This window comes from Salmo salar, chromosome 13, assembly GCF_965601325.2.
Source record: "Salmo salar chromosome 13, fSalSal1, whole genome shotgun sequence".
Classification (NCBI taxonomy): domain Eukaryota; kingdom Metazoa; phylum Chordata; class Actinopteri; order Salmoniformes; family Salmonidae; genus Salmo; species Salmo salar.
In genome coordinates, this window is record NC_138303.1 from 45,909,746 (window position 1) to 46,053,924 (window position 144,179).

General features: G+C 42.9%; 1 protein-coding gene across 5 annotated transcripts; it reads right to left on the minus strand.

Annotated features, from left to right (window-relative positions):
* Positions 1-22,528: 22,528 nt before the first annotated feature.
* LOC106567001 (sodium channel protein type 8 subunit alpha) lies at positions 22,529-110,281 on the minus strand. 5 transcript variants are annotated; one of them, XM_014135758.3, is made up of 26 exons: positions 110,074-110,281; positions 103,507-103,839; positions 83,145-83,263; positions 80,008-80,097; positions 79,497-79,625; positions 78,464-78,555; positions 66,872-67,093; positions 66,598-66,661; positions 65,245-65,386; positions 60,433-60,639; positions 59,299-59,586; positions 56,322-56,612; positions 54,091-54,226; positions 52,033-52,271; positions 49,587-49,760; positions 48,810-49,166; positions 48,077-48,550; positions 46,250-46,370; positions 45,888-46,042; positions 44,469-44,642; positions 37,033-37,155; positions 31,298-31,582; positions 30,744-30,935; positions 30,330-30,434; positions 29,327-29,597; positions 22,529-28,960 (listed from the first exon to the last, which is right to left on the minus strand). In XM_014135758.3, the coding sequence occupies exons 2-26, from the start codon at positions 103,780-103,782 to the stop codon at positions 27,810-27,812; spliced, it is 5,877 nt and encodes a 1,958-aa protein (XP_013991233.1). In that variant the 5' UTR covers positions 103,783-103,839; positions 110,074-110,281; the 3' UTR covers positions 22,529-27,809. The 5 variants fall into 5 exon arrangements, with proteins under 5 accessions (XP_013991233.1, XP_082816282.1, XP_082816283.1 ...); XM_082960156.1 differs by lacking the exons at positions 83,145-83,263; positions 103,507-103,839; positions 110,074-110,281 and adding an exon at positions 55,244-55,264 and having other exon boundaries at positions 56,289-56,612; positions 80,008-80,092; XM_082960157.1 differs by lacking the exons at positions 78,464-78,555; positions 83,145-83,263; positions 103,507-103,839; positions 110,074-110,281 and adding exons at positions 55,244-55,264; positions 78,792-78,883 and having other exon boundaries at positions 56,289-56,612; positions 80,008-80,092.
* Between the last annotated feature and the right edge of the window lie 33,898 nt (positions 110,282-144,179).

The following is a 144,179-nucleotide window of genomic DNA, read 5'->3' on the forward strand; positions in this document are numbered from 1 at the left end:
CGCCCACACTTCTATAGAAAAGACAAATTGCTGTGCAGCATTTTGTTTATCAATACATGATTGTGTTTCTATTTACTGCCTTGGTATAGGCTCTGAGATTGAATAGGCTATGACGTCATGCTCCTATCGCACAGAAATAAGTCTACTGTAGCCTACCCATACTGTCAAATATTTTAAATAGGCTACTGGTCTATTTACTTTCGAGCATGGTTGGCTATGGAATGAACGATGGATATAATTGGTAACCTAATATGTGTTGTGTAGCGGGAATAAACCAGTCATATCAGAAAAGGAGAGACATGCGCTGAAATATGATTAGGATTTAGGCCTGTATAATAATACGATCTCCTTACCAAACGCAAATGCATCTGTTTTATCATTAGGCCAAGGCCCAACTATACATGCTTACAATACAGTTGATCAACCACTAGAAGTTGTGCATTTGCATTGTCTGAGATTTGCGTGGAAATACATACACTTTCCCGTCAATTTCGAAATGGATAAACACCTACCTTTGCGGGAAAACTGGCGCACTCAAGGTTAAGCTTTTTTGTGTGAGGCCCATGCTCCTTCACACTCCCTGACACTGATGGAATATGTCAGCATTGAAATGCAAAGAAAGAACACTTCCTATATTTTCCATAATGGCTTCTGTGACAGCATAGGTAACGTAATTGTGGGCTGGCTATCTCTTCTATGAGTTTATTTCTTAAAAGTCTAAGCAGTTGGGGGGGGGGGGGGGTTCTAGGATGACATGTGGAATTGTTTCAATATGGTCGTACGATGGATCATTTAGCTATTAGATATACTTTTTTTCCTTCATAAAATATAGAATTTGGTATTTACTACTTTAGCCCAGAGAAACACATTGAATAACCCATTCATAAATGGCAACAAAAAAAAAGACAATCAAAAAATGAAAATCACAAGAAACAAGGTTTTGAAGTGTTTCTCCTACATGTAGGAGATATAAGAATGTTCAGGGAAAATATATACAGTTGAAGTTGGAAGTTTACGTACTCTTAGGTTGGAGTCATTAAAACTCATTTTTCAACCACTCCACAAGTTTCTTGTTAACAAACTATAGTTTTGGCAAGTAGGTTAGGACATCTGCTTTGTGCATAACACAAGTAATTTTTCCAACAATTGTTTACAGACAGATTATTTAACTTATAATTCACTGTATCACAATTCCAGTGAGTCAGAAGTTTACATACACTACGTTGACTGTGCCTTTTAAACAGCTTGGAAAATTCCAGAAAATGACGTCATGGCTTTTTCTGATAGGCAAATTGAGATCCTTTGAGTCAATTGGAGGTGTACCTGTGGATGTATTTCAAGGCCTACCTTCAAACTCAGTACCTCTTTGCTTGACATCATGGGAAAATGAAAAGAAATCAGCCAAGACCTCAGAAAAAAAATTGTAGACCTCCACAAGTCTGGTTCATCCTTAGGAGCAATTTCCAAATGCCTGAATGTACCACGTTCACAATAGTACGCAAGTATAAACACCATGGGACCACGCATCCGTCATACCGCTCAGGAAGGAGACGCGTTCTGTCTCCTAGAGATTAACGTACTTTGGTGCGAAAAGTGCAAATCAATCCCAGAACAACAGCAAAAGACCATGTGAAGATACTGGAGGAAACGGGTACAAAAATATCTATATCCACAGTAAAACGAGTCCTATATCGACATAACCTGAAAGGCCGCTCAGCAAGGAAGAAGCCACTTCTCCAAAACCGCCATAAAAAGACAGACTACGGTTTGCAACTGCACATGGGGACAAAGATCGTACTTTTTGGAGAAATGTCCTCTGGTCTAATGAAACAAAAATAGAACTGTTTGGCCATACTGACCATCGTTATGTTTGGAGGAAAAAGGGGGAGGCTTGCAAGCCAAAGAACACCATCCCAGCGTGAAGCATGGAGGTGGCAGCATCATGTTGTGGGGGTGCTTTGCTGCAGGAGGGACTGGTGTACTTCACAAAATAGATGACATCATGAGAAGGAAAATTATGTGGATATATTGAAGTGTAACCGATGAGAAATGGCTAGCTAGTTAGCGGTGGTGCGCACTAATAGCGTTTCAATCGGTGACGTCACTCGCTCTGAGACCTGAAGTAGTTGTTCCCCTTGCTCTGCAAGGGCCATGGCTTTTGTGGCGCGATGGGTAACGATGCTTTGTGTGTGTCAATTGTTGATGTGTGCAGAGGGTCCCTGGTTCAAGCCCAGGTTGGGGTGAGGAGAGGGACGGAAGCTATACTGTCACAGAAGCAACATCTCAAGACATCAGTCAGGAAGTTAAAGCTTGGTCGTGTAACCGATGTGAAATGGCTAGTTAGTTAGCGGTGGTGCGCGCTAATAGCGTTTCAATCAGTGACGTCACTCCCTCTGAGACTTGAAGTAGGGTTTCCCCTTGCGTTGCAAGGGCCCCGGCTTTTGTGGCGCGATGGGTAACGATGCTTCGTGGGGTGTCAGTTGTTGATGTGTGCAAGGGTCCCTGGTTCGAGCCCAGGTTGGGGCGAAGAGAGGGACGGAACCTACACTGTTACAGTCGCAAATGGGTCTTCCAAATGGACAATGACCCCAAACATACTTCCAAAGTTGTGGCAAAATGACTTAAGGACAACAAAGTCAAAGTATTGGAGTGGCCATCACAAAGCCCTGACCTCAATCCTATAGAAAATTTGTGGGCAGAACTGAAAAAGCGTGTGCAAGCATGGAGGCCTACAAACCTGATTCAGTTACACCAGCTCTGTCAGGAGGAATGGGCCAAAATTCACCCAACTTATTGTGGGAAGCTTGTGGAAGGCTACCAGAAATGTTTGACCCAAGTTAAACAATTTAATGGCAATGCTACCAAATACTAATTGATTGTATTGATTGATTGTACTTCTGACCCACTGGGAATGTGATGAAAGAAATAAAAGCTGAAATAAATCATTCTCTCTACTATTATTCTGACATTCCACATTCTTAAAATAAAGCGGTGATCCTAACTGACCTAGACAGGGAATTTTTACTAGGATTAAATGTCAGTAATTGTGAAAAACTGAGTTTAAATGTATTTGGCTAAGGTGTATGTAAACTTCCGACTTCAACTGTATATATATTTTTTTACACATATTTAACCCCTTTTTTGGGTAGGTACAAAACTACTTTCCTACTTCCGTTATAATTTGTTTTACCTGTACTGGTTATCTTCAGATGAGTCCCATGACACTTGTGGGGGTCATAGAGCAAAACGGAGAACACCATAGTTTTCGTGAGAATCTCCCCTTTGCACGGTGGGGTCACACTGTTCGGACGCTACATACGTTTCTTTGAGAAGACCGATTTTCGGGATGTCTCATGGTCTGACATCGGCGGATGCAGTGGTTTGAGATGCACCCAATGCAAAAAACAGATATCTCTAGCTTGAACTGATGGATGTTGATGGGGATTTTTGTATTATGTTACTTAGATTTATTGACACACCGGTGTGCCAATCAACTCTAGGGGGGTTATCAGTAGTTAGTATCCACACTGAATACAACCATCTACTGTCCTGGAGTGTGTATAGTCTGGACAGGTATATAGCCATGGTTGGTGATTTACTGCCACCTACCGTTATGGAATGTTTGGTCAGGAGTATAATTAGTTGGCTGACACCTCCTGCTGACCTGGATGGAATGATTTGATCCTTCCTTAACTCATAGCAAGTCCCACACAGTTGACGTTGAACAAAATTATGCTTCCCTTTTAAAACAGATTTTGCGGCAAGTGTGTCCTCTATCCATCTCTATGTATGTCAGCCATCAGAGACTTCCTGCCCTGTTCACACCTGCTGTATGAGAGACAGTCATAAGTCGTGACTGACGGAAGACTCTGACCCTTTACCTGTATGGAGAGGTCACCTCAAACAGGTTCTAATAACTTAATAACTTCCACCATAATGAGAGAGGGGGGAGAGAAAAAGAGAGAAATAGGAAGAGACAGACAGAGAGAGACAGAGAGAGAGGGAGAGTCTTTGCACCATGTGGGCCATCATAATGAGAGAGAAAGGGAGAGAAAGAGAGAGAGAGTCTTCAGAGAATGTGAAGAGCCCCTTGTGGACCCAACAGTGTGGGGGGAGATGACCTAGCTGTCACAGAAAGGTATCCTTATAAAGTGACAGGGATGATGACAGCTCTCCAGTGGTTGGTGAGAAGAAGCCCTCTCTCTCAAAGTGTCTTCAATCTACAGTAGTGTGTGTAGTGTGCCCCTCTCTCTCAGATATTGTTTTAGGTAGATTGTCGGCTACAATAGACTTCAGCTCCCAGCGGTGCCTCTTGCATGCCACAAGCAACGTAGGCTGGAGGAAGACTCCCAAGGACCAGCGTCAAAACTCTGCTGCTGCACATTCTAAAGGTCAGATATAAAACTCTTCCATTGACTGCATGTTTGTTTGACCGACTGGGTTTGAATTTGGGTCATCTGCGAGCCACAAGACCACTGTGTTAGCCCGCTGAGATAAAGCCTACACGCATTAGCTTGGGGAACCAACACAAGTCTTCAGGACTCAGGCAAGGTTCATGTGCTTTGCTCATGCTTGTCTGCCTGTTTCTCCAGTGTGGGGACCTGACCTGACCAGACCCAGATTCAGGGATGTGTGGTGCAGTGTGGTGTCTCCTGCTCCTGTTGCGCTGTCCTGGTACTGATGAGATGGTGCTGGAGGACAAAGCCTTAGCCAGCCAGTCAAGGTAACACTTTAGGCTACTCTCAATGCTTATCTAGCGGTAGTTAGTTATCTTTGTTGAGCCATGAAGTTGAAATGACTGAATAATACATTCTTCAGGGTTTATCCAGTCAGTCCAGGGTGTAAATTGAAATTCCAATATTGAAATATCCTCATTGTAAAAGTATTCTGTTTTAAAATCTACAAAATGGACTCTATTCAAGTAGTTATTAACATGCAAATCATAAGGAGAATAAATTGTGGCCCCTCATCATTCCTTGTCTCTCCAAGGTGCCATACATATGAGCTGGAGAGAGGACAGAATGGCATCAACAGCTTCAAAAGGCATTCAGACGGAACGTTCACCAATGACTACACCCACTCCCTGGATAAGATCAAGGCTAAAGAATTTGTACAGTGGCTGGCCAGCACTAAACGAGAGAGGTAATGGCACTGACATTTTGTCTAGTAGCACACCACAGATAAACATTCCAGTCAGGATCAGGGTATTGTAAAGCAGGCAGGTCATTGATGATGTGACTGACCTTATACACTTTCACACCACTGAGACAAGCAGAACCGAGCCAAGCTGTACTGCCGACGTCGCATCCCCGGTGGGCTTCTAGGCGGCATTGTGAAAATATCTTATGTCTGAGCCAGCCCAATACGTTTCAGTTAGGGAGTCAGCGCAAACGTGTGGAAAGGAGGTAACACTTCATTTTAAGGGGTCCTTATTACATATGTAATTACACTGTAACGAGTCTTGTAACTAATTGTAATAATTCATAGTTACACTGTAATAACATGTTGTCATTGCAGTCTGTAATTACAGGGGTGTAACAACGAATCCTTGTTACCATGCCTGTAACAAATGTTAAACTTCCAATTGCATCCCATTGCACCATGTTTCAGCCTGCACAAACCATATGATAAGTGTTAGCCAATTGAAAACCCACCACCTCAATGACACAACTCTGCAATAAATGGCCCTGGAGTCTGATGCCCAGGCCCAATGGCAAAAATGGGTTCACAAATGGTTTGCAATAAAAATACTTTAAATTGTTAAATCATTTAACGGTGTATTTGACAATGGGTCAATTTCTTTAACCATCAATCACATTTTTTTAGACACATTAATAAATGTGATGAGGAAAATAATTTGTGCTTCCCAAATTATAAGCCTATTAACTAAGCTTGATTGAATAATGGTTTATAAATGCCCTTAAAATGGTCATAAGACAAACCCATCATAAGACAAATGGTCATAAGACATGTAATCTTGCAAGGGTTTCATTGTCGAGGAATATTTTCACTTTGGATGGGATGTATTTGTGCAATTATTTATCTATCCCAGGAATTAAGGCATCATCTCAAGGTTTACATACAGATTTGCTGCGCGTTCCCGACTGTAGGCTATTCATTATTAATGGGCTACAATCCACAATAATCTATTGATCCTCTGTGGCTAAATTATAAGCCTTCTCGTGGTCTAGTAGGCTATAATTGTCACGACTTCCACCGAAGGTGGCTCCTCTCCCTGTTCGGGCGGAGCTCAGCGGTCGTCGTCGCCGGTCTACTAGCTGCCACCAATCCTTTTCCCTTTTCGTTTAGTCATGTCTGTTCTGATTGTTCACCTGTGTCTAGTTTAGTGGGTGTATTTAATCTCGCCCTACCCATTTTGTTTCGTGCGGGTTTGTTTGCGTTTTCCTGTCTTTGCTTCTGGGTGGCGTATATTTGTTCATTCTTTTAAACAGGTGTTTTTTCCTAGACTATGTTCTAGATGATTTTGTGGACTGCTATTTAGTCTGTGCCTGTTGTGTTTGATGAACAGTTAATAAATACGCCTTCTCCGTATTTACTCCTCTCCTGCGCCTGACTTCTACACCCACCTCTCCTAGAGAGACTTGACAGAAAACCCGCACCAGAAAAGATATGGAGTCAGCAGGAGCGGACGCGCCCTCCCCATCCATGGAGGAGCGTGTCCTTCAGCATACAGCCGTTCTCCACCGTCTGGGGACGGCTATGGATCAAGTGTTGGCGAGAATGGAGAAATGGGAGAGGAGCGGTCTCCCTACCCCGTCTACAGCCACTCTTCAGCCTGCACCACCACCCTCTCCAACGGCGTCCAGCCCCAGCGGGATTCGAATCGCGCTCCCGAGGGAGTACGATGGGACGGCTGCTGGGTGCAAGGGGTTCCTGCTCCAGTTGGAGCTTTACCTGGCGACCGTTCACCCGACTCCCTCGGGAGAGGAGAGTGTCAACGTCCTCGTCTCCTGCCTTTTGGGGAAAGCCCTAGAGTGGGCCAACGCGGTCTGGGCTGGCCCAGACTCGGCGAGGGACCATTACCCAGAGTTCACCCACCGCTTCCGGGCTGTGTTCGACCACCCACCAGAAGGTAGAGCGGCGGGTGAACTTCTGTTTCATCTGAGGCAGGAGACGAGGAGCGCACAGGATTTCGCTGGAGTTCCGGACCCTGGCCGCCGGCGCGGGGTGGAATGACAGGGCCCTGATAGACCATTATAGGTGTAGCCTACGAGAGGACGTCCGCAGGGAGCTAGCTTGTCGAGACACCACCCTCACTTTGGACCAACTAATAGACATGTCCATCAGACTGGACAACTTGCTGGCTGCCCGTGGGCGTTCTGATCGGGTCCTGTTCGTTCCACCTCCCAGCCCACCTGCTCCGACGCCCATGGATTTGGGGGGTGCTGCCGCTAGGTCGACTGGAGGAGGAGCCTCCTCCTGCACCAGTTGTGGTCAGAGAGGACACACTGCTGACCGGTGCTGGAGGAGCTCGTCTGGGAGTCGAGAGGGCAGGCAGAGCACTGCTCGTACACCTCAGGTGAGTCCGCACCAGGCTCACCCAGAGCTCCCTGTTGGCCATATGTATGTGTTGATTTCTTTTCCTGAGTTTTCCCCTCACTCCCAGCATAAGGCGCTAGTAGATTCGGGCGCAGCGGGGAGCTTTATTGATCGCGGGTACGCAAGTAGGTTAGGGATTCCCTTGGTTCAGTTGGACCAACCCTTCCCCGTGCACGCACTAGATAGTCGACCACTTGGGTCAGGGCTGGTCAGGGAGGCCACGGTTCCACTGGACATGGTGACACGAGGGGGGCATGAGGAGCGGATTAGTCTCTTCCTCACTGACTCTCCTGCGTTTCCGGTGGTGCTGGGGATTCCCTGGTTGGCTGATCACAATCCCAACATTTTGTGGAGACAGGGGGATCTTGAGGGGGGGTCAGAGGAGTGCTCAGGTAGGTGTTTAGGTGTTTCCATCGGTGTGACGACGGTGGAGAGTCCGGAACAAGTCTCCACCGTGCGCATTCCCCCCGAATATGTCGATTTGGCTATCGCTTTCGGTAAAAAGAGGGCGACCCAATTACCACCTCATCGACAAGGGGATTGTGCGATAAACCTCCATGTTAACGCTGCACTTCCTAGGAGTCACATGTATCCCTTGTCTCAGGAGGAGACAGTGGCTATGGAGACATATGTCACTGAATCTCTGAGACAGGGATACATTCGGCCATCCACGTCACCCGTCTCCTCGAATGTCTTTTTTGTGAAGAAGAAGGAGGGAGGTCTGCGTCCGTGCATTGACTATCGAGGTCTAAATTCCATCACAGTGGGATTCAGTTACCCGCTACCTCTCATTGCTACAGTGGTGGAGTCATTTCACGGGAGCACGCTTCTTCACAAAACTGGATCTCAGGAGCGTGTATAACTTGGTGCGTATCCGAGAGGGAGATGAGTGGAAGACCGCGTTTAGTACCACATCTGGCCATTATGAGTACCTCGTCATGCCGTATGGGTTGAAGAATGCTCCAGCCGTTTTCCAATCCTTGTAGACGAGATTCTCAGGGACCTGCACGGGCAGGGTGTGGTGGTCTACATCGATGACATTCTGATCTATTCCACTACACGCGCCGCGCATGTGTCTCTGGTGTGCAAGGTACTTGGGCGACTGTTGGAGCATGACCTATACGTCAAGGCCGAGAAATGTGTGTTCTCCAAACAAGCCGTCTCCTTTCTTGGGTATCGCATTTCCACATCTGGAGTGGTGATGGAGTGTGACCGCATTGCGGCCGTGCGTAATTGGCCGACTCCGACCACGGTAAAGGAGGTGCAGCAGTTTTTAAGGTTTGCCAATTACTACCGGAGGTTTTTCCGGGGTTTTGGGCAGGTGGCAGCTCCCATTACCTCACTGCTGAAGGGGGGGCCGGTGCATTTGAGGTGGTCAGCGGAGGCGGACAGAGCTTTTGGTCGTCTGAAGGCTCTGTTTACAGATGATCCCATATTGGCGCATCCGGACCCCTCTTTGCCATTCATAGTGAAGGTGGATGCGTCTGAGGCTGGGGTTGGAGCCGTGCTCTCACAGCGCTCAGGCACGCCCCACAAGCTTCGACCCTGCGCTTTCTTTTCAAGGAAGCTCAGTCCGGCGGAGCGAAATTATGATGTGGGGGACCGGGAGTTGTTGGCTGTGGTAAAAGCCCTTAAGGTGTGGAGACATTGGCTTGAGGGAGCGCAATACTCTTTTCTCATCTGGACTGACCACCGTAATCTGGAGTACATCCGGGCGGTGAGGAGACTGAATCCCCGTCAGGCAAGGTGGGCGATGTTTTTCACCAGATTTCGTTTCACCATTTCATATAGACCAGGTTCCCAAAACGCTAAGGTTGACGCACTGTCCCGTCTCTATGATACCGAGGAGCGGTCCATCGATCCCACTCCCATACTTCCGGCCTCTTGTCTGGTGGCACCAGTGGTATGGGAGGTGGACGCGGACATCGAGCAGGCGTCACGGTCAAATCCCCCTCCACCAGAGTGTCCAGCTGGTCAGAGGTACGTCCCACTTGGTGTTCGCAATAGATTGATCAGCTGGGTTCGCACGCTACCCTTCTCTGGTCATCCGGGTATTGATAGGACGGTGCGGGGTCTTAGAGGGAAGTACTGGTGGCCCACGTTGGCAAGAGACGTGAGGGTTTATGTCTCCTCCTGTTCGGTGTGCACTCAGTGTAAGGCTCCTAGACACCTGCCTAGAGGGAAGTTACAGCCCCTTCCCGTTCCACAGCGGCCTTGGTCCCAACTGTCGGTGGATTTCCTCACCGATCTTCCTCCATCACAGGGGAACACTATGATCCTGGTCGTTGTGGATCGGTTTTCTAAGTCCTGCCGTCTCCTCCCTTTGCCCGGTCTTCCTACGGCCCTACAGACCGCAGAGGCCCTGTTTACACACATCTTCCTGCACTACGGGGTGCCTGAGGACATAGTTTCTGATTGGGGTCCCCAGTTCACGTCCCGGGTGTGGAGGGCGTTTATGGAGCGTCTGGGGGTCTCGATCAGCCTGACCTCGGGTTTTCACCCCAAGAGTAATGGGCAGGTGGAGAGAGTTCATCAGGATGTAGGCAGGTTTTTGCGGTCATATTGCCAGGACCGGCCAGGAGAGTAGGCGAGGTTCGTCCTGTGGGCCGAGATGGCTCAGAATTCACTCCTCCACGAACATGTCACCGTTTCAGTGCATGTTGGGTTATCAGCCGGTCCTGGTACCATGGCATCAGAGCCAGACCAAGGCTCCTGCAGTGGAGGAATGGGTGCAACGCTCAAAGGAGACCTGGAGAGCCATCCAGGAATCCCTTAAATGGGCTGGTGGGCGGCAGAAGTTGAGCGCTGACCTGCCACCGCAGTAAGGCTCCCGTGTTCGCGCCGGGGGACCGGGTCTGGCTCTCGACCTGAAACCTGCCCCTCCGCCTGCCCTGCTGGAAGCTGGGCCCACGGTTTGTAGGGCCATTTAAAGTCCTGAGGAGAATAAACGAGGTATGTTATAGGTTACGCCTTACTATCGTATTAACCCCTCGTTTCATGTGTCTCTCCTCAGGCCGGTGGTAGCTGGTCCACTGCAGGACGCTGAGGTTCGGGAGGTCCATCCGCCCCCCCTGGACATCGAGGGGGCCCCGGTGTACACAGTACGGTCCATCCTGGACTCTAGGCATTGGGTGGGGGGCCTGCAGTACCTCGTGGATTGGGAGGGGTACGGTCCGGAGGAGAGATGCTGGGTACCGAGGGGGGACATCTTGGACCCATCCCTGCTGAGTGAGTTCCACAACCTCCATCCGGATCGCCCCGCTCCTAGCCCTCCGGGTCGTCCTCGAGGCTGGCGTCGGCGCGCTGCGGAAGCCGCGCGTCGGGGGGGGGGGGGTACTGTCACGACTTCCACCGAAGGTGGCTCCTCTCCCTGTTCGGGCGGCGCTCGGCGGTCATCGTCGCCGGTCTACTAGCTGCCACCGATCCTTTTTCCTTTTCGTTTAGTCATGTCTGTTTTGATTGTTCACCTGTGTCTAGTTTAGCTGGTGTATTTAATCTCGCCCTACCCATTTTGTTTCGTGCGGGTTTGTTTGCGTTTTCCTGTCTTTGGTTCTGGGTGGCGTATATTTTGTTCATTCTATTAAACAGGTGTTTTTTCCTAGACTATGTTGTAGATGATTTTGTGGACTGCTATTTAGTCTGTGCCTGTTGTGTTTGATGAACAGTTAATAAATACGCCTTCTCCGTATTTACTCCTCTCCTGCACCTGACTTCTACACCCACCTCTCCTAGAGAGACTTGACAATAATGAATTATTTAATTTCTTTCTAAACAAACAGCAGTAATTTTGGCAAATTTATTTCAATGTATCAGATGTGCTCCAGCTCCTCCAAAACCCTTCGCGCGGCTATGATACTACAAAGAAATAAATGATGAAGTCCAACGCTGGAGAGATGAGTTGCAGGCTCATGTCTATCAGAGCAGAGAGGGAGAGAGATCATAGAAAGTGAATCTCATTGAAGTTATGTGAGTGATACAGACCGCTACTCACACAGCCACCGCCACACCTTGGTCTCACACATACAGTCGGTTACAATGTTGCGCAAACCATAAATCCGGGCCGGCCCAACCCCAATCAACACTTAGAATATAGGCCCGGGCTGAAAATCTACTTTTTCACATTACGTTTTTTGTGTGGAGAGGAGAATTAAGGAAGAGGCAACTCGAATGAACTTTGATCGTTTTTATTAGAATTTTTACTTTGCAAAATAATTTTTCATGCCATGAAAGTTACCGGATGCGGCCATATAGGTTCCGGAACAAAGTAGTCCAAAACGGAGAGGTGCCGGATCTTGTTCCTGCAGGATCCGGCTCAAATTAAGCACTGCGTTATGGGTTTATCCTCTCACTTGGATGGTAAGGAGGTTTAGGTTGTCATAATGGGTAATGTACATGTTAATTAAATGTTATTTTATTATTATAATCTGGTATGACCCCCATGCACTCAAAAAAAACTAGGGGTTCAACAAGGGTTCTTCTAAGATCCTCAAAGTTCTTAGAAGAACCTAAGGGTTCTTGTCACTGAAAATGGCCCCCAAAAGGTTATTCCAAGAACCCCATAGGAGGTGGGGTTCATCGAGGAACCTGCTTAGTTGGTGGGGGTTCTTGCAGGAACCTAACTGCCCAACTGAAACATTTGGATTTGAAAGGACAGCAGGTGCAGGCACTTAGCTGAAAAATGTAAAGATCTCCTCAATTTAAGGTAAGGTTTGTCCCTTGTATGATCTAAATAGATATTGTTTTACGATGATACCATCTATCTTTTCATATTTGTGCAAATCTTTCTAAAACAGAAAATGGATACAATTCAATGGATATCAATCAACAAAGAGGTAAGAATTTGTAGGCTATAAGAATATGTTGAAGGCTAGCTGTATTGCGTGCAGATGACTGAACTGCTCACTTTTGTGTCTGTAGGTATACAGACAAGGAGGCATACAAAGGTATGTGTCACGTCCTGACCAGTAAAGGGGTTATTTGTTATTGTAGTTTGGTCAGGACGTGGCAGGGGGTGTTTGTTTTATGTGGTTCGGGGTTTGTTGGGTTATGTATTTATGTAAGAGGGGTGTTTGTTTTATGTGTTCCTGGGTTTTTGGGGATTGTTCTATGTTTTGTATTTCTATGGGTTTTCTATGTTGTGTATTTCTTTGTTTGCCTGGTATGGCTCTCAATCAGGAACAGCTGTACATCGTTGTTGCTGATTGGGAGTCATACTTAGGTAGCCCTGTTTTCACCTGTCTTTTGTGGGAAGTTGTTTTTGCATAGCTGTGTGTGTAGCCTGCAATACTGTGCGTTCGTTTTCTTGTTTTGTTTCGTCAAGTGTTTAATAAATGTTAAAATGAGCACTCAACCTGCTGCGCCTTGGTCCATTACATACGACGACCGTTACAGTATGTCAATTGGTATTGGGGATACCTAGTCAGTTGTACAAGGTGTGGGGGGCTGCCATAATCAACATCCACATCTTCAGCACCCGGGGAACAGTGGGTTAACTTTCATTTTTACCTTGTCAGCTCGGGGATTCAATCAGCAACCTTTGCGGTTACCGGCCCAACGCTCCAACCACTAGGCTACCTGTGTAGATCACATTTACCATCCTCTTCCCTTCCCTCTCAATGGTTTACCATAGGCCTCTACATTATGGACAAGGTATGTGTATGAAAACCATTATCAAAACCATGGTATAAATTCTGTTGTGTGAATGTTTTGTTAATCATCTGTAATTACTGTTTTTGGGATTCACAGACTTCTCCCTTCCTACACCTGTTGATCAGGAAACCCGTTCGATCACCATGCACTGCAAAATCATTTTGGCATGGATACGGAGAACATCAACACATTAACATCAACACGCCAGAGGATATACCCATTGGACTTGGGGCTGCTTTACACTAAAATCGTAATAAACACTGAGAACTAAAATAGTGTGTAATTGTTGTTATTGTTATGCGTAAAAATAATAGGGGAGGGGGGGTAGTTCAAATATTTACCCCCAAAGTTTCTTCAGAAGGTTCTTCAAGGATCCATTAAAAGGGGTTCTTTAAAGAACCCTTTTAAAGGGTTCTTTGGTGAACTTATTGGTGTTCCCTCACAGTTTCAATTTGAAGAAGCCCTGAAGGATACTCCAGGAACCTTTTCTCTTTAGAGTGTATGGTAGACCCAAATCAGTGAAGTTGACCTATATCTGCTCTTTTCTGTACACTCAACTTAACCCAGGTGGTACACTTTTGATACTAGCAACAATACTGAATGGAGATTTTGAAGAGTCCACATTCTCGGGTAGGTAATTAGAGCCTTTTGAGCCTCCAACCTTTGTAATCTTGGACACCCAGCGCATCTGTCCACAACAGATTACTACCTTGTGACAGTTATTCGTTGAGAAGAAAATAAATACTAAATTGGTGATTTTTGTAACACACGGTAACAAGAATTTGTTGTTACACCTCTGTAATTACAGACTGCAATTACTACCAGGCACATGTTGTTATTACAGCGAAACTATGAAATTATGGAACTACAATTAACTAATATACTTGTTACAGTGTAATTACACATGTAATTACACTGTAATAATGACCCTTTAAAATGAAGTGTTACCGGGAAGGGTAAGACAAAGGTGAGGCTTCTACAGCCATAGGAAAACTGTTAAATGTGTGTTGTATCGGTATCTACCGGTGTACAGAGGCGACAGATTCAACTTGAACAACCTGAGTTTTCCCAACACAGGAGGTACCAAAGTAATTGAATCATATTAAACCATTTCATGGTCAACACCAATGTTTTCACATTTTTACCCTGCTTTGAATTAGAATAAAAGTCTTGCTCCGATTTGAAAATACCAGTGTGAACAGAACAATGTTCATTCCAGGGTTAAAATTAATTCTGTTACAATATATATGAATATTTGTGACCTTAGAATTACAAGCATCTTTATGCAAAAATATGATTCTGAGATAATTGATAATACAGTTGAATGTTGTAAGCTATTTTTATTGGTAGAGAACATTGTACAGAACAAGGCAATGTCAATAACTCAATTTGTACACAAATGCCGATATAACCTTTCAAGCTCTTGATTTGTGTGAATATTAAATGTTTTATTTAACCTTTGTTTAACCAGGGAAACCCAGTGAAAGGAGGGTCTCATTTCCAATGGTGCCCTGTGAACAACTATTCATCATATCAATACAATATTACAAAATAAATTATGGTTAACTTCAAAAGGGAGCAATAGATATAAATTATATCAGTCAAAATCAGTCCTCATTTATCAGGTTCTTCAAACTGAGCTTTTGAGACCAGACAATTAAGTTTAAAGTGACCTATAGGTCATTCCAGGAGCTACTATAGGGGCAAAGTAACTAAATTCAGTCTTCCCCAACTCAGAGGGGACCCGCAGAACCTCTAAACCCGCCAGCCTTGAGTTCCAAGAAAATTTTATGAGAACAGTCAGCCCTCAAATGCTAGCCACCTGACGTTAGCTATCAAATCAGAGTTGAACAAGCTAGCTAATGTGAGTTAGCAGTCATTTTAGCTGACCAGGTCGTGTTGAAAGCTAGCTATCTAGCTAGCTACATCATATCAAACCTATCATCTGGTTTGCTTGGTTAGCTAGCTAAAAGCTAATGCCATGGCAAGCAAGGTAGGAATTAAGCTAGCTAGCCTGTTATGCTAACAATGACGCTAACCGTTTAGCTAGCTAGCTAATGTCATGAAAACAGTCAGCCCTCAAATGCTAGCCACCTGACGTAAGCTAGCAAATCAGAGTTGAACAAGCTGGCTAGCTCACGTGAGTTAGCAGTCATTTTAGCTGGCCAGGTCGTGTTGAAAGCTAGCTATCTAGCTAGCTACATCATATCAAACCTATCATCTGGTTTGCTTGGTTAGCTAGCTAATAGCCAATGCCATGGCAAGCAAGGTAGGAATTAAGGTAGGAATTAAGCTAGCTAGCCTGTTATGCTAAGAATGACGCTAACCGTTTAGCTAGCTAGCTAATGTCCGCAAGCTAAATACTACATAGCTATGCGTCTGGCTGGCACTGGCAGGAGTATGGGGTAACGTTGGTTACATTAAATTCTTCAACATCTTGCTAGCTAGCTAGCTTACAACATTAGCGAAGCCAGCTGCAGTCACATATTGGCTACCTAGCAACATGACATCGTTTATAATTTATGGATACAGTGGAAATGCAATTTGAGCTAGCCCACCGCAACCTGGGTTGACTTCAAAATGAAAACGGGGCTTAAGAGTTCCAAACCTCTTTGCCAATAACAGCTAGTTTTCATTTTTCCCCTTCCCACTCAGACCACTCCCAGAGAGTCCTAGCAAAATTCTTGCTTGAGAAATTGCTCTTTGCTAAGAAGCTATTTTGTTTTTTCTTTGACCATTTTAACTGAAAACAATCACAGAGGACGTATTTAATTGTTATTCAGAAATGATTTGATATTGAGATAAAAATGACATAAAACAGGACTTTCTACAACCAAAAAAGAAAAGGCAGTCCTGTCATTGGTTTATGTTGTGGTAAATTACATAGAAACCTGGACGTTATTTCTGAACTGTATTACAGGCTATGTCATGTATGGTAACAGGCTGTTCTGATTTTCTACCGCAAAAAGTCCAGGTGATAACATAAAAATTGAGTTTGGTATGCAACAGAATGTCAACCTTCAGGTCTAAACAGCTTACAATGTATTTTCAGTAAAAGTGGCCATTTTGGTTTTCAAATAGGACCGTAAAAATCCACATCAACCAAATTCGAAGGACAGTTCGGTCAGAGATAGCACACTATACAATGTCAGTCGGTAGAGCATGGCGCTTGCAATGCCAAGGGTTGTGGGTTTGATTCCAGCTGGGGCCACCCATATGTAAAAAATGTATGCATAACTGTAAGTTGCTTTGGATAAATGGCATATACTATTATTATTTTAAGGGTTTTTATTGGATGATAATACGGGATGACAAATAAAATGTGTACTGCATTATGACATTTTTACATTTACTGTGAAGTATTTAATTTTGAGCATGAAATTGTGAACTGAAAATCGGCATTTATGGAAAAAAGCTGTATCATTTCAACAGACTGATACACTCTGTATTAGAGGTTGTACATTATGTTTGATACTTTAATAATTTGGATGGTGCTTATATTTGTCCTATTTCATACATGTACAAGTGTGTATTATATTATTTTTGCATATCCCAACTCCCCCTGAGAGTGGGGTCGTGGTCAGCCATTATCAACATTGACCCTGGAACAATTAGGATTAAGTGCCTTGCTCAAGGGCACATCAACCGATTTTCACCTTGGGGATTCGAACTAGCAACTATTCGGTTACCAGGAAGGCGCCATGCACTTTCCTTGTTAGTGCATAGTCATGCTTGAGACACAGGGCTGTGACAGAGACAGGTGATTTTGCAATTAATCTTTCCTCAATTACTCCTATTGTCTCTCTTCGGATTTTACTCAGAGGCCGACAGGTAGCCTAGCGGATAGAGTGTTGGGCCAATAACAGATAGGTCAGCAGTTCAAATCCCTGAACTGACATGGTGAAAAATCTGTCATTGTCCCCATGAGCATGCCACATAACCCTAAATTCTCCAGGGTCACCATTAACAATGTCAGGGAATGTTGTGATACACACTTGTAAAAACAAGCTAGATTTAATCCATATCGCCAATGACCCGTGTTAAAATGTCAAGTTCATTTCTGGCATTTACTGTGAATGCAGTCTCTGCGACCGCAGGAACACGCCTGGAACTGTTCAGTGCTACAGATAGCCTCAAATTTATTTAATTTTATTAAACCGCGTTGAAGGAGAGGAACATTAGACTTTCTCCTCCAATATGGTTGAGAAGGAGATGAGGGGCAAGTAGATCATGGAAAGAAGAATTGAGATAGAGCCTAATACATCATCTGAAATGAGACCCACTGAGAGGGACTGTTGGTAGACTAGCCAATGATGCCAGCCTACTAGTTTCAGTACACTTACATCACCTAACCAGTAGTGGGCACCCTTGCTCTTCAGATGAGACACCAGCCACCAACAACAGAACCACAGCTTCCCACCACAGACATGTATGTTGACTTGGGAATGTAGCCTAGAAACGCTATGCGTGGGAGTGAGTAACAGCATATGTTTAGCAATCACAGTAAATACACTGCAAACATCAACAGTGTCTTCCCACCACAGTAATTATTGCAGGCTATCATCCATGTTACTCATATGTGCTGGCTGTATCATGTGATAGATATCTAGAGAAGGAATGACTACCGGTAATAGAATTGCATTATCCACTGATGGAAGGAGGGCGAGATGGAAGGAGGGAGCAGGTGGGAGGGAGGGGATGTAGATGCAGGAGGGAGGGAGGGGTACAGCGCAGCCTGTGTCCGCCTCTCATTGGAGGGAGAGGCTGCTGGCCACTACTGAAATGGAGAGAGCCCCCTCCCGGCTACCCCCCTCCTCTACCCGGGTTCCCCTACACAGCTCCCTGGAGAGAGACAGAGGATGCAGGGAGGACCAGGAGAGAGAGCGAGCGAGGGAGAGAGAGAGCGGGAGAGAGAGAGAGAGGGAAGGGAGAAAGAGAGAAGGAGAGAGAGAGGAGGCAGTAGGACTAGGGGAGGATAGAGGAGGCAGGGAGAGACAGAAAAGAGGGGTAGATGAGAAGGCAGGGAGAGACAAGAGAGAGGGGTAGATGAGAAGGCAGGGAGAGACAGAAGAGAGAGAGGGGTAGATGAGAAGGCAGGGAGAGACAGAAGAGAGAGAGGGGTAGATGAGAAGGCAGGGAGAGACGAAGAGAGAGGGGTAGATGAGAAGGCAGGGAGAGACAGAAGAGAGAGAGGGGTAGATGAGAAGGCAGGGAGAGACAGAAGAGAGAGAGGGGTAGATGAGAAGGCAGAGAGAGACAGAAGAGAGAGAAGGGTATATGAGAAGGCAGAGAGGAACAGGAGTTGCTAGAAAATGCTGAGAGAAGTCACACATGCTTTTCTCACTGCTGATTTTGGCTTTCACCACCTGTGTGTATTGGAAAAAGGCTAATTCCAAATTGAATTAAATTCTGTGTTAAATACCTCAAATGGTTAATAGCTAGCACAATACACCTGTCATATATCATACACATGCTATTCCTGTGTGATACACGAATTGAAAGATCTTAACAAAGCTATACCAATAAACAATAATGGTTGATTATTATAGACGTAAATTGTTAACCAGAATAATGGCCCCCAATTCGTGTCATAAAGAGAGGAATCACATGCTAAGTACTGCAGCTACATGACCAAATACACCCCAGTGAGAGGGGAGGGAGAGAGAGAAAGGGGCAGTGAGAAAGAGAGAATGAGGGAGAGAGTGAGTGGGAAAGTAAGAAACAGAGAAAGAGACAGGAGAGAGAGCGGTAGGTGTGGCTGTCTATGAAGTAGGTCGGACTGTAAGCCTGCCTGCTCACACTAAACGCATGACCATTCCGGGGCTCAGCCTATGCCTACAAGCCAACTTCCCCTCCCACCAACCCATGGGACAAGAGGACGTTGTTCTGTAGCTCTGGTCCTTCAGGAAGGCTCAGCGTTAGTAAGCTGCACTAACGCTCTGGACCAGCGCTAACTGTACTGTAGCAAGCTAGCAGAGCACTCGCTGAACACCTACCTACCAGCTCACACACACATCCCATCACACCGCCTCCACAAAATAATAACATTAAATAACATCACTGACTACACTCTCAGTACATGTCTGTCCTGAGACGAAGAGAGGTATAGGGCTGGCCGTTATAATGGTTATAAAGCTCTATGAATGTGATATGTGTTTTTGTTTGGCGTGTGTAGTGTGAGCAAGGTGGAGGCAGGGAGGCTAGTAGCTAGCACAGCATATCCCAGTGCCATGGTGATGTCCCAGTGCTCTGGTTGTTGTCTCCCAGCGTAGTCACTGGGCCATGTGTGTGTGTGTGTGTGTGTGTGTGTGTGTGTGTGTGTGTGTGTGTGTGTGTGTGTGTGTGTGTGGGGGGGGGGGGGGGGCATACTGGGAGTGGGCTGCTGAGTCAGCCTGCTCTGCTGCATTAATTTATCTGCACTGCAGTGCTCCACTCCACCACTCCCTCCCCCTCCCCTTCTCTCTGCCGCTCTCTCTCCACCTCACTGCACTCACACAGTCATCCCCGGCAGAGCGAGGGAGAGGCGAAGGAAGAGAAGAGACGGTCAATAGAAAAAAGGACTGGGTCCGACACGCATAATTGTCCAGATGAATGGATAAGATAGAGAAAAACATTTCATATAGAAAAAACCCTGTGAGACCGAACGAGAGAGAGGAGGAGGAGCGGGGGAAGAAGAAGAGAGAGAAACACTGGGAGAGAGCTGAGCAGAGCAGGGGAGACCATGTGACTAGAAGAGAGAACCAGGCAGGGTTGAACATTTTGTGACAGTGAAAAAAAGGGAAAGGGAGGGAGGGGACAAGAAGACGGAGCGATGAGGAGAGAAAGAGGGAGGGAAGGGACAGGGAGAAGGAGAGAGAAAGGAGAGGAAGGAAATGTGAATGTGTACAGTGCAATATACACATAAAGAGAGTCAGTACCATACACTGTCTGTGTGGACGTCAGCAATACAACTCTACTACATCAGATTCATACAACTCCATCTCCTCCTAAATGTATTTCCCCTCTTCCTGCTCTTATTTCAGGCGATGACAGAAATTCACACATATGCTGCATCCCAAATGGGAGCCATTTGGTCAATATTGCTGCACTATAAAGGGAATAGGGTGTCATTTGGGACGGCTGATCAAAAGTAGTGTACTATAAAGGGAATAGGGTGCCATTTGGGACGCAAACAGGGTCTTAAGGTTAGGGGGTGGTGATAGTGATACTGGACCATTGGGCTATCTACTCTCTGGTTCTTTACAATTAACCACAAAGAGAAGCAGCAGTGTTGCTATACAGATGGACTCACCAACATAATGGTCTTTGGTCTGTCTTATGGCTGTGGGGGGGATGTCGTTAACATGGGGCTTTAAACAAATTCAATACAGCCTTACATTTCAAAGGATGGCTTTCAACGGCCTGGAAGGACTGTTAGCTGCTATGCCACACCACACTTGACTCTATTTCCTGGAGTGTGTTGTGATGCACTAATGACATCCACAGTACTGTAGGAACCAAACAAAACGAGCTAATACACACAGAATGGTGAAAGAGTGCAGGGCAAGGGATTCTCAGTGCTAGGCTAGTAACAACACATTGTAAATGATGAGTAAGAGTCAGTAAAAAAGGAACTATAAAAGACTTCCATATTCGAATTTGCATCAAAAGTGTTGCCTGCTGTAACGAAAATTAGTGAAGAATCACAATATTGTATAAGTCTATACTGTAGATACAGTGACTTTGGAAAGTATTCAGACCCCTTGACTTTTTCCAAACGTTATTCTAAAATGGATTAAATAAGTTAAAAAATGTACATAAGTATTCAGACTATGCTATGAGACTCGAAATTGAGCTCAGGTACATCCTGTTTCCATTGATCATCCTTGAGATGTTTCTACAACTTGATTGGAGTCCACCTGTGGTAAATTCAGTTGATTGGACATGATTTGGAAAGGCACACACCTGTCTACATAAGGTCCCACAGTTGACAGTGCATGTCAGAGCAAAAACCAAGCCATGAGGTCGAAGGAATTGTCCGTAGAGCTCCGAGACAGGATTGTGTCGAGGCACAGATCTGGAGAAGGGTACCAACAAATTTCTGCAGCATTGAAGGTCTGCAAGAACACAATGACCTCCATCATTCTTAAATGGAAGAAGTTTGGAACCACCATGACTCTTCCTAGAACTGGCCGCCCTGCCAAACTGAGCAATCTGGGGAGAAGGGCCTTGGTCAGGGAGGTGTTCTCGACAGAGCTCTCGAATTCCTCTGTGGAGATGGGAGAACCTTCCAGTAGGACAACCATCTCTGCAACACTCTACCAATCAGGCTTTTATGGTAGAGTGGCCAGACGGAAGCAACTCCTCAGTAAAAGGCATATGACAGCCCTCTTGGAGTTTGCCAAAAGGCACCTAAAGACTCTCAGACCATGAGAAACAAGATTCTCTGGTCTGATGAAACCAAAATTGAACTATTTTGCCTGAATACCAAACGTTACATCTGGAGGAAACCTGGCACCATTCCTACGGTGAAGCATGGTGGTGGCAGCATCATGCTGTGGGGATGTTTTTCAGAGGCAGGGAGACTAGTCAGGATCGAGGCAAAGATGAATGGAGCAAACAACAGAGAGATCCTTGATGAAAACCTGTTCCAGAGTGCTCAGCACCTCAGACTGGGGCAAAGGTTCACCTTCCAACAGGACAACGACCCTAAGCACACAGCCAAGACAATGCAGGAGTGGCTTCGGGACAAGTCTCTGAATGTCCTGGAGTAGCCCAGCCAGAGCCCGGACTTGAACCCAATCAAGCATCTCTGGAGAGACCTGAAAATAGCTGTGCAGCAACACTCCCCATCCAACCTGACAGAGTTTGAGAGGATCTGCAGAGAAGAATGGGAGAAACTCCCCAAATACAGATGTGCCAAGCATGTAGCGTCATACCAAAGAAGACTTGAAGCTTTAGTCACTGCCATAGATGTTTCAACAAAGTACTGAGTAAAGGGTCTGAATACTTATGTAAATGCTATATTTCAGTTTAAAAAAATATATAAATTAGCAAAAAATTCTAAAACCCTGTTTTTGCTGTCTCATTATTGGGTATTGTGTGTATATTGATGAGGGAAAAAACAATTTAATCAATTTTGGTATAAGGCTGTAACGTATCAAAATGTGGAAAAAGTCAAGGGGTCTGAATACTTTCCGAAGGCACTGCATGTGGAAATATTTTGAAATCTCAACCAATTGCTTTAATAAATCACAATATTGTAGAAGTCTTCTGTACTGTAGAACACTGATATTCTGAATCTTGATCTATAGTTAAAAATAACCCACAGACAATACAGTTTGTAACTGGAAGGCTGCTTTATTGGTAATAAAAAGGTTCGTGCTCAAATGAAGACAATCTTTCATAAGTTCTTACTAAGAGTCCAAGTGGTTGTGCATCACTACCATCATACTGTATATATCCTGTTTTATATCACGGTGTTCAAATGATAAACAACAGTTTGAAAAGCACTTTTTAATTATTTTTCAGCAAAAAAAGAAAAAAGCCTGTAATAAATCCATGCCAAAAAAAAGAAAGAAAAAAAGAAAACAGAGTCCCGTAATTTAATTAATTCAATATTGATACAAAAATAAATTTCAGATGGAAAGAACAGAAATATAGAAGGCAAGCTGCTTTTTCACAAGCGATAGAAGTGGGTGACACACATAAGCACAAGAAACATAACATTTTGACTTTGAGCTGTTTTGTTAGGCAACATCACATTGTTGAAGTCTATCGAGAAGAGAAGAAGTGGGGTGTTAGTTTTGTTTTCTCTTTTGTAATAGTGGTTAGGATGATCTGATCCTCGGCAGTATCATTTCTGACTCGCGTCGTGTGGTACGGACAGACGATGTCGCGCTGTAGCCCCGAGTCCCCGATATATACGTTGTGCTCCATATGTTTAACTCAACGACCACCCCACCCTCACCTGTTCCCTCCTTACACAGTTTTGAACATGTGTGGTATCATCATCTTCCCAAAAATCACAGAAAAAAGCAGAAAAAGGCACATGCCAATGAGTGGAGTTAAACACTAGATTAGAAACAAACCATTCAAAGTAAAAGTGAGAGACGATTGAAGCACAAATGATCAGACACTGAAGTGTTGAACTGTAACAGTACTAATGTTGTGTGACTGTATTTATGTGTGGGTAGTTACTCCTAATAGGCTTTGTGGCTGTAGGTGTGGATAGATACATTTACATTGACATGTAATGATAGATAGATTGGCCTGCTAGACCTTATGTATAGATAGATAGATACTAGAGCGTTGGACGTATCTATAGATAGATCTACTATGCCTTGGTTGGGATAGACATACTCCATCTTCACTGGAAGAGGCAGTCACATCCAACCTACTTCATCTTGTTGGGACAAATTACTGATTAGTTAGGTTGGTGAGTGAATAGTTGTGTGTCAATTTGAATGTGTGTGTGTGTGTGTGTGTGTGTGTGTGTGTGTGTGTGTGTGTGTGTGTGTGTGTGTGTGTGTGTGTGTGTGTGTGTGTGTGTCTATTCTGTGTATGTGTTTGTGTGTGTTAAGTGAAGGTTAAAAAGTATGAAAAGTTTGCAGTAGAATGTGAGAAATGTGCTGGTAGCATAAACCTCTAATCATATCAGGCTACAATCCATGGCAGCAGCTCCAGTGACATTGTATGAGCTATTTCCCAACACATACAGTAGGGTGCTGGAAACCAACCAGTTTTACACATCCACTGAACATGTTGCACATAAATCAAATGTGACAAACAAACAGTGTTCTTTTGTAATATGTATATACATATAGACATATATATGTATACATGTATATATATTTTTGTATTATATAATATCTATATTTCATTCAATTTCCGTCAACAAAGTGAAAAGTGTCTCAAAAAATCCAAAAGGTAACAAATGTGACAAAGGGCATAGCTGGAAGCCATTCTATACTGTTATTGTTTCATTTTACATTATTAGTGGTAACTTTTTAAAATTCCGTATTTACAAAAAACACAACAAAGCATGCCGATAAAATAAAAGAATATAGTACATTATTTATAGTTTCTCTCAAAAAGTTCCTTCCTTTTCAGTGATTGTGCCACCATAGTCTGCACTGTACATATATTTCTTATTTTTGTTCATTTTTTTTCTCTCCAAGTAAGTTCAATGATCAATGCATCACTCATCTAAAACATCACATCCAAAATGAACACGGGTTAAAATTGGATGGCATTGTTTGCTCTTATGGTTGTATCGTCAGTGAACGATCAATCGGGAATGTATTTGGTTTTAAGTGTGCAGCAGCCAAACAGACGGACGTTATCTGGAGACATGTCTTCATATTGTAAACAGTCCTCTAGATAGTATTATAATAGACAGGACATGGGGATATCAGGTACGGGTACAGGCAGTGTTCAATCAACACACCACAATGGCTTTAATGGTGTGTCCGTAGATACCAGGTTGTTGTCCGACCAGGCATCCGTTTGTTTGTTTGTTTGTATAGAGGACCGACCATCAAGCCTGTGTAAAAAAAAAACAGCAGAGACCTTAAAGAGGAAGTGTTAATATTATGTCTCATCTTGTCTAACCTGCCTGTCACTCACAGAGATCTGACTCGTATTGTTGGTTCGGCCTACGCTGGCCTGGCCTGGCCTAGCGCTCGCTCTCTCATCTTGTTTCATCTGAGTCGTAGTAGCTTCAAACTGCCTTTAAAATCCCCTCACGAGTTCCTAAAGGCACGATTCTACTGTGAATCATGAATCAACTTACCATGAGTTGATACGAGTTGATCATACAAGGCCTATCTGATAGAAGTCTAACAGATTCTGAAGAGACGGAGACAATCTGTGAGAAACTACGGTTGGACGGTTCACACCACTTTGAGCTTATCCCCAGGCAGATTTTTCATTTATCAAACATACAGCAGGTGACCAATAAAATAATAGCCTGCTAGCATATGACATGATGATGCAAGCCTGGGTCCAACATCCATACACTACAAACAGTGTTGAAGCGGTCCCACAAAGCGCAATGATACACTGACAAACATGGGACTTTCAGCACTCACTCCTAAGAAGACAAAATCACTATTCTCCCTGCTGCTCTGGCTCGCCATCTTTACTTTCTCTGATCATTTTCATTCATGGCAGTCAGTCTAGAAACTGTGGAGGGTCCGGGAGAGGATCTGTCGAGTCTCTCCATTGGTCCATTGTTATACCATCCTCCACCTCCCTAATTAAGCCTATCAAATCAGATCTGTTTTTATTCTCTACAAACCTTCCATGGCCGACCGTCTTTTAGTCCTACAGCACATCATGCCAGGAGTGACTGAGCATGTCTTGCTGCAGCTGCTCTATGTATCCTCTATCTGTCCTCTATGTTACTTCTACAGTATGCATCTATGCTGCTTTATAGATGGCTACGCCACATACATTCTCACTGCTCGAAAATTCGAACTTTCTTCTGAGAATGATTGCACTGCAAGAAGGACATCAGATCCAGAGAAGGACATCTATTTACTTCAGAGCTGGCAACTCAAAGTGTCTGGAAAAGGCCATTGATGTACCACTGGGTCACAGTGAACAATATTCTAATAGGGAACTAACTAAGTGACAGAGGAGAGAAGTGGATAAAACAGATATGAAAAGAAGAACGAATCTATGGAAGCATCGCTATATCTTTAGTACATTTCAAACAGCTGTTTCAAAATCTGTTACATCTCCCCCTACAGATGACACTCTCTCTTCTCTGTCCACAGATAGACAAAGCACTGAAGGAGAATTAAACATTTCAACTGACACTTGATCTCGCTACACACAAATCTGTAAAGGATATGGCTATACAGGATATGGCATCAAACATTGCCTGTTCGTACTGCCACAGCAACAACAACAAGACGGAGTTGGTTGGAGACCACAGGTAAGGGGAGTAGCCGTAGTAACACAGCTAAGACTGGTAACCATAGTAACACAGACAAGGGTGGTAACCGTTGGATGTAAAAAGGTAAATCAAGGTATGTCGCTAAGCCCCAGATTTGGTTTCTTTAGAATGGTCTGAAAAGTTTTTTTTCTAAATCTGTGCATCCTCATTCTGAAGATATACTCTTGGTACAACTCAGCAGCAACTTTCCCTATCCCTCTCAGTACAAACAGAGCAGCAAAAAACCCTTCTAGTTTCTATTTTTCATAAATGTGCCTGAATAAAGCTTTGCCTCTGAGTGCCTCACTACATCCCCTGTTAAAATCCCAATGGGCTTCATAAAAAGATTGGTCTGGCAGTTGAAAAGCAACATTATAGTAAAGGGTAGGTCATACCACTTTATTCCTTCAATATTGTATATATAGATATATATATATATATATATATATATATATATAAATCATTTTCCAGTTATTGTTCTCATATACATTTTTCCAGTGGACGGCCTCAAACGTATGGTCAAGCCATTGTAGTGGTCAGAGAATTAGTGTCTTGTAGACTATGATTACGTCATGCATGATTCCTGATCAAAACATGCCTTCATGCAAGTCATTTCTATGCATTGAACGAGCACAATAATTATTAGTTATCTGAGACTCGGTCGGTCAGAGCGAGTCCCCGCCCTTCTTCAGCCCAAGTCTAAACGCTGACTAATGCCCCCTACCCAGTGTGACAGTGTGAAAGCCCATGTAGAAAATGTATTTTCCATTATGTCGGTATAACAAAGAGAGAGAAGATGAAAAGAGGCAAGTGTGACATGGGCTAAACGTTATTTGTTCTTTTTTTTGTTGCTGCTCAAATAATGTAAAGACGCAAGTATATTCAGCACAAACAAATGAAAAGTAAAAACCCTTGTCTGCTGTTCTGGGTTTTTTCCTTTCTTTCTCTAATCTTTCATTCTTCGTATTTAAAACTTGCTTAGATGTTGATTATTGTATGTGTTTCCTTGATAAGAAGGACGGTACCGGAACTGGATGTTACAGAGGCCCAGTCAGACTGCGTAGTAGAACAGTTCTAGAGGGTTCTGTAGTGTTCCGTTCCGTTCCACTCCTGGGGTGCTCCCATAGTGGTGGACCTTTCGCTGCAGGGGCTCGTCCACACAGGGTGGTGGCAGTCAGAGACTATTTGCTCCAATAAATCTCCCTCCATTTTGTTTGCAGGGGTTTCTGTCCCTTTTTTTCCGACGATACCCAACATATATGTAATATGTAGTATGCCAATGGCAGGCACACTTTTATTATTATTGAGTTATTATTGATAATTATTTATATTATCATGGTTCTTCCTCACATTATTTCCAAGATATAAAGAAGAAATTCATCATTAGGCAGTAAAATCCTTTTGTGATAATGATGGTGTCCTAACTAAATCCTTATCGTGGGCAACATGTACATCGCCATCGGTGGTTTTCTTCAACCGAACCTAAGTATCCAACGACGAATCTCGATCCTTCATTTTGTATTGAATTTAAGTCCGTAAACATATTTTTTTTTTATATAGTTTCCGTACATTTGTTTTAACTTGCAAATGATCTTTTTATACAGTTGTCTGTTTGTTGGGCTCAGAGTCTGTTCTCGTTGTGTGTCTTAATTTGCTAACGACAGTCACTGAACCCTAACTAACACTTCGATTCCCGCTCATCTTTTTGGTTTCTGTCCTTCTCTTTCCTCTCTCCCTCGTTCTCCTCCTGTTTCTCCTTGTCAGGTTTGGTCACGCTGTCGTAGGAGGGAAGAGAGGCGGTGGAGGGTGTGCTCTCTTTCTTCTCCTCGTTGTTGGTCCCACCATTCTCCAGCTTGGTCTTGGGCCTGCGCTTGCAGATGAAGCCCCGTTTAAGCAGGTGAGCGCGGTAGGCTTTCTGGATGCACCGTGCGGATACGTCCTCCTGGCGCCGGCGCAGTGTAGAAGTGATGGGCTCGTATGAGACCTTGGAGGGGTTAGCCGCCACAAAGCGCTCCTCCATCTGCGTGCGTAGCATGTCCAGCTCCCCACTGTCGCCCAGCACACGCTTGGTGAAGGCAAACAGGATGTCCAGGCAGTGGATGCGGTCGCCACTGACCATGGGCATGTCCATGGCGATCAGCTCGATGGTGTTGGGTTTGGGAACGCGGAAAGGGTGCTCCAGGGTGTCGGCAAAGTCACCCAGTTTTTGGAAGGTGATGAACTGGGAAGCGGAGGGGTCAAATTTCTCCCAGATTTCATAGAAGGTCTCGAAGTCGTCTTCACTGAGCGGGTCGGCGCTCTCTTCTGTTGCTACACTGAAATTCTCTAAGATGATGGCGATGTACATATTGACTACGACAAGGAAGGAAATAATGATATACATGACAAAGAAAAATATGCCGACTGAGGGGTTGCCGCAGTTGCCTGTAGACGGTGCACCTGGGTTCTCCATGGTTGGGTCACAGTCAGGAGGGTAGTTGAGGATTGGGAGCAAGAGACCATCCCAGCCTGCAGATGTAGTGATCATGAATAAGCAGATCATGCTGTTCCCGAAGGTCTCAAAGTTATACATATCGTCTATCCCGGCCCCGTGTTTGACGTAGCCGAAGTTGGACATTCCAAAGATGCTGAAGATGAACATGACCAGGAAGAGCAGGAGGCCGATGTTGAACAGGGCTGGAAGTGACATCATCAAGGCGAAGAGTAAAGTCCGTATGCCCTTGGCTCCTTTGATCAGACGCAGGATGCGGCCGATTCGAGCCAATCGGATAACCCTGAAAAGGGTTGGTGAAACGAAGTACTTCTCAATGATGTCAGCCAGGAACATGCCTGTGGAGGGAGAAGGTAGAGACAAGACAGAGCACACAGTCAGCAGAAATGACTCCCAGTGTCTACCTTCAAATTGTCTCTTCCCTTCTACGATTTTTGGAATTATAGTTACGTTTCCATCCAATTGGCTCCAGAATTTCATGCGAATATTCTACAATCCACATAAAGAAAATATGCCTTTTTCCCACCAGCGGATTGTTTCCACAAAACGGACTTGTTGCGGATAAAAATCAGTGCGTTTTGATGTAGTGCTCACAGAATGTACTTTTTCGCTGCGTCCTGGCCAATAATTAGTGCACTACATAAGGAAGCGGGTGCCATTCTAGACACAGCCTCACACTTCTTACACAGCCTCACTCTACTTACCCGCGATGGACAGGATGACAACGACCGTGTCGAACACGTTCCAGCCATTGGTGAAGTAGTAGTGGCGCAGGGCGAAGAGTTTCAGGACGAACTCGATGGTGAAAGCCACGATGAAAATGAAGTTGACCCAATAGAGGATGTTCTCTGTCTCGTCCGACTGGTCGTCTGTCTCCACCATCATGGTGACCATGTTGAGGCAGATCAACATCATAATGGAGATGTCGAAGACTTGCTGGGTCACAAAGTCAAACACCAACCCTTGGATATAGTTCTGTAGAGACAAGGAGACAACAGCAAGACACATACACACACACACACACACACACACACACACACACACACACACACACACACACACACACACACACACACACACACACACACACACACACACACAGAAACGTACGCATGCAGAGAACACACACACACAGACAACAACAACAACAACAACGACGACGACGACACACACACACACATTTTGTTAATCGCAGGGAAATCAATATGTTATCGATTGAAATCAATATTTCAGTGTTAACATCAAATCAGAGTTTATTTGTCACATGCACAGGATACAGCAGGTGTAAACAGTACAGTGAAATGCTTCCTTGCAAGCTCTTCCTCAACAATGCAGTTATGTATACTAAGTCATATAAAGTAAATACATACAAGAACATGAGAATAGTTCAAATAATGCAACAACAACAAAAAAAAACCACTAAAAACAACAGAAAACTGCAAAGTTGAGTAGGCGCTAGCAACAAGGCGGCAGTCTCTGTCATCTTTCCATATCACTATTCAGTGTTCCGTCAACAATGAAATACTGACAATACTGATTTCATTATTTTGTGGCAGTGTTTTACACCATAAAGACCTAGCCTTGTCCCATACTGTGTGTTGAGCTGGCTAAACAAATATGGAGTGATATTACTGCCAACAAATTGTTGGCACTAATATCACTCCATAAAAAAAGCCAGGCTAATAAAAGCAGAGAGCAACAGCCAACCTGTGGTCTGGGAATGGGTTTCTGGGGCTTCTTTGAACCCAGTTTCTTCATGGCGTTGTAGTACTTCTTCTGTTCCTCTGTCATGAAGATGTCCTGACCTCCAAAGTATAGGGACACACAAACATTTGGTTACAACCCAAACCTAACCCTAACCAATAACACAGCACTAGGCCATTAGCCAAACGTTGATAACAATACCATTAGCTGCATTATACATTCAGAGCCGTATGCAAACAGTGTAAATAACTACATTAAACTTTGATACTTTCATATGACCAGGTAAAATGCTTTATAACAGGTGATAAGCATGTTTGAGCCATTATAATTTTTTTATAACAAGGCCGTATATAATATGCTATAGGATTTAGCAAAAAGAGGAGGATGAGGAGGAGGAAGAAAGAAAATAGGTCTTATCTTTTTCTTCTGTTGGTTGAAGTTGTCAATGATGACACCGATGAAGAGGTTGAGGGTGAAGAAGGATCCGAAGATGATGAAGATGACGAAGTAGATGTACATGTAGAGGTTGTCTTCATAGATGGGCTGGTCCTCCACCCTTCTGGAGTCTATGGCTGCGTACATGATGTCCATCCAGCCTTTGAATGTCGCCTTGGAGGCAAAGAGATTCGATTAACTTAGAATATTCAAAACACAAAAAAAGTTAAGTCTCGTTTTCATATGAAGAAAAATAAAAAATGTCGAACTCAAACCCAAATTTGATGTGTATCCTGGAGAAGAGCTTGTACATGGAAAGAAATGAGCACATGTGGAAAACAGTATAAAGAACCAATAAATGGACAAACGCATAAAGGAGAGGAATAGAGGGAGAGAGAAGAGCCTCAGAGCGCTGTGCAAGAGGATGGAAGGAAGAGAGAAGAGTAGACACATGACAAAATAGGTTAAAAACAGTGAACGGACGTGTGTGGGGGGGTGGGGTAAGAGAGAGAGGAGGGATGAAGTGACATTCTCACCACTTGAAGCAGAGCCAGGTATCCAGCGCCAACATTGTCAAAGTTGATCTTGACATTCTTCCACCTGACCTCAGTGAAGTTCTGATTAATAAGGGCCAGGCACTGTGTCTTGTTGTTGACCTCGGTGGCAAGAAAGTTATCCTCTGAGGTCTGGTTGAAACAGTAGTAGTACTTGCCCGCAAACAAGTTGACTCCCATGATACTGAAAATCAGCCAAAAGATGAGGCAAACCAGCAACACATTCATAATGGAGGGGATGGCTCCCACCAGGGCGTTGACTACCACCTAGACCCGACCCGACGGAGGAGACAGGAGGATAGAACAGTGTGAGAGACAAAACATACTCCATGATACCTATCAAACCCCCCATCAGAGCAGCAGCATACTGTTATGGCATCTTATAGCAGAAAGTGGTAGCGGAATTGAATTTGACATGTTTTATTATTGGAGTCATATAACAAATTGTGTTTCAACGTTATTATGATATTTGTATCAAGTATAGTATAGTTTACAGTACGGTTAAGAATATAGTTAGAGTACAATTTAGAGTATGTTTGTGTATATTGTAGTATAGTACAGTATAGTATAATGTAATACAGCACAGTATACTACAGTATTATCATAGTATAGTACAGTATCATATAGTATATTACAGTATAATATAGTATAGTTTAGTAAAATCATATATAGTATAACAGTGAAAGAGCAGTATCAGCTCTGTTCTAATTAGAAGGAATAGTCTTTGATCTGATCAAGCACACCGCTATGATTGCCTAAGGGGTCTGCGCACAAACTTTCCTTTAGAGTGAGCATATAACTGTCAAACAAATTGAACTACAACTGTTTTGCCACACCAGTATGCGGCCTCATCTCTTCCCAAACATTCACCCCCCTCCCTCCATCTGTCCCTTTTCATAAAACAGACTCTAAACACCCTCCACCCAAACTACCACTATCATTTCAACACAATGCAATGGAAAGCATTCTGATCCATAGGGTGCATCCTAAATAGCACCATATTCCCTATACTGTATTGCGCATTACTATATTACAAAAGTAGTGCACTTTCTGGTTAAAAGTAGTTCACTATATAGGGAATAGGGTGCAATTTGAGGCACAACACATAGACTACGTCCGACTTCCACAACACCCACGCCCCCCTCGCCTATCCTCCTTTACAGCTTCTATCTCCACACTACCCAGCATCCGGACAGACCGGCCTTCCATACACTGACGTGCACTAAGCTCAGCGTTCTACACTATCCAGAACCTAAAAGGGTCATTCGGCTGTCCCCAAAGGAGAACCCTTTGAAGAAGCCTTGTTGGTTCGAGGTAGAACCCTTTTGGTTCCAAGTAGAACCCTTCGGGAACCCTTTTTTCTAAGAGGGTAGTGCGTAGTGGGGTTTACCACTAGCTCACTAACAGTGTTAGGCAGGCCGACCAGACCAGCAGCTCTCAGGCACACAGCTGAGCTAAGCATGCATGTCATCTGTTTTTAGCAGACAGACTTGTTTTGTGGAGCCATATTCCCTCCTTGCATACAGTCAGGCAGACAGAGAGTAGAACGAGAGCTTCACGAGCAGCATTCTCTCAGCAACGTGCAGGACGTTGCAATGATTATTTAAAGCTACAGTCAGGGATTTTGGGAGCTGTTCAACGGTCATGTCAATGATGGATATTTATTGATTTACCCATTGGTTCTTAGAGAAATATTACTTACAAATGCTTTGAGTGCTTAGCATAAGTGGATGTCTTTATTTTAACCAAAAATATAGGTTCACTCTTCTCTAAGAGGTTAACATGTAAATTATGACATCATAGGTACTCTCTTTCTACATGTTATTGGAAGTGTTAACTACAGGCTTTTGACTGTTCCTCTTGAATGATTACGGCATATGGAGCTACTGGCTGCTAACTGGCTGCTATGGCACTGGGGTTGGATAAACACCATATGGCCAGAATGGACGCTTCAGGTAGTTGGGTGCCAACTTCTTTCTGTGTGAGCATCCCAAAAAATATTATAAAAATAGCTTACTGAAATAGCTGAATTAGCTGAAGGCTTGTTTTTGGACCTCTAATAATGCATGTAAGAATCTATTGTGAAAAATCAAATAGCTGCGAAGGAAAAGCTACCTTTGGAGAGGGAACGATCACGATGCGTAAAGAGTTATCAGTATGCCGCATCATCTCACTAACATCACACCTCCCACCTTTCCCATAAGAGAACACATATCACTGCACATGCTGAGAGAATGAACTACTTGCTCCTACTGAGGTAGTATAATTTAACTTGTTTTCAAAGATTCAAGGTAATATTAGCCATGCCTTATATAATCAAATTGGCCATGCCTTATATCATATATAATATATATACCTGTATATATCATATATTATAAATATATTCTCAAAGCAGAGGGAAAATGGCTTTCAAAAGTGCATAATGTGCATCGGCAATTAGAGTACATGCGTGTTGTTACATGGATGGCATTGTTGTGCAATCTCAAGAACCGTTCAAATTGATAAATAAACAGATAGAGAAATGTTTTGGATAGAGAGATAAAGAGATAACCGCCCAAAATGTTGCTTGTCTTTATGTTACATATCTATCTGACAAGTGGATTTGACACTTGTGTACCTTCTGACACAAATCAAGACCAGTCAGGAATAGATGGTGTAGAGTTAGAATTCAGTCCCTCTGTTCTAAGAACTCAGGCATCTGTGTTAAGGTTCTCAGAACTCAATTCTAAGGTTCCGTGGTTCTAAGGTCTCTCTGTGATTGGTCTGTAACTCATGATGTTTCCTGCTCACGTGTCTGCTGCACATTTTTTACATGATGCAGCTGGAAGGTTTTTTTGTAATTTTTTTTTTACATTTCAAGTTAATAATATACAAAATGTTTTAGAACTAAACATTGAAAATGCAACCAAAGACTAGAGAGCAAGCTCATTAGAAAATATATAGTAAGACAGGTGTAAGGGTGACTTGGCGACTGTGTCATGCTTGTACAGTACATTGCATCGCTCCAAAAGTAAAGAAATGAGGCTACAAAGCAGCATAATTAAAGATATAGCATTTAACAAGTGAACATAGGCAGTCAGGTAGGTAGGAACAGCCCATTGCATCATTGCATGTTAAGCAGTGCAATATATTCAAATTTAAAGCTGTGTTATGCTGCTCTCTCTCAGAGCTGTTGACTTGCATTGGCCTCCACCATCACACAACCTTCCATTGCAACGGCCAGAAAATTCAAGTCAGCAAGAGTTCTCAACATTCTAACTCTCCAGAATCTCTTTCATTATTATGGTTGTTGGTGTCATCTCTCCATTCTCGTACTTCCCTATCAATTTATTTACTACTTTGACTTGTCAATTTTAATTTCAAGTTTTCAAAACAAAATAGCAACTCAATTGATGAACATAGACATTGTCTTGAATAGGTGAGTAAGTCAAGTTTTTTTGGTTTTTTCACTGCTACAGGTATTAGCCTACTGGGCCACCCTCACCTCCTACCACACACACCCAATGAATGAGATCATTCATAGGGGCAATGCAATGTTTGACTACAACATTCCTTAAAAAATGTACCATGATTTTTCACCCAAAAATGACATTGGAATTTTGACCAGTCTAGCTGCCATAGAAATACAACCCTTCTAATTCAATGCTAGTCTCATACCTGAGTAAACCAAACAAAGTAAGTATAGTAGCCATAAGTATAGTAGCCTACATCCATAAAGCCTATCCAGGGCCTAAAAGTTTTGTGATGTCATCAGCTCGTATTTGCAATGTCATCCTCAAATTTAGCCACTGGATATTTAATATGAATGGGCACTTCAGTATGAACAGAAATGTCAGTCAAATTGATGATTAGCTAGCTAACCTCTCCTGTACCGTAGTAACAGTAGTGCATAGCACACGTCTAAGCCACTACACCTGGTCTGTCATTTTTGGGACATAATGAAGAGGAATGGGGGAAATGCTCTGTGACTGTCTAGGGTTTAAGAAAGACGAGTGTTGTACTTATAGTTTAATATAATATTGGCCCTGCCTGCCAAAAAACCCACTCCTATTATTTAAGAAAATATAAGATATAAGAGAAAGCTCCAGCGTGCTAAACAATGTTGCCTCCCAGTTTTACTTCCTGTGTGAGTGGAAGGCAACAGGAAGCAGGAAGTAGGAAGCTCTATAAGACCTGCAGTATAGTTGCTATGTAGCATATTGTGTTATGACATGGGGATAGTAATGCCTTAGGTGAGATGGCAGCCTATCAGCATATTTCCTAAGCTTCTGCCTTAGGGTCAAGAAGAAGACAAAAAAGCTAAGATACTGAATCGGGTCTGCATTTACATTAAAATCGGCTCTCGGGCCACATCTGGCCAATGGGCCGTGAGTTTCAAGCCCCTGGTCTACATTGAACTAACTGACATGACTTAACTGACCTCTGCGATTCAGCCATTTAACATCTCAGCCATTTAACATCTCAGCCATTTAACATCACACAAAGTGATAATCACAATGACAGGCAGAAGCTTAGAAAATATTCTCTTCTCAAACCCACAACAATGTGAGTGTGGAGTGTATGTGTGGTTCTTTCTCAGTCCCTGATGATGCAGATAGATCCTGGACGAGCAGGAAACAGAGAGGAGCAGACAGACTGAGACCTGCTGCAGGCCCAGCAGATCTACTTGGCAAAGATGGAGTGAGCAGTGGAAGGTTAGGAGGAGAGGTAGGGGTAGAGGTAAGGGGGTGCTGCACAGGGCTGCACTTACATACGAGGATTCAGGAGAGGGTGAGGGTGGAGAGGGTGGTAAGCTCAAACTAGATGACAACGCAACCAATCCAAGGATAGGGAGATAGAAAGGGACTACATGTGACAGAGAGAAAGAGGGACTACGGGTGACAACAACCAGTTGTAACCTGTCTTTACCACCAGGTACCTGGTTCCTACTGGTTGTTCTCTGTGCCAGGTAGATGTGTTAAATGATAGGGTGAGTATAGTGGTTGGGGTGAGAGTTGGGGTGGGTTAGGGGAACTGGGGACAGGTGGTGGTAGGGGGGAGGGGGGCTTCTCGATTAAAAGCAGAGATTGAGAATCAGGCCAAATGAACAGCCAATTGTTGATTCAAATGTTCTATGAAATGGTATGTAGTTTGGCTTTGTTGACATGTAGTGTTGACTCGTATTAATTTTTATCTTATCCCTCCAGCCAATCATTAAAACAAAAATTAAATAAATAATAGTTTATTTTTCTAGTTTTTATGTGATGAGGCAGCTTTGTGACATATCCCTCTAGTTCACTCTTTTTTATTATTTTCTTTCTGTACATAGCAGTAATACTGAAAATATGAATTAGTATTTATATATATTTTTTATTCAATTAAAACCAGGGAAATAGTTTCTGCTGGTAATAGTGTATAACTTTGTGGCATTAATATTTAACATTACTTTACACTTCCAGCTGCATCATGACGTGTGCGTATATATATATCTATATATAAATTGTATGTGTAAAGTATGGTACAGGATTTGTGTGCATGAAAAGGTGACTTCTTGTCTTGACTATTTTCTTCAAGTTCCTATTAAAAAAATATCCCCCAATAAATAAATGTATCATTTTCTTGTCATTAAAAAAAATTGAGTTTGGTTACTTTTTGAAAAGATTTCAGTTTCTAGCATGCTTTAATAAACTGTTGAATGGGCATGCGTAAGGATCAGCTGCTTAGCGTTTGGATCTTACCCTCATCCCTTCAAAACGTGACAAGGCTCTGAGGGGTCTCAAGGCCCTTAGTGTCCTTAGTGATTTAATAGGACCTAGATCCGAGTAGCCCAGTGCATTAGCTACCAGACTGATTATAGACACCTACACACAAACAGAGAAGCAAAAGAGTTCCAAACTGTTAGAAGTAGTGAGAATATTCTCTAAAAGTAGAAGAGAGACTCAGACGAGAGCCCTTGGAGCAATAGGGCTGGCATGGGTGGAGAGAGTTGCTTGACATACACACATAAATCTATATGTATGTATATACATGTATAATATTGCATTTATATATGTATATACATTGAGAGAGAAGGTCAATGTTTAGTATAGGTTTTATGTGCGTTGTGTTTTAGTAGCAGTAGTAGGTAGGCCGCAGGAGGAAGGGTTTGTTTCTGTTATTTTATGGCAGTTGGACGAGACTTGACAAACTCCTTTGTACCTGCAAAGAAACTTGTGGTTGAGAGAGAGAGAGAGAGAGAGAGAGAGAGAGAGAGAGAGAGAGAGAGAGAGAGAGAGAGAGAGAAAGAGGAGAAAGAGAAATACATAAGACTCAAAGGAAGGGAAAAATAGGCCAAAAATGTTTTGCCACAGCACACGACTGATTCAGTACAGATACAGACAGGCGAACGAAGGGGACCAGGGAGGAGGAGGAGGAGGAGGGGAGGGAGGAAAGGAGAGAGGTTACAACCTGTAGAAGTTAATATAAAAACCCAACAGACTTGTAGAACCTTACCCTGGCCCCTCTAACATTGTCTCTCCATGTCTGTCGCTCTCGGTTGAGGCATAATATCCCATATAATTTAAGACAGACAAACTTAACGGAACCTAAGAGAAAGAATACAGGTAAATATGTACATGTACGTCATTTTGATTTGCCAAAAATCTCCTTATCATATTCACACAGCATTAGAATCAAATAGGAGCCACATACAATTCATACAGTTAACCACACACTGACAGTAGAAAAGGGTTGGGATAGAGGGTTAAGGGGAGATTGGACACATTAGTTATTTGGCACTGGATGGCACTTAAAGGACCACTGGAGAGACACAGAGTACAGTAGAGTTACACACAGGAACAGGTAACAACACACAACCTCAAAGAAACGGGTGCATCTCCCCCACTCTCACACACAATGGCGCAACACCAAATCAACCCCTAAGCTATGCACTTGTGAAGCACTGAGAGGATTTCTCAGGGGTAAGTAATATTGGTAATAGCTCCACCTTGCTCGACCCACTCTCACACACAGTACCGCAGCTGCCACTCAGTCATGGGGCCCGAGTTCTTTTATTTTGATATATTTCTTTTTTAAGACTCATGAGCGTTGATCAGGTTTTATTTGTACTTGCAAACATGATTTTGGGGAATAACACTAGCCAAAAATAAAAGTTTACAGCAGTGACTTTTCTGTAATCAACGCAAAGAATTCACCTAAGCTTGACACTTTAAATATTGATTAGTCCTCATTCCTCCCATTTATCATTCATAGAAAGGCAACATACCGACAGTCAACAAATGAATTGCTTCCATCTCAGAGGTTTCGTAATATAGCTAGATAATAATGCATTGGACCGCTCAGTAAGTGCTTAGCCCAGAGCTGGGCCTCAGACTCTCAGCGTTCTTAAATAAGCTCTGCCTATGGAAATGGACTAGGAACCTTGGTACTAAGTTCAAGCATCAGGTTAGACACTCAGCGGAAAGGGAGCTTTTGCAGAGTCATCATTAACAGGAGAGTCTGGTGATCAATAGGCAGCAGCACATACTGTATGCACTGTATAGAAGCGAGGGAGGGGTGTTAAGGAATGATGAGGTAACCTCAAGGAGGCAATGCCTGTCGTTAGAAGATGAAGGGGAGCTGCTATGACCAGTAGGCCTGTACAGTAGCCACTTCCTGTTGTATCAGACACAATTGGGGTCGGAGCGCCATGAGTCTGGAAAGCAGAACCAGTAGGCATATAGTGAAGAGAGGAGAGCAAGGCTAGTTGTGGCAATGGCTTTTTTCAGTCAATATAGGAAGTAAACTGAAATTCCAATGTCAATTTTCATCATTAGTCATTTCCGTTTACTTCCTGAATTGAAATAGAACTGACCCCCACCCTGACGTGACTAAATGGTACTACAGTATCTCATTGACTCAACATTACAGATGTCCATCTAATAGTTCTTAGAACGGCAAACACAAAATGTTTGGCCCGATCTCTCACACTGCCATTGTTCAGGTGGTGAGACTGGGAAGAGAGAGAGCACCAGTTCCGTAACAAAGGGAAAACAGTGGTACAGAGTAAAAACATGTGAAGGCACCTCCAACCAGCCAACCAGAACATACTGGTCAAACTCACTGCAAAGAACACAACATCCAAAGCTGACCAGACCAGTCACAGATAGAGGGGGGATTCTAACAAAGGCAAAATCTTTATTTAGATTTTAAGGCCATTGGCGGTACTACAGTCTATGAAAACTGATATGATACGCACAATGGCACTCTGGTCATTCCAGTTGATAGCGATGAAGCTATCGGCATGGAACTCACCACTGGACTCATGACTCATGATGAGTCATCTCTGGGTTATGTGGTTCAAGGGCTCCTGAGTCTCCAGGACTCCGTATGACCTGTATATTACACACGATTCCATCAGATTCTAGCTAGCTCAATTCTTTTAGTTGAGGACATCCCATTTGTTGATAATCAGTATAGCTGTATAATAACCCAGCAAGCTGTATGATCTGGGCGATGATAAATTGATTGAATGTATTAATAATATATATTTTTTTAAACACACACATCAAGGATAAAACAATAAAGTCACTGACTTATTTCCATTCTGCTTCTTTAAAACAGATGCAAAAATAAAATAAAGATTTTGCCTTTATTCTACCGTCACAGTATTTGGGGTATTTGTCACCTTCAGCCTCAGCCTGACCCCTTGGAGTGCCCCTCCCCCTTAGAGATCAAGGGGCCTGCTGTGTGGGTGTGGCAGCCCTCAGCGAATCAGCGTCGAGCTCTGCAAGGCAAGGCCAATCACATCTCTGGGCTGTGATCCAATGAGGAACAGTGGAACAGAAACAGAAAGAAAAACAGAAAGACAACGGAAACTAAAATCAAACAGAACAAAAACAACAATGATGAAAATGGCTAAATGTCTTATAAAATAAAAAGGATGGATGGATGGATCCAGCCTCATTCCACTATTACATAACGACTCCATCCCCAACCTCAACTGGCTACTAGCTTTACTAGAAGGATTTGTTTTGATCTAGATTCTACCTTACAGCACTGTGAATATACAATTGAATAGTACTGAGTCCTGCATAAAAATGTTGGTATCCAAAGAAATACTGTACTGTATTATTAAGAAAGCGTCATTAAGATAGCGGTGTACTGTAACTGACTGTTTTCTCAACAATGTAAAGCACATGATTTGATAAAAATCTATTCTTCAAATTTTGGACCAAATAGACTAGAGGTATATTGTAAGTAATGTATGGCTAAACAAAGCAAGGGTCCAGTAAGTTACTCTGTCTTCTCAAAGTAATTCTACTGTATCACATTTGCTATTCACATTTCTAAAATACAAATCAAGAACCAGAGAGGCCAATGAAAATATAACTCAACAGAAATATATCAAAACACAAAAGGTATGTGGAACAGATAAACACGCACACACACACAGAGAGTAATTCATGCTCGTATAAACTTAAGCAATGATGGTGTCCCCCTTCTGATGGTGCCCACAGAGAGACAACATGGTTAATTCCAAACCAAACCACAGACATCACAGTGACAATGACAGACAGTAGAGTCACAGACAGGCCACAAACAGACGGACTACCCAGGACGACCTAGACTCGGTGAGGCACAGCAGCATTATAAGAGGGACTGACTGCTTGTTTGCCAGTCTGGAGGACCAAACTTACCAACTGGCTGCCACCATCATTACATCATCACCTCAGCACAAGGTCAAAGGTCACTCACAACATTCCTGGGGTAAGAGGAAGCGTAAGACTTTAAGGAGGACGGGAGGGGGGTGAGGGTTGGGTCGAGGGAGGGAGGGAGGGAGGGGGTATAGGGGGTGGGGGTATGTCACACTTTGTTGTCAATCATTGACAGCTTGGGAGGGAATTGTCGCCCCCGTACCATACGACCATCCCAAGTGCATCTTGGGAAATGTAGGCCACTGTACGGCCGTAGTACAGTACGGCCATCCTCCCAAGTGTTGGTTCACACCGCAACAATGAACACACTGCAGCTCTGTGCATCACAACCCTGTTGGCTCGGGCTGAAGCCGAGGGTTGTGGGTAAAGATGGGGGTGGGGAGGGGCGTGGTAGAGCCATCAATATACAGAGTTTGGTGAAGTGTTCTGATGGAACCCCATAGTGGCACCAAACTCACCACCTAACTATATTGTAGTGTATATCAATGGCTCTGGGTCGTGGGTTACATTGGAGTCAGTCAGTCCATGGAGGGGACACTAACCCTGTGGGGTACATATAGGACTTCAATTAGATTTAGGTAGAATTTGTTCTACCAGAATCAACACCGAAGGTAAGGTGTCTTGTGTTTTACATGATTGTTTTGTAAGCTACGGTATGTTTTAGGTTACTGTTAACTATATTCTACCACAGTTACTACTGTACATAAAACAGCACCATATCTGGAACATGTCTGACATTAACAATGACTGAAAATAGTTAGCAAAAAGACTGATATTAATTCAAGTTGATTATTCCTTAGGGAATTACTGTGTAACAATGTCATTTGAAAGGCATGAAAAGGAAGTAACTGTACTAAAAATGAGATCGGTATAATATGCCTTCAACTCTGACAATGGCTAATGCCAATCAATACAGCCTGTTGTAAAGTCAAGCATACTGTGACCGTAAAGGCCAAAACACACCGTGACTACCAACGGCTAAAAACAGCGGGCGCCCGTCATTTTCTGTTCATTTCGAGTCTACATATTGTATCACCACCGTTCGTTGACACCCAGCAGGCGTTCGCTAACAGAGCACGGCCACCCGCTGCTTTTCGCCATTTGTCTTTTCTGTGCGTCTCAGCAGTGTTCGTTCGGTGTTTAAGAATAGATGGGTCAACCACGGAAATACATAGAGAATCACAGGATCTCTATGGGGTCAACAGTCACATTCCCATACTGTATCATCTCCAGTGGCGGCTGGTGGCACTTTAAATTGGAGGACGGGCTCACGGTAATGGCTGGAACGGAATGGAATGGTATCAAACACACGTATTCCATCGATGCGTTTGATACCATTCCATTCCAGCTTTTTCTAAGAGCTGTCCTCCACTCACCAGCCTCCACTGATCATATCTAACCTCCAACCATTAGGGGTTAGATAGAACTCCTGTCAGACAGAGATGGCTTGGGCTGGACCATACAAACAGTGTGTCGGCGACTGTTGAGAGGTGGTTAGTTCAAGGGCAGAGGTAAGAATTCAAAAACACACAGAAGAGAGCTTCTTCATCTTTCCAATGACAAGGTAATAACCAAGGTCATTGGCCAAATCTGACCATCGAAGCAGGATTTCCACACCACAGATACAGTTAAGTCAGGGGATTGGATCATATCTAGGCAACATGACATTACTCAATGCCCCTTGCTGAGGCGTCAACTTTCAAGTCTGAAGGAATTTCTCTGCCTGTTTTTATATATATATATATATATATATATATATATATATATATATATATATATTACTGTTAAAGCAACCAACCGTGAATTATAATTCCCATAACTAATCGATTCAATGGTCCTGGATTCATTTAGAATGAATTAATCAACTTAGAATTACATAACGGAATTAAAGAAATTTCACTTTTCCAAAGACTGTCAAGAGTTGTGTCACAGAAGGGGCAGAGAATGACCAATAACACAGAGATATAAAAGACATCCAGTACATTAGACATACAGTAGATTACACTGTAGACAGGTCAGAGACACAGCAGAGGACACAGTAGAGACACAGTAGAGACACAATAGAAGACGGTAGAAGACGCATACCCTGTTGTTGCAGAGCATTCCTTGAATATGTTGATCAATAATCTTGGTTATTGATTGGCTGATTGATTCCAATTTGTGCTGCTGCTTAGCTACCAGCGTTCGCATTCCAATATCATTGTCATCAAATTTGAATCATTTTTCTTATCGCTGTTATTTCATAAAACAATAGAATTGGTTTCTATTTGCACATGATGGGAAACAGAGAGTGCACAATTCCTTGCTTCATCGCACACGAAGGCACATAATAGACAAACTCACAAACAGAGAATTGCCGTTCATATTCAAGCATTGCAGATTGACAAGAAACCAAGTAAACAGAGAGAGAGAGAGAGAGAGAGAGAGAAATTGCTTCATGGAGATGCAAGTGGTGAGAGACATAGATTCACTTTGAAATTGATGGACTAACTCATGGTATAGTAAACATTTCCATGTTCTCTTGGGATATGGATATTGGATATTGTAAGATTGATGTATCCTACACTTTCTGTTAATGTGAATATCATCATGTCTTCTCACCCATTGCGTAACATGAAGTTGCTGTTCGTTTACTACTCTATCTATCCTCTCAACCCTACCGTACCACACCACACCCTGTTAGACAGAAGCCTATGTTAGGAATAACTGTACCAAATACCTCTATAGGGGATAACTTAAAGTAACTGTCCAGTGAAAATCTCACTTTTAAAAAACACATAATCTGTTAACTCATACTCAAATCGAGATGTTGACTTGTCCTATACTCATATTTGTTGCCAAAGCATAGATTAGAGAAAAAAAACTCTAACTTGTATCACAAACAGACCGTTTAAAAAATGTTTTCTATTTCCTCATAGAGTATGACATAATGTTTTTGTCTGAGACGTCGCATTGGCTGAACTGGCCAATCAGCTGTTTACTTGTCATAAAAAAACATTTATTTATTGACAGGTGTACGCCCACACCATTCTGTTGTTGGTGTACGCCCACACCATTCAAACACAGAAAATCTGCTTTTTAACATACTTTATACAAAAAACTTGGAAGGAAAACTATTTCACTCATATTGTAATTAATTATAGATCATATTTCATAGAAATCTAGAAACACTGGACAGCTACTTTAACAGTGTACTGTGTGACTGAAAGCACGCCTTAGGCCCTATATATAATATATGGAATATATCTATTTTTACATAAAAATGTGTGTTTTCACCGTAACTCTAAATGACAGGCAGCCTTTTAGAATGTACACAGTATAGTATGTTGCTTCAACAGAGTGTGGTTGCCATAGAAATAGAATTCCAAGAATGGGCCTCCCCATTCAAGTCAGTTCTATTTCTAAGGTCCTAGCCTCCTATCCTGCCTATACAAAATGGCTACCAAATCTAATGTAAAGAACCAGAAAATGTTACTTACATCGACAATAAAGAAGTCGAGCCAGCACCAGGCATTGGTGAAGTACTTGTGGAATCCGTAGGCGACCCACTTGAGCAACATCTCTAAGATAAAGATGTATGTGAACACACTGTCGGCGTATTCCAAGATGGTCCTGATGGTCTTCCTCTGCTGGATGTACACATCCTCAAAAGCCTGGGGGTGGGGGGGGGGGGGGGGCGGGCACATACACAGTTAGCTTCAGCTGAATTGTGGGGTAAATGAACATGCTCTGTGATTGATGAATTTATTGATAGATTTGAAATACATAGCCTATAATTTGCCTCCGCCATATAAGTACAACAATGAATATATAATAAATCATGGAGGATTAGAAACACAATAAAGTCAACAGACTATTTACATTAAAAGTGATGAAAATGTATACAACAACGGTTCTGTTGCTCAATCATGACAAAAAAATATATTTAAAATTCCCAGGAAAAATGTAGTATTGATTGCACTATTCCATTCCTGCTGATTTGACGTCATGCCTGAGGACATAGCTCCCTTGGCACCAGAAATAGATTCCCCCCGCCTATCCTATCTGATAAATCACACAGTCCATTAGATCCCCTCTCAGATAAATGGTACAGTCCATTAATCACAGAGAGAGTCCAGATGTGTCTCAAATGGCAGCCTATTCCCTATGTAGTACACTACTTTTGGTCAAAAGTAGTGCACTATAAAGGGAATAGACTGCCATTTGGGACAAAGCCTCAGTCAGCCTCTGCTCTGATGCTCCTGCCTGGACCCACCCACCCTTCTTAGTACAGCGACTGGCTGAGATGCTGCTGCCTGGCCCATCCCCCCACTCTCCTTAGAACAGTGACTGGCTGAGATGCTCCTGCCTGGCCCCTCCCCCCACTCTCCTTAGAACAGTGACTGGCTGAGATGCTCCTGCCTGGCCCCTCCCCCCACCCTCCTTAGAACAGTGACTGGCTGAGATGCTCCTGCCTGGCCCCTCCCCCCACTCTCCTTAGAACAGTGACTGGCTGAGATGCTCCTGCCTGGCCCCTCCCCCCACTCTCCTTAGTACAGTGACTGGCTGAGATGCTCCTGCCTGGCCCCTCCCCCCACTCTCCTTAGTACAGTGACTAGCTTCTTAGTGACTGGGCCTGCTGACTGCACCACTCCATGTTTTGTCCTATGTCCTCATAGCCAGGCAGAGAGAAACACAGCCCTTAAACAGCCAACCTTCTCCACTCACACTCGACCTCCTTTCTGCCTCCAAAATGGCATCCTACCCTAGTCTCTAGCGCACAAATTTTGACCAAAGCCTCTCTGTCCCGCTGTGTGTGTGTGTGTGTGTGTGTGTGTGTGTGTGTGTGTGTGTGTGTGTGTGTGTGTGTGTGTGTGTGTGTGTGTGTGTGTGTGTGAACGTTCCACACTGTGACTTACCAGGGCCCCACTACTGAGTAGGATCATAAAGATAATGACGGTTTCGAACCAGTTATGCTCCACAATTAGATAGCATGTCTTTCTCAGGAACCACCAATATTTTCCCCACCCGTGAGTGATGGGCACGTCGCAGCATGGATACTTGATAATACACTCTGTACGGAAGGGGACAGGAGCAAACACACAACATCATACCGTTACTAAAACATTGAAAAGAATGTTACGAATTACAAACTGGGAGGAGCGGGGCAGGGCAGGAAGGGGCACGGAACGCAAGGGAGTGTCAGGGCGTGGTTTAGGGCAGGGAGGGGCGGGGCACGGAGGGGCGGGGCGGGGCAAGGAAGAGCAAGGTGCAGTCCTACCAGGTGTCCAACAGTTTTCTGGGTCTAGGTACTCTTCCACAGCCTCCACCACCACCGCCTCCACCTCCACATCAGGCTTGATGTCTATGGTGCTGCCCTCCGATGAGCTGGTGTCGTCCAGCTACACACACAGACAGAGATGCGCACACACACACACACACACACACACACACACACACACACACACACACACACACACACACACACACACACACACACACACACACACACACACACACACACACACACACACACACACACACACACACACACACACACACACACACACACACACACAGAGATACAGACAGACGCAGAGAGAGAGAGACAGAGAGCGAGCGAGCGACAGAGAGACACACAGACACAAAACACACAGAGAGGACGTGAGAATGACAGGGCAAGGGACAGAGGAAATACATCATCGGCAGCAGGTTGACTGATCAGTAGCCCTGTCGGCAGCAACGGCTCTTGGGTTATTGGTACACAGAGAGAGAAAGACAAGAGAGAGACATGACCAACGGCGAAGCCTCTCTCACAGCCATTCATACGTACTGCTGCGTGCATAGCAGTGGGTCTCACTTCCTGTCTCAATGTATAAATAGCTACCTCCCTGAGGCTTCATATAGGTAGACAGATGACGATACAGAGATTAAAGGATGAAGAAGGAGAAGATGTAGACACACTCCTGGGGCTAAGATACATTCTGGTCATACACATAATGAGCTGCGTCTACCCATGTCTACATGCTGAGTGTGTGATCGGTCATGCGCGACGTGTTCTAAATGACCTTGAGTAAACACATGCCATGACTAGCAGAGAACCAATGACCTGGTTGTAATTCACCTGGACTTTACATTACATTAGAGAGCGCTAGATTTTAAACGAGAGCCTCCAATGAGCGATTCAAGTTGACTTAAACACTAGACTACCGTAATAATAAGCAAACGATGAGACTTAACTGGAAATATCAAAACCCCAGCAGCTGACTGCAATTCCTAACCTTATGATATGCCACAGATTTAAGACTACAGGGCTGGAATATCAAATAACCATCCACTCCAGCCATACTGCTAAATGTATTGGCGACGTTTTAAGAAAAGAAAAAAAAACACCAGTCAGCAGATATCCATTTCATCCACGGCTGTAGCCATTACTATATGAGTGTGTGTATATATGAGTAGTGGAGTTACATAAGAGCCTTGGGCAGTGGAAACTAATGTTACACTGGTGACCACACCCATGCTTTACAGCCAGGAGACCACAAAACAACAACCATGGAGTAATGCATTACTCCTACATTGATACAACATCACCGCAACATTACAATAAGATTACCTTGGCATTACCAAAGCACTAATACAACATTACCACAACATTACAATAAGATTACCTCGGCATTACCAAAGCATTAATACAACATTACCACAACGTTACAGTAAGATTACCTCAACATTACCAAAGCATAACTACAACATTGCCACAACATTAATACAACATTACCACAACATTACTACAACATAACCACACCATTTGGTGACTGCAACATTACCCCCATGCAACATTACTACATCGCTGCAACATTACAACATAACCACAACATTACTTACCCCCTGTAAAAATACCACAACATTACTACAACATAATCCTCAAATGACCTCCTGCAACATTACAACAACATCATTATCAAGAAACAAACTATGGGTGTATCTAAAATGGCACCCTATTCCTGGTCATGTGCTACTTTTCATCAGAGCCATATTGATGTACCAGGTTCTCATGACAACATGCTCATTAAACATTTGGCTAACTAACTCTCTGTTCACTCACCTCTTTGCTGTTCTCGTTCTCCGACTCGCTACTGAAGTCCTCAGTGTTGAGGTTCTCAAAGTCGGACTCTCCGACCGCGATGGGAACGCACACGGTCAGGTTCGGATTATGGATGAAGGACATGTGGTCCTCGTCGATCATGTACTTCCCGACGCTGCTCCCTATACCACTAGTGGTGCCGTTACCATTCTTGGTGTAGTCCAGGTCGCGGTTGATATCCACACCACTGTGGTTGGCGATACAGTTCAGTTTCTTGTTGTACATGTCGTCTAAAGGTTTCTGTTCGTCCTCCACCGGCGGCTTCTTGGTCAAGCTGAGCACCAACTCTGCCAGCTTGATCTTGAACCAGGCGATGCCCTTCTTGATGCGGATGACGGAGATCTGAAGGTTGTTCATTTCTCCGTCGTCATCTGTTGCGGCTAAGTTGTCTGCGCTGAACGAGGACAGCAGCAAGGCAAGGAAAAGGTTCAACACCTATAGGGAGGAGAATCAGGCACACACTGGGTCAGACGTGAGGATGGATCTGGTATGGCCAACGGAGATGTGTGTACACATGGGACCTGGTATGTGTAGTGCAACGAACCTGCCGTTCATAAGACGGCAAACTGCTCCCAGAGAGTTACGTTTCTTGGGCCAGTGATTACGGTCACTGCCCTCGGTTATGGCGACTGGGGTTTGAGGGCCATCAGGAAGGCTAGTATTGTATACAAAGATACACTCTGGGGACACTTACCACCAAGTTCCCGATAACCATGACCATCATGAAGACGATGAGACACATGCCCTGGCCGGCCACCTCCATACAGTCCCACATGGTCTCGATCCACTCCCCGCACAGCACCCGGAACACCATCAGGAACGAGTGGAAGAAGTCGTGCATGTGCCAGCGGGGCAGCTTACAGTCCAGGGCGATCTTACACACACAGTCCTTGTAGTTCTTGCCGAACAGCTGCATGCCAACCACGGCAAAGATGAAGACGATGAGCGCTAAGACGAGGGTCAGGTTTCCCAGGGCGCCAACAGAGTTACCGATGATCTTGATCAGCATGTTGAGTGTGGGCCACGACTTGGCCAGTTTAAACACTCTTAGCTGAGGGAGAGGGGCATGGAAGAGAGTGATGGAGAGGGGAGGGAGGAAGAGAGAGAGAGGGAGAGAGGATGTGAGAATGATGGAAGAAGGGAGAGCGGAAACTACTAATTAGCAGCTGGGGTTTGAGTGATCAATAGTTCTGGTTGCGGTAATGGCTCTTGGGGTATTGGTATGGTAATTGATAGAGCAGAAGAAGTAATTATGAAAACTAGCAGTACATATACTAGTAAGGCAGTATATACAGTAAGTTGTATTGCATACAAGTAAATGTATCACTACAACAGACAGTGCTGTAGTTGAGCAACACCATGTAATCATTCAGTACGTGAATCAATGCACACTGTGGAATTGATATGATTTGTGTACACAACTGACAGACACGTACATTTGGGGGGAGGGCGGGGATAAAAGAGAGATTACCAATCGGAATGATCTGAGCACAGACAGCCCCTCCACGTCAGCCAATGCCAGCTCCACTAACGATAGGGTCACGATGAAGCCGTCAAAGCAGTTCCACCCTTCCTGGAAATAGTAGTAGGGATCCATGGCAACCAGCTTGGCAAACATCTCCACAGCAAAGATCCCTGTGAACACCTGGCAGGGACAAATAGAGGTCAGAGGTCAGTTAGAGTAACTGCTACGGAAACATTTACCTTTCAAAGTGACAAACAGAGGTCAGACGTACTGTACTGTAGGAACTGGTACTATAATTATTTTAAAAAGTTAGCGGTGAGCACTACCTTAGATGGAAGTTAAGATTAGCCCACTAGCAAGAGGCTAGCACTTACCTCAATTAAGATTCAAGAACGCTTTCTGGAGTCTCTTTGAATGCATTTCCAATGTCTCCATGGCGTGTGTTTCTCTGTCTAAAGATGACCCTTGTGTAGGCTGCCTTCACGTTCAAAATGTGCAAAACTAGCTCCCTTAGGACAGTGACATTTTCATCACAGGACAGACATTTGGCTAGCAGAATGTCACCTAAGCTAGTAGAAATTGTGGTTTACTAGCCCGGCTAGTCAGTGCCCAAAATCCTTACTTTCCATCCCTTACAGCTGTTCTGAAGTCAGTAAGGCCATTGTGACACCTCTGTGTTCTGCTAATGAGTCTAATGAATGGCTGAAGGTCATCGTTAATCATGGAGTCAGCTGATGTAACACCCTGGGCGTCCATAGATCAAGGCGTGGCCAGGCAGTGTGTGTGTGTGTGTGTGTGTGTGTGTGTGTGTGTGTGTGTGTGTGTGTGTGTGTGTGTGTGTGTGTGTGTGTGTGTGTGTGTGTGTGTGTGTGTGTGTGTGTGTTTATGTGCGTGAGAGCATTTGTGTGTGTGAAGACTCATGCTTCAAGGTTATACCCAACCCATGAATGAAAATACCTCTAAGAGAACACACACACTGCCCGATGCTGAATATCACAGAAATAGGTAATACACAGTTTCTTTACAAATTATTTCACAACAAGCACACACTGGTCTAATATGTAAAACATGAAGACTGATCTCATAATCTACTGCAAGTGATACATTTTCCAGCTGCTGTAAATTGATCAAACCCCTAATATCAATATCCTAACCATACCACAGAAAGAGAGACTGTGTTCTACTGATATGCTATCCATGCTAACAACATGAACGAGTAGCTTTAGCTGACATGCTAACTAGACAGTGAAATCCTATGTGCATCAGCTCTACTTTTACTGTGTTTCTGTGGAAATTCTAATAGTATCCATGATAACAGCATTAGCTAGTTGCTTTAGCTTTAGCTTGCATTAGCTAGTAGGCTTAAGGCCCTAAGCAATATACTGAAACCGTATGTGCAGCTCAGGAATTTTACTCAGTTTCTGTAGAAATGCTAATTGTAAAAAGGGCCAGGTTGAGATTTCAGAAAGAAAGAGCCGTTCTTCAGGCACCATTTTAGGGGAGCTCATCGATCAGGCAGCATAAAATATTAATGTGGGCCACCCACCAGCCTGGCATGCAGCACAGAGAAAGAGCAGGCAGCGTGAAGCAGATTGCTGCCTGGGACAAGGAAATAGCAGCACAGAAGAATTATATGATAAGAGAGGGGGGTTGAGAGGAAGGAAAAAAGGACAGAGAGAGAGAAAGAGACTCCTACAGTATACAGACCAGCACCATGTAAGAAATTGGGGGGGGGGGGAGATGAGCAGAGAGGAGAAAGACACAAGGAAGATTTGTATAGATACAGGGACACTTTGGGTAAGGGGTCCGGGAACGTTTTCATTTAGCTTTGAATAGCCAATGAAAGAACTGCCAATTACGTGCACCAAAATAACACAGCTCTCTCAGCAGACGACAAGCGAATAGATCTTATAAGAGGAGTTGTCATTGTCAACGCACCATGACAAGGACGAGATAACAATGAAATGCCAGATTCTGTTCAGTTTTTTAAATGAACACACTATCAATGATGGGATATACAATGGAAACGAGACAGAGAGCTGAGAGAGAGAGAGAGAGAGAGAGGCCTGGGGTGGTCACATCGTGGTCTAGCTCGCAGTTAGTGTCGCCGCCCCAGGTGCACACATATGAATCTGTCTGACACACACACTCTCCTCCTGTCTTTCTCGTCCCCTCTGCTGACTGTCCTATCAAGTGGGTTGAATTATTTGAGCTAAATACTGGAAAGTGTCTAATGTTACCATATACTTTCTAAGTTAATACCACACAAATACTAGGTAAGTACTAACTTAAAGTACTTTTTAAAGTGACACTTCACCACTTTTTAACCTCATATTCATTATCTACAGCGCCATACCAGTGTCTACATGTGAATATGAGGTTAAAAAATTCCCCTTTAATTATCAGCTTATAACGGCTGTAAAATACCACACAAAAAAAGAGAGATCCTCACCAGGTTACCCACAGACAGCACCTCCTCAAAGTGCGGTGTCATGGGGTAGTGCTCCATGGCCATGAAGAGGGTGTTGAGGACGATACAGATGGTGATGGCCAGGTCCACGAAAGGGTCCATGACGATCAGGTTGACAATCTCCTTGATCTTCAGCCAGATGGGACAACACTCCCAGATGAGGAAGATGTTGGAGAACTTATACCAGCAAGGTGGACAACTACGCTGAGACTCCTCCAGTTCTGAGAAAATTGATTAAGAGACCACGCCAGGAAAGGAATATATCAAAAATCCAAATAATAGAATAGTCTCCAACAGCGCAAAATCCTGTCCCCGCCCACCTGGCGCTACAGCCAGGCTTAAGGAAACACTCAAAAGTATTTGAAAGAAAACAGAGATACATGTTATAAAATAATAATAATAATAATAATATGTTCTGTTTATGTAATAATAATATGTATGTCATGCAGTGTCTGTAAGTACAAGAATGACAAGCAATAGTTTTAGAACACCTACTCATACAAGGGTTTTTCTTTATTTGTACTATTTTCTACATTGTAGAATAATAGTGAAGACATCAAAACTATGAAATAACACATGGAATCACCAAAAAAAGTGTTAAACAAATCAAAATATATGTTATGTTTTGAGATTCTTCAAATAGCCACCCTTTGCCTTGATGACAGCTTTGCACACTCTTGGCATTCTCTCAACCAGTTTCATGAGGTAGTCATCTGGAATGCATATCAATAAACAGGTGTGCCTTGTTAAAAGTTAATTTGTGTAATTTCTTTCCTTCTTAATGCTTTTGAGCCAATCAGTTGTGTTGTGACAAGGTAGGGGGGTATACAGAAGATATTTGGCAAAAGACCAAGTACATATTATGGCAAGAACAGCTCAAATAAACAAAGAGAAATGACAGTCCATCATTACTTTAAGGCATGAAGGTCAGTCAATATGGAAAATTTAGACATTAGACCGGTGGAAATTTGTAATTTGGTCGGGAGTCCAAATTGGAGATTTTTGGTTCCAACAGCCGTGTCTTTGTGAGACGCGGTGTGGGTGAACGGATGATGTTCGCATGTGTGGTTCCCACCGTAAAGCATGGAGGAGGAGATGTTATGGTGTGGGGGTGCTTTACTGGTGACACTGTCTGTGATTGATTTAGAATTCAAGGCACACTTAACCAGCATGAATACAACAGCATTCTGCAGGACTATCATCTGGTAGGACTATCATTTGTTTTTCAACAGGACAATGACCCAACACACCTCCAGGCGGTGTAAGGGATATTTGACCAAGAAGGAGAGTGATGGAGGGCTGCATCAGATGACCTGGCCTCCACAATCCCCCGACCTCAACCAAATTGAGATGGTTTAGGATGAGTCGGACCGCAGAGTGAAGGAAAAGCAGCCAACAAGTGCTCAGCCTATGTGGGAACTCCTTCAAGACTGTTGGAAAAGCATTCCAGGTGAAGCTGGTTGAGAGAATGCCAAGAGTGTGCAAAGCTGTCATCAAGGCAAAGGGTGGCTATTTGAAGAATCTCAAATATAAAATATATTTTGCTTTGTTTAACACTTTTTTGGTTTCTACATGATTCCATATGTGTTATTTCATAGTTTTGATGTCTTCACCATTATTCTATAATGTGTAAAATAGTACAAATAAATAAAAACACTTGAATGAGTAGGTGTTCTAAAATGTTTGACCGGTAGTGTATATAGATATAGATATAGGAGATGTAGAACTGTTCGTCCAACGAGAGAGAAGGGCACCTCAGTTGAATCCCGTTTGGGGATTAATAAAGTCTTAATGTAAAAATCTTATCTTATCTTAAATCAGTTAGAAAAGGAAATAGCGAAATAGAAAGAACTGTTCGTCCCCAAAAAAAGGGTGTCTAAGGTAAGAGCCTGTTTAGACTAAGAAAATATGGGAAGTAAGATCTGCCTTTCTTCAACATCAGATTTGTAACTTTTTGGTTTACACTGTCAGCTGAAAACAATAGAGCATGGAAATAGCTAGTTAGTTAGTGTAGGGAAATTAATAGTATGAATAGAGTACCCTCCACTAGTGTGTTGGTGATGACGCTCATGACACTGTTGGCCCGCTCTTTCCTTCCGAAGGAGGTATTGAGCTGGTCCACAGACACCATCAGGGAACCAGACAGCTTCTTCTTCACCTCAACCTCAGTAGTGGGCTGCCAGGAGGAAGAAGAAGAATCAAGCACTGATGGTAGTCAAACCATGAACACCATCCCACAGCGCCATCGCTGGCCAGGGAGGGATGTGCACTTGTAACAAGACTGGATTGGAAGGAGGGGTTAGGCCCATATTGGAGGTTGGTCATTCTTTGGTTGGCACAGCAGATAGTACTGTATTTGTCTTGTTATTGCTAGATGTTGAGAATATGTTGGTTCTAGAAACATGCAGGTCATACGCAGCCAGAGTGGGAGCAGTGGTATGGGGATATTTGACTGTTACATAATACTTGAATAAGAACGTAATATTCTGATATTGAGCAGGGAAGTGTTTTGTATTTGTGTGTGTATGTATTAACGTTGTGACTTACCTATTCTCTGAAACTTGTAAAATAGATTCCAACCACCATTACATCACACCCATTCTAACTAAATGCCCCCCTGCCTAAATGTTCCAATGCTGCCACTTTGACCGTGTCCGAAAACCCGTACTTGCGTTCTCAATAGTAGGCTGATTGAGTATAGGAAAATGTAACGTTTTATAGTATGTGACATTTTGAAAATGTTATATGGTTTAAATGCCAGGATGTCATACTAATTTCGCCTTTTATCTAGTAGAATTCGCTGCAACACTATTGAGGAAGAAAAGCGCCTTTTCAGACCCATGTGTGTTTGACAACAGCTGATAATCAGATAAGAGGACGCGCTCTACCAAAATGAAGGAATGGAGGGAAACAACGCAATTGCGCATTAGATGACACCTTCTCAGTATGGGTGAGCCTAGTATGTTGATATTTGTTGCTTACTGCATACATATATACTAGACAGTACGGTCTAAATAGTACGTAGTATGATTAGTGCACAGTATGCTGTTTTATTTAGTAGTAGGCAAGAAAGATTTCGGACACAGCCTTTTGTTCTACTTTCCAAGCATTATCCTGTCCCTAACCCCATCCATACACAGAACTCCACACTATCTGATAGTAATCCATTTTCTATTTGACCCTGAAATATCACCTTCAAGTCCTGTAACAAATCCTGTAGCATTTGAGGAGAACATAGAGGGAAGAGTAGTCTGGTTACTGTAGGAGAACACAGGGGCAACACTATTCGGATTGCAGTTGTTCCAATCGTCATGCATTGAGCATGCACCAAGTCAAAGAGTAGGAGAGGAGAGACATCATAGCCACTAGTTTGGTTGTTATCATGCTGGCTAATTCAAAACATTGTACAAGACCTGGTAGAAGGGCAGGTCAAACTACCATGCTGCTTACTAGCAAGAGAGAAAGATTGGTTTGGTTTTTTCCCGTTTTCTTTGTTTTGGTTTGCTCACTGTTGATTGTTTGAAAAGGGAGGAAATATTTCCTCTATTTTGAAGAGGGTTTTTACTTACAATGACTGTTATATGTGGTTGTTTATACGTATATTTGTTGAATGCACTGACTGAAGTCACTCTAAGATCAGACAGTTTGCTAAATGACTAAAATGTTAAAGGGATAGTTAAAGATTTTGGCAATTAAGCCCTTTTTTTCGTACTTACACAGAGTCAGATGAGCTCATGGATACCATTATGTCTCTGTCTGCAGTTTGAAGGAAGTTGAAGGTAGTTTCTGGAGCCATTCCTAACTAGCATGAGTGCAATGACATGGAAGTCTACAGGAGCAAGGGCCTTGTTGCCAAAATCTCGAACTATCCCTTTAATGTCAATGTAATGTAACACCGTTTGGAGTGAGAAAATGAAAACGTTGAGATATAAAACAACAGTATGCTGGAAGTCACTGAAAACCCCAGTTATAAAGTAACAATAAGAACATGTTTTTCTGATTAAGTAAACTAAAGTTTCTCTATTTTGCTTCTTTGGGTTGGGGGGCAGCATGTCATACACGAGACACTAGGAGCAGGGGAGGAGGGCGAGCGCAGATAGCGCAGACATACGGACTTGCAAAGAAAAAAGTTGAGAAGAGAGACAGAGAGAATAAGAAAGTGAGGGAAGAGAGAAAGTTGAGAAAGAGGGGGCCATGCCTAGAGGAGACGGGTCTGAGTTACTCATTGACTTCCTTACACTGTCGTCAGCAGATGCCTTATCTATTTTCACCTCAGGCAGAAGGCGTCCGCCGGTCCCCGGACTGATCAGCGACACCACGCCGTTGCAGTCCACCGTTGAGTTCCTCTTCCCGCCGCCGTGGTGGTAGCCCGTGTAGCTGCTCCGCCGGTACGGGCTGAACAGGGAGTCCCGCCTCTCCTCGCACTCCTCCACAGTGCTATGCTCGTCGTCGGCGAACTCGTTCTCCGAGCCCACGTCCTTGCCGCGGCCCTTGAAGCTGAAGATGCTGCTCTTGCTGTTGTGCCTTGACAGGAACGGTGAGCCTGGGATACTGAGGAGGGACTGCAAGGGACAAGAAGACAACGAGATGAGGAGAGAAGAGGAAATGAGAGGAGAGGAGAGAGATTGATGTAGCTGTGTAAAACTCCTGACACAAAGCATACAAAAGAGCACTGAAGGTCGTGGGTTGAATCCCCACAACCACCTTTCCTGCTATCTGTCCTCCTGCCTTACGTCTTTATCTGTTTTAGTACTGTCTACATCTGGGATCTCCGTCCCATAGGTTCTCTCTCCAACCCTAATCCAGTGCACCTGATTGTAATAATTAGCTGGTTGACAAGTTGAATCAGGTTAGTTACAACTGGGGTTGGAGCGAAAACCTACAGGAGGGTAGTTGTCCAGGAACAGGGTTGGAGAGCCCTGGTCTAAATGTAGCTTCAGAAATTTGAAAGGAAGGTGGAATTCCTATTGAATTACATATGGAATTATAGGATCCTTATGAGAAGTCCAATCTCCTTGAGAGAAGAAAAGAGATGAGGGGGTTGTTTTGAGTCATTGATGGTGCCGTTACTTGGGACAATCCTCGTTGTCATCAATTCTGGGGTCAAAATGAAAGGCAACATCTGTGTGTGTGTGTGTGTGTGTGTGTGTGTGTGTGTGTGTGTGTGTGTGTGTGTGTGTGTGTGTGTGTGTGTGTGTGTGTGTGTGTGTGTGTGTGTGTGTGTGTGTGTCACTTAGGGAAATGCTGATGGAGAGTGATCAAGTGACCTACTAAACACAGGGAAATGCATCATAACAATAATAATATATTGGATTTCTATTTTCAATGATCCAATGCTGGTCTACAATTGTCGAAACTAAACAAAAAACAGAGATCCAAACAAGACAACGGCAGACTAACAACAGGAAGAACATGTAACAAAGAGAAGGGGGAGAGGCTTAAAGAAGGGAAAAGATTGTGATGTGTTGCACTTGGGAACGGCAAGGTGGCCTGCTGTGGTGGAACGGAGTGAGCGAGTAGGGTGCTAGGGGGAGAAGAAGGTCAGAGAGGTAGGTAGAGGGGGGGCAAGGTGATGAAGGGCTTTGTAGGTCAGAAGGAGGATATTGTAGTTAATGCGTTGGGTGACAGGAAGCCAGTGGAGTTCACAGAGGATGGGGGTGATGTGCTGCCAGGACGTAGTGTGCGTGAGGAGTTGGGCTGCAGAGTTCTGAAGCATTGGAGCTTATGGAGGGAGCTTGAGTTGATGCTGGAGAGTAGTGGCTTGCAGTAGTCGAGACAAGAGGTGATGAATGTGTGAATAAGGTTTTAGCTGCAGGAAGGAAGATTTGACGAAAAAGGATTTGACAGTTTGTTGGATGTAGTGGTCGAAGGAGAGGGTGGAGTCCAGGAGGACGCCAAGGTTGCGTGCAAGGGGGGGGGGGGGCAATGGTGTCATCAATGGTGAGAGTAAGGTTGCCAACTTTGCAGAGTGTGGTTTTGGTGCCTATGAGGAGGAGTTTGGTTTTGTCACTTTTTAGCTTGAGGAAGTTGTGTTTCATCCAGGTTTTTAATGTGGCAGGATTCAATGTGGGTCAGAGGTGCGCTGAGGAGGGATTTGGTGCTCAGGTAGATCTGGGTGTCGTCGGCGTAGCAGTGGAAGTCGAGATTGAAGTGGCGGAGGATCTGACCAAGGGGGAGGATGTAGATGATGAAGGGTAGGGAACCCAGCACAGAGCCCTGGGGAACACCCTGTGTGTCAGAGGTATGGCCATTGAGGGAGATGTAGTGGGTCCGGTTGGTAAGGTATGATTGTAGCCAGTAAAGCGCAGTGCCCTCATACCCAGACCCTCAAGTCTGGTGAGCAGGACTTGATGGTTCATCGTGTCGTATAATCAAATAATTAGGCGACTGACATCCTACCCCAGCAAGGTCAAAAACAGGACAGTCAGACAGGAGAAACACACAGCTGAGCCCAACGCTGCATGGGAAAAGATTCACTTCCTGCTTCTACTTTGTGTTTTTCTTCTATGGGCACACTCAATATTGCTGCCAGTCTACGCATTGTCGGAACATTGATTTGAATGGGACTCTCCATTCTAGCTGTTCTATGGAAATATGAGCTGTTAGCATACCACTGTTCTCACAGTGAACCTGGACCTGTACTGTATCTGTATCCTCTGTACTGTATCCTCTTACTAATGTTGCATACAGAATCCTCTTTCTTACTACTGTTATGTACATGTTAGCTCTGCTGATTCGACATGTTTATGGTCACAAGCCTGCTAGAGTACTCATCTGGTTAGCGGGCCTATTCTCTAATACGGATGATGATGATGACCAAGATCTCAGACAAAACCTAGTTCTAACACCAATAGAATTCACATGAACGCATGAGCGAATACTGCCCTGTGTTGGGGAACAGATACGGTAACAGTACACTATGAAAGATGCCAGAGCAATACAGCACTGTGTGACTGCTCTTCTCTCACTGAAACATTCATGTACTCACTGTTAATAATTCAAGCCTTGGATGCATGCTACTGTATCTTCAGCTACAACAAATACACGCACAGTACTGTATATGTTATGATGCTATAAACTGGTTATAACCTTTAGCTAGAACCAATATACTTCACACACTGTAGTAGGAGCCTTAAACAGATACATTACAAAGCTCTAAATAGTGTTTATCTGAGTTTATCTCTCAAGGCTAAATGATCTATGCCCCAGAATGCATTGCACCGTGACCTTCAACCTTCGCCATCTCACCTGGTTCATGATGGAAGACTTTCGACCCAACCGGTTGTCAGGGAAACGGAAGCGGCTCCTCTTGCTGCCGTCGTCTGACTCGGATTTGACGAACTTCTCGCAGTCCCCCTTCTCCTCCCTCTGTGACTGCTCTTTCTGGCGCCACTTCTTCTTGCGGTTGCGCCGCTCCTTGGCGCTCTTGGAACTGAGCTTGGACATCTCTGACGAGCTACAGGACAGGTTCCCCCCACCGTCGTCCTCCGCTACGTCCTCCGACACCGTGCCTGCCGAAGTCGCCATGGCGTTGGCCTATCGCAGACCGCCACACCAGGACAGAGAGAGTGAAAAAAACACCTGTCTGTGTCCAGCCCTCCTGAAGCCTAATTTTTACCCTGTGCAAATACGCAACGCATTTAGCTAGCTACTCAAAATGGCGATCCTGCATAGTTTCATCAAGATACAAATTGCGGGGCTGCAGCTGCACTTGACTTACTTCACTTACTTGGGGCTGTGGAAGTATGCATCTTTTTGCTAAGCAAGTACGCAGAACGGCCATTTTGCGTAGCTAGGCTTCAGAGACATGGCTGTACAGCTTATATCAGGCTAAACAGATTTAAACTAAGCATTATGTGACAGACAGGGTTCGAACCCCGGTTTGCTGTGAGCCAGAAGAGTGCATTAGCCCGCTAAGCCAAAGCCTAGGCATTGGCTCAGGAAGCCCATGCAGATCTTCAGGTCTCAGGCAAGGTTACTCACCTCCGTCACAAACACAGTGAGGTATAGGAGCACGGTAACGAACACGGCTCCACTGCTTATATTAGGCACAACAGATTTAAACCAAAGAGACAGTCAAGGATAGGAGTGAAGTATAGTAAGCAGAGACAGTGGCAATAGAAAGACAAGCACATACAGTATACACAGAAAGCTGCTGAGAGACAGACAGACGGTCAGACAGAACTGACAGACAGAACAGACAGACAGAACAGACAGACAGAACAGACAGACACTGACCTGTGTGGCCTCCTGCAGAGCCAGTGACAACAGAGACAGAGAAACAAACACATTTAACCAAACACATATGCACTATATCCAGAGAAGGGTGCCATATCGCAACCTCATAGACATGCTGAGACACAAAGACACTGGGATACTGACCTGTGCAGCCTCTTGCTGGTTCTTGATCTGCTCCAGCATGGCTTTGAACTCAGCCTCTTTTTGCTCGGCCTCCTCCATGGTGGCCTGGTTCTGCTCCTCATAGGCCATGGCCACCACAGCCAGGATCAGATTGACCAGGTAGAAGGACCCCACGAAGATCACCAGCACAAAGAAGATCATGTAGGTCTTCCCTGCTGCCCGCAGGGTCTGGGAGGGGAGAGAGAAGACAACAGAGGGTCAGATACACTGATATTTGACCTATAACCACTGACCTCTAAACCGAACAACATCCCTTCCCTGCCATCCTCAGGGTCTGGAAGAGAACAGAGAGTACAGCAGAGCATCAGACACTTGTCACTCATCCAGTCCTCCAGAAGAGGCCGTCACTTTGTTCCCCCCTCCTGTACTCAGATCTGGTTCATTCCACTGCTAACTGGCTCATATGACAGAGCTGTGAGGTTCATATTGAGGTAGAGTTGGAGGGTAGAGGTCAGAGGTTATGTATCAGTTACTGAGTAGTCGTGAAGATGTCCAGGCTTTGTAGAAATGTAGTATCTACTGTAACACTTCATCACTTCAAACACAAGAAATTAGATTTAGATTCCCTTCTGCTTACTAGAGCGTGATGCTGATTCCAATTCACTGTCATGTACATTATGTACGCTGATAATCAATGATTTATAACTGATTTGAAACTAGGAAGTAGGAATTATTCTTGGGTGTGCCAGCGCCAGAAGCACTTCCATGCACTAACTGCATTTCGCTAGGTTCCCAGTGTGTGTGTGTGTGTGTTTATTAGTTTCCCAGCATGGGCACAACTCCCCAATATCTGCATTTTGACCTAGTTTTCCAAGCAGTGCAGTGGAAGCACACTCCATAAGCGAGCTAGCGAGCTAGCTAACACAAGCCCAATGATTTCAGTGGATTGGGATGCTATCCCCAGTGGAGAGAGGATTAAGAGGCTCAAGCAGAAGCACAGAGCAGCAGACAAAGAAGACTCCAACATACCTTTAAAAACAGCCTTTGAAAATAGCCCGTCTCTTAAATGTTTCATAATACTATTCAGAATTCCATGTATGTATTACATGATCATGTCATGTACTAGTTTTCTATTGTATAAATGCAGAGGCAATATTTCAGTCTACTAAAAAAAAATAGTCCACTTAGGGTATAGGTTGCCATTTTGGATGCACGTTTAGTTCCCCTTTCAATAGAGGGAGTACAGTACGGTCTGCACTAGGGCCCTTCAAAAGAGGGTGTATGGTCTGTAGGGAGCAGAGTTGAGGCAGAGAGAGAGGACTTCCTGGGTTCTGGCAGAAGCAATTCCCTACCCCATCAATTATGGATGCGGTTTACATGTAGCACTGGTAAGAATATTCAACACAACACACTGCGACACTCCCCAGCAAGACAGGGTAGGAGCACAAACTGACAAAAGGACAGGAACTCTACTGTCCTCCTGTTTCACACACGGACTTCCGCCCGACATTAGGACAGCAGAGCCCATAAAATAACTAGCTTACCAAGACTGTGATATGCGGTTGTCTCTCAAAGCTACCTTAACATTTCAAAAAATATTTGTCAATGTTTTACCTTGCTTTGGATAAGTACGTGGCTAAACGACCACATTGTAAATGTACTGCAGACCAAATATTCTACACACGCACACACACCTGAGCCTACTCTGGATACAGTGCATATGATTGGCTGCAATCTTAAAATCTGGTCATGTTTGAGCGGGTAGTGTATGCATGCAAAATCTAAATCCTAGGTTGAACCGTAACGGTCTGACAATCTGATACAATACAATGGGAAATCATTTCAGATCATTTCAGATTTTCCTCCTTAGAAAACAAGCACATATTGTACTGTAGTATCTTGATTTAAAACAGGACAGCACAAATATCCTTCTGGAATACAGATGAATGCAAATGATGACTTGAGTCTCCATATTACAACGCTCAGATGAGCGAACACTGGCGCGTGCACAACAGTAGATTTGGAGATCTGAGCAAAAAAACAGGTCTGTTCTGAGCTAAGAGAGAAGAAGCCATGTAACCTCCATCCCAAATGGCACCCAATTCCCTATATAGTGCACTACTTTAAACATAGCCCTATGGGCCCTGGTCAAAAGTGGCTCGCTACATAGGGAATAAGGTGCCATTTGGGATGCAGCCGTAGTCTCCTTGATTGCCCATACTGTAATCCCCAGGTTATTCTCTTCCTTTCCTTCTCCTCCCTCTGACCCCTCCTGCCCTCTCTGCTCTGTATGGCAGAGCCTAAGCGTATCTTTCCACCATTCCAGAGAGCCTGTCCGGCTGAGGAGCTGCATCCCATATGGCACCCTAAATATGTAGTGCACTATGGAATAAGGAGCCACAGTGTGGAAATTAGGCTGTAAAACAAGCAGCATGAGTTGAGCCAGGGGCCACAGTATGGAGATTAGGCTGTAAAACAGGCAGTATTAGTCGATCCAGGAGCCACAGTGTGGAGATTAGCCTGTAAAACAGACAGCATGAGTCGAGCCAGGAGCAACAGTATGGAGATTAGGCTGTAAAACAGGCAGCATGAGTCGATCCAGGAGCCACAGTATAGAGATTAGGCTGTAAAACAGGCAGTATTAGTCGATCCAGGAGCCACAGTGTGGAGATTAGCCTGTAAAACAGACAGTATGAGTCCAGCCAGGAGCCACAGTGTGGAGATTAGGCTGTAAAACAGGCAGTATTAGTCGATCCAGGAGCCACAGTATAGAGATTAGGCTGTAAAACAGGCAGTATGAGTCCAGCCAGGAGCCACAGTGTGGAGATTAGGCTGTAAAACAGACAGCATGAGTCGAGCCAGGAGCCACAGTACGGAGATTAGGCTGTAAAACAGGCAGCATGAGTCGATCCAGAAGCAACAGTTGTAATGTTGTAATATCACCCAAAGACAACCAAATCGGCCAGCTGAATATGTGGACAAAGCATGTTCCATTTTGCATTTGACTCAAAAGTGAAAACCAAACCAATATATAATTTGGTAAAGGATGACCATGTGATACAACCAGCATAGAGATACAATATCATAGATACACACTACCGTTCAAAAGTTTGGGGTCACTTAGAAAACATACATGAAATAAATTGTAAAATGAATAGGAAATATAGTCAAGACGTTGACAAGGTTAGAAATAATGATTTTTAATTGAAATAATAATTGTGTCCTTCAAACTTTGCTTTCGTCAAAGAATCCTGCATTTGCAGCAATTACAGCCTTGCAGACCTTTGGCATTCTAGTTGTCAATTTGTTGAGGTAATCTGAAGAGATTTCAACCCATGCTTCTTGAAGCACCTCCCACAAGTTGGATTGGATTGATGGGCACTTCTTACGTACCATACGGTCAAGCTGCTCCCTCAACAGCTCAATAGGGTTGAGATCCAGTGACTGTGCTGGCCACTCCATTATAGACAGAATACCAGCTGACTGCTTTTTCCCTAAATAGTTCTTGCATAGTTTAGAGCTGTGCTTTGGGTCATTGTCCTGTTGTAGGAGGAAATTGGCTCCAATTAAGCACCGTCCACAGGGTATGGCATGGCGTTGCATAATGGAGCGATAGCCTGCCTTCTTCAAGATCCCTTTTACCCTGTACAAATCTCCCACTTTACTACCACCAAAGCACCACCAGACCATCACATTGCCTCCACCATGCTTGACAGATGGTGTCAAGCACCCCTCCAGCATCTTTTCATTTTTTCTGCATCTCACGAATATTCTTCTTTGTGATGCGAACACCTCAAACTTAGATTTGTCTGTACATAACACTTTTTTCCAATCTTCCCCTATCCGGTGTCTGTGTTCTTTTGCCAATTTTAATCTTTTATTGGCCAGTCTGAGATATGGCTTTTTCTTTGCAACTCTGCCTAGAAGGCCAGCAACCCGGAGTCGCCTCTTCACTGTTGACGTTGAGATGTTGGTGTTTTGCGGGTACTATTTAATGAAGCTGCCAGTTGAGGACTTCTGAGGTGTCTGTTTCTCAAACTAGACACTCTAATGTACTTGTCCTCTTGCTCAGTTGTGCACCGGGGCCTCCCACTCCTCTTCTATTCTGGTTAGAGCCAGTTTGCGCTGTTCTGTGAAGGGAGTAGTACACAACGATGTACGAGATCTTCCATTTCTTGGCAATTTCTCGCATGGAATAGCCTTCATTTCTCAGAACAAGAATAGACTGACGAGTTTCAGAAGAAAAATCTTTGTTTCTGGCCATTTTGAGCCTGTAATCGAACCCACAAATACTGATGCTGCAGATTCTAAACTAGTCTAAAGAAGGCCAGTTTTATTGCTTCTGTAATCAGAACAACAGTTTTCAGCTGTGCTAACATAATTGCAAAATAGTTTCCTAATGATCAATTAGCCATTTAAAATGATAAACTTGGATTAGCTAACACAACGTGCCATTGGAACACAGGAGTGATGGTTGCTGATAATGGGCCTCTGTACACCTATGTAGATATTCCATTAAAAATCTGCCGTTTCCAGCTACAATAGTCATTTACAACATTAACAATATCTACACTGTATTTCTGATCAATTTTCTGATATTTTAATGGGTAAAAAAATTGCTTTTCTTTCAAAAACAAGGACGTTTCTAAGTGACCCCAAACTTTTGAACGGTAGTGTATACTGTATATAATACTGTATATCATACTGTTTACCCTATATCATACTGTATACTGTATATCCTACTGTATATCATACTGCACAATGTATATAATACTGTATACAATACTGTATACCATACTGTATATCATAATTTATACTGTATATCATACTCACCAGCATGTAGAGGTTCTCCCAGAAGTCCTGTGTCATGAGTCTGAAGAGAGCCAGGAAAGCCCATCCAAAGCTATCGAAGCTGGTGTAACCGTAGTTTGGATTCCTCCCAGCTTTCATGCATGTGTAGCCCTCGGGGCAGCGGCTGGGGGGAGAGGAGAGAGGGCCACACAGCCATTCAATGACTCAGCATTATACAGTGCATTCGGAAAGTAATCAGATTCACTTTTTCCAAATGTTGTTACGTTCCAGCCTTATTTTAAATTTATTCAATCTCCACACAATATCCCGTCACCCCAGTCTGAGGTCCTGAGCGCTCTGGAGCAGGTGTTCATCAAAGATCTCTCTGTACTTTGCGCCGTTCATCTTTGCCTTGATCCTGACTAGTCCCCTAGTCCCTGCCGCTGAAAATATCCTCACAGCATGATGCTGCCACCACCATGCTTCACCGTAGGGATAGTGCCAGGTATCCTCTAAATGTGACGCTTAGCATTTAGGCCAAAGAGTCTAATATTGGTTAAATCAGACCAGATAATCTTGTTCCTCATGGTCAGAGTCTTTAGTGGGCCAAGTGGGCTGTCAAGTGCCTTTTACTGAGGAGCGGCTTCTGTCTGGTCACTACCATAAAGGCCTGATTGGTGGAGTGCTGCAGAGATGGTTGTCCTTCTGGAAGGTTCTCCCACATTTTTTGGTACCTTTCCCCAGATCTGTGCCTCGACACAAACCTGTCTCGGAGTTCTACGGACAATTCCTTTGACCTCATAGCTTGGTTTTTGCTCTTACATGCACTGTCAACTGTAGGACCCAAGCAACTGAATTTACCATAGGTGGACTCCAATCAAGTTGCAGAAACATCTCAAGGATGATCAATGGAAACGGAATGCACCTGAGCTCAATTTTAAGTCTCATAGCAAAGGGTCTGAATACTTATGTAAATAAGGTTTTTCTGTTTTTTATTTGTAATAAATTTGCAAAAAAAATACAGTTTTCGCTTATGGGGTATTGTGTGTAGATTGATCAGGATTTTTTTTTTTTTTAATCCATTTTAGAATAAGGCAGTAACGTAACAAAACGTGGAAAATGTGAAGGAGTCTGAATACTTTAAAAATGCACTTAACATACAAAAACATCATGGCTGCCGTATCATACAGTTGTCTGGTTTAATAAAAGGATAAGAGAAGAGTGGGTCTGAAGAGGAGAAGGACAGACAGACAGACAGACAGACAGACAGACAGACAGACAGACAGACAGACAGACAGACAGACAGACAGACAGACAGACAGACAGACAGACAGACAGACAGACAGACAGACAGACAGACAGACAGACAGACAGACAGACAGAGTAGGTACTCACCCAGAATCGGAGCTGTTGCCACATAAAAGGGCATCCAATTGTCCAGGCAGGAAGTAGAAATTGGCTGGTGAAAGAAACAAACACACACACACACACACACACACACACACACACACACACACACAAAGAACAGCATCAGAATAACATCTCTCTCTAGCTATGTAGAGGGATATAGGACAAAGGTTTCCAGAGAATTTAACCCTTTTGCTATGGTGTGCCACTGTGCCCTAAAGAACACAACCCTGGTGTGTTTGACTGTGACTAGGCTACTTACTGTCGTTATTGATGTATTCATTCCACTCGAAGCCTTTGCTGCCGTTGGCCAAGTAGTTCTCGGTGGAGTTGATTGGCCAAATCACGCATTTGTGCCGTAGGTTGCCCATGAAGAGCTGTAGTCCAATCAAAGCGAAGACACTGAGACAGAAGACCGTGAGGATCATAACGTCTGACAATTTCTTCACAGATTGGATTAGAGCACCGACAATGGTCTTCAGGCCTGGAGAGGGAGAAACACACACACGCACGGACGAACGAACAGACAAACGTACGCACACACGCACAAACCAAAGAGGTGATGCAGAAGGTGTGTATACTTGAAGTGTCTTGAAGTTCCCAAACAAGGTGACTGCGATTTTTTAAAGATGCTATAGCTACAGTACTGTACTGTACTATCCTGTCTGTATTACGGCCATTCCTTCATCAGACAGTATTCAACTTACAGTATATTGTTTGAAGGGAATGGATTGTTCTGAGCATTATAATGACCATTATAATACGCATATTAAAACCTAATGCCTGAGCTGGTTATTTAATCACATACAATACGAATGTAAATGTTATCAGTATAATACACAGTTTTTATTTAAGCATTAAGGCCTGAGGAGGTGTGGTATATGGCCAATATACCATTGCTAAGGGCTGTTCTTCAGCACGACGCGACGCAGAGTGCCTGGACACAGCCCTTAGCCATGGTACATTGGCCATATATCACAAACCCCCGAGGTGCCTTATTACTATTATAAATGGGTTACCAATGTAGTTAGAGCAGTAAAAATGTTTTGTCATACCCCTGGTATACAGTCTGATATACCACGGCTGTCTGCCAATCAGCATTCAGGGCTCAAACCACCCAGTTTAAAATATGTTATATGTTATGTACAGTGCATTCGGAAAGTGTTCTGACCCCTTCCCTTTTTCCACATTTTGTTACGTTACAGCCTTATTCTAAAATTGATTAAATAAAAAATATCTACACACAATACCCTATAATGACAAAGTGCAAAAGGGGTTTTAGGAAGTTCTGCAAATGTATTAAAAATTAAAAACAGAAACATTTCATTTACATAAGTATTCAGACACTTTCCTATGAGACTCGAAATTTAGCTCGGGTACATCCTGTTTCCATTGATCATCCTTGAGATGTTTCTACAGCTTGATTGGAGTCCACCTGGGGTAAATTCAGTTGATTGGACATGATTTGTAAAGGCACACACCTGTCTATATAAGGTCCCACAGTTGACAGTGCATGTCAGAGTAAAAACCAAGCCATGAGGTCAAAGGAATTGTCCGTAGAGCTCCGAGAAAGGATTGTGTCGAGGCACAGGGGAAGGTACCAAAAAATGTCTGCAGCATTGAAGGTCCCCAAGAACACAGTGGCCTCCATCATTCTTAAACGGAAGAAGTTTGGAACCGCCAATACTCATCCTAGAGCTGGCCGCCCGGCCAAACTGAGCAATCAGGGGGAGAAGGGCATTGGTCAGGGAGGTGACCAAGAAACCGATGCTCTGACAGAGCTCCTCTGTGGAGATGGGAGAACCTTCCAGAAGGACATCCATCTCTGCAGCACTCCACTAATCAGGCCTTTATGGTAGAGTGACCAGACAGAAGCCACTCCTCAATAAAAGTCTCGACACCCCGCTTGGAGTTTGCCAAAAGGCACCTAAAGGATTTTCGAACCATGAGAAACAAGATTCTCTGGTCTGAGGATTTTCAAACCATGAGAAACAAGATTCTCTGGTCTGAGGGTGCCAAGATTAAACTCTTTGGCCTGAATGCCAAGGTCACGTCTGGAGGAAACCTGGCACCATCCCTACGGTGAAGCATGGTGGTGGCAGCATCATGCTGTGAGGATGTTTTTCAGCTGCACGGACTGGGAGACTAGTCAGGATCGAGGGAAAGATGAACGGAGCAAAGTACAGAGAGATCCTCGATGAAAACCTGCTCCAGATCGCTCAGAACCTCAGACTGGGGCGAAGGTTCATCTTCCAACAGGACAACGACCCTAAGCACATAGCCAAGACAACGCAGAAGTGGCTTCGGGACAAGTCTCTGAATGTCCTTGAGTGGTCCAGCCAGAGCCTGGACTTGAACCCGATCGAACATCTCTGGAGAGACCTGAAAATAGCTATGCAGGAACACTACCCATCCGACCTGTCAGAGCATGAGAGGATCTGCAGAGAAGAATGGGAAAACCTCCCCAAATACAGGTGTGCCAAGCTTGTAGCGTCATACCCAAGAAGACTCGAGGCTGTAATCGCTGCCAAAGGTGCTTCAACATATTATTTAGTAAAGGAGCAGAATACTTATGTAAATGTGCACTCAGCTTTTAATTTTACATTTGCAAAAATGTCTAAAAAACTGTTTTTTGCTTTGTCATTATGGGGTATTGTTTGTAGATTGATGAGGGTAAAAAACTATTTAATCCATTTTAGAATAAGGCTGTAAAGTAAAATGTGGAAAAAGTCAAGGGGTCTGAATACTTTCCCAAATGCACTTCATAAACTGATTATAGAAAACATTAAGAACACCTGTTCTTTTCATGTCATAGACTGACCAGGTGAATCCAGGTGAAAGCTATGGTCCCTTATTGATGTCACTTGTTAAATCCACTTCAATCAGTGTAGATGAAGGGGAGGAGACAGGTTAAATAATGATGTTTAAGCCCTGAGAGGGTGGATGGGCAAGACAAAAAATATAAGTTCCTTTCAACGGGGTATGGTAGTAGGTGCCAGGCACAGAGGTTTGTGTCAAGAATTGCAATGCTTCTGGGTTTTTTACGCTCAAGTTTCCCCTATGTATCAAGAATGCTCCACCATTCAGCCAACTTGACACAACTGTAGGAAGCATTGGAGACAACATGGGCCAACATCCCTGTGGAATGCTTTTGACACTTTGTAGAGTCCATACCCCCAACAAATTTAGACTGTTCTGAGGGCAAAAGGTTTGTGGGGGGGGGGGGGGGGGGGTCAAATCAATATTAGGAAGGTGTTCCTAATATTTGTTATACTCAGTGTATATCAAAAAGGTAAAATTGTCTCTAAGAAGGTGGGCTGAAAAACTGACATTTGGTTAAATCTTGGCAAATAGAATACTGAAAGTAGTTTCATTAACATAATCACAGAAATCCCACTTAAATTTACATTTCATTGGTTAAAGACAGTCAAAGTTTAGACAAATTTCAACAACTGAACACATACAACACGTTTTAAAATACAAAACGAACAAGAAATATTAAAGAGCCATCCCCCTCTGTTCTGAGCTTCAGTATTGAAACTCAATGGCTTTATACAGTTAGTCAGAGAAAAATATGACAGAGATAATATATCACTATTGAACCAGGAAGAGATATCACTATTGAACCAGGAAGAGACCTATAGTATCTTGCCTTTCAAAAGATTTGCACGTCTAGCCAGCAGGGCCAATGGTGGATTACACCTGAACTAGAGGGGGAGGACGAAACAAAACAGTGAAAATCCATAAGAAAGAAAGGAAAATAAATGAAGCACAGCAGCACAACACGGGGCCCATGATAAGAGGACAGAGGCACAAGCAGGCAAGGAAGTCGAAACCAACCACATGCAGGTCATTTAAACTCCAAGGCTGAACAGAAACAATTCAATGCCATTGCCACTCTGGGGCCTTTCCTTTCTTCTTTTCTTGTATTTTAGTGTCGTTAGGTTGAAGCACAGACTCTTACCCCTTCTTAGCCCAACCCTACTACAGCCAGACTCTTTCTCCAAACCTACAGCGCTTTACTGAAGACAGAATCATATTATTTTACCTTCAGGACAGGCATCATCCTCAGGCAGAACTCACAGTGGCTGAAGCAATGGGTCCATAAAGTGCAGGAGGATTCCAAACATTTTCGGAAGCGGAATGTCTCTTACTCTTGAAACCGGAAAGTCCCCTCAAACATGGAACTGAAACCCCTGAGGGGCTTCTGTTGACTCTTTACATTAGGGGTTCTTAAACCTTTTCAGCTCGAGACGCAAATGTGAAATTGAACATCGGTGACCCAAATCGTCATCCAACAACCCAAATTAAGAACAAAATAGGGTGTGATTATAGATGTACTCTCATAACTCGCGACTCACCTCTCACATACCCAGGGCCAATTTTTGGTTTAGGCCAAGCCTGCACTAGTGGTACAACAGGCTTGGCCTCTCATTCTATAATATGTTCCCATCTTATGGTGTGTTCAAGACAGCTCGGAACTCGGAACAAGGAAATCTCAGAACTCTGACGTCAGTGCATTCAATAGAACTGGGAACTCTGAAAAAAACGAGCTCAGACTGTGAAAAAAGTTTTTAACTGTCATCCAACTTGGAATTACAAATCGGAAACTCTGGCATCTTCCTAGAGTCACGACTTCTCCGACATGAAGAGATCACTGACGACCCCATTTTTCATAGTCTGAGATAGTTTTTTTCCAGAGTCCCCAGTTGTCTTGAACGCACCAAAAAACAAAACCACTACGATGCAGACTAGTGGCAAAAAACGGACCACTAACAAGGTGTCATGCACCTAATCAATATATCGTTGACATAATAAGAAACAATTTCTTCTATATTTTCAGTGACGCTCCTGAGTGAATTTACTTCATACATAATAAAATCTATTTATTCTTAATGGCCTTGCCCGAATACCCATTCCTGCGGTCTAAATAGTAAGCATTTTGGCTATGCGAAAATAATGTTTTTAGTATATAAAGTTTAAAAGAAAATGGTATGCTTTAAATGCCAGGAGATCCTAATCTTTTCGGCTTTTCATGCTATTGAGGAAGGGAATTGTCTTTTCATACCCATGTGTATTTGACAACAGCTGATAATCATCTGATAATCAGATAAGAGGACGCGCTATATCAAAATTAAGGAATGGTGGGAAACAACATTAGATGATGCATTCTAAGGAGGAACGTGGGCTATCTAACCCCCTGCCTATAATTCTCACAGAAACCACTTTATGTCACCAATTTTATTTGGAACACTTTCCCTGGCTGTCAAACCTCTTGCTCAGCTAATAATCTAATATTTTTCCTCAAAACAAAAAATAAAAGTCATTCCAGCAAAATGATTTTGAGGTAAATGTATTTAATAATTTAAGAAAAAGTAATATATAATCTAATTAAGTTATATATACACCATTAGGGGAGCCTAAAAATTTATAATTTACTTGTTTAATAAAGCAGTACAATTTAAGGTGAGAATGATTGGAGCAATCCAATGCAAGTCTATGGTACATAAATAAAACAATTTGGGGGACATGATTTGGTGCAGAAATGAAAGGAGGCTCCTTACACCCAAAACCTCATCATAGTGAGGATATATACAGTGCCTTCGGAAAGTGTTCAGACCCATTGACTTTTTCCACATTTTGTTACGTTACAGCCTTATTCTAAAATGGATTAAATAAAAAAGATCCTCAGCGATCTACACACGATACCTCATAATAACAAAGCGAAAACAGTTTTTTTTATTTTCATTTTATTTACATATCTTATTTACATAAGTATTCAGACCCTTTGCTATGAGACTCGAAATTGAGCTCAGGTGCATCCTGTTTCCATTGATCATCCTTGAGATGTTTCTACAACTTGATTGTGGTCCACCTGTGGTAAATTCAGTTGATTGGACATGATTTGGAAAGGCACACACCTGTCTATATAAGGTCCCACAGTTGACAGTGCATGTCAGAGCAAAAACCAAACCATGAGGTCAAAGGAATTGTCCGTAGAGCTCCGAGACAGGATTGTGTCGAGGCACAGATCTGGGGAAGGATACCAAAAAATGTCTGCAGCATTGAAAATCCCCAAGAACACAGTGGCCTCCATTATTCTTAAATGGAAAAAGTTTGGAACCACCAAGACTCTTCCTAGAGCTGTCCGCCCGGCCAAACTGAGCATACGGGGGAGAAGGGCCTTGGTCAGGGAGGTGACCAAGAACTTGATGGTCACTCTGACAGAGCTCCAGAGTTGTGGAGATGGGAGAAACTTCCAGAAGGACAACCATCTCTGCAGCACTCCATCAATCAGGCCTTTATGGTAGAGTGACCAGATGAAAGCCACTCCGCAGCAAAAGGCACATGACAGCCTGCTTGGAGTTTGCCAAAACGCACCTAAAGACTCTCAGACAATGAAAAACAAGATTCTCTGGTCTGATGAAACCAAGATTTAACTATTAGGCCTGAATGCCAAGCGTCACGTCTGGAGGATACCTGGCACCATCCCTATGGTGAAGCATGGTGGTGGCAGCATCATGCTGTGGGGATGTTTTTCAGAGGCAGGGACTGGGAGACTAGTCAGGATCGAGGCAAAGATGAACGGAGGTAAGTACAGAGAGATCCTTGATGAAAACCTGCTCCAGAGTGCTCAGGACCTCAGACTGGGGCGAAGGTTCACCTTCCAACAGGACAACAACCCTAAGCACACAGCCAAGACAACGCAGGAGTGGCTTCGGGACAAGTCTCTGAATGTCCTTGACTAGCCCAGCCAGAACCCAGACTTGAACACGATCTCTGGAGAGACCTGAAAATAGCTGTGCAGCAACGCTCCCCATCCAACAAGACAGAGCTTGAGAGGATCTGCAGAGAGGAATGGGAGAAACTCCCCAAATACAGGTGTGCCAAGCTTGTAATGTCATACCCAAGAAGACTTGAGGCTGTAGTCACTGCCAAAGGTGCTTCAACAAAGTACTGAGTAAAGGGTCTGACCCCTTATGTAAATGTCATATTTTTATAAATTAGCAAAAATGTCTACAAAACAGTTTTTGCTTTGACATTAGGGGGTATTGTGTGTAGATTGATGAGGGAAAAAAATATTTCATACATTTTAGAATAAGGCAAAATGTGGAAAAAAGTCAAGAGGTCTGAATTTCCCAAAGGCACTGTATAGTAACGTGTGTTGCCATTTTGTTTCAATATTTGATTAAAATAAGATACCTACACTGTACAGGGGTTACCATGAATTTGACAGTAAAATGTGGTAATTCAAATTACATGGTATCAAAGCAAGTACTGTGTAATGACAGTATTTTACTGTCATTACAAGGGATTGGTGCAAGCAGGTTGGCTGCTTAGTCAAGTGTTTACAAACATTACAGAATATTAATGAATATTTGGTGTTTATATCATATGCACTTCTAGAGGCCTTAACAAAGGCTTCCAAACTTGCAGTGACTACAGGGAAAACAAACCAAAAGGACATGACAAAATGCTCAACCATTTAAGGTTAAAGACGCTGCCACTCCAATCTGTCCCCTGTAAATGTTAAATTGATGGGGCACTATAACCACATATGAATGAAACTGGTACAAAATCTAAATAAAATATATAAAATATATTTCAATACACTAATTTTAACTCGACATAGGGGGAAAACGCTGCTTTTCTAAAAATATATATTTTATTAAACAACAAAAAATGTGTTAACAGTAGCCACTTACTTCCCTTCATAGTTTGTTTGCCTAAGCATAACCATCATCACATACTTAATTCTTACCAAACTTTACTTTTTTGAGCAAGCAATTAGACATTGTTTTTAAGGGGGGCAAGTTACCACAAGCTATCGATGAGTCTGGTATGTTGATATTTGTTGCTTACTGCATACATTTTTACTACACAGTACTTTCTAAAAAAGTATGTAGTATGATTAGAACACATTAAGTAGTTTTAGTAAGTGGTAGGCGAGACTTCGGACACGGCCATTGACTATTATCCAGACAGCGTTTACTTTAAATGAATCTGAGATAAATATTTGTTTATTTCTGGCACCTCACTGCTTTGACATCAACTGAGTTGTCAATATTATAATATATATAATATATAGATTCCCCCAAAAATGTTCCATCAAAATAAGAGAAAACCGCATTACTCTTTTCTATGAGAAGAACAATAACCCAGTGAGTAAACAGGTTAAAATGACATCATTACAACCAAAAAACAGGTCATCATGATGTCATTTCATCATGAAGTTATCATTAGGTAAATTCAACCAGTTTTGCTCAGCTTTGCCTGCTGAGAATAAAGAACCACATTTGACCATCCTTCATATATCATATACATTACCAGTAGAAAGTTTGGACACACGTACTTATTCAATGGTTTTTCTTTATTTGTACTATTTTCTACATTGTAGAATAATAGTGAAGAAATCAAAACTATGAAATAACACATTTGGAATCATGTAGTAACCAAAAAAGTCTTAAACAAATCCAAATATATTTTAGATTTTAGATTCTTCAAAGTAGCCACCCTTTGCCTTGATGACAGCTTTGCACACTCTTGGCATTCTCTCAACCAGCTTCCCTGGAATGCTTTTACAACAGTCTTGAAGGAGTTCCCACATATGCTGAGCACTTGTTGGCTGCTTTTCCTTCACTCTGCGGTCCAACTCATCCCAAACCATCTCAATTGGGTTGAGGTCATCTGATGCAGCACTCCATCACTCGCCTTCTTGGTCAAATAGCCCTTACACAGCCTGGAGGTGTGTTGGGTCATTGTCCTGTTGAAAAACAAATGATAGTCCCACTAAGCGCAAACCAGATGTGATGCCGTATCGGTGCAGAACGCTGTGCTAGCCATGCTGGTTAAGTGTGCCTTGAATTCTAAATAAATCACTGACAGTGTCACCAGCAAAGCACCCCCAAACCATCACACCTCCTTCTCCATGCTTCACTGTGGGAACCACACATGCAGAGATAATCCGTTCACCTACTCTGCATCTCACAAAAACACGGCAGTTGGAACCAAAAATCTCAAATTTGGACTCCAGACCAAAGGACAGATTTCCACCGGTCTAATGTCCATTGCTCGTGTTTCTTGGCCCAAGCAAGTCTCTTGTTATTATTGGTGTCCTTTAGTAGTGGTTTCTTTGCAGCAATTCGACCATGAAATATTCAATGCTTCTCTTTTTTTAACTCTTGAGAAAAAAGTACAAACAAAAAAAACACTTTCAGTGCATTCACACAGTCTCCCCTAAACAGTTGATGTTGAGATGTGTCTGTTACTTGAACTCCGTGAATAATTTATTTGGGCTGCAATCTGAGGGGCAGTTAAATGTAATGAACTTATCCTCTGCAGCAGAGGTAACTCTGGGTCTTCCTTTCCTATGGTGGTCCTCATGAGAGGCAGATTCATCATAGCGCTTGATGGTTTTTGCAACTGCACTTGAACAAACTTTCAAGTTCTTGACATTTTCAAGATTGACTGACCCTGTCTTAAAGTAATGATGGAATGTCGTTTCTCTTTGCTTATTTGAGCTGTTCTTGCCATAATATGGACTTGGTCTTTTAGCAAATAGGGCTATCTTCTGTATACCTCCCCTACCATGTCACAACACAACTGTTCCTTAAGAAGGAAAGAAATTCCACAAATTAACTTTTAACAAGGCACAGCTGTTAATTGAAATGCATTCCAGGTGACTACCTCATGAAGCTGGTTGAGAGAATGCCAAGAGTGTGCAAAGCTGTCATCAAGGTAAAGGGTGGCTACTTTGAAGAACCTCAAATCTAAAATATATTTGGATTTGTTTAACACTTTTTTGGTTATTACATGATTCCATTTGTGCTATTTCATAGTTTTGATGTCTTCACTATTATTCTACAAACTGGAAAATAGTACAAATAAAGAAAAACCCTTCGAATGAATCGGTGTCTCCAAACTTTTGACTGGTACTGTATGTAATGTAGGTACAGTATGAGTTGACTCAATTAAAGGTTAGCGGGTCATTCAGTCCCCCCGTCAGCAGAAAATATGCTCGTGTTCTACTTTCTTGTCAAGTATTATTTCTAAAAATGTATCATCAAAATAAACAAAACAACAACCGAAAACTGGAAAAACAAACGATTTCAATGCCATTTTGATATCAGCCAAGCTTCTTGGTAGGCTAATACTGTAAAGCAAGTGACTAAAAAGCATCATGCAGCATAAAATATGTCCACAAACTAGGCTTGGCAGTCTTCATCAATAATAGATATATTCACAGCCATATATATAGAGAGTTCACAGCCATACGTTCCGAGACGCCACTTTTTCCTCCATAGCAATTATTAAGTGATTATTAATGCTTCCGTTTGTGCTGTTTATTTATTAAATTTCTCTTGTTTTTTTGTATTTTACCCCCTTTTTTCTCCCCAATTTCGTGATATCCAATTGCGATCTTATCTTGCAACTCCCCAACGGGCTGGGGAGAGGCGAAGGTCGAGTCATGCGTCCTCCGAAACATGACCTGCCAAACCGCGCTTCTTAACACCCGCCAAACCCGGAAGTCAGCCGCACCAATATGTCGGAGGAAACACCGTTCAACTGACGACAGAAGTCAGCCTGCAGGCACCCTGCCCGTCACAAGACCGCGATGAGCCAAGTAAAGCCCGCCCGGACAAACCCTCCCCTAACCCGGACAATGCTGGGCCAATTGTGCGCCGCCCTACCGGACTCCCGGTCACAGCTGGTTGTGACACAGCCCAGAATCGAACCTGGGTCTGTAGTGACGCCTCAGACCTTAGACCACTGCGCCACTTGGGAGGCTGTTTATTCTGATAGTTTTCAAAACCTATTAAGACGTCCAGTGAAAGCAGATATGCAATTTTTTGAAGCTACAACACGTTATCCAGAATGCTAATCACTAAAAAAAAGTCTGTTCAATTCGCTGCTCTGTTTTGCTTGTTTACAGTGGGTCATTTCATAGGTCATTTGTCGGAGGTGCTCTCGTATTGTTACATCAACACCAACAATTCAAGAATAAAGTTCTATATGGAGGCTAACATGGCAGCCGTTCTAAAACCTGGTCTAACTCTCTATATATATGTTTCTGGATATATTCTGTGGGCTGTCGCTAAGAGCTATGTCAGCTCTCAACTTGACGTCAACATATTCTAGCTTTCCTCTTCAAGTCGGATACATAGAGTAAAATTCGGAAATGTCCATCCTTTGTAATAAATAATATAAATGGATTTGGTTAATTTAATCTTTTCTTCCAAGCCAATTATCAAGTTATTTTTGTATTATATGAATAATTATCTTCATCTTCCGAAAAACCTGGAGGCTTTTTCCAATGGTAAAAGTACTATGGATGAGCTTTACTGTAGCTGATGAGCTCAACTGTCTTCGACAAAGTGTATAGTACAGTGAATTAGGAAAGGTTAGTTAACTATAAGCTATTCCTTATGTTAAGTTAAAGAAAAATGTATCCCATAAATAATCGACATATATATTTGACTTTGTCTCTGGTTGTATTCTAGTGATATGCTATCGGACTGGTACTGTCATTGTCCTTTTCTTTATAATAGCCATTTGCAGTGGTTTACAGCTATTTCTGAGGAGAACCAAAGCTGCCTTAGAAACTAGAGCCTTATTTAGGATGAGAGTTTTAGTAGAAGAGAGTGCAGACACGTTGGAGGGCCCTGGAGTAGACTGCAAAGCCTATCAAAAATGTATTAGTACCATTTTTGATCATTTTGGAAAAAATAAAATAAAAATGATTATTATTTCCAAATCTTTTTTTTGTTGCTTAAAAATTATAATAATAGTGAGTATAAGAAAAGTAAAAGGGTGAGATATAAGTATCAGCCTTAGTGTTTAAACTGAATCTCACCTGGTATGACAGAGATAGTTTTCAATGCTCGGAGAACTCTGAATGTTCTCAGCGCAGAGACATTGCCCAGGTCCACAAACTCTGTTATATATCTGTAAACAGGGGAAGGATCACACACAAACAAACACCAATGACAAAACCACACGCAAGAGCACCACAACACCACCACGCACGCTACGCACGCACCGAACCAGGAAGTAACCACGACGCCACTCACAGAGCCTGTCCACTGAAGGGGAGGAAAGGAAAAAGGAAAGAAAAAACACGACCCACAATACACCTAACACTGACCCCATGGACCAAACCCCCATCCCCCATCCTGTCTTACCTGGAATTACAGAAATAGTTTTCAATGCCCTCAACACTCTGAACGTGCGCAGAGCTGAGACATTGCCTAGGTTTACAAACTCTGTTATATACCTGCAGAATCAAATCAAAGTTACAAACTCTTGTTATTTACACACAGATACAATCACAAATGTAGTGGTTCAACAGAAACACTCTTCTTGATGTTTAAGACATTGAAAGCCCAAGTCGCTGAACTAGTTCTACGTATCATCAAAAACATGGTAGCATACAGTTCTAAATAGTTAGCGTTATAGTTAGTATGTAAAAATGTCATGTATTAGTAACTATACATCTAAAAACATCTATATCATGTCAAATCCAACATGGTGAGAGCAAATTGAAAGAGAAAAATGGAGACTTGAGTGAGTAAGAGAGAGAGAGACAGAGAGAGAGAGACAGAGAGAGAGAGAGAGAGGGAGAGAGAGAGAGAGAGAGAGAGAGAGAGAGAGAAAAAAATGGGAGAGAGATAAGGAAGTATGCAGGAACAGTCAGGAACCTTCTGAAAACACCTGATTGAACCACTCTTTCCCAAAGTAAAGAGAAAGAAAGAAAGACTGGACAGTTCTGGACAGTAAAAATAACTTGAGATGTATTTATGCTCTACTCAATGATCTCACACAGTAATAATGCTAAGTATTTCTTAGAAGAAGGACCAGGTAGGTATGTAGAGGAGTCTGATACTTACGCCATAGAAATGACCATGAAGTCCAGCCAGTTCCATGGATCCCTTAGGAATGTAAACCCATCTATACAGAATCCTCGAGCGACAATTTTTACAAGAGATTCAAACGTATAAATCCCTGTGAACGTGTACCTGGAAGACAGAAGCATGGAAGCATGATCAGAATTAGCAATTTATCAAATCCATGAACAACAAAGAGTTTTTATCTGTTGAAATGATGCACTGGCAATACACTAAGGCATCGTCCGAATACCCAACTTGCGTTCTAAATAGAACATTCTATAGTATGTGGAATTGAGTATGGCCTAATTGGCAGGATTTAATTTTATTACACGGTATGTAGTTTTAGTAAGTAGTAGGCAAGAAAGATTTCAGACACAACCTACGACTTTTAGTGCAGTTAGTAATACACCAATGATAAAATTAACCTTATGTTGGTTGAGACATGCATAATAAACTTGTGCTAGTATTTACTATGTACTTGTGTAGATAAATATACTAAACGTGTACTTACTCTACTTGTTTGGACCACTCAGGAGGATCACTAAAAGTCATGAATATACAGTTGGTCAAAATAGTACACATAATGATCATGCTGAAAAGAGTGGGGAAACGAATTAAGGAAAAGTCCAGAGATTCACAGTGGGAAACAAACCAAAAATGTCATCCAAAACAGTTTACTAACTATCAGATTACGTTTGATGGTAATTTTCCACTCAGTTCATGCAGATTATGCACACTCTTTTCACTATCTCTCATAGGAATATTACTATATGGATGATTCGACAGAAGTGGTGCAAATTGCAGTCCCACCCCAAAAAAAATATTTAAAAAAAACAGTCGTCTCCAAACTTAGGACATTTATTTACATCATGATACAGTACTGTATGGTCTAATTCAACCAACGGCTATTACAAACATATTGTTAAATTAAAATAGTACAAAGTCATTGTTTATACACCTATTTCTATTGAGCGGTGGCTGTGCATGGCTCTCTATTACTTCTTCACTATGTTTCAGTAGCGACAAATTTTGTGGGGCGGTAAGGAATTCAGGTAAATATTTCAAATATGCAATACAAACCAAGTGTGCGAGTAGTATAAATTATATATTGGAAGACGTGTGCTGAAAGTTTTGGAAAAATAGGATCCAAAATGTATTATTCTTTGCACCCCTTCTGTAGAATGACCCATATCCTACTACTGTAGTACTACTGAACCTTACTACTACCTACTAGAAATACAGATTTAGGATCTTAATTTGATCACCCTGTTGCAGGAGAACTTTCCTGCAATGCAGGATATTTAAAACTTGTAGAGTATGTGACGATTAAAAAGGCTTCTGAAGTTTGTAATTTCCATTTTGAAAATTCAGACTAGATTTTTCCTTACGAAAAATGTTTCAACCCCTACAAAAAAATGTCCATTAATTATAATTTCCTGTTGTTGCAGGATAATGTTCCTGCTGTAGCAAACTGGCTCAAATTAAGATCCTACATCTGTAGAACTATTCATACATCTGCAAAAGGCAAGAATGAACACATCAAATCGAGCTAACAGCATATCCTAACGGACGTTCATAGTAGATGAACTTAACACTAACTGAAATACTAGTACAATGGGTTAAGTGTGTCCACAGGTCACATATAGGTTCCCTCTAAAACCATTGTTTCCCATGAAATATGTATCTAACGTATAGGTGGTGGGAGTGGACAGCATCCTATTCCCTTTATAGACCCCTATGGGCCCTGGTCAAACATAGTGCACTATAATGGTGCCATTTGGGATGTAACCATGAACCATACTGCACTATACCTTTCAAGACTAACAAGGCTTCACCACAGGAAAAAATATGTGGTTGTGTGAAGGAAACGCCAATGTCAGCAGTAGAGCAACCAGGGATGTATTTCAATACTCTAAAGTGACTTCCTCTCCTCTATGTCTCCTTTCCTTTATCTGCACTGATCTCAAAACAGACCATGTGAAAATCAAAACGGAGTCCACCTAGCAATGAATTACATCTCACCTGTCTAGTGGTTTAATGACAAAGAGAAGAGAAGAGACCAGTAGGAGACAAGGAGAGGACACATCTTTAGACTAGCGAGATGCAGCCCCAATGTGTCAGCAGACCCACATGGCAGGCTGTGATTGGTGCTGAGTGGGAAGTCCAATCTAGGAAGTGACTGACATGATCAAACTACTCAAGACAGGATTAACCTTGAAGTAGTAGGCCTTATAGTGCCTACACATTGGATGATTTCAATAACTAAGACTCATCAGGACCGTATTCACAAAACGTCTCACAGTATGAGTGCTGATCTAGGATCAGGTCCTCCCTGTCCATATATTTGTATTCATTATAACTTAAAACTGATACGAGATCAGCACTCCTAGTCTGAGAAGCTTTATGACTTTGCGCCCTGGATTTGTGTGACTGTTAAAATAGCAGCAACCCCACTGAAAAACCAAAGCAACCCCCATATTAATTTCACTCTCAAATCTCAAAGTAATCCTTCAAAACAGATTGTCTGTGGTATACGAGCACAATCTCTTGTGGGTGCATGGATGGATTGTGGGTCAAACACACATTTTGTAACTGGATATGTCTATACGTCTACCTGTCGAATCTGTAGCAATATATGATGTCTATAAGTCAGTGCCCAGGTCAGGATCACGAATGAAGATCAGTTTCAGTGCTATTTTCAGCATCTTAATACATCAATGGATGTAGGATGTACGGACTAAGCCATCTGACCTCCTCTTATATTGGTAGACAATAGCTATCCCTTCTTCTAACATCTAAAGACTGGATGTGACATCATTATTAGTCAGAGTTCCCTCCCCCTTCTCCATGGCCGAGAGTCATCCTGATGAAATAATACATTATAAGGGGGTCCTTTACCATAACAAGTCTTAATACATTATAACTGAATAATACTGGATTAATACCTGCATTCTTATCGAAGTCACTCTTACACTAGCCCTCCACTCCTCCCCTCTCCCAATTTAGCAATCTGCTCTGATCAGTTCCGTAAGCGTAAACCCAGGTATGTCTACGTTACCTAAGGTTTCTGTGGAAATCATTGGGTGCTAGCCTGGGTTAATAGATACTAGAAGTCTCCCAAAAAAAGGGAAAGAAGAAAAGGTAATCCCTCATTGTAGAAGACTTTAGAAGCCCCTCTACAAGGGGGCTTAGTAAGAGGGTTTATGGTTGTCAGGTTAAGGATTGATTAAATGTAAAACCATACATGTAATCTTTCCAAGATTAAGGATCATCTACTTTGGAATTTACCCATTCTCATTGGTGGTTTAATCTTAAATTTAAAGAGCATATCCATGTATTTTTCCCCACTGTAGTTAACAATCTTGCCATTGCTGATATCTGCAGCTTTCAGACTCTATAGCGCTGACTGTGTGTCCAAAAACTTCACCCTGGCTTATTCCATATAGTGCACTATAAAGGGAATAGGGTGCCATTTTGAACATCAACCCATGACATGATACAGTCTATACTACCTACACCGAAGCAGTAGTCATATGAACAGTAATAGCAGCAGGCAGCAGAAACAGAAGGAGCAACATCATAGTAAATACTCTAAATGAACAGGTAAGACTGTTGTCTCTCCTGGTAGGACACCATTTGAAAGGATATGAATGTATCAAAATTTTTATAGCTATTCGCCTGAAAAGATTAAAAGGACTTATGATGTACAAGGCAGGGTTGGCACTAAAGCGGAAGATTGTCTTCCCTCTGTTTAGCACTATGAATGTCTGTGGAGAGAAGAAACAAGGAGAAAGGGATCAAGAGAAACAGAGAAGTGAAATATTGAAGTAATAATTTAAGGCATGCACACCCAAAATAGCTATAGGTGGTTCATCCATCCATTTGTGCTCACAAAAATGTCAGATAAAACATAGTCTACAACATACATCATTCCAAACTTGTATGTATAATATAGATATTCATCTATTATTTGAACAGAAAATTCCCAATACTAGTATTCTATTCTACCAGAATAAATACTGTTGGTTTTGTGTAAAAAAAAAAACACCTTTGACTAACAAAAAGCATAAATCTATCATTTTCTAATTCTCCACCTTATCTTACATCAGATCAACATAGGTAAACTACAGGTTTGAAATACTGTACTATGCAACATCCTGAAAATGGCCACCAAGCAAACTCGATGCAGGGCAGGCAGCCTCTAATCTCTGGGTTTTACACATCAGCCCCTGTCACCCAATCATAACGGGAAATGTGCAGTGTGTAGAGAAATGTCCTGTCGTAATGTTTCAGCTCCTGCCTCTACATTGTGTCCTGCCCTGCCTGCCGTTGATGGCTGTAGTGGTTTTGAAAGGAGTGGAAGCAAGCAGAGGAACCGACGGAGGAGGAAGGGGCTGGCAAACCTCTTTCAGCAGATAACCTCATAATTGTTTCAATAAAACATGACAATTTCCATGAAACTTTAATGAGACCCTGTGTGCATTTGCAAAAGTGATATGTACCCTTGTGCTTTTAACAAGACAAGGCTTCCCTGCATTACGCCTTGCAGAGCATAGACCACGGACCAGTGTTTTAGCCCAAAGACAGAAAAAAGGAGATGAGAGGAGAGTGTCCCAGCCCCATTGGGAGACCTGAAACTGGGCTCCCCATCTAGTATTTCACTGAGAGGAGACGAGAAGAGAGGAGAGAAAGAAAGAAAGAGAGGCCATATACTGCGAGCACACTATATCATCCTCAGCTGACATGCTCTAACATGCACTTTTGTATACATCCTGTACAGTTATGTATGAAATATTGTACAGTTATTATAGAAAAGTGCTATGGGGAATAATACTGTACAAGACACAGGATGGAAATCAAAACACACCCATATGACTTGACTTGTTTCAGTCACATGGCTATCAGACCTTAATTTGATTGCAATTCAAATCAGATCCTGATGTAAGGCAGGGTTGAGTGATGTTGAGTAAGTCATTAACTACAGTACAGTGCTAACTACAGTACAGTGCTAGCTCCTGGAGCAGTACTGTATGTACAGTATCAGTCAAAAGTTTGGACACACCTACTCATTCAAGGGTTTTTCTTAATTTTTTACAATGTTTTCTACATTGTAGAATAATAGTGAAGACATAAAAACTATGAAATAACACATTTGGAATCATGTAGTAACCAAAAAAGTCTTAAACAAATCCAAATATATTTTAGATTGTAGATTCTTTAAAGTAGCCACCCTTTGCCTTGATGACAGCTTTGCACACTCTTGGCATTCTCTCAACCAGCTTCACCTGGAATGCTTTTCCAACAGTCTTGAAGGAGTTCCCACATATGCTGAGCACTTGTTGGCTGCTTTTCCTTCACTCTGCGGTTCAACTCATCCCAAACCATTTCAATTGGGTTGAGGTCAGGTGAAAAGGTTGAATGAGGTGTGTCCAAACTTTTGACTGATATATATATATGGGTCAGGATAGCGGGCCAGCGGCATTAATGCTATCATATATTCTGAACATTACAAGCCAACCGCACAGGTCTAGCTATAGTGTGATACACTTGAACATGTACCAATTGCCATTTAGATATGCCAAGAATACCAATACGACATTACAGTGGAAAGAAGCAGTTGCTTGGGCTACATATGCACTTACGTGTAAGGAGAGACACATTTATGAACAAACACACTACAGATATGCACACAAACACACACACAGACACCACACCAGCAACACACAGTCTCACACAGACACACCCGCATGCAAGAGTCCTTTTTGTAATGCATGACTAAACTGCTGCAAAGCTACTGAAAATTTGATTATCCAGAGGAACAGGGAGAGAGGCAGGCAGACCGAAAGGCTCTGGGCAGGCTAGAAGCAACTGCAGCAGCAGTAGCAGTAGACTAGGTAGAGAGAGAGAAGGGGGGCAGGACAGAGGGAAGGAAGGAGAGTGGCGAAGGAGCGGTAAGGAAAGTCAGAGTGAGGAGGAGGGGGATGGGTGGGAGACAGAGAGAGAGAGATAGAGTGAGAGAGAGAGAGAGAGAGAGAGAGAGAGAAAGCAGTAGCTCAAACGCTGTAGCTCCAGGGTTAGTGCTATCTGGAATCCTTTGCAATGTCCCTACCCTAAACCCTAACCTAACCTTAAGCATAACTCTTATCTAACCCTAATATCCTCCACCCATATCATTTTAAATGTCAACTTTAATGGGGTAACGTCAGAGTTGGGACGTCCCAAGGATTCCTGATAGCATTGACCGTAGCTCCAGTCACCAGGCACTAGGCAGAGCAGAAGAGGGTTGTTTGCAGTAGCAGCAGCAGCAGCAGAAGCAGCAGGATATGCATCCGAAGGACAGCAGTGGCCATTTAACCTGTTAAACTAGCCGGGATAGCTGCTTAGTGCTTACATCCTCAATTCAACTCTTCTTCAATCAATCAATCCATCCATCCGCTACCCAGCCACCACACCCCTATGTCATTCACTCTCTCAGTTTCCATATGTCAAGCATCCTCTCTCTGTTTTTTTAATTCACCTAATTCCATTGTGGTCCTCTCTATGCAACATGGACTCAGAGGTAGACGTAACATAGTAAACATACATTTGGGACTCTAATGTATGATATGTTACGTTTCATATGGCATGTATTCATTTGTGGATCTCCATCATCCATTTCATATGATATGTTACGAATTACATTTCATATGATATCTTACAACTTCCAAATTCATACAATATGTTACGAATTTGCAGAACATCTGATATGTTAGAAATGGCAATTCGTTGCGGCTAACGTTAGCTAGGTGGCTAATGTTTGCTAGGCTAGGGGTTAGGGTTATGGGTTAAGGTTAGGGTTAAGGTTAGGGTTATGGGAACGTTGATAATTAGCTGAGCAAATACATAATTTTAAGTTGACAACATTTTGGTAGTTGGCATTGCAAATGGCGGCGGCGTCTACAAAGTTTTAAAGTAATTTTCCAGTGAAAATCCAACTTTTAAAATGTAGTATTTTGTTGACTCATACCCAAATAATTTCATTGACTCATCTTATATTCGTATTTGTGGCCAAAGCATAAATTGGACAAAAAACGAATTGGTCTTTTGACCAATCACATCAAATCTTTTTCAGGGCTGATCTGATTGGTCAAAAAAACAATAAGTGAGAAAATAAATCAGAATTGGGCTGCCTGTGTGGCCAAACAAACCGCTTCAAAAATGCTATTTCCTCAGAGAATGATATCATCCTCCATCAATCAGCAGTCTACACACATTCATATTTTTAATGACTGATATACATCCACACCATTCTGTTTTTGGGGTACGACCACACCATCCAAACACAGAAAAGCTGTGGTATTTCATAGAAATTTGGAAACAATGGACAGTTACTTTAAAGCTACAGTAATTTCCAGCAATTGCCATGGGGCTATAAAGAAAATGTGGAGTTTTAAAGCTAAATTCCTGCAATTCTGCCATGGCTTATGCCATGTTCTTATGCTATCTGAGTGACTCAAACATAATAACTAAATCAATTGGGGGCGATATGCCATGATATTTTTATAATTTTAGATTCTCCCTGACTATCTAGTTTCTATTTTGGTGATTGTTAGTTTTCAAAGATTATGTTACTTAAAAATATATAGCTTTTCTACATACTTTATGTCTGGTTTTAAGTTTACACTTAAATGTTTTACTATCAGCCGCTGATAAATGAACATAGGGGAAACACTGATTGAATAGCACATGGTTACATCTGTATCGTTGTTGTTTCAAGTCCGATGCACTTCGAAATGTTGTTACCTTTGTAGAATTTGATGGGAGCGCATAACAAGCAAAGTTATTTGTAGAATTTTACTTTGCCTATGAGAACCATTAGCACAGGCAAGTCTGATTAGGCTTAGCTGTACCACAGCCTCTGCCATCGATAGAAACAAACGGAGTATGGCTTTGTGTCAGTGGTTGCACCTTTACAATGCAGAAAACCACTTGTCTCTAGCTCAAACCATTCAAAATGAATGACCTATTTTACCTGAGCTATAAATAAAAAAATTCTAGCATGGATTCGCGGGATGCTCTTAAAGGGTTACTCACAAATTATCACAATGAATAAGGAATTATGAAAATAGTTTAAATAAATCTATTAATCTATTAAAAAAAACATTTGTCACAGAAAATAGATTATTGTAAGTCATTATAACTTCATGAGGATTCATGAAAAAAATGACCGTTAAGAGGAATATATTAAAGTAGACAAACAATTATGCATATTTTTCGTCATTAATTTACAAAAATCACTATTTTACAAGCTATCTTGCTAGCTAACATTAGCCAGCTACTTATACATTTAGTTTGCTATATGGGTGTTTGACATTTGTATGAATTGTAATTCATTTTTTAGTGACTCCTGAGCAAACCAGCAAACCATCTTGGGAAACCCAGTGGATGTAAAGAATGTAGCTAAAGCATTTAATGTTACTGAAAATTGAATAAAACAATTTGGTAAGCTTGCCTTGCTGTTCATAAAAAAGTCTGACTTTCTATCGTTAACATTAGAGATTGAAGATATCTGTCAAGCAATGCAGCTGAAATAATGTCAACTAGCAAACTATTTTTACTTATTGTGTAGTGGAGGATAAAAATACCTGTATGCCTATGGATGCATAGCAATGTAGCCAATATGTGTAGGGACCCTAAAATGTTTGGTATAAATAAACTCAGCAACTTCAGGACCTTGTCTTTCAAAGATAATTCGAAAAAATCCAAATAACTTCACAGATCTTCATTGTAACTATTTCCCATGCTTGTTCAATGAACCATAAAAAAAATGAATGAACATGCACCTGTGGAACGGTCGTTAAGACACTAACAGCTTACAGACGGTAGGCAATCAAGGTCACAGTTATGAAAACTTAGGACACTAAAGAGGCCTTTCTACTGACTCTGAAAAACACCAAAAGAAAGATGCCCAGGGTCCCTGCTCATCTGCATGAACGTGCCTTAGGCATGCTGCAAGGAGGCATGAGGACTGCAGATGTGGCCAGGGCAATAAATTGCAATGTCTGTACTGTGAGACGCCTAAGACAGCGCTACAAGGAGACAGGATGGACAGCTGATCGTCCTCACAGTGGCAGACCAAGTGTAACAACACCTGCACAGGATCAGTACATCCGAACATCACACCTGCGGGACAGGTACAGGATGGCAACAACAACTGCCCGAGTTACACCAGGAACGAATAATCCCTCCATCAGTGCCCAGACTGTCCGCAATAGGCTGAGAGAGGCTGGACTGAGGGCTTGTAGGCCTGTTTTAATGCAGGTCCTCACCAGACATCAACCTCAACAATGTTGCCTATGGGCACAAACCCATCGTTGCTGGACCAGACTGGACTGACAAAAATTGCTCTTCACTGACGAGTCGCGGTTTTGTCTTACCAGGAGTGATGATTGGATTCGCGTTTATCGTTCAAGGAATGAGCGTTACACCGAGGCCTGTACTCTGGAGCGGGATCGATTTGGTGGTGGAGGGTCCGTCATGGTCTGGAGAGGTGTGTCACAGCATCATCGGACTGAGCTTGTTGTCATTGCAGGCAATCTTAACGCTGTGCGTTACAGGGAAGACATCCTCCTCCCTCATGTGGTACCCTTCCTGCAGGCTCATCCTGACATGACCCTCCAGCATGACAATGCCACCAGCCATACTGCTCATTCTGTGCGTGATTTCCTGCAAGACAGGAATGTCAGTGTTCTGCCATGGCCAGCGAAGATCCCGGATCTCAATCCCATTGAGCATGTCTGGGACCTGTTGGATCGGAGGGTGAGGGCTAGGGCCTTTCCCCCCAGAAATGTCTGGGAACTTGCAGATGTCTTGGTGGAAGAGTGGGGTAACATCTCACAGCAAGAACTGGCAAATCTGGTGCAGTCCATGAGGAGGAGATGCACTGCAGTACTTAATGCAGCTGATGGCCACACCAGATACTGACTGTTACTTTTGATTTTGACCTCCCCCCTTTGTTCAGGGACACATTATTCAATTTATGTTAGTCACATGTCAGTGGAACTTGTTCAATTTATGTCTCAGTTGTTGAATCTTGTTATGTTCATATAAATATTTACACGTTAAGTCTGCTGAAAATAAACGCAGTTGACAGTGAGAGAACGTTTCTTTTTTTGATGAGTTTATTAGTTCAGAACAGTGGTTTTAATTTTTTATTGGTTCCACTGGTTAATCATTAATCCCCAAGAAATTGCAGAAAAAATGACTGAGTGAAGGAAATGCGACTGTTACATGTCAAACTGCTATTATGGAATGTCCTTATTCAGTACTACTCTACTTTGAACAATCAGCCTCCACTCTTCTGGGGAGGCTTTCCAGTAAATGTTGGAATATTAGTGTGGTCGGGCACTGATTGATATTGGCTCGCAGTCTGCATTCCAATTCATCCCAAAGGTGTTCGATAGAGTTGAGGTCAGGGCTCTGTGCAGGCCAGTCAAGTTCTTCCACACCGATCTCGACAAACCATTTCTGTATGGACCTTTGTGCACAGGGGCATTGTCATGATGAAACAGGAACGGGCCTTCCCAAACTGTTGCCACAAAGTTGGAAGCACAGAAGACTCTAGAATGTCATTGTATGCTGTAGCATTAAGATTTCCCTTCACTGGAACTAAAGGACCTAGCCCGAACCATGAAAAACAGCCCCAGACCATTATTCCTCCTCCAAGCACCAAACTTTACAGTTGGCACTATGCATTGAGGCAGGTAGCATTCTCCTGGCATTGGCCAAAACCAGATTTGTCCGTTGGACTGCCAGATGGTGAAGCGTGATTCATCACTTCAGAGAACGCGTTTCCACTGCTCCAGAGTCCAATGGCGGCGAGCTTTACACCATTCTAGCCGACGCTTGGCATTGCGCATGGTGATCTTAGGCTTGTGTGCAGCTTTTCGGCCATGGAAACCAATTTCATGAAGCTCCCGACAAACAGTTCATGTGCTGACGTTGCTTCCAGAGGCAGTTTGGAACTCGGTAGTGACTGTTGCAATTGAGGACAGACGATTTTTACGCTCTACGCTCTTCAGGACTCAGCAGTCCCCTTCTGTGAGCTTGTGTGGCCTTGCCGTTGTTGGTCCTAGACGTTTCCACTGCACAATAACAGCACTTACAGTTGACTAGAGCAGCTCTAGCAGGGACGAAATCTGATGAACTTACTTGTTAGAAAGGTGGCATTATATGACGGTGCCACGTTGAAAGTCACTGAGCTCTGCAGTTAGGCCATTTTACTGCAAATGTTTAGGTATGGAGATTGCATGGGTGTATGCTCAATATTATACACCTGTCAGCAACGGGTGTGGCTGAAATAGCCGAATCCACAAATTTGAAGGGGTGTCCACATACTTTTGTATATATAGTATATGTTGCTCATATGGTTAGTATGCATTTTGCATGAGAAATATAAGGAAAGCTATTACTGCTGCCAGTATAGGCATTGTGAAAAACACAAGGCACGTCGTCAATGAATTGCGTGGTAGGCTATCCTAGCCGCTTCTGCTGTTCGCGAGTGAGTATTGTAGCGATGTCCTATTCCATAGAGTTATTTATCTCTCCCTACCACTAGTTGCTCCGTTTTCGAGGGACACAAAAAAAATTAGGGGGAGGGCTAAGGGGAGAGTTATTGGGATTGAGCCTAAGTGTACCTCAAAGGTTCCTCACAGCGAAATACATTTCAATAACATGGGCTTGGCTGCATCTAAGAGAGAGTGATGCCGCTCTTTCACGCATCCTTGCACACGTCTTCCATTTCGCCCCTGTCCCCCCCCCCCCCCCCTCGCCTTCCTTTCCAGCCTCCCTCCCATTAAACTGGTCTGGTAGTGACAAAATTCCACACCCGGCACAAGCTAGTCTCGCATTACCACACTGCATAGTCTCGTTCATCACTCGGCTGATGAGAACGGACGTGAGGAAGCTTGGAAATCGAGGCTAAGCACAATCTAGCTAGCACAGCCTGGCCCATCCCCAACTCAACCCAGGACAGTATAGCATGGGTCAGCCCTAGCCCCAGCCTAACACAACCCAGCCCGCATCCAGGTTGGCTGACCTGGTGTTCTGACAAACTAACCTACACACAGAGGGTGTGATACACTTGAATGAAGATTCTCACCTGCGCCCCAAATGGCATCCTATTCCCGATATGTGCCCTGGTAAATGTAGTGCACTATAAAGGCAATAGGGTGCCATTTGGGAGTGGGACACACGCATCAGTATTCTCAGATAGTCAGAACGGCGTCCCAGTATAGCCCAGCCCCAGCCCCCACACAGCAGACTGAGGTAGAGTGCTGCATCATCAACCATCAGCCGGCCAGACTGTTCGTTGGCCGGCCCTTCCTTCTCACTCCCAGTTTCAGCCTTGACACACTCTAACAGAGCCAGTACTGTGTCAGGGGAGGGGAGACAGACCAGTAGGGAAGCAAAAGCAACCTCCCATCCTCGCAGCTTCCTCCACATTATATATTGTCCTCACATCCGTCCATCCATCCTCCATACACAGGCTGTTGGTGTGTTTCCTTCATTTGCTTATTATTCCCCAAAGCAATAACACGGTCTCTCATGACTACTAGCAATAACATGGTGTTCTCCCATCATGGCTGTAGTATTCTCGCGAGCCATAAGCGACTCTCCAGCTGAGAAACTGTAGATAGGCTACAGAGATGGAAGAATCTTAGCCTAGGGAGGTTGACTTCCCTTTCATTAGCTTTTGCCCCTTCAAGCAGTAACTGGTTTCACATAATGGCTGTACAGGGATGCTATAATCTTAGCCAAGGAGGATCTGTTCCCTTTGGCATTAGCACAAGACTTGATGCTGGCCATAATCAGATTCCCCTGTTAGCTGAAAGCTGAGAGGGGTGTTGATAAAAGGCTGGGAGGGAGAGTGGTTGTAAAACAGAGGTTATGTCTAAAATAGCACCCTATCCCGTATATATTACACTACATTTGACCAGGGCCCATAGGGATCTGGTCAAAAGTAGTGCACTTTGTAGGGAAAAGGTGGCATTTCAGACATAGCCTAAGACAGAGACGGAAAACATAGATCTCGTTCCTCCCTGCATTCATGTGAGAGAGGCAAGAACAGAGTGGCTGGGGGGTGGATTCTAAACTGGCTCACCTTCCCTCTACTGGCCCTGTGTCTGTTTTTCACATCTCATCAGAACATCATTTCCTTCTTGTGCACTGAACTTGTTTGTTACATAACTGTCAGCGTGTACTACATAGAGAGAGGGAGGTAAGTGAAACACACACATATACTAGAGCACGCGGGCTCTTTATAACATAATTTAATATAATTCTACATCATCCAAGACAATAACTTCCATAGAGGTTAGCTATAGACAGGGCTCTAAAGTGTGACCATTTTGGTCGCATATGCTCCTAAAGATTTAGCTGTAAGACCTAGAATATTTATTTGGGAGAACGATGTTGGCGCTAGTCGGCTGTACCTGCCCCAAAAATCTGGTATTTCTCCTTCGCCATAATCTTCTTTTTAAATGGTGAACCAACATGTTGTCAGCACTTTTGTTACCATGATTGATCAAAACGCGTTTTCTCATGGTTCTCCATTGTCCTTCTGCAGCTGATAAGCGATTCGAGCAATTTGTTTGGAACATCGAATCACAATAAAATGGCAGTATCGTATCGCAATATGTATAGAATCGTGAGAATTGCAATACATATCATATTGGCACATAAGTATGAAGATAATAATTTGTATCATGATGTCCCTGGAAATTCCCAGCCCTAATTAGTAGAGAGAAAACGGATGGTTTCTAGCCCAAACAAAATATATGACCCATATTACCGGCGCTATGTTTTTTGTTACTGTCAAGCATTGGCGATTTTTACATTCATAAACCAAGTCGCGGACCGTTGTAAAACTACTTGCGGGCTAACGATTTGTTTACACCTTATTCAGTTAATAAGCTAATAACTATCAAGCTAATAACATGGTAACTTTACCAGTGTATCCGATCATTTGGGAGCACAGAAAGAAAGGAAAAGGGATAGCTTCATCAGGAGATCAATGACTCCACCAGATTTGCCAGTTCTTGCTGTGAGATGGTACCCCACTCATAGTAATTAAAGAATGAATGACTGATCTCTTGCATGTTGTCACTCACAACATTGATGTTCTTATAGAGACAGTGTTACATTTTCAATGTAATGCATCTCAATAGGAAAATAGTAGAAACCTATTCCACAAATTACTTTGTAATTTCAATGACAGGTATTTCTATTAACGTTTTAGCTTTTTATAATAAACAATGTATTTAAAGGGTTATTACTTTTTAGGGCGCAAGCATGTGCTTTAAAAGTAGATAAAATTCCTATAGGCCCAATATAAGCTTTATCTCAATCAATTTACAAACTCTGCTTATCTGGTGCTCCTAAAGTGTATGTTATGCTCCTAACTTTTTTATGTTGGTAGCACCAGCGCTACCAATTACTTTTTAAAATGTAGAGCCCTGGCTAAAGACCCAAGATCAGGGGCTGTATTTATGAAGGGTCTTAGCATATGAATGCTGCTCTAGGATCCCCCCGTCAATGTAATATCATTCATTATGATCTAAAATAGTCAGGAGCCATTTTACATTTATATCGACATAGTTAAAACCTGTTGGGGCTCGGGGGCAGTATTGAGACATTTTGAAAAAAATATGTGCCCATTTTTAACTGCCTCCTACACCAACTCAGAAGCTAGGATATGCATATTATTAACACATTCGGATAGAAAACACTCTGAATTTTCTAAAACAGTTTGAATGGTGTCTGTAAGTATAACAAAACTCATATTGCAGGCAAAAACCTGTGAAAAATAGATTTAAAAAAAATGTGAATTTTGTGACTGTACTATTTAGTGTCATTGTTTTATAGATACCATAGTGAGAAAGGATTCATTTCGCAACACCTACGGCTTCCACTAGATGTCAACGATCTTTATAAAGTTGTTTGAAGCGTCTATGATAAACAGAGAGCAAATTAGAATCCAAGGAAGTTGACATGTCATCACTTCATTTTTTTGTGCCTGCGCATAAATCTGAGAAACGTGAGTTTTGTCATAGGATAGGTTGTGTGAAAATATTACTGATGTTTAACGTTAAAAATGGACCAAAAGATTAATGCTAAACAACATTTGACATGTTTGAACGAACATAAATAGATTATTTACTAGGTTTTTTTAGCTTTTCGGCTTGATTTTACAGTCCCCCCACCACGTTTTGTGGGAGCATAATGAACGCTAAGTACTTGGTGTTATTTGGACATAAATTATGAACTTTGTCAAAAGAAACCACATTTGTTCCGGACCTGGGATGCCTTCCGGACCTGGGATGCCTGCCTTCTGATGGAGATAATCAAAGGTAAGGGGATATTTACAATGTTATTATCGATTTTAGATGATGCTAACTGTATAGCATAGCCTGTTGTTCTTAGCATAGCACCCCGTTTATTGCAAAATGTGATTTCCCAGTAAAGTTATTTTGAGATCTGGCCATTCGGTAGCAATTACGAGATGATAATATATTATTCTTTGAATGACAATATTATAATTTACCAATGTTTTCGAATAGTAATTTTGTTATGTTCACCGGAAGCATTTCAGAGAAGAAAAAAATCTGAATTTCACGCTACTGTAAAATGCTGTTTTTGGATATAAATATGAACTTGATGGAACAAAAAATGCATGTATTGTATAACATAATGTCCTAGGAGTGTCATCTGATGGAAATTGACAAAAGTTAGTGCATAATTCAAGCTGGTTTCTGCTTTTGGTGACGCCTGACCTTGAATTGAAAATGGATGTTTGTACTTTTGTGGCTATGTACTGTCCTAACATAATCTAACTTTATGCTTTTGCCGTAAAGCCTCTTTGAAAATCGAACAATGTGGTTAGATTAAGGAGATGTTTATCATTTAAATTGTGTAAAATAGTTGATTGTTTGAGAAATTGAAATTATTAGATTTTTGATGTTTTGAATTTCCAGCCTTGTTAGCAATCCCGGCTCGGGGTTCATTGCTAACCTGTAGCCCCAACAGGTTTTAAGACTGACGAAGGAGGGAAGTAGACAGCACTTCAACCAACATGAGACAAGGTGCAGACAAAAATCATAACATCAATAGGTGCTACTGTCGCTCTTGTGACCTCACCTCTATTGACTTATACAGTTTTTCTCCATTATCATTTAGGTACAGTAGAAGATATTCATGATGAGAGAGGAGGATGGGACCCCCTTGTCTCTTTTACAGCTACACTCTTAGAAATATCGAGCCTATATCAACATGCATGATGACAAAAACCATTTTCAAGGTCATACTTACACTTGGAGTGGCAGGTAGCCTAGTGGTTAGAGTGTTGGACTAGTAACCGAAAGGTTGCAAGATCGAATCCCTGAGCCGACAAGGTAGAAATCTGTCATTCTGCCCCTGAACAAGGCAGTTAACCCACTGTTCCTAGGCCGTCATTGAAATTAAGAATTTGTTCATAACTGACTTGCCTAGTTAAATAAAGTTCAAATAAAAAACACACCAACAATGCAACATGCATCACAAAACACACTGTCCGCACTGCTTGTTTAAGTCAGCTAGCTAATGCATTTCTGCTCGTTTCCTTTGCCTTATTTCTTCTGCAGGAATACATTTTCAAACAATTAGAAAAGTCATCTGAAACGTCAGTGTTTCAACTAACAGTGTCTGCCATTAACCTTTTCCCCGTAGCCCTCTGAGCCATTGGGGAGAGGGAGGGAGAGAGAGGTGGACATAGAGAAGAGGGAAAAGGATAGATGGGGGAGACAAACAGGAACAACAACTGAACCTCAACAACTACAGTATTCTAGAGTAATCAAGCACACTAAACCTTTAATGCCTTGGGGACAGCAGGGACAGGGCATTGTACAGCATAATAATAATAATAATAAAACATATACTGTATGTCACGTCCTGACCATAGTAAATGTGATTTTCTTTGGTAGAGTAGGTCAGGGCGTGACAGGGGGTGTTTTGTGTTTTTCTATGTTTTGTATTTCTAGGTTTAAGTTCTAGGTTTCTATTTCTATGTTTTTTGGGGGGGATGATCTCCAATTGGAGGCAGCTGGTCCTCGTTGTCTCTAATTGGAGATCATACTTAAGTAGGGTTTTTTTTCACCTGTGTTTGTGGGCAGTTATTTTCTGTTTAGTCTCTGTACCTGACAGAACTGTGCGCTGTCGTTTTTTCTCTTTGTTATTTTGCTTCAGTATTTTGAGTTGGTCCCTTCTCTACGACAGCCGTTACACTGTATGTAGCTTTTAGGGCTGTAGCGGTTCACAAAACCCACGATTCAGTAGGTAATGTGGTTTTGAGGTCACATTTTGGTACAGCAGGAAAATGAAATGCAATTCACAATGTTCAGCATTCACGATGTTCATGACATTTTCTGTTGTGACCAGGTTGTTATGTTGGGCCTCTCAAGTTGCCATCCTGATTCTACGTTAATAACCATGTGGGAGATGCCAGTTGTGAAGTTGTAAATACAAGTTGGATACATTCATGTGATTTGAACTCGTTGAGAACCGTCAATTGGCTAACGCCCAAGAAGCTGTGTCAACCATAAACTATAAGTACAGCTATCATGATTGTAAACAAATTATAAAGTTCAAAAACCACATTCATAGATTGCTTTTTATACATAATTGCATTTAACTGCCAAAAATGCTGTTATAGAAACCATTTCCTTAGTAGGTGACGTCAGAGGTCACCATGTGGGAGAAGTGGGTGCTCAGGATGATAGACGAGTTTCCCACTAGTAATTACCAGTTTTAAGGCCGTTCAAGTGGATTTTTACCAGTCATATGTGGTAAATTCCCACTTCCCACTTGGTTTCGAATGCACCATGAGCGTGTCTGTAGCACAGTACATCTCCCACTCCGGGGTAATGGGATGGGCTGTCACTGTTAAGTAAGTGCAGGGTGCTTTGGCCAATTCATTGAAAACGTATGCTTTGGTTTGTGGGTACTACCTGTTTGCTGAAATGGGTGCAAGAGGGATGTTCGTAAAGTACTTTCACGAGTTGTTGAAACGCGCTATTCTCAACCACCGAGAATGGGCGCATATCCGCAGCTATAAACCAAAGACTGTAAAAAAATATATATAAACATAGCCTACCTATCGCTTTTGTAATTTCTTTGACCCTATCAGAATCAGCTGCCAAGGGCTGCTTGAATGCAGAGGGGATACAATGTTGTGGTGTTGTTTCTTTGCTTTTCCATCTTGCTCCGGTATACTGGGGTGATGTTGGAGTAAATGTGTCCACATATGAGGTGTTGGCAGCTGCATAGGATATTCTCATTGACTGTGGCAACATACTGTTAACGTTTTATCCACAACTCTCTATCCAACATCGTTGTAATCTAATGGGAAGCCAAATGTTCCCAAACTGAAGATTTAAAGGATGATGGAGAATCCTCCGATTCTGGTTTATCGTCCCCACCACTCACCAACGTTCAGACATAGTTCCCGGCTGCGCCTCACAAATAGTTTGAAATGCGCCAATTAACATGATACATTTGATTACAACTTGCGCATATGCTGTAGTTGTTTTAACAGAATAGCCTAAAAAACATCCGCTCAGATTTACTCAAGAGACATACAACGCAGCAAAGCCATAGCCTGTAGATAGGTACAGTTGAAGTTGGAAGTTTACATACACCTTAGCCAAATACATTTAAACTCAGTTTTTCACAATTACTGAAATTTAATCTTAGTAAAAAATTCCCTGTCTAGGTCGGTTAGGATCACCACTTTATTTTAAGAATGTGGAATGTCACAATAATAGTAGAAATAATTATTTATTTCAGCTTTTATTTCTTTCATCACTTTCCCAGTGGGTCAGAAGTTTACATACACTCAATTAGTATTTGGTAGCATTGCCTTTAAATTGTTTAACTTGGGTCAAACGTTTTGGGTAGCCTTCTACAAGCTTCCCACAATAAATTGGGTGAATTTTGTCCCATTCCTCCTGACAGTGCTGGTGTAACTGAGTCAGGTTTGTAGGCCTCCTTACTCGCACATGCTAGTTCAGCTCTGCTCACAAATTTTCTATAGGATTGAGGTCAGGGCTTTGTGATGGCCACTCCAATACCTTAACTTTGTTGTGCTTAAGCCATTTTGCCACAACTTTGGAAGTATGCTTGGGGTCATTGTCCATTTGGAAGACCCATTTGTGACCAAGCTTTAACTTCCTGACTGATGTCTTGAGATGTTGCTTCAATATATCCACATTATTTTCCTTCTCCTCATGATGCCATCTATTTTTCTCCAAAAAGTACGATCTTTGTCCCCATGTGCAGTTGCAAACCGTAATCTGGCTTTTTTATGGCGGTTTTGGAGCAGTGGCTTCTTCCTTGTTGAGCAGCCTTTCGGTTATGTCGATATAGGACTCGTTTTACTGTGGATATAGATACTTTTGTACCTGTTTCCTCCAGCATCTTCACAAGGTCCTTTGCTGTTGTTCTGGGATTGATTTGCACTTTTCGCCACAAAGTACGTTCATCTCTAGGAGACAGAACACGTCTCCTTCCTGAGCAGTATGACGGCTGCGTGGTCCCATGGTGTTTATACGTGCGTACTATTGTTTGTACAGATGAACGTGGTACCTTCAGGCGTTTGGAAATTGCTCCCGAGGATGAACCAGACTTGTGGAGGTCTACAATTTTTTTCCTGAGGTCTTGGCTGATTTCTTTTGATTTTCCCATGATGTCAAGCAAAGAGGCACTGAGTTTGAAGGTAGGCCTTGAAATACATCCACAGGTACACCTCCAATTGACTCAAATGATGTCAATTAGCCTATCAGAAGCTTCTAAAGCATGACATTTTCTGGCATTTTCCAAGCTGTTTAAAGGCACAGTCAACTTAGTGTATGTAAACTTCTGACCCACTGGAATTGTGATAGAGTGAATTATAAGTGAAATAATCTGTCTGTAAACAATTGTTGGAAAATGACTTGTGTCATGCACAAAGTAGATGTCCTAACCGACTTGCCAAAACTATAGGTTGTTAAGAAGAAATTTGTGGAGTGGTTGAAAAAAAGAGTTTTAACCTAAGTATATGTAAACTTCCAACTTCAACTGTACATATCATTTTCTAGGCTGACCTATTGTTGAGGCCCTTGAGTTTCTATGTATTTATTCGGGTTCAGTGCGGATCGAACCGTGATCCGTGTACCGATCAGTTCGATACGAATACGTGTACCGTTACACCCCTAGTAGCTACTGTACACAGACCAATCACGAGCCAAAAAGTAACTCCTGTACACGATGACATGATCTTTTGTGTCATGGGTTTATTATATCGGGAATTGAATAATAATATATACAAAGTGGGACTTACAGTGGGACTTAAAGGGGTTGTTCAGTCACATGATATACTGTAGCTGACACATTTGTCAGCTACAGTATATCATGTGACTGAACAACCCCTTTATGTGGTTTAATTACATATCTCAACTGGACAACATGTCAGTATTTTGAGGATGAGATCTTTACCGCATTTACGTGAAAATCATTTATTAAATATGCATCAAATATCTATACTGACATCAAACTGTCAAAACCACCAAGCCATCGATGACAGGAATCCTGTCCTCTAAACCAACTGAATAAGGTTAAAACTCATTGACAATGCTGAACCTGCACAGAAGCTGACTCATTCTACACAGGACAGGACCTGAGTCATGTTGCTTACTATCTTAGTTAAATGACAGCCCTTATTCCACTAACCTACAGTGCCTTCGGGAAAATATTCAGACCCCTTGACTTCTTCCACATTTTGTTACATTACAGCCTTATTCTAAAATTGATTCAATAGTTTTTTCCCCCTCATCAATCTACACACAATACCCCATAATGACGAAGCAAAACCAGGTTATTAGACATTTTTGCAAAGAAAATAAATGGAAATAGACATTTACATAAGTATTCATACCGTTTACTCAGTACTTTGTTGAAGCACCTTTGGCAGCGATTACAGCCTTGAGTCTTGGGTATAATGCTATAATCTTGGCACATCTGTATTTGGGGAGTTTCTCCTATTCTTCTCTGCAGATTCTGTCAAGCTCTGTCAGGTTGGATGGGGAGCGTTGCTGCACAGCTATTTTCAGGTCTCTTCAGAGATGTTCGATCGGGTTCAATTCCGGGCTCTGGCTGGTGCACTCAAGGACATTCAGAGACTTGTCCTGAAATCCCTCCTGCGTTGTCTTGGCTGTGTGCTTAGGGTCATCGTCCTGTTGGAAGGTGTAAGTTTGCCCAGTCTGAGGTCCTGAGAACCCTGGAGCAGGTTTTCATCAAGGATCTTTCTGTACTTTGCTTCGTTCATCCTTTCCTCAATCCTGACTAGTCTTCCAGTCCCTGCCACTGAAAAACATCCCCACAGCCTGATGCTGCCGCCACCATGCTTCACTGTAGAGATGGTACCAGGTTTCCTCCAGACTAGACACTTGGCATTCAGGCAAAATAGTTTAATCTTGGTTTCATCAGATCAGAGAATCTTGTTTCTCATGGTCTGAGAGTCTTTAGGTGCCTTTTTGGCAAACTCCAAGTGGGCGTTCATGTGCCTTTTACTGAGGAGTGGCTTCCGTCTGTCCACTCTACCATAAAGGCCTGATTGGTGGAGTGATGCGGGAATGGTTGTCCTTCTGGAAGGTTCTCCCATCTCCACAGAGGAACTTTGGAGCTCTGTCAGAGTGACCATCGGGTTCTTGGTCATCTTCCTGACCAAGGCCCTTCTCCCCTGATTGCTCAGTTTGGCCAGGCGGCCAGCTCTAGGAAGAGTCTTGGTGGTTCCAAACTTCTTCCATTTAAGAATGATGGAGGCCACTGTGTTCTTAGGGACCTTCCGTGCTGTAGAAATTTGTTGGTACCCTTCCCCAGATCTGTGCCTCCACACAATCCTGTCTCGGAGCTCTACGGACAATTCGTTCGACCTCATGGCCTGTTTTTTTCTCGGACATGCACTGTCAACGGTGCGACCTTATATAGACATCTGTGTTCCAAATCATGTCCAATCAATTGAATTTACCACAGGGATGATCAATGGAAACAGGATGCACCTAAGCTCAATTTAGAGTCTCACGGCTGCTAGAATCTTGACAAGAACCAAACAATGTGATCATATTATTCCAGTGTACTCCAGTACTCCACTGTACTCCAGTGCTAGCCTCTTTACACTGGTTTCCCGTTAAGGCTAGGGCTGATTTCCTTACTGTCCCTAGAATTTCGAAGCAAACAGCTGGAGGCAGGGCTTTCTCCTATAGAGCTCCATTTTTATGGAATGGTCTGCCTACCCATGTGAGAGACGCAGACTCGGTCTCAACCTTTAAGTCTTTATTGAAGACTCATCTCTTCAGTGGGTCCTATGATTGAGTGTAGTCTCGCCCAGGAGTGTGGAGGTGAACGGAAAGGCACTGGAGCAACGAACCGCCCTTGCCGTCTCTGCCTGGCCGGTTCCCCTCTCTCCACTGGGATTCTCTGCCTCAAACCCTATTACGGGGGCTGAGTCACTGGCACTCTTCCATGCTGTCCCTAGGAGGGGTGCGTCACTTGAGTGGGTTGGCGCCCCCCCCCTTGGGTTCGTGCAGTGGGGGAGGTCTTCGTGGGCTATACTCTGCCTTGTCTCAGGATAGTAAGTTGGTGGTTGGAGATATCCCTCTAGTGGTTTGGGGGCTGTGCTTTGGCAAAGTGGGCGGGGTTATATCCTGCCTGTTTGGCCCTGTCCGGGGGTATCGTCGGACGGGGCCACAGTGTCTCCCGACCCCTCCTGTCTCAGCCTCCAGTATTTATGCTGCAACATTTATGTGTCGGGGGGCTAGGGTCAGTCTGTTTTATCTGGAGTATTTCTCCTGCCTTATCCGGTGTCCTGTGGTAATTTAAGTATGCTCGCTCTAAATCTCTCTCTTTTTTCTCTGATTCTCTCTCTTTTTCTCTCTCTTGCTCTCTCTCGCTCTCTTTCTCTTTCTCTCTTTCTCTTGGAGGACCTGAGCCCTAGGACCATGCCCCAGGACAACCTGGCCTGATGACTCCTTGCTGTCCCCAGTCCACCTGGTCGTGCTGCTGCTCCAGTTCCAACTGTTCTGCCTGCGGCTCTGGAACCCTGACCTGTTCACTGGACATGCTACCTTGTCCCAGACCTGCTGTTTTAAACTCTCTAGAGACAGCAGGTGCGGTAGAGATACTCTGAATGATCTGCTATGAAAAGCCACTGACATTTACTCCTGAGGTGCTGACCTGTTGCACCCTCAACAACCACTGTGATTATTATTATCTGACCCTGCTGGTCATCTATGAACATTTGAACATCTTGGCCATGTTCTGTTATAATCTCCACCCGGCACAGCCAGAAGAGGACTGGCCACCCCTCATAGCCTGGTTCCTCTCTAGGTTTCTTCCTAGGTTCCGGCCTTTCTAGGGAGTTTTTCCAAGCCACTGTGCTTCTACACCTGCATTGCTTGCTGTTTGGGGTTTTAGGCTGGGTTTCTGTACAGCACTTTGTGACATCAGCTGATGTAAGAAGGGCTTTATAAATACATTTGATTGATTGACAGCAAAAGGTCTAAATACTTATGTAAATAAGGTATTTTAGTTTTTTTATACATTTGCGAAAAATTTCTAAAAACCTGTTTTTGTTCATTATGGGGTGTTGTGTGTAGATTGATGAAAGAAAAAAACGATTTAATTAATTTTAGAATAAGGCTGTAACGTAACGTAAAATGTGGAAAAAGTCAAGGGGTCTGAATACTTTCAGAAGGCACTGTATCTTTGATGTAAGGTGTTGAGAAAAGGCAAGGGCAAGAAGGGGTGTGTGTGTGTGTGTGTGTGTGTGTGTGTGTGTGTGTGTGTGTGTGGTGTGTGTGTGTGTGTGTGTGTGTGTGTGTGTGTGTGTGTGTGTGTGTGTGTGTGTGTGTGTGTGTGTGTGTGATGGAGAAGGGGATATGGAGGAGGTGTGTTTCTTACTTACTTTCTGAGCCTGGTAAAAGGGGTCCAAATCCTCCAGTGGTGTCGCCACCATTCCACTAGGGATGTCGCCATAGATGAAGGGCAGATTCCGCCCAGCCTCCAGGTCGCTGTTGGGCTTGGGTTTGTTGTCATCGTCGTCGTCACGGTGACTGCTGTCCTGCTTGGGCGGCGGTTTGTTCTTCTCCTCGTTGATCCGGAGCTCGATGTTAGCCAATGATTCCGCGGTAAAATACTTGAAGCTGTCAGGTCCTGGTGGTGCCATAAGGGGTGCAGCCATGTTTTCATCCTGCAGCTACTTGGTCGTCAAGTATTGTACCATCCACTGTAACCAGCTCTGGGGGGGCCAAAGAGGGAGAGTAGAGAGGAGGAGAAAGAAGAACAATTGAGCCAAGAGAGTAGTTGAGGCCCTTGAGTTTTTGATGTGTTTTTCTTGAAAATAAAAGGCATAAAATATTAAATGCTTTGAATAATTGTGTATATTTTTTGTAAATGTCATACATGAATTATCATAACAGCAAGATGTATCTGTATGAACTGGAAGTATTATCATTATTATTACTCAGTGTAACTCTTTTTATGCATGCACTATGGGCCCTGGTCAAAAGTAGTGCACTATATAAGGGATAGAGTGCCATTTTGGATGCAGATACAGTCTCCCTGTTTGTCTACAGTAAGGAAGAGCCTCAGAGCAAGAGAAGGTCTTTCTAGTTCTGTCACAGCAGAGCCGTCACAGAAATGGACCAGTACAGTCTAGTCTTGACAGAAGAAGAAAAGAACAGAGGGTGTGTCCCAAATGTGTCCCTATTACCTATAAAGTGCACTACTTTTGACCAGAGTTCTATGGGCCCTAGTCCAAAGTATTGCACTATGTAGGGAATAGGGTACCATTTGGTATGGGCCCCCAGACACTAACACTGAACGAGAGATACGGGTTTTAATGTGAGATCATCAAACTAAAAATACCAACGAAAACATCAAATAATGATGCTGCTATTTTTGAAACACATTACAGATGTAGAAAGACGGAACAAACATGAGTCAATGGCTTTCATCTATGATAGATATGACAAGTAGGTTTGATCATTGGTTGCATCTCAAATGGCACCCTAGTCACTATATAGTTTACATAGGCCTATGGACCCTGGTCAAAAGTTGTCCACTATACAGGAAGCAGGGTGCCATTTGTGAGGAAGCCATTAAGTGCTGTAGGTGACACCCTGTGTTTTATTAAAATATATTTTTATTAAAAGATAAGTATTTTGGGGGGAGAAACTACTCAATAGCATTTTACTCAGATTGATATATTATTTGTGCTCATTATCAATTGAAGATACTGATTGCATCATTTTAAAAGGTGTGGTTGATTCAGGCGTGTTGAAATCAGAGATGAGTCAACTTACTGAAAGAATGATGAATATTCAAAGGATATTATTATGATGATGACAGGATTTGGTGGGCAGCGTCTTGGAGGAGGAGCTTCATCCTGACTACCAACCCAGTATAAAACGCTAATATTGTCTACATATGGCAAGCATAGAATTAGAACGCTTGCCATTTCATTTTATGATGGCAAGTTTCTCACTGTCACAATCCATGCTAACCATGCTTGGCCCAATGTAGGAAACGCAATAATATTATGATAATAGTTTCGTAGTATAGTAGTAGTATAGAAATGTGTCATGTCATGAATCTCTGTGCCAATACAGGAAATAAGAGACCCATCTGGCAACAGACCCAGCAGACCACAACAGACTAATGGGATGTGTAACTAAGGAAACACCTTCCACTGTCCTGTATTTCCTGTTGATTCAGAGAATACACAGACACACTATAGTAGAACAGAATGTGTTTTACAACAGCAGCACAATGCATAGGCTATCATTCATAGGCTCCCCCTCGTAAAAGAGGTTTCTTACCTTTTGGGTCTTTCCCGGATTGATTAAAGGTAAAACAAATGTTACAACAATGCCTCATAAGTGCATTCATAGGTTCATGTTTCCTAGTTTGACAATATGGACACTTACTTGACCGAGCTAAAGATGCTACATGAGATGGCTACATGAGATGGCTACATGAGATGGCTACATGAGATACTACATGAGATGGCTACATGAGATGACTACATGAGATTCTACATGAGATTCTACATGAGATGGCTACATGAGATGGCTACATGAGATACTACATGAGATGGCTACATGAGATTCTACATGAGATTCTACATGAGATGGCTACATGAGATTCTACATGAGATGCTGCATGAGATGGCTACATGAGATTCTACATGAGATGCTGCATGAGATGCTACATGAGATGCTACATGAGATGGCTACATGAGATGCTACATGAGATGGCTACATGAGATTCTACATGAGATGCTACATGAGATGGCTACATGAGATTCTACATGAGATGCTACATGAGATGCTGCATGAGATGCTACATGAGATGCTACATGAGATGGCTACATGAGATGGCTACATGAGATGCTACATGAGATGGCTACATGAGATTCTACATGAGATGCTACATGAGATGGCTACATGAGATTCTACATGAGATGCTACATGAGATGGCTACATGAGATGGCTACATGAGATGCTACATGAGATGGCTACATGAGATGGCTACATGAGATGCTACATGAGATGGCTACATGAGATTCTACATGAGATGCTACATGAGATGGCTACATGAGATTCTACATGAGATGCTACATGAGATGGCTACATGAGATTCTACATGAGATGCTACATGAGATGCTACATGAGATTCTACATGAGATGGCTACATGAGATGCTACATGAGATGCTACATGAGATGGCTACATGAGAGGACTACATGAGATGCTACATGAGATGCTACATGAGATGCTACATGAGATACTACATGAGATGCTACATGAGATGGCTACATGAGATGGCTACATGAGATGCTACATGATCATGGGATGACATCATGCTTTTAGGGCTATATTGTATTCGTAGCTTTGCCTGCAGCCAAAATGTCACCCTACTTTTGACTAGTGCCCATAGGGTTCTTTTCAAAAGTAGTCCTGTGCCTATAGGAATCTGGTCAAAAATAGTTCAGTGTTATGGGAATCTGGTCAAAAGTAGTCCAGTGTTATAGGAATCTGGTCAAAAGTAGTCCTGTGCCTATAGGAATCTGGTCAAAAATAGTTCAATGTTATGGGAATCTGGTTAAAAGTAGTCCAGTGTTATAGGAATCTGGTCAAAAGTAGTCCAGTGCCTTTAGGAATCTGGTCAAAAGTAATCTAGTACCTTTAGGAATCTGGTCAAAAGTAGTCCAGTGCCTATAAGAATCTGGTCAAAAGTAGTCCAGTGTTATAGGAATCTGGTCAAAAGTAGTCCAGTGCCTTTAGGAATCTGGTCAAAAGTAGTCCAGTACTGATAGGAATTTGGTCAAAAGTAGTCCAGTACTTATAGGAATCTGGTCAAAAGTAGTGCAGAGAATAGGGTGCCATTTGGGACGCAACCTGTGACTCTTAAGAGAGAAGGATGAAGATACTAAGACAGCGGTCAGGGGGATGAATGAGCCAGCAGCAGCAGTCCCTCCCTTGCCTGAGAGCACACATTGAGAGCCTACACACACACACACACACACACGCACACGCACACACACACACACACACACACACAGAGAGAGCCAATGAAAGACAGTCAGAAGAGCAAAACTCTGGCACACTGTCACTACACAGTTTAATCCCACTAATAAAATACCGGAACTTTCACTTACACTGGCACTGTCTTACCTACGGGTTCCCAATACAGTATAACTATACCTTTGCTTTGAATTTCCTTAAGAAAGTATCAAAACAGCACCAATTCAGTTGCTGGTAGATCTATTTCCCACATCATACCTCACATAATAGGATACTGTACAGTACATGACATTAGTACAGAATCATGTTGGGGCATCACATCTGTCAAAAGACCATTTCAAAGCATCTCTAGGAGGGTACTTCTGTCCATATAGAAAAATCATGCTGTCCAGATTACAGGTATGTTAAACACATATCAGAACAAATCACACATTTTACAAATTGCACAGTCTATAGGCTACACATTCTGTATAGGTTTATATCTAACCTCTGAATCAGATCTCTCATCAGACCCAGAAGGTCGGAGGAGGATGAGGCCCAGGCCTACATCCAAAATGGGCCTATCATTCATCATTTAGAAACCTGTAAATATCGAAACTTCCTGCTAACATATTGCAATGAATAACGTTATATAAATCTCACTATTTCAAATGAAAGATTCAATTCAACAAACGACAAAATGTCAAGGCTTGTTCTCATGCTGAATGCTCGTCCACTGTAGAGCTTGTATAATTGTGTCGTTTGCATTGACACAATATAACTAACTACAGAGATTGACAACATAACTAACCTTACAGCTCATAAAACACTTAGAAAATGCTAAAATCTCATATTGCAGCCTAAAATCGGAGATAAGAGAAGGAAAGCTGCATTCCAATCCCTCATCTCACGCTTCTCACGGGCGCTGTCCATTTCAGCACCACAAGATCGAGCAAGGAAAGAGACCAGCGGCTGAAATATCAGGTTCCAAAATAGCCGTTTTAATGCGATATCAACTTCGTCGCTCTTTTTATTTTATTGCTTTACACTCAAAAAGGATATAGATAACAGGACAAACAAGACAACAAGATTTTGGGATGCATGCAGGCCATGAGCCTATAGACATAGGCTTACTAACAGGGATATGGGCTGCAGGTGTGGTACAATCCGATCGTTAAATATGTCACGTTGATAAAACAAACACTTAACTCATCAAGCAAGATCAAAAAGCACATGATGGTTGTTAAGGCTACAGCGTTTACTTACCGACGTAAATGTTACACACTGGCTGGTGTAAAATAAGGCTATGCATCAGCATAATGTGATAGCAACCATCCCTCATTCTATTCTTACTTGGACCCAATGGGACATACGAAATTAACCGTTTTTCAGTCATTTTGTTTCATCCAGTAGCGATGCACCAGCATGTTTTATGTAACCATTTCAGACAGAGAGCACCATGCAGCTATTCCCGTTAACGACCGTGTCTCACAGGTAAACCGGTGGCCAAATGTCCTTAGGTTAGGCTACCTAAAATGCCTTACATAATGACCACCCCGTTCCTTTTCCAAACATACCCTAGGCTACACATTCGGCGTCATGGTATGATGGCAATCTATATTCTGTAAAGAAGCAGGCAGGTCTCAGTGGGTTGCTGCACCACCTGCCATATTCCTGGTAGTCGATGGCCCTATCAATTTCAGCTTATACTATTGTTTACTATATTACAAACTCAATGACACCAATCTCCCTGGCAAAGACATACACACTAGGCCACTGTATCGTTGTTATCTAATCTCATTTTTCACAGGCGCAATAGGCGAGCTATTGCTGAATGGTGTGTTTGTTCTGATGTATAACCATTAATTTCGATCATTCTATCGTTGCCAATCGTATTACAAAGTCGATTTGTAGACTTTACATAATAAGGTATGATAAGCATCGTGCACAGATATTGTGATGCACACGTTTAGCAGCAGCCTACCCAAAAGTGCGGCCCATCGGAGCCAAGGAAACACTGCGAAATGCTGCAGTGGGTGGTTTCTATGTTATGCTCAGGTTTTTCCACGGAGCAAAAAAAGTCCCATATCGAACACATAGTCCTACCTTGTCGCCATCAACATCATAGACTCAGGAAAAAAAGATTGTTCTCCATCATTTTCTCCAATAATTCAGTGTTTCTAGGATATTCTGAGCATTTAACACGCTGCCTTGTCCTAAAATAGGCTCCTTGAAGGAAGGAGATACAGTATGTAGGCTACCACACCCGTAAAGCCATGTCGACCACCAGATCGATACCAGGGTATGTGTATGCAACGAAATTACAATGGTAATAAGATTCTTGCTTTGATTAAATTTTTTGGGATGAAGGGTGGATGAAAAAGAGGTGTGAAGGATAGCGGCACCATTTCAAAGGCTCTGGTACCAACCAACCCCCCCCCCCCCCCCCCCCCCATGTTAGAATAGGCTAGAATAGATGGATGATTTTAAAAAAAAATGCATGGTGGAGGAGAGAATTAGGCTATCACATTAGGCTACTGGTTCTCATCACCATACATTGGCCCATATTTGCTGCGTGTCATAACTATCACGAAAATAAATACACATTTAAGCACGAAATCCTTCATTTTCGTTTGATAATCATTCATTTCGATTTAAAAAAAAAAATCATTTCATCGTTTAGTTTTTTTAAGCAGTCAAAATCGGGGACATCGTCACCCCGTAATTTTTCCTATTTGTCTGAACAATATTATGGTTAGCTCTGTGAAGGAAATTAGCAATATATCGATTAAGCTTAAACATAACGGGAATCTGGTTTAGGCTCTGGCAGGCAGCCTATTCAAGCAACAAAAAAAATGCTGGTCAGAGAGCGGCTCTGCGACATTTTTATAAGGTTATTGACAGACTATAACCAACAGATTCGTCAAAACATGCAACCGTTTTAGAAAAAGCTAAGAATTCACCTACTGTATAAGCGTTACAAGGAACCCAGAAAGGCGTTGTTGGACTGCAGATGTCGAAAAGATTCGGGAGAAACTGCGGTTGTCGCCATATTGTTGCTGCTATCTTCCCTCTCAGTACTTGCAGCTACCCTGGCTGCATAATTGATGACTCTCAGCAGAAATGTAAGGGAGTGTCGCCAAGTGCCTTTCACGGAAGAAATCAGTGACCACCACCACCATTCATCTTCGCTTAAAAATAGGCCTATGATAAACTAGGTGAATTGTTATCTAACATTTGTTCAAATACCTCCACGAGATGTGAAATCGTTAAAAAAAAGACTAGCCTTATAAGACGTTCAGCATAGGCACAGCAACTGAATGAGCCAAGCCATATCAGCTGAATATGGTGTGGACCACTTTTTACAGTCTTGTAAGATTTCTGATGGATGATACGCGGCTTACTACTTACTGTACACGGTGGGCAAAGTAATGAGATGTTGGCATAGACCTACAGGAATGTTTTACTAAAATTATTACATGACAAACTTGAAATTGGGCCTAAAATTCGTTGCAAATAAGATATGCAAAATCAGAAATTATATTGTAGGCTATGGTAGGATAAACCTATAATATTGTTCAAGGGTATCAACATTATCCCCGTTGTTTTTTTTTTACAGGCCTAGTAGGTTATTGACTCAAGTGACCTCTCGCACAGTCTGCAGTACTAGTTAAATAGTGACCAAACGTGGTATTACGTTACAATGCCGACACCTCTACACTTTGAAATAGTAAATGAAGGAATCAATGAATGAACCCCCGATTGGATCCACCTGTCAGTTTTAGTCCATCTAGCCTACATTCCCTCACTCAAATAATGGACTTCAGGGCATTTGGAATCATTCTACGTGCCCTGTATATAAGTGTATTGTTGTCTGAAGTTTCAGCACAAGGAAGTACGTCGTAGACTTGTTCGCAACGGGTAGGCTAGGGTTTGCACTTGGAGCCCGCGCTAAATGATGCTTGAACGTGGCCTGAATATGGCTCACTCAAAGTTGCCAATACATTCCCGTGGCGATGACAGCGAACGCTGATTCTATTTAACTGACACACGGGAGATCTAACCCATTTCTAATGTAAATCAAAACTTTAACTGAAACTTAAATGTACATTCTAAACGTCCAACATTCGGTGTTGTTAATGATCGCATGCTGACAGCGGCCGTTGGCAGACGTTCCAGGAGGTTCACGTGTTGTTGGAGGTCGTGATACTCCTTTGGGTGCTTGGCCTTGGCAGGCCAGCGTGCAGGTGAAGTCGTGGCACCTCTGTGGCGAGACTATCCTCAACAACCTCTGGGTGCTCACTGCTGCACACTGCTTCACAGTCGTTCCGTGAGTCATTTACAGGCCTGCAAGAATAGGCAGCCTATATTTAGTAGATATTTTTATTAGCGAAATCCTAGCCTGAGTGCGAGTCTGATTGTGCTATCATGCCAACTCCTTGTCACTCATTGTCATGCCATGTGTTTGGCTGGACAACGACAGCAATGTAGTTGGCAAGAGCACACATTGGTATAGGCTAGAGGAATTACTGTAAAGCAGATAAATCCAAAAAAGGCATAAAGGTATAATTACTTGAGATAGGTAATTGACAGTACCACTGATACATGCAGGCTTGGCTACACCTTTCAGATTACTATTTTGTTAATTGTTTAGGCCAAATAAGACAATGCTTTAACACTTTGAAATGACATTAGTGACCGCCACACGCTGCCATTTTTCCTAGTCATTGCTCAATGTAAAAAAAAGCTGCTATCACTTTTCTGCTAAATATAGTCATTTTTGTTGTTCAACCCAACTCTCTTTTCTGCTGCACCTAGACCCCATAGGATGTCCAGTCTACGCATGTTGGCAGAACTCAATGTGCTAACGGCGCTATGTTACAGAGGTCAGAACTCATGAGAAGTTTCACCACCCCAGCTTCTCCAATGACCTACCTCTTCTGCGTCTCTGCTCTCCACTGGAGTACACTGACTTTGTCCAGCCTGTCTGTACAGTGGAAGACAAGATGGAGGAATTCAATTTAAACCTCAACCTGTGTTTTGTCAGTAGCTGGGGCAGCACTTATTTCAAAGGTTTGTGTGGGATCTATTAGGAAATTACAATACAGTACAATATTACATTTATTAATCAAACTGTTACATCTGAAGCTGGTCTCCTGCACTGATTTCAACCCCCAGTATAACACAAAGACACCCATTTTGAGAGGACTACAGGGTTAGCCACAGTTCAGTGCCCATGGGTCAAGAGCAGTTTAGGGGTTAAGAGCCTTAGCCTGGGTACCAAACTGTTTGTGCCATCATGACAAGGAGTTGACATGATAGCACAAACAGATGTGGGACTGGACTATAAGAGCCTTGCTCAAGGGCACAACAGTGCTGAATGTTGAATTTAGCAGTAGATGAATACAGCATGTGTGTCTGGTCTCTCTTTAGAAAAGCCGATGGGCATACTGCAGGAAGTTGAGGAGAAGCTGATTGAGAGAAATACTTGTAATCGGATAGACTGGTACAACAGTTAGATCAAGAATGGTATGATCTGTGCTGGCTCTGAGACTGGAGGGGTTGACACATGTCAGGTGAGATGGCCATCATGTGTGTGTGTGTTCAAAATGGCACCTTATTCCCTTTATAGTGCACTCCTTTTGACCAGAGCTCATGGGAAATAGGGTGCGATTTGGGATGTAGACTATTTTGAACTTTTTTTTATTTTTATAATCTGCTCCCTGTGCTAACCCCATGCATTATGCCTGTCTCATAACTAAGGCGTTATATGTCTGCATATGATGCATTATAAAAATGGGTTAATTCATTCATTTTTTTTCCTTCATGAATTCATTATGAGAATAAAGTTGTGTTCTCCATTACAGTTCCTTCGGAAAGTAGTCAGACCACTTGACTTTGTCCACATTTTGTTACGTTACCGCCTTATTCTAAAATTGATTCAATTAAAAAATTTCACACACAATACCCCATAATGAAAAGCAAAAACAGGTTTATAGAATTTGTTGCAAATTTATAAAACATAGAAAACAGAAATACATTATTTATATAAGTATTCAGACAGTTTGCTATGAGACTCGAAATTTAGCTCAGGTGCATTCTGTTTCCATTGATCATCCTTGGTCAATTCAGTTGATTGGACATGATTTGGAAAGGCACACACCTGTCTATATAAAGGTCCCACAGTTGACAGTGCATGTCAGAGCAAAAACCAAGCCATGAGGTCGAAGGAATTGTCCGTAGCGCTCCGAGGCAGGATTATGTCGAGGCACAGATCTGGGAAAGGGTACCAAAAAATGTCTGCACCATTGAAGGTCCCCAAGAAAACAGTGGCCTCCATCATTCTTAAATGGAAGAAGTTTGGAACCACCAGGACTCTTCCTAGAGCTGGCCGTCCGGCCAAACTGAGCAATCGGGGAGAAGGGCCTTGGTCAGGGAGCTCCAGAGATCAGCACTCCACCAATCAGGCCTTTATGGTAGAGTGGCCAGGTGGAATCCACTCCTCAGTAAAAGGCACATGACAACCTGCTTGGAGATTGCCAAAAGGCACCTACAGGACTCAGACCATGAGAAACAAGATTCTCTGATCTGATGAAACCAAGATTGAACTCATTGGCCTGAATGCCAAGCGTCACGTCTGGAGGAAACCTGGCACCATCCCAACAGTGAAGCATGGTGGTGGCAGCATCATGCTGTGGGGATGTTTTTCAGCGGCAGGGACTGGGAGACTAGTCAGGGTTGAAGAAAAGATGAACGGCGCAAAGCACAGAAAGATCCTTGATGAAAACCTGCTCCAGAGCTCTCAGGACCTCAGACTTGGCAGACCTTGGCATACAGGTGTGCCAAGTTTGTAGTGTCATACCCAAGAAGACTCAAGGCTGTAATCGCTGCCAAAGGTGCTTCAACAAAGTACTGAGTGAAGGGTCTGAATACTTACGTAAATGTGATATATATATTTTATATAATTTAGCAAAACATTTTAGAAACCTGTATTTGCTTTGTCATTATGGGGTATTGTGTGTAAATTGATGAGGGAAAAAAACTAACATTTTAATCCATTTTAGAATAAGGCTGTAACGTAACAAAATGTGGAAAAAGTCAAGGGGTCTGAATACTTTCCGAATGCACTGTATAGGGGATACAATCATCCCACCCCTGCAGATTTTGCTCACGAAGAGACAGACTCATTAGATCATTTGTTTTGGTACTGTCCATATGTAGCTTGTTTTTGGTCGCAGGATACTGAATAAAAATATAAATGCAACATGCAACAATTACAAAGATTTTACTGAGTTGAGTTCATATAAGGAAATCAGTAATTTGAAATGAATTCATTAGGCCATAATCTATGGATTTAACATGACTTGGCAGGGGCGCAGCCCACCCACATCGGAGCCAGGTCCACTCACTGGGGAAGCAGGCCCAGCCAATGAGTTTTTCCCCACAAAAGGGCTTTATTACAAACAGAAATACTCCTCAGTTTCATCAGCTGTCTGGGTGGCTGGTCTCAGACGAACCTTAGGTGAAGAAGCCGGATGTGGAGGTCCTGGGCTGGTGTGGTTACATGTGGTCTGTGGTTGTGAGGCCGGTTGGACGTACTGCCAAATTCTTTAAAACAAAGATGGAGGCGGCTTATGGTAGAGAAATGAACATTAAATTCTCTGGCAACAGCTCTGGTGGACATTCCTGCAGTCAGCATTCCAATTGCAAGCTCCCTCAAAACTGGAGACGTCTGTTGCATTGTGTGTGTGACAAAACTGCAGATTTTAGGGTGCCCTTTTCTTTTCCCCAGCACAAGGTGCACCTGTGTGATGATCATGATTTTTAATCAGCTTCTTGATATACCACACCTGTCAGGTGGATGGATTATCTTGGCAAAGGAGAAATGCTATAATTATCCAGGCTCGGGCTAAGACCCAGATGCAGACACAGGAGGCGAATAGTACGAGTCTCAGAGTTTATTATAGTACAAGGGGCAGGCAAAAGGTAAGTCAAAGCAGGCAAAGAGTCGTTATCTAAATCAGAGTCAGGCAGGTACAGGACGGCAGGCAATCACATTTACATAAGTATTCAGACCCTTTACTCAGTACTTTGTCGAAGCACCTTTGGCAGCGATTACAGCCTTGAGTCTTCTTGGGTATGACGCTACAAGCTTGGCACATCTGGATTTGGAGAGTTTCTCCCATTCTTCCCTGCAGATCCTCTCAAGCTCTGTCAGGTTGGATGGAGAGTGTTGCTGCACAGCATTTTCAGGTCTCTCCAGAGATCTTCGATCAGGTTAAAGTCTGGGCTGTGGCTGGGCCACTCAAGGACATTCAGAGGCTTGTCCTGAAGCCTCTCCTGCGTTGTCTTGGCTGTGTGCTTAGGGTCGTTGTCCTGTTGAAAGGTGAACCTTCGCTCCAGCCTTTGCAGTCAGTTATGAATACCAGGCCTGGTATCCAAGATTTTTCATAGTGTTCTACTGTTTCCAGTACTTGTTTTATATTATTTCCAATGTATCGTCCATGTAAAAAAACTAGGCTGAATAATATCCGACAATACGTTTTTAATTTTATGCGCTAGGTATTTTGTTAGAATTTTTGCATCACAACACCGAAGTGTAAGGGGCCTCCATGTCACGTCCTGACCAGTAAAGGGGTTATTTGTTATTGTAGTTTGGTCAGGATGTGGCAGGGGGTGTTTGTTTTATGTGGTTCGGGGTTTGTTGGGCTATGTGCTTATGTAAGAGGGGTGTTTGTCTTATGTGTTCCGGGGTTTTTTGGTCTATGTTCTATGTAAGTGTATTTCTATGTTAGTTCTAGTCTTTCTATTTCTATGTTTAGTTAATGGGGTTGACCTTCAATTGGAAGCAGCTGCTCCTCGCTGCTTCTGATTGAAGGTCCTATGTATAGGGGTGTTTTTGTAATGGGATTTGTGGGTAGTTGTCTCCTGTTTTGTGTCTGTGCACCTGACAGGACTGTTTAGTGTCGTTCATTGTTTTGTATATGTGTTTCTTTTGTTTTTCCTTCTTTTCAATAAATAAAGAAGATGAGTATACACGTTCCCGCTGCACCTTGGTCCAAACCTTACGACGCCCGTGACAGAACTACCCACCACCAACGGATCAAGCAGCGGGGTAAGGAGCTGGAGAGGAGCTATCGGGAGTCGTGGACCTGGGAGGAGATCCTAGCCGGAGTGGGACCATGGAGGAAGGCTGGAGAGGACCGGGAGTGTTTTGTTGGAACACAGTTGGCATGGAAGCCTGAGAGGCAGCCCCCCCAACATTTTTTGGGGTGGGCACACGGGTAGTTTGGCTGGGCCAGGGTTGAGCCCTAAGCCAACTCTCCGTGCTTACCAGAGGCAGCGTGGTACTGGTCAGGCCCGGTGAAATATGGGGTGATGCGCACGGCGTCGAGGCCAAGCATCCACAGGCCGGTATGCTCGGTGCCAGCGTCCTGCATTTGCCGGGGGGAAGTGGGCACCCAGCCAGTAAGGGTGGTGCCAGTCCTGCGCTTGAGACCGCCAGTGCGCCTTCACGGCCCAGTGTATCCTGTTCCCGCTCTCCGCACTAGCCCTGAGGTGCAGTCTCCAGTCTGGCATCTCCAAAGCCAGCACCACACACCAGGCCTTCGGTACGTCAGCCCAGTCCAGGATGTCCTGTTCCCGCTCCTCGCACTAGCCTTGGGGTGCGTGTCTCCAGTTTGGTATCTCCACTACCAGCCCCACGCACCAGGCCTCCAGTGCGTCAGCCCAGTCGAGTACGTCCTGTTCCCGCTCCTCGCACTAGCCTTGGGGTGCGTGTCTCCAGTTTGGTATCTCCACTACCAGCCCCACGCACCAGGCCTCCAGTGCGTCAACCCAGTCCAGCTCGTCCTGCTCCTGCTCCTCGCACTAGCTCTGTGGTGCGTGTCCCTAGTCTGGCACGTCCTAAGCCAGCTCCAAGCATCAGGTCTTCAGTGCGCAGTCCCCGTCCAGAGCTTCCGGCAACAGTGCCTCGTCCAGAGTGTCCGGCGACAGTGCCTCGTCCAGAGTGTCCGGCGACAGTGCCTCGTCCAGAGTGTCCGGCGACAGTGCCTCGTCCAGAGTGTCCGGCGACAGTGCCTCGTCCAGAGCGTCCGGCGACAGTGCCCCGTAGAGAGATGGCCCACAGTCCGGAGCCAGTAGAGATGGCCCACAGTCCGGAACCGAGAGAGACGGCTCACAGTCCGGAACCGAGAGAGACGGCCCACAGTCCGGAACCGAGAGAGACGGCCCACAGTCCGGAGCCGAGAGAGACGGCCCACAGTCCGGAGCCGAGAGAGACGGCCCACAGTCCGGAGCCGAGAGAGACGGCCCACAGTCCGGAGCCGAGAGAGACGGCCCACAGTCCGGAGCCGAGAGAGACGGCCCACAGTCCGGAGCCGAGAGAGACGGCCCACAGTCCGGAATCGAGAGAGACGGCCCACAGTCCGGAGCCGAGAGAGACGGCCCACAGTCCGGAGCCGAGAGAGACAGCCCACAGTCCGGAATCGGCGCAGCGAGAGTCGCCGTACAGTCCGGAATCGGCGCAGCGAGAGTCGCCCTACAGTCCGGAATCGGCGCAGCGAGAGTCGCCCTACAGTCCGGAATCGGCGCAGCGAGAGTCGCCCTACAGTCCGGAATCGGCGCAGCCATAGTCGCCCTACAGTCCGGAATCGGAGCAGCCAGAGTCGCCCTACAGTCCAGAATCGGCGCAGCCAGAGTCGCCCTACAGTCCGGAATCGGCGCAGCCAGTCGCCCTTCAGCCCGAGGTCTCCAGCGACGCGCACCAGCCCGAGGTCTTCAGCGATGCGCCATAGCCCAGAGACTTCGGGAGGGGTAAAGTTTAATGAGTATTTAGCAGGGGTGGACAGGGTAGGTTGGGGAGTAAGGCCGGAGCCTGAGCCACCTCCATAGGGGGAGTATTGGGAGGGGGGGGTGTTGCAGAAGAACCGTCAGTGACGGTGGCCACCCTCCCTTCCCTCCCCTGTAGTTTTGGGATTTTTTTGTTGTGGGTTATTGTTTTGCTAGTTTTTGTTTCAGGTGCATCCGGGGTCTGCACCTTTGGGGGGGGGGGGGGGGGTACTGTCACGTCCTGACCAGTAAAGGGGTTATTTGTTATTGTAGTTTGGTCAGGATGTGGCAGGGGGTGTTTGTTTCATGTGGTTCGGGGTTTGTTGGGCTATGTGCTTATGTAAGAGGGGTGTTTGTCTTATGTGTTCCGGGGTTTTTTGGTCTATGTTCTATGTAAGTGTATTTCTATGTTAGTTCTAGTCTTTCTATTTCTATGTTTAGTTAATGGGGTTGACCTTCAATTGGAAGCAGCTGCTCCTCGTTGCTTCTGATTGAAGGTCCTATGTATAGGGGTGTTTTTGTAATGGGATTTGTGGGTAGTTGTCTCCTGTTTTGTGTCTGTACACCTGACAGGACTGTTTAGTGTCGTTCATTGTTTTGTATATGTGTTTCTTTTGTTTTTCCTTCTTTTCAATAAATAAAGAAGATGAGTATACACGTTCCCACTGCACCTTGGTCCAAACCTTACGACGCCCGTGACACTCCAATTTACTGAATGGACTGGATCTATATATTGTTTCAGTAATTGTGAAATCAGACCTTCTTGTTGAGTATGATACTACTTTTTTTAGGAGTGGTTAAAACATGCTAATAACGGTCCTATGAGTACATCCAAAAAGGTTTGATGTACCTTAACTGGTATGCAATCCAGCCCTGGAGTTTTCCCAGATTTAAAAGGCTTTAATTTCATCAAGAAGTTTCTCCTCTGTAATTTGGCCTTCACATGAGTCTTTCTGTACAGCTGTTAATTATTAATAGAAAAAACGTCTGAACAATTAACTTTGGTTAATGGAGATGGAGAAGACTGAAGCAAAAACATATGCTTAAAGTACTTTGCTTCCTCTTTCGAAAGATAGTTTGGTGAATGATGGGTGCCTAGCATTTCTATGTTGAAGATTAAAAAATAATTTGGTGCATTATCCCCCATATTCCATCCAGTTCGCTTTATTTTTACAATATATTACACTTGATCTTTCTTGAATAAGTTCCTCCAGTTCTTTTTGTTTTTCCTCTTGCTTATTCTGTGCCTCTATGGTACAGTTTTAATTGCTATCTATCTGTACTGTTAGTCACTCTATTATGAACTCTATTGACCTAAATTGATGTTGTTTTAAATATGAGTATATCATTTCATGGCCTCTAAAGGCACATTTAAAAGTGTCCCATATAATAATAAATGGATCTGCTGTACCTATGTTTTGTTGGAAAAAGTCAGCTATAAGTTCTTGTCCCTAGTTTAAAAACAATTGTCATCCAAAAGGTTGATTACATTTCCAATATCATTGCCCAAGTGGAAATTCTGTAAGAGTAATGCCAATTATTTGATGGTCCGACCACATTCTGTTCCCTATCAACACTTTTTCAACTTTTGATGCCAACGAGAATGACATAAGTAGTCAAGACGACTAGCTTGATTGATCCTCCGCCATGTATATCTCACTAGGTCAGGATATTAAACCTCCACCATGTATATCTCACTAGGTCAGGATATTAAACCTCCACCATGTATATCTCACTAGGTCAGGATATTAAACCTCCACCATGTATATCTCACTAGGTCAGGATATTAAACCTCCACCATGTATATCTCACTAGGTCAGGAAATTAAACCTCCTCCATGTATATCTCACTAGGTCAGGATATTAAACCTCCTCCATGTATATCTCACTAGGTCAGGATATTAAACCTCCTCCATGTATATCTCACTAGGTCAGGATATTTAAGCCTCCATATATCCACTAGTTCCATTATTTCCATGATATTCGTGATTTCCTTAAGTGGATGAGGGTGATAGTTTGTAGTGTGATTTCCTTTGCGGTCCTTTAAGGTATTTAAAGATCATCAAGATAATCTCCCATCATAATAATAGAGTGTTGTATTGCGTGTAGGCTTGATAAATTCATATACACTACCGGTCAAAAGTTTTAGAACACCTACTCATTCAAGGGTTTTTCTTTATTTTTACAATTTTCTACATTGTAGAATTACAACTATGAAATAACATATATGGAATCATGTAGTAACCAAAAAAGTGTAAAACAAATAAAGCTATATTTGAGATTTGAGATTCTTCAAATAGCCACCCTTTGCCTTCAAATCAAATCAAATTTTATTTGTCACATACACATGGTTAGCAGATGTTAATGCGAGTGTAGCGAAATGCTTGTGCTTCTAGTTCTGACAATGTAGTAATATCCAACAAGTAATCTAACCTAACAATTTCACAACAGTTACCTTATAAACACAAGTGTAAAGGAATTAATAAGAATATGTACATCAAAAAATATATGAATGAGTGATGGAATAGAACGGCATAGGCAAGATGCAGTGGATGGTATAGAGTACAGTATATACATATGAGATGAGTAATGTAGGGTATGTAAACATATAAAAGTGGCATTGTTTAAAGTGGCTAGTGATACATTACATCAAGATGGCAAGATGCAGTAGATGGTATAGAGTACAGTATATACATATGTCATGACGTTGGCCTGTGGGTAAGGTTTATGACCCCCCCCCCCATAAATACCTTTCTCCCTTCCCCTCTCTTACTGACCCTACTGAAGGACTGCTGTCCTGTTAAATATAGAGAGTCTGGGAACATCAAACAAATGGGGAAAGGAACCATATTTTGGTAATAAAACCAGTTGGAAATATGCTTGATAACGTAATAAGTATGGATGTCAGTTCGTTGTTATCTGGGACATTATGATTGATGACAGGACGACATAAACTGTACCTGAGAAAGTATCCACCCTCTAGTTATCAGAGTCACATGGAATTGTTATGCAATTGAAATGTTTGATATTGAAATTGTTTGTTAGGAGATTAAATGTAATTTTAGCTTCCAAATGAGAGAATTGGGTTTTCATAAGGAAAGTGCCCTGCTTGATCAGTGGCCCAACCCTGTGAAGAGACAGGGGTTATAAACGATGAAACACCTCCCTCCCCTCTCCACTATATAAGCCTTTGACGAAAAGATAACCAGGTTGTTCCGGTACGGGAGGTCTGCAGCCTCTACGTTAGAAGGACACACATGTCAAGGACAGAACTAGGCCAACCTCGACGTGAGCTATGGTATGAACTGGTATGAACTTTGAGCTTATTCACTACAGAAGTGCTACTTCCTAGCCGTTGAGTTAGCAGCGGCCGCTGCTTACGTGGGCTAGGAAAGGACGGACGATGGATCCAGTCTAACAGACGGACGAAGATACCACCACGTATCCAATTTACCACCAGAGACATTCTTAAGAGTTTACAGGAAGATCTGTTGGCCAACCCGGCCAGCATTTACGACCAATCTACCGAAGCGCAGCTCAGAGTAAATATTTATTGCATTTTCCTTTTCCAAATGGGCGGTAATTTAGAATGCATAAGATAATGTATTTACGATAGCCTAGCTGCTGTTTCTCTGTTCCTAAATCTTCCTGCTCTTTCATTCAAGCCCAACCCCCTTTCCTTTGTGTAACCAGCCATGATACAGGTTCCGTCCACCAGGACGTTTTCTGTATGACATCATTTGTATTCTGTGTATATGTAATTCTGTGTGATTAGTTTAGGTATTTAGTAAATAAATAATTAAACCCAATTTTGTATTGCTGATTCAACTTGTTAGCCAGGGTTCGTGAAGATAGCCAAGAATTTACAACTTTCATTATGAGACTGAAAATAAGACAAGGGTTAACATTGACTGCTATTGATGTAAAATATTACAAAGTATTTTAAGAGTTTATTCGGAAGATAACGGCTCTATAAACGTTCTTCCGTGGTGCCCCGACTTTCTAGTTAATTACATTTACATGATTAGCTTAATCAGGTTATATTAATTACAGAGAAATAATTTGATAAATTAGCATGTCATATCACTTAATCCGGCATAGCCAAAGACACGACATTTGGTGCCCCGTGTGAGGAATCTAAAATAGGATGAAGCTTTCATTTTGATTCAGCATATATAAAATTGAAAAGCAGATTACATAATATACTAAGTTTATGATTACATTATGGGAATTGTAGACTGGAATTATTGGTGCGTGTGTGCTCTGGAGAATCGCCTCCGTGTTGTGCTCTGACATAGTCAGTGGGTAGCATAAACTATACATGTATGTATGATGGCTGATAAAACTATCTGAGAAATAGCGCGTTTGGCCAAACGCTGGGTTATTTCTGCCTCTCGCGTTTCAGACGCGTGTTGGCTAGGTCATTATTAATTTCTCGAGCGAGGACAAAGAGCCAGCCGATTGAAATTTAGGAGAGATTAGCTTGACCAGCGATAAGTATCTCTCTGTCTCTCGCGTTTCGATGCGAGTAGACCACGGTGCATTTCGTTGTTTCCCGCGAGTTCCGGTTAAAACATCGTGAAATATCGGCGAAAAGGGTTTGAACATAATACGTTATAAGTAAAACCTTTCCCTTGCCAAGGGAATCCTATGTTGAGCATTTTTCAGGCATAAAGTAGCATTAGCTTGCTCGAGATGCTAAGCTAACAAAAGGGAAATTGCCAGATTTACATTCTCAAGTGGAACTTTTAAATAACATCCAAATTGATGAGTTTTCTAAATGAGACATTGTAATCTTTTTTTCACATTAACCTAGATGAATAAACCTCTCAGGTTAATTAAAGTTTAAATCCCAAATAGCCTATACAGGTTTGATTTATCATTAAAATGGATCAATCAGTAAAATTTGGTTTTTGCAAAACCCATTCAGTAATCCAGTACTGACAGAAGTCCCGCCCCAGCGGGAATCCCATGTGGCTTCGGCCCAAGGAAGAAGTGTACCATAGTGGGGAGTGTTCCCAACATTTGATCCACTGTTTACACTTATGATATCCAATCAATGGAGATTGTATGGATTATCATCTCATTCAATTTAATAAGTTAAATTGTTGAACATACCTTAATGTTCTTGCAATCAAATGAGACACTTTTAAACTTCCCATATTAACCTGGATGAAGCAACCTCAGGTTAATTCAAGTTTAATACCCAGATAGCCTACCCAGATAGGATTAATCATTGGCATTGATTAATTAATTCAATTTGCTTTTGAAAATTCATTCACGTCCAACTTCCACATTACTGGTACAGTACTTATGGTTCGTCAACATCTATAAATAGATTAAACTTGTCTTTGCAGCTTCCAATGAATTCCAAACCCAAACATTGAAAAAAAAATAGGAACATTTTTCCTCTAAATTTTTCTAATAATGTGCAAGCTACCAAAGGAGGTGGTCACCACTCCTCCGCTAATTAGTGAACCTCCACCCATAAAAGGATTGATCTCTGACCTCAGCAGTGATACCAACCCTAATTATGCCATTAGAAAAACAACAGCCGAAATTGCGAACGCTCTCCAAAATCAACCATCAAATACAGGCTTTGTGACTGTTCTCTCCACTTTAGCACTTATGTATCGCCATCAAAGGTTGGCATCGGTCCAATACCACAGTGCACAGCTGAAGCATGTGCAAGACATGGCTAGCTTGAGGGCAAAGGTGGAGAGAACTGAGCAACTATTGACAAAAGCAGGAAATGAAACATTCTGCTAGTCGAGGAACTGCGTTTGAAATCGGAAGAATTAAAAGTAATTGCAAATACTTATGACGATGAACGAGCACAAACTCTCCAACAAAATCATCGTCTGCAGGAACAACTCGATTTAGCCAAAACTAAATGCGATGTAGTCCACGCCAAACTAAATAAATCTGTCGAGTTATCTACAAACAGGAACGCGCAATTTGATAATATGCAGGCAGTTTTGTTGAACGTTACTCAAGGTAACAATGTTCTACTCCAAATTCTGCAGACCAAAGACGATCAGTTGATGAACACAATGACAAAGTTGGATGACAAATCAGCAGAACTTATTGAAGTTGCTGACCAAATGAATGATGAGAGAACTCAGGTGATGAGGATGGAAATATTGATTTCTAAGCAAGCAGAGGAAATCTCATCACTGAATCTCTCGCTCCGTACTCGAGACCTCTATCTGCAAACCATGACAGATAAGTTTGAGACCGAAAGGAGCAGGTGTGACACTCACCTGTCCGAAATTGGTACTCTAAGCGCTCAAGTGGACTCTGCAATGCAGCAGAAGACCACCCTTAGGTACCATCTGGAGGAAGTCCAGAATGGTCACGCTCTACAGCGTGACTACCCATCCAAGCAACCGGAGTCCGGTACTCAAAGGAGTGAAGACGATAGGTTTCAGACATTGCCTCCATCATGTGTCCCTCAGTTTTCTCCTCTTGGCCATTCGGCACTGAGTAATATGGAGCCTCTTGGCCAACAAAGCCAAAGCTTGGCTTCTCCTCTTGGCCTGTCGGCCCCAATTTCTCCACAGGATGAAGCCAACCCTCTCCGCCCGCTTGGCGTGGAATACCTTGACAAACTCGTCAAGAATTTCCCCACCTTTGACCCCGTTCCAGGTCAGCCAAACGATACTGAGACGTTCCTAGCTGACATAGAGGACGCGTTGGGTGGCTACCCGAATGCTACGGGTTCTGACAGGGTTTACCTGTTGAAGCGAACGTCGAATAGACACGTGACGAGGTTCATTCGCCTACAACAGCAACACGTGCTAAATGACTACGCTAAACTTGCCACAGCTTTGATATTAGAATTATGTGGTTCTGCGACTCGCAAACACGATAGCTCACTGGCTAACACCGTCAAATAAGCTCGGAACGAACACCCACAATCTTTCTATCATAGGCTTCGTTCAGCTTACTTTGGCCTACTCACGGAAACAGGAATGGAAGAGCTGTTACCATTCAAACAAATGTTTCTGTCGAACATGTATCCCACCTTCATTACCTACTTGGGCCCTGCAGCCCACGTTGGCTTGCCTATCTTACAACTCAGAGAGCTTGCAAGCACAGCTTTTGAGGCATCAAAAGCTCGCAACACTAAGAGCCCTGACCACTCGGTTTTCAAGTTTGACCAGGAGCACTCACTCCAGTTAGAGGGTGCATTATCAGGTATTGGAGCGTCGAGAGATGACGCACCACAACAGTTTCTACCACGAAACCATGATTCCAATAACCGCCGCGGTCGAAATAACTGTAAAGTACGTCGCCTTCAAAACGACTACCGCTACAATCGACCTGTTCGCTACGTTCCTGCACCCAACCCACACAAAGTGTCAGAGCACAAGGGTAACAAAGGGTTGAAGGACGATCAAAACGTAGACCAATGTTCTCCAGAAGTCCCACTACGGGAAGAACTAAAGCGAGAACAATTTGAGAAAAGGGTAAAAGATAAGTCACAAGGACTAGACGGGGAATTACCGGACACCAGGTCCGCAGAAATTAACACCCATAACAAGGACGTTAAAGTTCAAATTTCTCCCGCTCTCATTCAAGACCCTATCCAGGGCCCGCTTGATCAAGAAACAAGCCCCCGGGCTTTGTCTGTAGACTCTGATACAAAAGTTGCGAAGAAAAAGGTCAAACGCTTCGTTAAAGCCAAGCCCACTCAAAATCGGGAAAGTCAATCTGCTTCCACCTTGAACAGAAATGGCACATCACGTCGTTGCGAACGACCACTCCACTTTGTGGGGAATATGTCCACTAACCACGAATCTAAACGGCCATACCTGGAAACAGTCCTGGAGGACTGCTTAACTTGTCATGCGCTAATTGATTCGGGTGCGACAATATCACTCATCTCTCAAACATTGTTTGATGATCTCAAAAGGGCTTTGAAGCCAACTAAACGTTGGTTAAAAGTGGAACGATGCGACACTACACTTCGAGGGGTCACTCAGACTACCTCGCCTCTCACATTGAGAGTCATGCTGAAACTACAGTTCAAGGACGTATCGCTCGTTCACCCTGTGTATGTTACCAGCCTCGAAACTGTACCCCTGCTACTTGGAGCAGACTTGATGGATCGATTACTCCCATTGATGGATTGGAAAACCAACCAGGTATGGTCACAGGCCACAGTGCCTTCTCCACTGACCACACTGTCTTCCCCTAACGCTAGCTGCAACGCAGTCCTTCACGAGGGGTATCTGTCGAAAGCACCCCTTTGGGAAAAGACGTTTAGAAACCTCTTGGTGCAGAATCCGATCCAAGGAGATATTACGATATCTCGACACATTCCATCAGCCAATCTGATTGACCATTCTTTTCATGATTTCGAGCCAGCTGTCTCTGTGAATGAGCAACTTCCCTCCTCCTTGCAGTCGTGCAATACGGTAGTTGAGATGAACTTCTCTTGCCCTTTGGACACTTCCGCAAGCACTGCGGCCGTCTCAGCAAGAAAAACATTGATGCGCAGAGTACACTCTGCTTCCGATGATACACCTTCCGCTTTGTTGGGGACTGTCACCCCTTACAATGACACTAATGGCGTCAGTCCAGCAACTGACCCGATGACTCCCACTGGTGAAACACTTTGCGATATCACAGACCGATATCCTCGTCTCAGTTTGCAGGTACTGAAGAGGTTGCCACACGCGGACGCGGTGGTGACTGACAGACCTCGACAGCCACTGAGGGTGTTGAAGCACAAACACCAGGAGATTTGTTTGAAAGGTTACAGCCATTCTCATAATAACGCGGCCACTGACAACTCGTACATAGGGTCCGACCTTTTCGTTTGCGCCACGGACACCAACACCACCCGCTGGTGGGGGGGTCCCGAGACACAAAGGGGGGGAATAGTAGCCCAGACCCATGATGAGCCTCATCGAGGCCAGTGGGGGGTCCAGACTACGGACAACACCGTACGAGGCCGCCAGAGCATAAATCAAATCTAGTTGTAAACTCCCCTATGAGAACAGTGAGGAGCAGACAGGCCCCTAGACGGGGATTATCTTAGAACACGTCTAAGATAGTACTGAGGTGTACCACACTGGTCGTAAAGGAAGTCCAATGGACTTGTCCACCTCCAAAACAAATGGCAACAATAATCATTCCTTGCCATGTGTAGGTTCAACTACAATACAACTAGTAATATGCTCCAATCATGTGTTCCGGTAGATAATATTTCAGAATAAATCGGTAGGACAACTGGACCCCTTGAATACCAGTACCAATACCACAGTCAGTCCAGCAACACTCAGTAAGAGGATTAGTAACCTCACAAGTTAAATTGCTATTGATAATAGCGACATAGGAGTCACTCAGAGTGCAACACGGGGAAGGGAATCTCCATTGCACTCTTCCAATGGTTAACACATGCCACTAATAAATAGAACCCTCCGTTCAGGAGAAAATTATTAGAAGTCATGAACCATGATCACACCACGTACGACTGGTCTAATACTTAGAGTACTTCCGTCGTGAGGTTAGCTCCTCCGTGGATAACATAGCTATGAAATTGACTTCATACCTACTGCCACTACAATAGTGGAAGACACAGTGACTTGTAGAAAACTACTACAGACTCCCTTGACACCAATTCTGACTGACCTCCAGGCATTGACCTGAAAATTACCTGACTACGTCAGACTCATTCTGAACAAGTTGTAATCTGCCAGGATACTTGGTTTTCTTCCCTTGACATGCGCGATTGTGTAAGCATAAACGCACATGCACAACGGAACATCCAATTAGGATTTATGCTAGGATCACTTAAGGGTCCAAGCAAAATACCAGCCTTAGTAAAGTTGAACATTTACTTCTAGGCCTTTGACTCTACAGCACTCACCAGTTTTCTAACCAGAAGTCCATAGGTCATCCTGTAGACTGCCCAAAACTAGTGCCTTACAGCTGTAGACTTATCATATAGTTGTCAACTTAGGATAGTACCCTAAGCGCCACCCCGCAAATTAGGAAAGCCCTAGATATGACATTAGACAATGCCATGATAGGGTCATTTTGCCAAGACCATGGACGTAGATAGAATACAGTCCAATTAGATGATTAAGGTGGCATAACTATTTTGTTTTGTTTATGCTTTCATTAATTTTGTTTCATTTTCTTTGGCACATAGAAAGTGATAGAGCCATAAACAACTCCCCCATACAACCATCAGTTAGTGCCACAACGCCGCTCATTTGGGAGGAAATGTAATGATATATTTCATGAGTGTGTGTGCGTTGTTAACATCTGCCTAAGTTACTGCCCAGATATTCCAGTCTGGACGACCAGACGACGAGTCCGGAACGGCGATCCCAATCCGGACATCCGCTGCCGAGCCATGGAAAGGACTTCTTCATTTGCAGAGACCCTACCCGGGTCGACCACCAGAGGGGGGACTGCAATAGCAACCACCAACTGGACATCTGCTGCCCAGCCTTGGAGCGGATTTCTTAATTTGCAGACACCCTACCCGGGTCGACCGCCAGATGGGGACCACAACGATGATCCACAACCAGGACAACCCACGTTCATTTTTATGTTGGTTTATAACATGCAGGTTAATCGCAAGATTGAACCCAACATGGGGGGACTGTCATGACGTTGGCCTGTGGGTAAGGTTTATGACCCTTTCTCCCTTCCCCTCTCTTACTGACCCTACTGAAGGACTGCTGTACTGTTAAATATAGAGAGTCTGGGAACATCAAACAAATGGGGAAAGGAACCATATTTTGGTAATAAAACCAGTTGGAAATATGCTTGATAACGTAATAAGTATGGATGTCAGTTCGTTGTTATCTGGGACATTATGATTGATGACAGGACGACATAAACTGTACCTGAGAAAGTATCCACCCTCTAGTTATCAGAGTCACATGGAATTGTTATGCAATTGAAATGTTTGATATTGAAATTGTTTGTTAGGAGATTAAATGTAATTTTAGCTTCCAAATGAGAGAATTGGGTTTTCATAAGGAAAGTGCCCTGCTTGATCAGTGGCCCAACCCTGTGAAGAGACAGGGGTTATAAACGATGAAACACCTCCCTCCCCCTCTCCACTATATAAGCCTTTGACGAAAAGATAACCAGGTTGTTCCGGTACGGGAGGTCTGCAGCCTCTACGTTAGAAGGACACACATGTCAAGGACAGAACTAGGCCAACCTTGGCGTGAGCTATGGTATGAACTGGTATGAACTTTGAGCTTATTCACTACAGAAGTGCTACTTCCTAGCCGTTGAGTTAGCAGCGGCCGCTGCTTACGTGGGCTAGGAAAGGACGGACGACGGATCCAGTCTAACAGACGGACGAAGATACCACCACGTATCCAATTTACCACCAGAGACATTCTTAAGAGTTTACAGGAAGATCTGTTGGCCAACCCGGCCAGCATCTACGACCAATCTACCGAAGCGCAGCTCAGAGTAAATATTTATTGCATTTTCCTTTTCCAAATGGGCGGTAATTTAGAATGCATAAGATAATGTATTTACGATAGCCTAGCTGCTGTTTCTCTGTTCCTAAATCTTCCTGCTCTTTCATTCAAGCCCAACCCCCTTTCCTTTGTGTAACCAGCCATGATACAGGTTCCGTCCACCAGGACGTTTTCTGTATGACATCATTTGTATTCTGTGTATATGTAATTCTGTGTGATTAGTTTAGGTATTTAGTAAATAAATAATTAAACCCAATTTTGTATTGCTGATTCAACTTGTTAGCCAGGGTTCGTGAAGATAGCCAAGAATTTACAACTTTCATTATGAGACTGAAAATAAGACAAGAGTTAATATTGACTGCTATTGATGTAAAATATTACAAAGTATTTTAAGAGTTTATTCGGAAGATAACGGCTCTATAAACGTTCTTCCGTGGTGCCCCGACTTTCTAGTTAATTACATTTACATGATTAGCTTAATCAGGTTATATTAATTACAGAGAAATCATTTTATAAGTTAGCATGTCATATCACTTAATCCGGCATAGCCAAAGACACGACACATATGAGATGAGTAATGTAGGGTATGTAAACATTATATGAAGTGGCATTGTTTAAAGTGGCTAGTGATACATTTATTACATCAATTTTTCCATTATTAAAGGGGCTGGAGTAGTGTCAGTATGTTAGCAGCAGCCACTCAATGTTAGTGATGGCTGTTTAACAGTCTGATGGCCTTGAGATTTAAGCTGTTTTTCAGTCTCTTGGTCCCTGCTTTGATGCACCTGTACTGACCTCGACTTCTGGATGATAGCGGGGTGAACAGGCAGTGGCTTGGGTGGTTGTTGTCCTTGATGATCTTTTTGGCTTTCCTGTGACATCGGGTGGTGTAGGTGTCCTGGAGGGCAGGTAGTTTGCCCCCGGTGATGCGTTGTGCAGACCTCACTACCCTCTGGAGAGCCTTACGGTTATGGGCGGAGCAGTTGCCGTACCAGGCGATGATACAGCCCGACAGGATGCTCTTGATTGAGCATCTGTAAAACTTTGTGAGTGTTTTTGGTGACAAGCCGAATTTCTTCAGCATCCTGAGGTTGAAGAGGCGCTACTGCGCCTTCTTCACCATGCTGTCTGTGTGGTTGGACCATTTCAGTTTGTCCGTGATGTGTACGCCGAGGAACTTAAACTTTCTACCCTCTCCACTACTGTCCCGTCGATGTGGATAGGGGGGTGCTCCCTCTGCTGTTTCCTGAAGTCCACGATCATCTCCTTTGTTTTGGTGACGTTGAGTGTGAGGTTATTTTCCTGACACCACACTCCGAGGGCCCTCACCTCCTCCCTGTAGGCCGTCTCGTCATTGTTGGTAATCAAGCCTACCACTGTAGGGTCGTCTGCAAACTTGATGATTGAGTTGGAGGCGTGCATGGCCACGCAGTCGTGGGTGAACAGGGAGTACAGGAGAGGGCTGAGAACGCACTCTTGTGGGGCCCCAGTGTTGAGGATCAGCGGGGTGGAGATGTTGTTACCTACCCTCACCTCCTGGGGGCGGCCCCTCAGGAAGTCCAGGACCCAGTTGCATAGGGCGGGGTCGAGACCCAGGGTCTCGAGCTTGATGACGAGTTTGGAGTTTGGAGGGTGTTAAATGCTGAGCTGTAGTCGATGAACAGCATTCTCACATAGGTATTCCTCTTGTCCAGATGGGTTAGGGCAGTGTGCAGTGTGATTGTGTCTGTGTCGTCTGTGGACCTAATGGGGCGGTAAGCAAAATGAAGTGGGTCTAGGGTGTCAGGTAGGGTGGAGGTGATATGGTCCTTGACTAGTCTCTCAAAGCACTTCATGATGACGGAAGTGAGTGCTACGGGCGGTAGTCATTTAGCTCAGTTACCTTAACTCTCTTGGGAACAGGAACAATGGTGGCCCTCTTGAAGCATGTGGGGACAGCAGACTGGGATAAGGATTGATTGAATATGTCCGTAAACACACCAGCCAGTTGGTCTAGGCATGCTCTGAGGACGCGGCTGGGGATGCCGTCTGGGTCTGCAGCCCTGCGAGGGTTGACACGTCTAAATATTTTGCTCACGTCGGCTGCAGTGAAGGAGAGCCCGCAGGTTTTGGTAGCGGGCCGTGTCAGTGGCACTGTATTGTCCTCAAAGCGAGCAAAGAAGTTGTTTAGTCTGTCTGGGAGCAAGACATCCTGGTCCGCAACGGGGCTGGTTTCCTTTTATAGTCTGTGATTGACTGTAGACCCTGCCACATACCTCTCGTGTCTGAGCCATTGAATTGCGACTCTACTTTGTCTCAATACTGACGCTTAGCTTGTTTGATTGCCTTGCGGAGGGAATAGCTACACTGTTTGTATTCGGTCATGTTTCCGGTCACCTTGCCCTGATTAAAAGCAGTGGTTCGCGCTTTCAGTTTTGCGTGAATGCTGCCATCAATCCACGGTTTATGGTTTGGGAATGTTTTAATAGACGCTGTGGGTACAACATCGCCGATGCACTTGCTAATAAACTCGCTCACCGAATCAGCATATTCATCAATGTTGTTGTTCGCCGCAATGTGGAACATATCCCAGTCCACGTGATCGAAGCAATCTTGAAGCGTGGAATCCGATTGGTTGGACCAGCGTTGAACAGACCTTAGCGCGGGAGCTTCCTGTTTTAGTTTCTGTCTATAGGCTGGAAGCAACAAAATGGAGTCGTGGTCAGCTTTTCCGAAAGGAGGGTGGGGAATGGCCTTATATGCATTGCTGTCACGTTCTGACCAGTAAAGGGGTTATTTGTTATTGTAGTTTGGTCAGGATGTGGTTCGGGGTTTGTTGGGATATGTGTTTATGTAGAGTGGTGTTTGTTTAGAGTGTTCCGGGGTTTTGGTTTATGTTCTGTTAGTATATTTCTATGTTCTAGTCTAGTCTTTCTATTTCTATGTTTAGTTGATGGGGTTGACCTTCAATTGGAAGCAGCTGCTCTTCATTGCTTCTTATTGAAGGTCTTATTTAAGAGGAGTGTTTTTGTCATGGGATTTGTGGGAAGTTGTTTTTGCATAGCTGTGTGTTTAGCCTGCAATACTGTGCGTTCGGTCGTTTTGTTGTTTTGTTGTTTACGTGTTCTAATAAAAGTTAAAATGGGCACTCAACCCGCTGTGCCTTGGTCCATTACATACGACGACCGTTGCAATTGCGGAAGTTAGAACAACAATGATCTAGGGTTTTGCCAGCCCTGGTAGCGCAATCGATATGCTGATAGAATTTAGGGAGCTTTGTTTTCAGATTAGCCTTGTTAAAATCCCCAGCTACAATAAATGCAGCCTCAGGATATGTGGTTTTCAGTTTACATAGAGTCAAATGAAGTTCGTTCAGGGCCATTGATGTGTCTGCTTGGGGGGATATATGCGGCTGTGATTATAATCGAAGAGAATTCTCTAGGTTTATAATGCGGTTGGCATTTGATTGTGAGGAATTCTAAGTCAGGTGAACAGAAGGACTTGAGTTCCTGTATGTTGTTATGATCACACCACGTCTCGTTAATCATTAGGCATACACCCCCGCCCTTCTTCTTACCAGAAAGATGCTTGTTTCTGTCGGCGCGATGCATGAAGAAACCAGCTGGCTGTACCAACTCCGATTGCGTGTCTCAAGTGAGCCATGTTTCCGTGAATCAAAGAAAGTTACAGTCTCTGATGTCTCTCTGGAAGGCTACCCTTGCACGGATTTCATCTACCTTGTTGTCAAGAGACTGGACATTGGCGAGTAGTATGCCCGGGAGCGGTGCGCGATGTGCCCGTCTACGAAGCCTGACCAGAAGACCGCTCCATCTGCCCCTTCTACAGCGTCGTTGTTTTGGGTCGCCGGCTGGGATCCGATCCATTGTCCTGGGTGGTGGGCAAAACAGAGGATCCGATTCGGGAAAGTCGTATTCCTGGTCTGTCACGCCCTGACCTGAGAGAGCCGTTTTTCTCTGTTTGGTTAGGTCAGGGTGTGACATGGCGTGGGCATTCTATGTGTTGTATGTCTAGGTTTTTTCTTTGATTGCCGAGTATGGATTCAAATCAGAGGCAGCTGTCATTCATTGTCTCTGATTGGGAATCATACTTAGGCAGCCCTTTTTCCCACCTTCAGTTGTGGGATCTTGTCTTTGTGTTGCATGTGTTTGCACGCCTAGCTTTTCGTTCGTTGTATTGTTTATTGTTTTTGCTGGTTCACATTTAAAACAAAATATGATGAACCCAACTCACGTTGCGCCTTGGTCTACCATTAATGACGAACGTCACATGGTCGTATTGTTGGTGAGTTGACGTTGCTCTTATATCCAATAGTTCCTCCCGACTGTATGTAATAAAACCTAAGATTACCTGGGGTAACAATGTAAGAAATAACATATAAAAAAACTAAATACTGCATAGTTTACTTCGAACGCGAAGCGAGGCGGCCATCTCTGTCGGAAGTTTTTGCTGACAGCTTTGCACACTCTTGGCATTCTCTCAACCAGCTTCACCTGGAATGATTTTCCAACGGTCTTGAAGGAGTTCCCACATATGCTGAGCACTTGTTGGCTGCTTTTCCTTCACTCTGCGGTCCAACTCATCCCAAATCATCTCAATTTGGTTGAGGTCGGGGGACTGTGGAGGCCAGGTCATCTGATGCAGTACTCCATCACTCCTTCTTGGTAAAATATCCCTTATACCGCCTAGAGGTGTGTTGGGTCATTGTCCTATTGAAAAACAAATGATAGTCCCACTAAGCCCAAACCAGATGGGGTGGCGTATCGCTGCAGAATGGTGTGGTAGCCATGCTGGTTAAGTGTGCCTTGAATTCTAAATAAATCACTGACAGTGTCACCAGCAAAGCACCCCCACACCATAACACCTCCTCCTCCATGCTTTGTGGTGGGAAATACACATGCGGAGATCATCCGTTCACCCACAACGTGAATCACAAAGACATGGCGGTTGGAACCAAAAATCTCCCATTTGGACTCCAGACCAAAGGACAGATTTCCACCGGTCTAATGTCCATTGCTTATGTTTCTTGGCCCAAGCAAGTCTCTTCTTCTCATTGGTGTCCTTTAGTAGTGGTTTCTTTGCTGCAATTCGACTATGAAGGCCTGATTCACACAGTCTCCTCTGAACACTTGATGTTGAGGTGTGTCTGTTACTTGAACTCTGTGAAGCATTTATTTGGGCTGCAATTTCTGAGGCTGGTAACTCTAATGAAATTTTCCTATGCGGCAGAGGTAACTCTGGGTCTTCCTTTCCTGTGGTGATCCTCATGAGAGCCAGTTTCATCATAGCGCTTGATGGTTTTTGCGACTGCACTTGAAGAAACTTTCAAAGTTCTTGAAATGTTTCGTATTGACTGACCTTCATGTCTTAAAGTAATGATGGACTGTCATTTCTCTTTACTTATTTGAGCTGTTCTTGCCATAATATGTACTTGGTCTTTTAGCAAATATGTCTATATTCTGTATACCCCCTGTATACCCCTGACAACACTGATTGCGTCAAATGCATTAAGAAAACAAATTCCACAAATGAACATTTAAGAAGGCACACCTGTTAATTGAAATGCATTCCAGGTGACTACCGCATGGAGCTGGTTGAGAGAATGCCAAGAGTGTGCAAAGCTTTTTTGGTAACTACATGATTCAATATATGTTATTTCATAGTTTTGATGTCTTCACTATTATTCTACAATGTGGAAAATAGTAAAAATAAAGAAAAACCCTTGAATGAGTAGGTGTTCTAAAACTTTTGACCGGTAGTGTATATGAAGAACTATCAATAGAAAACAGGTATCTGTGTTGTTGGCTAGCTCTTGAACAAGTGTCCCGACGAGAGAGTACCTTTTCTATGCCAGGTGAAATCTTGCATCATTAGCTCATTGTTATGGATGTATATAAATAAATGTCACTAGATAACAGCTTAAACAAATGCAAATGAAGCTACATTGTTATTCTTCTGGCTGCACTGTTTGAAGTGACTAAGTTAGCCATAGTTGGGCTAGCTAGCAAGAAAGGGTTATTAAGAACGTTGTCAGCCAATATGGCAATGGAACTTTTAGAACGAACGACTGGGATGCAGCCGTAGATACAGAACAAAAAGACAACGACTGGGTCGCATTAGGAAGCAACCCTAGATTTGTGTTGGGACTATATCTTGTAGGATGAAATAGTACGAGTAAATGAATCAAAAATAACGTTTTTAATGAAAATATGTCAATCATTATTTGAATATGTTGGTAACCAAATGAATAAAAGTGATAATGCCCTCAATGCCAGAGTTTGGAGGATATATTGGCACGGTTTGCCGGCCCTCGACCTCGTCTTGGCCCTAACAACACCCGTGCCAATATATCCTCCAAACACCGGCTTTTCGGGCATTATCACTTAAATATGTAACGTTGGCCTAGTAGGCTCACGTTAACTAGTGTCATGACTGTCCTGTGAGGATCCAAATAGGTCAGATCAGCTTTGCAATAAATAACTTCAACCAGACCCCCCCCCTCACCTGCAGAGGGGGGGAGGAGGGAACTGGTAGGGGTTAACACCTCACGCCCTGTTGTAAATCAAGGACAGAACATTAAGCATCTCCCTTTCCAATGTTCACCAGAGGAATGTGCCTTTGTTTTAACAGGACTGGGTTCCAGTCTGTTTCTTCTCTCTTGCCAACGCCTTATGGAATTGTCAATGCTTTGTTTGACAGCGGAGTAGGCAAAAGCTACCCACCTAGCCCATAGAGGTTATTAAGAAGACTTCTCCTGCCGAAACTCTAACACGTAACTCTAACACGTTCTAAAGCGAATACTTGAACAATATTTCTAACTTAGAATGTGGGGAATGGTCAGAGGCGATCCAAAGAATACTAATGTCTTTTTGGTTATTTTGTGATGTCATTAAAAATGTTATAAAGGAAATACTGTAACTTGGATAGTATATACCCACTATATGTGTGAAGTGTCCATCCTATGCGTTGTGCATGAAATATGAAAAATGATGAGTGTTTTTGTTAAGAGAGGGACATGAATTTTGGAGCCATAAGAGATAATAGTTTTACATAACTGCACAGTGACAAGTCACGTCCGTGAGTGAGGTCAGAGAGCGTGTCAGCCTGACAAAACTGCCCTTTTGAACAAACTGCATAAAATGATGAGTTAAGAATTAACCTATCAGACCAGAGAGACATAGAGCTGCAGCTCACTTTTAAAGTAGTTTGAACTCAATCTCAACACGAGGTAGAGATGCTAAAGTCACCTCCTGAACAATCACTGGTACGGCTGATTAGCTGTCCTAAGTAAAGTATCTTCAAAAGTGAATTTAAGTGGGACCATTCTACTACTCTTTTCAAACCATCATATTCTCATCACCCCACTGGGAACCATCAACACGGCTGGCTAGCCTATCTTCAAAGAAGCTTCAGGAGCGAATGGAAGGAAAATCAACTCTGTAGTTCTGTTCAGGACTACACGACAAGTCACCGGATACCGGACGACTGCAGAGGAGAACAACAGTAGAAGACAGGTGGGGACCCCTTTTGGACAATCAGAGCCTTACAAGCGTGCCACGAAAAAGTCCCAACCACTTTCCAAGACGACCTGGTTCAGAGAGATACACAGCAAACCAAGGCATTTTCATGTAAATACATTCATGATTTCTTACTCCAAGCCGGTGGCGGTTGGTGTGTAAAGCATAGGAGTGCTATAAGTGAGAGTAGTATCTAAAATGTACCAACATTAAGTGTCTCTGTCCGTCTCTCTCCATGTCTTTTGTAACAAGCAGCCATATTGTTGTCAGTCCGCTAGGAACCTGTTTTTAATGTATTAAGTGTGTATGTTTATCCAGTGTTACCATTTAGTTAGCTAGTAAATAAATAATTAAACCAATTTGTGTAGTACTGAATCATAAGTAAGGCTCGGATTTTTGCAGATGCAAAGAGGTTACGACTGTTCAGAATGATGATATGATACGAGGTTATGACTAATAAGTTGACTGTTTATAAATGTGATAGGTAAAGAACTTTAGAGTTTAATTCGGGAGATGGTAACTTTAAAGAACTGCTCTCGTGGTGCCCCAGATCCTAATTTGTTAATTGTGACATGATTATTTTAAATCGGGTAACAATTAAACATATTTAGGTTGATTAGATAAATAACAGTCTTCAGATTAATATTAAAAGTCAAGTCACTAGCTAATTTAGCTGGTTCATTTTTGCCCATGCGAGGAAGTTAGGCTAGCAAGCATTTTAGCTAGGTTCAACTAAACTTTAGTTTTTTTTTACTTGCTTGCTTGTGCTCTCACACACATACACACACACACACACACACACACACACGCACACACACACAAATCAGTACCATGGATAGCCACATGATATTAAGCTACATTGATTGAATTACATTTTTTTTGGTATCTTTATGTTTGTTTTCAGTGCATTAAACTAAGCATATATAGCATTGTTGATTTGATCATGTTTAAGTTCAGATGGTCCTGGAATAGCGGCGGCAGTGCTCCTGTTGTCTTTGTGCTGACTTGCCGTAACTACGTGGTTCTAAATCAGTAGCTCGTTTTTTTGTAAAATTACGAAAACATGAACTTGCTTCACTATGCTGCAGGTCATATAACTGCTTGTTACGTGCAATATTTGCTTTGTGGACTTCATTGGACAGATGTTGCTCTCCGGCTTTGTGATGAAACAAACGTATAGTTGAATTTATCCCACTACTGTGTGACTGTCGTCTTTTTGTTGTCAGGGCCTTATTGAAGGCCTATATCATGGTGGCTTATGAACGAATGGGTTACAGAGCAAACAACGTAAATATCACAATATGCGTTGTAATATGGCTTTACTGGCTTGGCTTCCCCAGTGATTTTACCCACGTACCGCTACTGATCGTGGATGTTAGGCCTCATCCATAGCTCAATTTATTAATTTGTGTGGTAACATTTTCCAAGCAGCCCCATCTCAATCAGCTTTATGCAGGCCAGGGATGGGCAACTGGTGGCCCGCGAGAAGGCCCTTGGATCAATTTCTACCCCCCCAAAAAATATATAGGCCTATATATACACAATGGCAAGAAAAAGTGTGTGAACCCTTTGGAAATACCTGGATTTCTGCATAAATTGGTAAAAAAAAATCTGATCTGATCTTCATCCAGGTCACAACAATAGACAAACACAGTCCGCTTAAACTAATAACACACAAACAATTATATGTTTTCATGTCTTTATTGAACACACTGTGTAAACTTTCACAGTGCAGGGTGGGAAAAGTATGTGAACCATTGGATTTAATAAATGGTTGACCCTCTTTTGGCAGCAATAACCTCAACCAAACGTTTTCTGTAGTTGCTGATCAGACCTGCACAATGGTCATGAGGAATTTTGGACCATTCCTCTTTACAAAACTGTTTCAGTTCAGCATTATTCTTGGGATGTCTTGTCTGAACTGCTCTCGAGGTCATGCGACAGCATCTCAATCGGGTTGAGTTCAGAACTCTGACTGGGCCACTCCAGAATGTGTATTATCTTCTGTTCAAGCCATTCTTTTGTTGATTTCCTGTCTTATTGTCCTGTTGCATCATCTAACTTCTGTTGAGCTGCAATTGGCGGACAGAAAGCCTAACATTCTCCTGCAAAATGTCTTGATTAACTTGAGAATTCATTTTTCCGTTGATGATAGCAAGCTGTCCAGGCTCTGAGGCAGCAAAGCAGCCCCAAACCATGATGCTCCCTCCACCATACTTTACAGTTGGGATGAGGTTTTGATATTGGTGTGCTGCGCCTTTTTTCTCTCCACACACAGTGTTCCAAACAACTCAACTGTAGTTTCATCTGTCCACAGAATATTTTGCAAGTAGTGCTGTGGAACATCCAGGTGCACTTTTGCAAACTTCAGACGTGCCGCAATGTTTTTTTTGGACAGCTGTGGCTTCTTCCGTGGTGTCCTCCCATGAACACCATTCTTGTTTGGTGTTTTACGTATCATAGACTCGTCAACGGAGATGTTAGCTTGTTCCAGAGATTTCTGTAAGTCTTTATCTGACACTCTAGGATTCTTCTTAACCTCATTGAGCATTCTGCACTGTGCTCTTGCAGTCATCTTTGCAAGACGGCCACTCTTAGGGAGAGTAGCAACAGTGCTGAACTTTCTCCGTTTATAGACAATTTGTCTTACCGTAGACTGATGAACATCAAGGCTTTTAGAGATACTTTTGTAATCCTTTCCAGCTTTTATGTAAGTCAACAATTGTTAATCTTAGGTCTTCTGAGATCTATTTTGTTCAAGGCATGGTTCACATCAGGCAATGCTTCTTGTGAAGAACAAACTCAGATTTTGTTAGTGTTTTTTATATGACAAGGCAGCTCCAATATATCCAATCTCGTCTCATTGATTGGACTCCAGGTTACCTGACTCCTGACTCCAATTAGCTTTTGGAGAAGTCATTAGCCTAGGGGTTCACATACATTTTAGAATCTACACTGTGAATGTTTAAAATATGTATTTTTTTTGTCTATATTGAATACAATAATTTGAGTGTTATTAGTTTAAGCACACTATGTTTGTCTATTGTTGTGACTTAGATGAAGATCAGATCAAATTTGATTACCAATTTATGCAGAAATCCAGGTAATTCCAAAGGGTTCACATAATTTTTCTTGCCACTATCTTTTTTTTTTGGAACTCAGTCAGGGTGTCAACTTACTGTTTCGAGTGAGAATAATAGAATACAAAATTTGCTTGTGCGTCAGCAGTTTCTCTCTTTTTCTCAGTCACTGATATTCAGTCAATTAGCCATGTCATCTAACATTTTTTAGATTGCCAAGTTAGTTTAGTGGCCAGTTATCTAAACTTGTTATCATGATCGATTTTACTCAGATATCATATTAAAAACTGCAAACATTTCTCTCCACCCTATGGCAAAATGTGTAGAATTGAAAGAAATGAAAACAGCTAATTTTCCTCTCTGCCCCATGGCAAATGTGTAGAATTGCAACAGACTTGCTTTAACACTACAACATACAGTTGAAGTCGGAAGTTTACATACACTTATGTTGGAGTCATTAACACAAATTTTTTCAACCACTCCCCAAATTTCTTGTTAACAAACTATAGTTGTGTTAGGACATCTACTTTGTGCATGACACAAGTCATTTTTCCAACAATTGTTTACAGACAGATTATTTCAATTAATCACAATTCCAGTGGCTCAGAAGTTTACATACACTAAGTTGACTGTGCCTTTAAACAGCTTGGAAAATTCCAGAAAATTATGTAATGGCTTTAGAAGCTTCTGATAGGCTAATTGACATCATTTGAGTCAATTGGAGGTGTACCTGTGGAGGTATGTCAAGGCCTAACTTCAAACTCAGTGCCTCTTTGCTTGACATCATGGGAAAATCAAAAGAAATCAGCCAAGACCTCAGAAAAATAATTGTAGACCTCCACAAGTCTGGTTCATCCTTGGGATCAATTTAGAAACGCTTGAAGGTACCACGTTCATCTGTACACACAATAGTATGCACGTATAAACACCATGGGACAACGCAGCCGTCATACCGCTCAGGAAGGAGACGCGTTCTGTCTCCTAGAGATGAACGTACCTTGGTTACGTAAAGTGCAAGTCAATCCCAGAACAACAGCAAAGGACCTTGTGAAGATGCTGGAGGAAACAGGTACAAAAGTATCTATATCCACAGTAAAACAAGTCCTATGTCGACATAACCTGAAAGGCCGCTCAGCAAGGAAGAAGTCACTGCTCCAAAACCCCCATGAAAAAAGCCAGACTATGGTTTGCAACTGAACATGGGGACAAATATTGTACTTTTTGAAGAAATGTCCTCTGGTCTGATGAAACAAAAATAGAACTGTTTGGCCATAATGACCATCGTTATGTTTGGAAGAAAAAGGGGGAGGCTTGCAAGCCAAAGAACACCATCCCAACCGTGAAGCACGGGGGTGGCAGCATCATGTTGTGGGGGTGCTTTGCTACAGGAGGGACTGGTGCACTTCACAAAATAGATGGCATCAGGAGAAGGAAAATTATGTGGATATATTGAAGCAACATCTCAAGACATCAGTCAGGAAGTTAAAGCTTGGTTGCAAATGGGTCTTCCAAATGGACAATGACCACAAGAATACTTCCAAAGTTGTGGAAAAATGGCTTAAGGACAACAAAGTCAAGGTATTGGAGTGGCCATCACAAAGCCCTGACCTCAATCCTGTAGAAAATTTGTGGGCAGAACTGAAGAAGTGTGTGCGAGCAAGGAGGCCTACAAACCTGACTCAGTTACACCAGCTCTGTCAGGAGGAATGGGCCAAAATTCACCCAACTTATTGTGGGAAGCTTGTGGAAGGCTACCCGAAACATTTGACCCAAGTTAAACAATTTAAAGGCAATGCTACCATATACTAATTGAGTGTATGTAACTTCTGACCCACTGGGAATGTGATGAAAGAAATAAAAGCTGAAATAACTCTACTATTATTCTCTCTACTATTATTCTGACATTTCACATTCTTAAAATAAAGCGGTGATCCGAACTGATCTAAGACAGGGAATTTTTACTAGGATTAAATGTCAGGAATTGTGAAAAACTGAGTATAAATGTATTTGGCTAAGATGTATGTAAACTTCCGACTTCAACTGTAGATGTGGGTATGCAGACCTGCGAGCAACTGCGGGCCCTCATGAGGAGTTGATTGTTTGTGGCCCCCACCCCCATCAAAGTTGCCCATCCCTTTTGTAGTCCCACCAAATCAAAATGGAGGGGTTGTCTGCCATTAGGCTGAAGCACAAACTCAGCATTATGGTTCTTGTCTTCCTTTTTAGTAAATTGTGGAAAGAGACCAGACAGCATCAACGATGATGCCATCTGACTATGGTGATTATGGTGGTGGTCGGTTTGTTAGTGACACTCCAATGCATTGTTTAAAACTGTGAATTGGGAAGTCTCCGACTTCAGTGTGTTGAAGACAACTGGGAACTCTGGAGAATTTTTTTTTAACCACCACCCAACTCGGAATACAAAGTCGGAAACACTTGTATCTTTCTAGAGCTACGACGTTCTGACCTGAAGGTCACTGACATCGTGATTTGACCTAGTTTTTTCCAGAGTTCCCAGTTGTCTTGAAAGCACCACAGTTGACCCTATTATTTGGCCATGGCAAGTCTCTATCATGAACTGGCCGACCGCAGCAGATCCTTTCCAGCATCATTGTGGAGGTCTTCCCTGTGTCTCAGTTGGTAGAGCATGGTGTGTGCAACGCCAGGGTTGTGGGTTCAATTCCCACGGGGGGCCAGTACAAAAAAAACAAAAAAAATACAAATATGTATGAAATTTATGCATTCACTACTGTAAGTCGCTCTGGATAAGAGCGTCTGCTAAATGACTAAAATGTAAATGTATGGAGGAGCCATCGTCATCAGCCAGGACTGAATACTGACAGTTGCTGTATGTGTTCATACACCACCGCATTGGTATATATACATATATTGAATGTATACTATTTAGCTACTTTAGTTTTGACTCTTTCCAAAAATGTAACTTTTCATTTGCGCTTTTTGTTGCAGCCTTTGGACCTACCTGATAGTCAAAGCTAGGACCATGGATGCAATCAACAATGACGCTAACACACAGGAATTACACATTTAGAGAATAGTCAGTCAAGAGTTTTAATCCCATCACACTGCAATACAACGTTGCACTTATGAACATGAAAACCCCCTTGTATTCAACACCTTTGTGGATCAAATTTGCATCCCAGATTAATCCAAATGTTAAGGAACATAATTATAGTATCTGCCACATCACAGGCTATGCAGGACCCAATGGAAAATCCCAAAATACTACACTGCTTTGCATCGTCAAAGTATAGCTCACCACATAGCCTACTGCTTCAAATGGTTAGACACACCAGTACCAGTCAAAAGTTGGGACACACCTACTCATTCAAGGGCTTTTCTTTATTTTTTACTATTTTCTACATTGTAGAAAAATAGGGAAGACATCAAAACTATGAAATAACACATATGGAATCATGTAGTAACCAAAAAAGTGTTAAGAAAATCAAAATATATTTTATATTTGAGATTCTTCAAAGTAGCCACCCTTTGCCATGATGACAGCTTTGCACACTCTTGGCATTCTCTCAACCAGCTTCATGAGGTAGTCACCTGGAATGCATTTCAATTAACAGATGTGCCTTGTTAGAAGTTAATTTGTGGAATAACTTTCCTTCTTAATGTGTTTGAGCCAATCAGTTGTGTTGTGACAAGGTATACAGAAGATAGCCCTATTTGGTAAAAGACCAAGTCCATATTATGGCAAGAACAGCTCAAATAAGCAAAGAGAAACAACAGTCCATCATTACTTTAAGACATGAAGGTCAGTCAATAAGGAACATTTCTTCAAGTGCAGTTAGAAAAACCATCAAGCACTATGATGAAACTGTCTCTCATGAGGATCACCACAGGAAAGGAAGACCCAGAGTTACCTCTGCTGCAGAGAATCATTTAATTAGAGTTACCAGCCTCAGAAATTGCAGCCCAAATAAATGCTTCACAGAGTTCAAGTAACAAGACACATTTCAACATCAACTGTTCAGAGGAGACTGCATGAATCAGGCCTTCATGGTCAAATTACTGCAAAGAAACCACTACTAAAGGACACCAATAGGAAGAAGAGACTTGCTTGGGCCAAGAAACATGAGCAATGGACATTAGACCAGTGGAAAATGGTTTGGGATGAGTTGGACCGCAGAGTGAAGGAAAAGAAGCCAACAAGTGCTC

Coding starts and splice junctions, on each gene's coding strand:
- LOC106567001 (XM_014135758.3), bottom strand. CDS start 103,782: ATGGCTGCACCCCTTATGGCACCACCAGGACCTGACAGCTTCAAGTAT. Junction 80,098..83,144: donor ATAAAAATTTTGATACATTC/ATATCCTTTCAA, acceptor TCGTTTCCCCAC/TCTTTTCAGCATGATCATTA. Junction 56,613..59,298: donor AGTCTTCCATCATGAACCAG/GTGAGATGGCGA, acceptor TGTCCCTTGCAG/TCCCTCCTCAGTATCCCAGG.